The 119,492-nt window shown below is 39.0% G+C and overlaps 5 protein-coding genes and 1 long non-coding RNA gene across 10 annotated transcripts; 5 read left to right on the top strand and 1 right to left on the bottom strand.

Moving 5' to 3' along the window:
- The first annotated feature begins 1,432 nt into the window (after window positions 1-1,432).
- Window positions 1,433-19,566, top strand: LCA5L (lebercilin LCA5 like). 4 transcript variants are annotated; one of them, XM_062602469.1, is made up of 7 exons: window positions 1,433-1,546; window positions 8,949-9,463; window positions 10,670-10,807; window positions 12,683-12,776; window positions 16,362-16,471; window positions 16,764-16,896; window positions 18,726-19,566. In XM_062602469.1, exons 1-7 carry the CDS (start codon window positions 1,510-1,512, stop codon window positions 19,229-19,231), a joined length of 1,533 nt encoding a protein of 510 aa, XP_062458453.1. In that variant the 5' UTR covers window positions 1,433-1,509; the 3' UTR covers window positions 19,232-19,566. The 4 variants fall into 4 exon arrangements, 3 of the variants coding, with proteins under 3 accessions (XP_062458453.1, XP_062458455.1, XP_062458454.1); XM_062602470.1 differs by lacking the exon at window positions 1,433-1,546 and adding an exon at window positions 6,185-6,426; XR_009961523.1 differs by lacking the exon at window positions 16,362-16,471 and having other exon boundaries at window positions 18,726-18,848.
- A 1,346-nt stretch (window positions 19,567-20,912) lies between these two features.
- On the bottom strand, window positions 20,913-29,556 carry GET1 (guided entry of tail-anchored proteins factor 1). 2 transcript variants are annotated; one of them, XM_062602477.1, is made up of 5 exons: window positions 29,335-29,555; window positions 26,934-27,099; window positions 25,281-25,348; window positions 24,277-24,391; window positions 20,913-22,591 (listed from the first exon to the last, which is right to left on the bottom strand). In XM_062602477.1, exons 1-5 carry the CDS (start codon window positions 29,422-29,424, stop codon window positions 22,518-22,520), a joined length of 513 nt encoding a protein of 170 aa, XP_062458461.1. In that variant the 5' UTR covers window positions 29,425-29,555; the 3' UTR covers window positions 20,913-22,517. The 2 variants fall into 2 exon arrangements, with proteins under 2 accessions (XP_062458461.1, XP_062458462.1); XM_062602478.1 differs by having other exon boundaries at window positions 22,508-24,054; window positions 29,335-29,556.
- A 100-nt stretch (window positions 29,557-29,656) lies between these two features.
- HMGN1 (high mobility group nucleosome binding domain 1) lies at window positions 29,657-37,100 on the top strand. The gene is made up of 6 exons (XM_062602468.1): window positions 29,657-29,904; window positions 30,312-30,344; window positions 30,443-30,472; window positions 30,574-30,624; window positions 33,490-33,621; window positions 36,215-37,100. The coding sequence occupies exons 1-6, from the start codon at window positions 29,890-29,892 to the stop codon at window positions 36,260-36,262; spliced, it is 309 nt and encodes a 102-aa protein (XP_062458452.1). The 5' UTR covers window positions 29,657-29,889; the 3' UTR covers window positions 36,263-37,100.
- A 4,595-nt stretch (window positions 37,101-41,695) lies between these two features.
- On the top strand, window positions 41,696-98,795 carry BRWD1 (bromodomain and WD repeat domain containing 1). Its single transcript, XM_062602554.1, has 41 exons — window positions 41,696-41,925; window positions 42,116-42,174; window positions 42,371-42,400; window positions 42,594-42,653; window positions 45,755-45,905; window positions 47,130-47,228; window positions 47,823-47,983; window positions 48,588-48,809; window positions 50,863-50,963; window positions 52,485-52,555; window positions 53,787-53,887; window positions 55,369-55,409; window positions 56,286-56,384; window positions 58,496-58,646; window positions 59,253-59,387; window positions 60,768-60,896; window positions 62,636-62,861; window positions 63,291-63,476; window positions 64,258-64,441; window positions 65,181-65,271; window positions 66,191-66,331; window positions 68,388-68,473; window positions 69,327-69,522; window positions 70,481-70,597; window positions 70,698-70,805; window positions 71,168-71,292; window positions 71,436-71,518; window positions 71,979-72,090; window positions 77,712-77,773; window positions 81,688-81,843; window positions 82,119-82,239; window positions 83,236-83,361; window positions 84,009-84,084; window positions 86,255-86,299; window positions 86,919-87,065; window positions 88,198-88,350; window positions 88,618-88,787; window positions 90,451-90,686; window positions 91,902-92,081; window positions 92,517-93,497; window positions 96,831-98,795. Exons 1-41 carry the CDS (start codon window positions 41,859-41,861, stop codon window positions 97,964-97,966), a joined length of 6,921 nt encoding a protein of 2,306 aa, XP_062458538.1. The 5' UTR covers window positions 41,696-41,858; the 3' UTR covers window positions 97,967-98,795.
- A 2,268-nt stretch (window positions 98,796-101,063) lies between these two features.
- On the top strand, window positions 101,064-108,838 carry PSMG1 (proteasome assembly chaperone 1). Its single transcript, XM_062602590.1, has 7 exons — window positions 101,064-101,243; window positions 101,410-101,519; window positions 103,073-103,224; window positions 103,613-103,675; window positions 106,004-106,202; window positions 107,487-107,623; window positions 108,638-108,838. The coding sequence occupies exons 1-7, from the start codon at window positions 101,113-101,115 to the stop codon at window positions 108,710-108,712; spliced, it is 867 nt and encodes a 288-aa protein (XP_062458574.1). The 5' UTR covers window positions 101,064-101,112; the 3' UTR covers window positions 108,713-108,838.
- LOC134155418 (uncharacterized) lies at window positions 106,209-107,002 on the top strand. The gene is made up of 2 exons (XR_009961547.1): window positions 106,209-106,536; window positions 106,571-107,002. It is a non-coding gene; the product is annotated as an uncharacterized LOC134155418 (long non-coding RNA).
- Window positions 108,839-119,492: the final 10,654 nt, after the last annotated feature.

The raw sequence follows: 119,492 nt of genomic DNA, 5'->3' as shown, positions 1-119,492 counted from the left end.
CCCCAGAGATGGTCAAAGTTCAGTGGCTGCCTGTGTGTATTTGCTTAAGGAGATCTCTGAGCATGAGAGGTATTTTAAGAACGTTAAATGGTAACAGATTACTTTCGGGTTTTGAGGGCCAAGTTTGTCTCTGCTCTAGGTCAGCAAGCTCAGTAAAGCTGAACTTATGTCAGAGGTGAAGCTGGCCTAGGTTTTAGAAAGTGCTTACACACATTTCAGATGTTAAAACTGAATATAGCAGTGTCCAGTCTGGATAAAAACTTAAAATAGAATAGAATACTTTCTTTCCAGGGTTAGGTAAGACCAAATGCTCAATAGGAAATATGTTCTTGAAAGTAAACCATTATGTGAAGCTGGAAGTGGGAGTATTCCATGTATGGAACAGGGATCCTGAAAAACCTCATGAAAACTAAAAATAATAGTAGATGGTGTGCACTGTTTACCGCGACTCACCATCTGTCTTTTCTTTCTTCTTCTGAGAAGCAATAGGAGGCCCAGCAAAAAGAAAAGCCTAATAGAATTGGGTATTTTCAGAGTATTTGCCTGTAAAACAAATATACAAAACCCCCTTAGTGCAAACCCATAAATTATTGCCAGAAGTTATTACACATACTTGTTTTTCAGGAGATTCTGTATATAAGCAAATTCAATGGAAATGACTGGCCACTTGGAATATGTCAACCAAACAATAGAGGCAGTGGTCATTGGCTTCAAAACGTACTGATAAGCTTTGCAATGCTAATAGTTAATACTCAAAGCAGGAAATATATGCTTGATCAAATGTCCACTGTCAGGACTGAGACAAAGTGTCAGTTAACATTCTCTCCCATTTGACTTCACCCCTGAAACTGACAGTGAACTACACAGGGGAAAAATGGGATATAGCCAAAGCCTCTGCCCACTTGGGCCTTGGCAGGTCAGGACTTCAGGGCATGATTCCCATTGCTCCAGCTGCTTTCATAGAATCATAGAATGTTTTGGTTTGGAAGGGACCTGTAAAGATCATCCGGTTCCAACCTCCTGCCATGGGCAAGGACACCTTCCACTAGACCAGGTCACTCAAGGTCCCATCCAACCTGGCCTTGAACACTGCCGGGGATGGCACATCCACACCTCTTTCATCCCATTCTAATGGGAATTTTTCCCTTTTTCATGGTAGAAATGTTTTGTGTAAACCCCACAGAGTGAGTTGGAGCCTGTTATGTTCAGCATGCACGCTCTCAGGACATTCACCGTGCTGTACCACATCACACATCTTCACACAACACAACATGCTGCACACAGCATGAGGTGCCTCCACAGCCACCACGAGGTTCAGCGGCCCCATAGCACAGAGGGGCCCACTGCCTGCACACTAAAATGTCAAATTCCCATTAACACCCCGGTGGGGTATATAAATAAGAGGTACATAAAAACCACTGCAGGGCTCGGGGAGAGGAAAAGGGCCAAGGCTGCCGCACCGGCTGGGACTACAGCTCCCGGGGTGCCCCGCGGCCGCCGTCTGTCCCCATGGCAACGGAGACGCGGCTGCCTGCCGAGGAGGCCGGTAATGGCGGCGGCGCGGGCAACGGCCGGGGGGCTAGGGCCGGGTGGAGAAAGATGGAGGTTTCATGAGAGGGGAAGGTGGGGTGTCCTGCTTTGGGGTGCGCAGTAGCAAGGGGCTGTTCTCTCGCTCTGGGCAGAGAGAGCAGAGCAGGACGTTGTCAGGCTGGGTGGCAGGGTGTGGGGCAACTCGAAGTGGCTGGCAGAGCTTAGGGGTGGGTGTTGAGGTGCTGAGTTGGCTGTGAGGGTAGGGTGCTAACTTTGAAGCCTCTGAGGTGGTTGGGGAGAGTGGGGTGGTGGTGGGACCTCACCAGCTCCATGGGAGCCCTGCACTGGGAAGTTTGGTGGGGTTGCTGCTGGTTGCATGGAGCACACCAGGGAGCTGCCTGTGGCCCTTGGAGGAGCCCAGTGGTAGGTCGGGGGCCCAGGATACACCCTCGCCCTTCCTGCCTGAGCAGCTGGGCTCTGCCCCAGTTTTGGTTCCCCTGGAGCTCAGGGGTCAGCGGTGAGGCAGAGCAGGCTGCTGCACCGTGCTCCTCTGGGAAGTCAGTCTTCTCTCACCTGGATTTACTTACTTAGGTTTTGTACATAGGCTACAATTAATTCTTCCCCATGACAGTTCTGCAGTTTCTAGACACTTGACGTTACATTTTCATCTCTGACAGGTAGATTAGGCCTGAATTATTTTTGTCTGCATCTCTTCCTCCAACATGCATTCTCCTACTGTTTGGCCATTTCAGTTCCCCTTCAGCTACTGCTTTTTCCCCCCCTTAATTTCTGTAGTAATCTCTGGTTTAATTTTTCTTGTTTCTTGTCCTTCACCTTTTGTTTTTCTGTCTTCTCCATTTCCATTTTATTCTCAACATCTGCTCTTCAAGCTGGATAGTGAGATTCAGCCCATGCTTCTCACCAGAACAAATTAAAGCAGTAGTTCTAAGTTTAATTTAAGCTAATTTGATTTAAAGACAATTTGGCCAGAAAGTGTTGACAGCGCCAAATCAAATTTAAACAGAAATACAAATCTATGCACCAAGATGGCCTTTGCCTAATCCTCATCTTTAAATATGAGTTCTCATCTCTTAAGGAATTATTGCACTGGCTCAAATTTAGCAGGACCCTGGGCATTCCTTAGTCTTCCACAGGGAAATGTTATTCATCTAAAGGACTAAACAGTAATGAAACCATTTTGATTCAACTTAGAACATTTTGTGTGATCCTAAATTACACTTTTTAATCTTCTTTGGGAGTTATGTGATTCCCCTCTCCCCTTAAAAAATTTAATTAAAAATCAAATGCCACCACAAAGCAAAAACGCCAACAAAGGATTTAGTATGTTCTAAAAGTACGTTCTCATTTTTTAGTAAAGGCTACTTGTTAAAATTCGTCTGAACTAAAATATCATTTTAATCTCCCTCAGATTTCTTTTAGGTGATTGCTATGCCCCTTTCACACAGCACCGCGGTCCCCCAAATAGACAACTTATCCCAGTACTGGGTAGAATTATGCATCTATAAAGCTCTGGTCTGAGCAGTGGTCTAAATAGTCTTCATGTGATATTAAGAAAATGAAGCAGGTTGAATCACATCCCAAGAAATAATATTTTACCAGAACCACAGTGTTTAAACAATGCTGCCAGGAGTATGAAGTAATCTGTTCTTCTGATCTCCAGTTGCCTCAGTAGAGAAAAAAATTGAGGTGTGACAGGTATTAACAAAGACGTAGAAGATTAGTCAGCATTCTGTATTTTATGCTAATTATATGTTTTTAAAAGCCAAACACTTAGGAGAGTTCATTTTGTTTGAAAATTGGGGTTTTGAGGGAAGACAATTCCAGAGGAAGCAACGTTACTTCAAACTCAATCAAACAAAATGAGATCATCATCTCATCAGAGAACCACTTTTCTGACAACAACAGTGCACTACAGGTGATATTTTTCCAAGCTGTATGGGTGCATAGACATGGAGATAAGTGTCTTGCTGCATGTTCAAAAGCAGACGTGTTAAGTACATTTAGGCTATGAAGAAATCATTTTCATTAAAAAAAAAACACTCTGAAATCCTCCCTAATGTTTCTTCTGAAATTGTGCAGAGACATTTTGACTACATTGTGAGCTTTTATGTGCAAGCCTTTTTTTTTCACAATCTGAGAATAAGTAAAATAAAATACTTCCCAAAAGTTTAAGAAAACCTTTGTTTCAGTCTCAAAGTCATATGATTTGTTGTGCAATTTTAGGTGCTGCTATATCCTCTGTTTGTAATGGTAATATAGCAGCTAAGATGTGATTTGATTTAATTTAATTTAATTTTACTTTATTTTATTTGTTTTATGCTAATTTTGTTATTTGATTTGTGATCTAATTATTGAAAAATATGACATACTTTTATGACATGACTGGAAGGCTAAAAATATCATAAAAACACAGTTAGAAATGTCCATGTTTTAGAGACTTGAACAATTCTTTCTTAATTTAGGAAAGCACTTTGTAGGTATTAAGCATAAATACAATTAAACTTCTTTTAAATTACATTAATCCTGGAGAAAATGTGTACATTACAGGAAACAAACAATGGTATCTATTTCCATTTAAACAGTAGTGAATCTTTAGAAAATGGATGCCAGTGTCATGGGAAATTCGGAGATACAAACTAGTATATTTCATATTGCAGTTCATCCTAGAAACAAACTTACCCACTTCCTACAGACCACACAATTATTTTATGGGTTAAAGAATAATGTCTGGATTTTTTTAAAGGTAATTCAGTGTTTCTTATAGAATCATAGAATCATAGAATAGTTAGGGTTGGAAAGGACCTTAAGATCATCTAGTTCCAACCCCCTGCCGTGGGCAAGGACACCTCATGCTAAATCATATCACCCAAGGCCTCGTCCAACCTGGTCTTGAACACTGCCAGGGATGGAGCATTCACAACCTCCCTGGGCAACCCATTCCAGTGCCTCACCACCCTAACAGGAAAGAATTTCCTTCTTATATCCAACCTCAACTTCCCCTGTTTAAGTTTTAACCCGTTACCCCTTGTCCTATCCCTGCAGTCCCTAATGAAGAGTCCCTCCCCAGCATCCTTGTAGGCCACCTTCAGATACTGGAAGGCTGCTAGGAGGTCTCCACACAGCCTTCTCTTCTCCAGGCTGAACAGCCCCAACTTTCTCAGCCTGTCTTCACACGGGAGGTGCTCCAGTCCCCTGATCATCCTCGTGGCCCTCCTCTGGACTTGTTCCAACAGTTCCATGTCCTTTTTATGTTGAGGACACCAGAACTGCACACAATACTCCAGGTGAGGTCTCACAAGGGCAGAGTAGAGGGGCAGGATCACCTCCTTCGACCTGCTGGTCACGCTCCTTTTGATGCAGCCCAGGATACAGTTGGCTTTCTGGGCTGCAAGTGCACACTGAAGCCGGCTCATGTTCATTTTCTCATCGACCAACACCCTCAAGTCCTTCTCCGCAGGGCTGCTCTGAATCTCTTCTCTGCCCAACCTGTAGCTGTGCCTGGGATTGCTCCGACCCAGGTGCAGGACCTTGCACTTGTCATGGTTAAACCCCATGAGGTTGGCATCAGCATCTTAGCATCATTTAATATAGTTCAACCCTGTTTAGTATTTTTATGTTAACTGCAAACAACTCAGTAACCTTGTGATATCTGATAGGTTATGGAGGTCCACTTTTAAGTCTTCTACTATTACACAGTGGTGAACTCAGATGATTGTTTCTTCCATATTCTAGTGACAGAAGATAATAAGTCAGAACTTGGCACAAAGCAGGGATACTATAGATTCCCCAAAGCCCAGAAGTATTAGAAGCAGCAGCTGTAACAGAGGTAACAGTTGTAAGCAACACAGTAGAGAATACAGAAGTGTGAATACAGAAGTGAAAATTCTCACATTGACAATTCTGAAGGCTTTGCCAGTGATGTGCTCTGAAACACCCAGAAGCAGCAAACATTTAGAAATATCAGGAACTGAAGAGAAGAAAACAGAGGAAAAGAAAAAAAAGGAAAAGGAAAAGAGGAAGAAAGGACACTGTATCTTCCCTGAATATGGTAAAAAAGGTACTTTGTTTTCTGGTAGTAGAAAATGAGACTCTTGAGAAGTACAGCTGTTCCCTTTCTTTGGCATTTTTTTTTCAGTAACTAGGTAGAGAGGGGAAACAGTTTTTCAGTGAAGTAACAAATTATGTTTCAAACACTAGGAAAGGGAGGGAGGGAAGAGAAATAGAGATTCCCCATTGTGTTATCCCACAATACTCAATGATCCAAGAGAGGATAATCACCGGAGATGTAGGAGCACCTTTACAGACCTAATCTGAGGACTTGGAAACTCTCACACATTTCCTGGAATTTCTGGTTTTGACCATGCATCACATGATGAGTCTGAAAAAGCCCTTCCTGAGGGAAGCTGCTCAAAAATTATATGCCTGCATAAAAGTGTCAGTTTTGACAAAAAAAGCGCTGTTTTGGCCAGTGTAGTCATGGTGTATATTGTAAAATTAAGTCTGTGTTTCAGTGGCATGACCATATTACACAAAAATACTACTTTTACATAAATGTTAACAGTAAAGAATTTTTTCATGTCTGCATATTTTCATATCTACACCCATGCTTTCTTAAATCCCAGCATAACATGTCAAAAAAAATACCCTTTTCCTGCTGAGTTTCAAAATTTCATCTAGATCTACCAAATCTGTAAGATACAAATCAACCAAAAAAAAAGAGAGAGAACAACTGATTACCTCTTCTATCATCTAAGTTACATGCTGCTATCAAGAAGTCATATTGGCATGAAACTAGCAGACCAGAAAGAATAGCCACATTTTTTCAAATCAATTTAGCAGAAGAATCATTATTAGCTACTACCTGTGTTGGATATTGTAAGTGGTATTTTTTGCTTGTTCACAGCTATTTGAAATGATCAGTTTCCCAGGAACACGATTATAACTTACATTTTCACCCTGTATAGACATGTATAGTTTTTAGAGTATTTTTGTCAGCTTTTGCAGGAAGGTATTTTCCCATTTCTTTTACATCGTGTTCCATTCTGGAAAAAAATAATAGTAATGTAATGGTTGTTCTGATTTTCTTTAGTGAGAGGGTGGTGAGGCACTGAAACACGCTGCCCAAAAAGTTGTGAATGCTCCATCCCTGGCAGTGTTCAAGGCCAGGCTGGATGGGGTTTGGAGCAACCTGCTCTAGTGGAAGGTGTCCCTGCCTGTGGCAGGGGAATTGGAACTGGATGATCTTAAGGTCCTTTCCAAGCCAAACTGTTCTATGATTCTATGATTCTATGTCATAGTCTTTCTGCAGTGGAATCGTATTACAGAGAACATGTGGGTGTGATCTTGCATACTTTCCATTTGCTTTGGTTTTTACTTCTGATGAGTTTTTTCACAGCACTGCTTAATGTGTTCACTGCAGAAGGTCTTGAATGTGTTCGACCTCAACTGGCTGCTACAGTTTCTTCTCTGTTTACTTGAATCTTCAGAATCATAGAATAATTAGGGTTGGAAAGGACCTTAAGATCACCTAGTTCCAATCCCCAGCTGTGGGCAGGGACACCTCAAACTAGACCATGTCACCCAAGGCCCTGTCCAACCTGGCCTTGAACACTGCCAGGGATGGAGCTCTGCCTGAGATTGCCCCATAGGGCAACAGTCCCTCTTAATCCAGTTAAAACATACGTAAAAACATTTAGAGCACTGACCAAATCACAATCTCTCCTCCTTTTGAGTCCTAATCTAATTCTTTCTATCCTACCATTTTGATATCACATTGAATTTGGTAATCTGTTCTCCCTACATGGTTCTGTATGAGCGAGGTCCTACCAGCTTGCCTTCTTTTCTTCCTCCTGCTTTCTCTCCTTCCCCAGCAGGACCATCAGAACAAAGACCATCTGATTTGTATTCTGAAACAGTGGAGTGTATCAGGTATTTCAGGAATAATAGCAAAGGACTCAGAGAGCTGTATACATCACCCCCTTCATTCTTTCCTCTGACTTGCTGCCTTGCACATCACGGACATAGGCATGGGCCTGACTCCAGGCACTGCTTCGGGTAAGGGAGGAGCAGAGCTGGGCTGAAGCTGTGGAGAGCTGGGGAAGCTCCTGCCCTCAGGGAAGGAGGGAGAGAGCAGTGGGTTCTGCTGCTGCAGGGAAAAGGCCATTCCCCTGCTGAAGCCACTGTCTTTCCAGATAATGCTTGCCATAGCTTTCCACTATTCTGGCATACGCTGTGGGAGCAGAAAGGCCATGGCGTGGCGGTGCCCTAAGCAGCATCCTTCTTTACTTTTCCTACCACTGATTCGATGTTGCTTCCCATCTGCGATAGGGTGTTCTGGTCGGGGCCTGCTCCTGTAAGAGTTTGTGTGCAAAACACCCATTAGATTCAACAGAAGTGCTTGAAAAGATCTGTCCTTTTCCTCTGGTGTTTTTTAGGTTAGTACTTTGCCTATTTTATCCATAAAATATTACGTGATCTATAAATAATTATAATAAATCTCCAGCAAAATGCTGCCTGAAATGTCTTGAGAGCCATAGTGAAATTGAATATATGCCTGAAAAGCGGGAACACACTCAGATTTACAGTCTTGACCATTTTCAAATCCTAATTATATTTCAGGAAAGGGAAATGAGTGTAATTCACTCAGAATGCTGGCCATAAAGAAGGGCAAATGGCAGTAATACACTTAGAATGCTAGCCCATAAAGATCTTTTTCAATTGGTCTGTCGAAACAGTGTACACACCTACATGTTTTACACTAATAAGCATCTATGGTTTAAAAACGTAGTTCACAGCTGACTTAAGAATTCTAGAAAGCTGTTTAAAAATCCTAGCTCCAGAGAAATTTCACCATGTGCTGTTGTGATCACCTTGGTTTTTGAGATCTTGCATTACTATGTTGAGGGGTTTTCTGTCACAACTTTCCTGGTTTCAGCTGTAACAATTATTTTTTTTCCTAGTTACCAGCTGGGTTTAAACCACGACACATTTCTATGTCCCCCCTCTTGGGAATAAGTCCCCAGATCATGCCTACAGTGAGCTGCATGATTTACAGAGAGAAAACTTATTTCCATTGACACTGCAGTAATGTGTTAACGTAAACATACTTTACTAAATTATTCCCAGGGTTTTAGTGCTATTTGCCCTAGAAGACACTGCCTGTAGAGTTACCCTTATTAATGAAAAGTGAGCATGATGGCTGTTTGGAATGAAAATGGCTTCAAAGAATGAAAGGAGGGAACCTTGACCTCCTATTGATCTAGTGCAGAAAAATAACTGCACACACAGAGATATAAAATCTTTAATGGATTTATCTGTGAAACACTTGAACATTGAACATTTTGCTGTCTGAAGTGATTGCTATATATCAATGCCAGTTTACTTTGGTCTGAATGCAGGAGGAACAAAATTGCCAGCTGAGAAGATACCGCATCAAAATTCTTCATCTTTAAGCCTGCAGAATAGTATGACTTCCTGGAAAAAAAACACAGTGGCTCAGCAAATATCATCAGCAAAAGTTCACAAAATTAAAGCACTGAAGAATGAAATATTTGACTTACAATGCAAATTAGAAGCATCAAGCTTAGAAAACCACATTTTGAAAAAGCTTCAGTATCGACACTTAAAAGCAATAGATAGATATGAAAATTTAGGAAGTAACTTGCAGGATCTCTTAGCAAGTCATTATAATGAGGTGAGAACTTTAAGGAAAAGCCTGAGGATGTCTCAGGAGGATGAGCGAAATTCATCCAGGAAGCTCAGAGAAGTTGAAGCATCACTGGTAAAAGCTAAAGGTGCTTTGCAGACCTTGCATATGCTTTCAGGAGACAAAACTCTTGCAGAGAGAGAGGAACTTGATCACAGATTGTCAGTCCTTACAGAAAAAATCGAAGTGAATGATAAGAGAATACAGGTAATATCTGCATAGCTTGTATTTATGGAACAATAATAGGAAAGGTTTTTTGTGCAAGAATGGTGGAGTTTTTAGCTGCTTCTTGTCACATTAATGATCCTGATACAGCCCTGTAACATTGAACATTCTGTTTAATCCAGTGAAGTCTTGAATATAAGATACTAAAAATGACAGTAGTGCCCCCTTCCAGTATTTTAAAATCTGGCAGAAATGTAAAAGTAGGTTGAGTTTGGCAGTAAAGATATTTTAGGAATTATTTTAACTTGTATGCCTTAACCCTGTTAGGTGAGAAGCATAGCTTATAGCTGAAGGGCAATCTTCAGCAGTGTCTACTCTGCTCCCTGCAAGCAGCATGGGGTATCCATGCTTGCTTGGGCCTCTGAGTCACAACAGGACAGACCCTAATTTACCTTGGCAAAGCACAGGATTAGTCATACATGCAGACTACCAGGCTGCCACAAAAAGGCAAGAATACAGTTTTTAATACAAAACTGGAAGAGTGAAATTTCTATTTCATTAATTTCTGTATTCCTTAGGATATATTATATATAGAATCAGTAAAAAGTCAGGTAATCTTAGAGGCATTTCACCATCTGAACAGTTAGGGCTGAAATACATTTATTACATGAAAGAAAATGAAAATATGAACAGCTGAAGTCAGATGGGTTTTTGAAAACTTTCTATTCACAGAAGTCCTAGTGAGAAGCTATAAAAAGCATGCAGGGTTGGGTGTCCATATTACAGTTTTAGTCATTATCATTTCAGTGCAGGGCACTGGCTTCTAATGATAAAGTACTTAACAAGGTACTCCATAAATTACCTAGTTTTCATTTACACTAAGCCTCCTTATGGTACTGCAGGTAGTAGATCTCAGTGTGAACAGACATGGTGTCTTAACATTTCTGTGATGACTGTATTCATTAATCCACCAGACAGATAATGTAGAGCTTTATTTTTTATGTTTGAATGCCAAATACGCTTTTTTGTTGTTCATTAATATTTGATTTTATGCTAGGTTTTGCTCATTTTAAAAGTAATTTTTCAGATACTTCATAATTTCTTGCATTGTTCACAATAGACTATAATTATTAGAAGCTTACTTTTCATTACATGATCATACTTATTTTTCAACTCTGGTAAGAACTGTAAATTTTCAGCAGTCACACTGAGCACATTCTTATATTAAAATACATAATTTTTTTTAAGAGCCTGGAAAAGCAGCTGAAGTTGAACAATAGCAGCTTTAGTCGTCAGCTGGCAAATGAGAACAGAAAAGCTCTGGAAGCTGGGATAATTACAAAGACCTTGCAAATGGAAATTAACTCTCTTCACCAAAAAATTAAGGTATTCAAGATTTTAAACAGGTTTCTGCTCCTACAAGAAAATTCAAGTATTACATGTTACCTATTCCTTTTGCCTCTTTTATATCATTTAGTAATGGAATTTTTGTTTCCTAATTGAGTCTATAGTTTATGAAAGAAAAGGTCAAATATCAAATGATGAAATTATTGTAGGGTCTATTTGTCACAAGTTCAAAGTAGATCAATAAATATTCTAAACAGAGGTGAATGTATTACAGTTTGAACAAATAAGCCACACCAATTTGCTACCATTTTGATATATCTGGGTCAATATATTTACCTGCTAACTTAAAGTGAGCTCCCTTACAGAAACACTTTCAAATTAAAATTAGCCAAATGTTACAATCTGAAAAACTATACTTTAGCAAAAAGTCATACATAAATGTTTCAACAGTTTGTTTAAATTCCAGCTTGGTTTTTAGGCAAATATTTTTGGGACAAGTATGTCCAGTTCAACACTTACTGTAATGTCTGTAAACCAAACATACAGAAAAACCTAAAAGTGACACTAAATAGAAGTAGAAACAAAACTGCCATGAATGGTATGTCATGAGTTCTAAACAAGAAAAACCAGTACATATTCCAGAAAACACAAAAACCCTTCTGGCTTTTTAGTAATTTAAACTGTTTGTTACACAGTTAAAATACACTTTTTAATTTCTGTGTAAAGTGACTGATCCACCCATTGGCCCTGCTAGGGATCATCCTCCTTCTAAATAGAATCGTAATAAATGCGAAAGATGTTGTTATGGGGAGCTTTTTCCAGACATTGTGAAGGGCAGAACTGGTGACTCCTCAAGATTCATAGAGCTTTGTGTTTCTGTACAAGGGCATTTGCTGTTTATATCAGGTGCAGAAATGTTCCTCCTGTTAGTTGGCAGCAACCAGGCTGCCCAGCAGCAGAAGCTGTACAGTGCTTTTCCTGGACCTGCAGCGCTATTTGCCTGCCAGAGTCTGATCTCCTCCTATATGTGCAGATCCAGGAGACAGGAATAGTTACAGTCCAAAGAACACTGACGTAAAACTGTTCCAAAATGTAAGTTATTCGAAGTACGGTTCACACCCTAGCGCTTCTCTAAAATATTTGTTTCGTTTTCCACATAGTTTTCTATGTGTGTCCAGTTCTCCCAATATTCTATTCAGATTCAGAAACCTTCTATTGTTTTGCTGCGAACAAGACCAGACATGCTTTTTAACCTTATTTCTGTGCCAGAACAGAGTTTTGGCTTCCACATTCATAGTTTTGGGCACCTGGTTCATTCAGAGCATTGAAGGTATTCGGACACTCTATCAAGACAATCTGTATCTCCAAACTAAATGCAGCTCCTATTTTTCATGCTAAAACCCAATACAGTGAGAGTTACTGAAATCTCTCCTCTGTGTTTCAGATAAATTTCAGTAAGGCAAGAGGACTCTTGCTAAAAAATGTTAAAAGTATGCCTCTGAAGTTTATGTCATTTCCCAGACAATATTTTATAAAATAGAACTGAGCACCTTCTAAGAGCACTGAGTAAAGAATTTTGATTAAAAGAAGGAAGTAAAGGCAAAAATTGCTTAGTCTGAAAAAAATAGAACAACAAATGAAGAAATCACTATAGAAGACTTCATCTGCTGAACATGGTGTTATAAGAAAGATCACGTAGGTGTACAGGTGTGTTCTTAGCTTTGAAAAGGGAGAATTTTGATTTGGCTCATGAAAGCAAAGGACAGATTCCTATTTATGTAAATAACAAAGTCACCACATGGCCTGGCACAATGCAAAACCATTGACAGTTTTCTCCCAACACGGGAAAATTAAGTTGGTAACAAGTAATTGTTAATGCATATTAGAAGTTTAATGGTGTTTATTTCTTCTTAGGAGAAAGATCGTCAACTTTTTATAAAAAATATCTATGCAAATCGGATGCCTAAAATCCCAAAAGGCAAAAGTGATGCAGTACCTCATGGAAAACGTACGTGTACATTCATTTTCCTTTTTTGGTTTAATTGCATGAAGCTTAATTTGCTTTATAGCTTGGACATATGTTCCAAAATAAAAGCTAATATAGTACTTTTATATGGGCTAAAAATATTCTGTTACATATAATTTGAAGAGAAGTGCTTGGTTTTTTTTTGCTCATTTATTCTATGAATACAAATACATGACTTGTTTTTAATATTTAACCCAATTTTCATCATGAATAGTGTTTAGCATACATAATTTGAGTATACTAACAGTGACACTGAAGTAGTGCTGCTATTTTAAGTGCATATTTGCATCAAGTGCTGTTTGCCTATTTGTTTTTTTAACAAGGTGAAGCTATCAGTCCCCAGAGCTTTGGCAGACAAAGTTTCGTTCAGGCTGTTCCCTTTGACTTGGCCTGAAGAAGTGGCTACCCTGGACCCAGAATTCCTGTCACCTAGTTCACTAACTCTAAGCACCTCACAAACAACCCTTCTGTATTAAGTTCCTACTTTTAGTACATACTTTCAAAGTGCTTTCATACCAGCAAAATTAATGGATTTAATGAGGTCTTTAAAAAATGTTTTCTCATCTTTAAAATCCTTACACCGTGTTACTTCTAGCACAGGTGCTTCAATGTCCATTATTGAAGCTCCAGCAACCTGCAATTTGTTGGAGTGTAAGGAGAGGAGGAATTTTCAGATACAAGGTTTAGGAGGTTTAATAGCCACTGTAATGATCGCATGGTCAGCTTATCCGAGAGAAGAGAATGCTTATCCTTAGTAGCCCTTTGGGTTTATAGCATAAGTAAATTCAAATGGGCAATAACCCAGTTATTGTCTATCCTTTCAATTGTTTCTGCAGAATTGATGTTATTTAAAATAATACAGTTGAATGATAGAAAAGAACGATAGAAAGTTAATTCCACCAAGGAAGAGCGAGCTCCTTAGTAAAGAGTGTTGGTTTTTTTTTTAACATGGGTGCGCAGTTATTAGAGAGAAGTATCTATCATATACAGTCTTCTCTATCAAACATTCCAAGAGTGGGACTCCCCCTTGTGTGGGATTCAACTACTTAATTACAGGCATCCAGTGCCATTTGAGTGTTCTAGTACATTCTGCCTGGCCCTTAGTTGTTGTTCCAGAAGGACACAGGCATCCCATCAGTCCTATCTAGTATCAGCCAGCCTTATGTAGATATCCTGAATACTTGAGGGCATCTCAAATAGCATGAGGTGCCTGCGTTCAGACAAGTGGATCCCATCCCTTGAACTGAGTGAGCAACAGCTAAAACCAGCTACAAATCATAGAAGCCGAGGACTTAGCTGCCTGTGTGCTCACTATATTCATCAGGGACAAAAATGTTGAAGGAGGCACTGATTAAGCACTTAAAAATTTCTAATTGTCATATTCTTTAGAAGTTGTATCTAGAATTTATTAATAAATGTGTTTTATGCAGAAACTAATAAACAGATTTCAAGTACTTCCCCCACATTGAAAGTGATATTTTGCCTCCTACTCAGGATCATAAACATTCTGTCAATACCTTGAAGGAGAGCTTCCTGCTCAACAAACTTACACCCTTAATTTTGGATTATGATCTGAACATGACTTCCTTGGATTAAGCCTTCTTTAAAATACTGGTCAGATATTCCTGCTCCTCAGTGGAAGAAGGGATTGGAGCTTTCTTTGTATGGGTACAGAGGAGCACGTAAAACTTACATGGTAGCAAGCATATCTGCTGGAAATACTGCCCACAGCATTCTTCAAATTATGGTATCGGTACAAAATTTTATCATAGTTGCTTATGTCTTTTCCCTTCTTTGCCTTTGCAAATTTATTACTCTGCCTTAACTACAAGTGAAATGGAGGGAAAAGGTTGGTAATTCAAGCTGTAAAATTAAGAAACACAAATTCCTACTTTTCATTCCAAGTCAGACACAGATTTTATGAAGCTCTGAATTCCAGGTTTAGTTACACCACAGAACCAGCTGTGATTTTTTGTCATTTTAGTAACCTATGGACTTGTACGGTATTGTCATTTAAATTACAGTACTTAACTCACTGTTTATGATTTAAGTTTCTTTTCTTTAAGCAAGATAAGGGGGCTTAGCTGGAGAGAGACCTGATATTTTGCAATGAAAAGGTTCCAAGCAAAGTTATGTGATCTTTTGATATTTTTGGCCAATAAAGGTTTCATTCTCTATCAGTTAATGGAAACAGATGATTTAGAAATCTAGAACTGGAATTACTGACAATTTTTTTCCTTTTCACTATTGTCTTGATTTTTCCTGCAGCAGATTTAGAAAGAGCTACTTTTTCAAGTAGTAATTATTCCAGTAATATTTTTTATTACTTCAAGTAATAAAAAAAAAATATTTAAAGTAATACATTATTATTTTTATAGTAATTATTCAAGTAATTATTTTTATTCTGTGTTTGCAAAAATTTTCACCCAGATGGAAAGAAGAAACACGGGGTTGCATTTTTTAACTCTCCTGATGAGTAGCTGAAGGTAGGCTGGCTTAGGTTATCAGAAAGCTCTGTGTGCCTACATAAAATTGATTTATCGAATGAAGCCGCTCATTTCATGAGCTCTTGGTAAGAGCAGTTTGCTCAGTTGTGGGAAGGTCACACCAGCTGATCTAGAGGTACAGCTCCCCCTAGTTCTGAATCTGAGGAACGCTCCGCCGATTTCTGCTGGAGCAGCTGGTAACTGCTTGCTGGTTGCCTTTCCAAAGGGAAAACTAATGTCCTCCACATCATCGGCGCCATACCTTCAAGAGTAATCCTCAACAGCCGTTTTACCACCAAACTGCAAACGTTTGAAAACCATCGTTTTTACAAAGTGTCCTCCTCTGATTTCAGAGATCAAAACTGGGAACAAGGTCAAATGGTGACGGAGGCAAAATCACATTTTTGCTGCTGTGCCAGTAACTTTCTCAGCTACTGTACTTATGTCAAAATTATTCTAAAAATAGAGCAAAAGCAGAACATACCTTCCCCATCCCATCTCCATTCAGCTACTTTTTTAAAATGTCTCAGTCACTCCTTTTGTATCCTTTTCCAAAGACCATAGATATTTCAGTGTTAAGCATTTCCTCTGGAGAATTTGGTTCCATTAACTTGAGAAAGGTGAGTAAACAAATCAGAAGGCATCGAAGCAAGCATGTTTATTATATTCTTTTAAGATCCGAATTTAGGAACCTGAAAGGTGAGGCCTTATACCAGATCTCTTAAACTTTCATTGGAATGTTACCAGGCAAATGAAGCCCATATGGGTTCTAGGACACAGATGCATTTGTCTGACTTAGCATGTTCTATCTGAACAGGACTTTGTAGATCTAAAACTGAAGTATATTTATGATGGACAAATGAAAACCCTCAAAAGTCCAGGTATGTGTTCCAGTTTGAGCATTTATAGATGAGGCAGAACAAAGAATTACTTTCTTAAAGGGCATTAAGACATGCAGCACAAAAATGTTTAAATCCTAGGCCACATACCAGTATTATCAGTCATCAAAGAGATCTTTTGTTTATACCAACAATATAATTCCAGAAAATACTGTATTGCTAATGATTGTCCTTTTCAATAGGCTTCAGTATACACAGATCAGTACAAGTAGACAAAGACATTTTTAGACCACTGCTGCTGTCAGAGTACGAAGCTCAGGAAACAGAAACCAGCCCTCTTCAGCTAACAAAGGTATGAATGATCTGGATCCAATCCCGTGTTTAAACTCTCAGCTAAGCTGTTTGTTACTCCATATGTTTCAGTAATATGCCTGAATCACCTCATCCATCTTCTTAACTTTCTAGGATGTGGATTTTGTGTGAATGTAATTATATTAAAGATATAGCACAAGGTAATGATACAAAATAAGAATATGACAGTAATAGAAATTACAACTTTTTGTAAGTATGGCACGACTGTGTACTTTTGAGAGTCACTAAACAAGTATTCCCTTATTATTTTTACCTTTAATTGCCAATTGTAGGAGGAAACATCTCCAGAAGATAAAAGTCAAAAAGCTGAAGTAAATGAAGTATACACAGATGCTCAATGTAGAACACAAAATCAATCAACCAAGAAAATACCAGAGCCAGAAACTTTTAACAGGACACATAGAGGTATATTTTATCATTTTTTCTCAGAAACTCATTTGATCTCTTCAAAAGATGAATGAACTGATGGTATTGGTAGGTTACTTGGGTCTAACAGCCATTAGCTGGTATCTGACTGACAGGAGCTAGTTCAACAGGATAACATACGAAATATCAGTGAAATCTGGGCGCTGGTGGTGCTGCCCTGACAGCAGAGCGGCTGCATAGTATAAGGCATCTTCATATTCCTGTACTACTTGGGTTGCCCAGAGAAGTTGTGGCTTCCCCATCCCTGGCAGTGTTCAAGGTCAGGTTGGATGGGGCTTGGAGCAACCTGGTCTAGTGGAAGGTGTCCCTGTGCATGGCAGGGGGATAGAATGAGCAGATCTTTAAGATCCCTTCCAAACCAAACCATTCTATGATTTTAAATGCAGTTGTTGGTCACAGTGGTAAAAAGTCAGTGCTTTATTGATAAAAGTATACTTTAGTTACTAGTTTGTTAATTCCATGCTGATCAAATACAGAACTCAAATTTCTGGTTGTGAATCTTCGTCATAGCTGATGTCAACATGTATTTCTGGCTCAGGAACTATTGCTGAGAAAGGAAAAGGACTGCTTCCAGGGCTGGGAGTATCTCCTCATTGCAGTGCATAAATAGGTTTTATGTAATTCTTAACCATTGACCGTGTTCTCATATAAAACTTGCGTGCAAGGGACTCATCTACAAACACCTTTATTCTGAAGGAATTCTGTAGAAGAAAGAAGGAGCCAACACATCTATTCCTTTACCTGAGATTTTCCTTCTAAAAATACTTATGTTACTTTCATTACAGTAAAGCTTGTAGAAAGAACAGAGATCTGAACGCCACTGTGCACTTATGGTAGGAGACATTACATGACCTAAAGGTCACACAGTTACAAAGGTGAAACAGGTTGTAGAGGTCACTTACTAGATCAGTAACAGAGCTGGTAATCTGGAATGCATTAACCCCTGTGGTTTGTACTCTGCCTTTTCAGTTGCAGCCTTCCAAGATCCCACCAGATAACCCCCATCACCATTGTCTTTGAAAACCCCCTTACAAAAAACACCCATCTTCCAATTCTGCATATGAATGTCTCTCCTTACTGTCTGCCGGACCCTTCCAGTTTTCACTCACTGCCAGTATTAGATTATTTAGCCATTTTAGCTATTGCAACTCTATACACTTCTCCTTTAACCTCAGTCTAAAGGTACTCTTTTGAGTCTCTCCAAAGCACAGAACCTATTAGAATTTGTTCCCTGCAGCTGACAAATGTATTTGCTGTAGGCATTCAATACACACATACCTTTTCCTACTAGAAAGTGGAGCCAACTCATTTATAGATGAGAGTTGCCATATATCCTGCTCCATGCAACAAGCAACTGTGTTGACAGTCAAGGGAAAGAAAACCATAAATATATTGAAGTTCCATTTAAAAGCAAGAAAATTACAAGTAAGGAGTTCAGATCTCATGTGGTCTCTTGCATTGATCTCTTGCAGGATCTCTTGCATTGCACATGACTTTTCTGGCCCTATACTTAGCCATTATTGATCATGTTTGCATGACAATTCATTTAATAAAATTGAACATAATGAAAAAGAGAAACATATTTACCTGGATTTAATGGCATAGTAATCTTGTTTAAATCTTGCCACATCCTGTTATATTTATTAGTAAACAGCATTGTCATAGTCCTCAAGACTGAAATACCATTAACAACTTAAGCAATAAGGAAGTGAAACTTAAGAAATAAGGAAGTGAAATTTTCATTAATGCTTCATGACTCTTTATGTTCCTAGGAAACTTACCCTAAACATCTCCATATTTCATTTTAGACTATTTACAGGAGGGCAGACTACTGATGGAAGAACACATTTGTTTGGAATTTATGAAAAAAGAAAAAGAGACAGATTTGCTTAAACAGGAGCTGAAAGAAGTGATGAAAACTGAACAAACTCCTCTAAGTGACAGCATGAAGGAGAACAATCAAGAGGAAGATGCAGTGGCAGAACATGAGAAAGAAGAAAACAAGCCAGACAAAGAGCTAAATACCAGTGAGCAGCCAGAGAGTAACTGTGTGATTTCAGGTCCAAGAAACAAAACAACCATTAGGCTGAACAAAAAATACATATTCTCAGAAGCCACTGAGAATTTGCATCGTGGGCTTCTTACATCAGGTACAAGATCAAAACACAGCAGGCTCTGCAAGCGCAGGCAGAACTGCAGTGGAACAGCTGAATCAGAAGTGAAAAATTCCTTTGGGCTGTATGAACCATCTCCTGGTAAAGGCACCCAAAGAAGGCAGGACAGTTCCACTGAAGCAGAGGCTGTGCTCATATGACATTTGCTGAAAGGAAACCATCTTAAGAAATTACTCTTTGGACCAGGCTGGTTTTGAATATACAACCCTTCCACTTCTAACATGGGAAGAATGAAGAAGTGAAAGGATGCAGGATTACATAAACCAGATTTCAAACCACCATTACTAGTTCATCACGTAAAGCATCTTAACATCAATCGTTATGAATAACCTCATGAGAATATACAAAATATTTTATTTGCTATTTAGTTACATACATCAACTTTAATCTAGAAATAGGGATCCTTAAAAACTTTTTTTTAAAGGCAATGTTTTTACCTTCATTAAATGCATATTAAATCTTATAAATACTGACAGTGTCCTTCAATGATTTTTCCATAATGGTGAGTCAAGTCAGTTGTCACAAAAGAGCACCTCTCCTATTCCTGGTCCATGTGCATGCATGCACATGCATATTGACCTTACAAAGAGAGCCTAACAATGCACACACATTTTTACCTGTTACCAGGAGTCCAAGTTAGCCCTTGTTTTGCAACTTTCAGGTTTTTGCATTCTCTCTGCAGTTTGAATTTTGAAGCTGATTATTCGTTAGGCAGCCAAAGTGACCAATCTGCTTTTGTAATGTTCATTGCTGGGCAAGTACCAACAGTGCTGTAAAAGAAAGTAAGTTTTTATTTTCTTCACTCCTGAAATAGCTTCCAGAATTCACATACAATAAAAATAATTTGCTATTGCTGTGTTTTCACTACCATTCTAAAGCTCTAAAGCTTCATTCTTTTCCACTGTTGGAACTTACCAAAGCAGTTTGCCTGGTAACTTCCACAGATGACATCCAAAGATGAATGTGCAAGAGTAAACCATTGTTTTGGAGAAGTCAGGCATATCCAGTTCTCCAAAGCCTTTAAAAATCCTGTGTTTAAGGTTATGTAAGCAAGGGTAGGAGGATTATGTTTTGTTCCTCACAGTAATTCATGAAACTCTTGCTAAAATGATGCGAAGTTATGGAAAATTATGTGTATTCTATTAGCTTTAAAAGGCACTTAACCCCTTCAAAATGCAAAAGCTGCTCAGTGATTGAGACATTCAGATTGGAACTTACTTGCAGTGTATTTTTCAAATTTCGGAAAGCTCTTCTTGAAGCAGTGCTGCAGCTGTACAGGGGGCAGGTTTCAAAGCACAGCTTCTGGTGTCTAAAAAGGAGCTTGCTTCTCCTCTACGAACTCTTACCAGATCTAGTGCCTTCACTGCTGTCCCAAAGCCAAGAGCAGACAAGCTAACATAATCCAACACTCCTCTGTGCTGACCAGGTGACTGAAGGCCTTTTTGCCCTCACTCACCCAAATGTTTGACTGGAGCCACCAACAAACAGAGCATTGGGTGACCCTGTGCTATGCATGGATAAAACACCAAATGTCACTGTGAAGGTTTTCAGTGGTGCTGCTTTCCTTGATTTCGCTGTGCTAAACTGTGTAACAAGCCAAGTGGAAATACCATTGGCCACATCTTTAGACTCAGAAATAGGTCAATGTCACAGTTAAATAATCTGTCCTAAATACTTTAGACAAATAATAAATAAATTAGTCCCATTGATTCCAGTAGTCATCTCCTTGTCCAAAAAGTGTGTGTGTATTGGGGGTGTTGCTGGTTTAGGTATGGGGTTTTTTTCATTTTAGGAAAACTGTAATTAACACTGAAAAATGGATTGGAAAAACCTCAGACAGATCAAAAGCTTTATTTTGTTAATAAAACCACAATTATACATAACATTCAATCACAACACTTTTTTCTTGCTATTTAATGCATCTATTTTCACCTTGGCTAAATGTAACCCTAATGTAAAACCTTTTCTTTTTTTAAATTACCACTTAAAAACCAAACCCAAACAAAACCAAAGCCTCACAAACATTTCATGCATATATACACGGAATGTATCATGACCTTTTGAACTGATTTCTCAATGCAGTGATAATTATGGAGGGGCCCTAGGCAAAAGCCCTGGAATAACAGAACAGATGCATTCCACTGTGCAGAGCAGGAAGCTGAATCAGAATCACCAAAGCCCAGAGGAGGAAGGAAAGGTGCCCCCAAGGGCTCTGTTCAGGCTCATGTCAAAAACCAAAGAGCTGCGGAACAACTTTATAAACCCACCCGTTTGTCTTGCAGGGCAGCAGTGAAGGGTTGCAGATCATTGCAGCACAGAAGATAACACAACTTTGCCACTGTTCTACAGGCACAGTACTGGAATAATTCTGTCCTCCCTTAAATTCAAAATATCGTGGCTGTTTCCTGTACCTAAATACCACAAGAAAGTTTTACTCTGAAACAGAAAATTGTTTTCCCTCCTCCTCTGGCCTGCTACCACTCTGTTACCGCTTTACACATTTAAATCACCAATGTGCCTTTTTACATTTACATAGCTGTTTTGGGCTATCTTGAACTGTCATTAATGTATGCTAAAGCCCTTAGAAACACAGCCCTCCGAAGGAACAGCACACTCTTCTACTTTCTCTTCATTAACATGGAGCTTGAGCAGGCTGACCAGACCTTTCCTCCCCAAACATGGAAGAAAATAGTTTCAGTCATAATCAGTTTTGGAAGCAGAAAAAAATACCAAGGAAGAAAAGGTCAATTATCAATAAAAGTAGGAAAAAATACAAGTGTTCAATGAACTTCAAAAGTCAGGGAGGAGAAAAGTATCCAGCCATCCTGTACTGGGCAACTGAAGGAGTCTCTTGAGAGATAAAAAGTTGATTCTGCACATATATCAATAATGTATTTTCCAAAACAACCCAAGAACACAACCAATTCTAGTGTAAAAAAATAACAAGGAGGAAACTAAACCCGTTTTATCCCTAAGCCAACCAAACCACCTTCCTCTGTATCTTCTAGTACCACTTTGTCATCAAACACAGTCCCATCTCTGGGTGAAACTACCATGTCATACAGGAAAGCAGTAGCAAAGCTCCCAAATTAACTCCTACTGCCAGTGCATTTCCAACTTAAAATATACAAGTCCAACGCTTTCAGGTTTTGGTGAGTATATGCCATGACACAGTCTTACAGTTCTGCCATGAATCAGTGTTCACACTTGTCAAAGCAGACACAAAATGAGGCTTTATAAACAGCAATGCTATTCTTTGAAAACTGACCACCAAATGGAAAAGCAGACTAAGGGAAGATAAAATACATCGAAAGGAATACTGACTGATATCCAAATGAAGTAACAAAGATTATCTCAGACCTAGTCTCATTCAAAACAGTGATAATGAAAGTGTAGTTGAGGACTCCATGGATTACTGGGATTCCTTCAGCTGAAAGGGTGTAGCAAAATAGCTACAACTTTATTACAAACCACAAGCCAACATGTAATTCCAACACCACCTGAAAGACATAAAACACGATTTAAGTCATGTCAATAACCATGAAGCAAGCAGGCTTTTGAAAAATAGCTCTGGATGCATAAAAACCTGAAACTTAAAGAGTTCTAAGGTGAACAGGAACAAAGCATCTTTTTATATACAAATGTCTCTCTTCAAGGAATGGCAGCTATCTCCATGCTGGTCCTGAGAACCCCTGAACATTGTCTGCAGAAAAGAGTACTAGATAACACAAGTAAGAGCTGAAGTCTGGTATATACAACCCACAGCTAAAACATCTGCTAACAGAAAAAGTCTCAGGTGCTGAAGTTAAAGGCTTGGCCAGTAACAGAATACTAGAATACTTTGCTAGACCTAAATTCAGGACTTGAGAGGTAAAAAAAAAAATAATCAATTTCTTCTGAAACTAAAATCAGGTTTTTAACAAGTATTAAATCTGTACTCCTTTCCCCTGCCTCCCCATACAGCTATGTAGAAAAGTACTACAGAGACCTTTACTACTGCTCTTTGAAAGGGTCTGGTCATTCCAACCGGCAGCACAGGAATTTGTATTGGTGTGGTGGAAAAGAGGGTGTGCCTTGACTGTAATGCACAGCACATCCATACTGCAGACAACATGGAACTAAGCTACACAGTATCACAGAATACATACATGTGCTATGCATAGCACACGTGAAGAAACTACTTTTTGGGGCATTTTTAGACAATTTTGTGTTTATCACCTAGAACTCAAAAGTGATCTCTTCAGTGTGATTATCAGCCAAGACAAAAAAGGAGATTTGAATGCAGACATGGGTGTGAACTTCAAATTCCTTCAAATGCTGTTCAAATAAATGTTTTCCAAGGACTATGCCCCTACCCTGCACTGCAGCAGACTCTTCTCTTGTCCAGAAAGCATGCTGGATACAAATTGTTCTCTAGACAGCTACTAAAAATACCACAACATAAAATTCCAACAACGTATTTTGGAATTCCTTCTGGGGCAGTTAGGGCTTATAAACCTAATATGAAGATTCACCAGCAGCATTTTAGCTTGACAGCAAATTTCCTGACTATATCATCCTGTCACTCTCCCATGTACTTATCCCACTAGCATGAAGTCAGCACACTTTTCTCTCAGGAACAGGTGTCTACAACTTGTGGTATCATTCTGATTATTAATTTGTTAAACTGCCCAAAAGAAAAGGATTTAAGTAGGCAAAAATGCAACAAAGTGTGACAGGAAAAAGGCTGAGAACAGGCATGGCAAAAGGCCAAGAGAGGATGCCTAAACCACTCTAGAGTTACACTAGCATGAAACCCCAGCAATTATAAAAAATACACATATATGATACAGACCTATGAAGTATTTGCCCATTTTTAAATGCAACTCTACTTAATTTCAGTGGATCCTTAATATAAAAATATTTCTGATTTCAAATCTCCTCCAGGGTCAATTCCATCCAGATGCAGATAAAACTGCTCTGACTAAGAAGAAATAAAAATGACAAACAGCCCATTTTATCATCAGTTAAACTGACAAGATTTGAATACATAAGAAACAGCTACGAATGTTTAAAACTCCTCCCTGTTTCAAGGGAGAGAGAAGAACTGTACAGAAGTGCTTCCAATCTGTGTATGCTCTTGGTCTGCACATTAGCATCCACGTGGGCTTGGGAAGTGTGTGTTTTTCCAGTGTGCGGTCCTTACCTGTCACCCCTGTAGGAAAGGCTACCAAGCGCTCCAGCGGAGCAAGCCATTTGCCCGGAAGCACTGTAACTGGCTCAGCATAGTACCTCCAAATCAGAGAGACCATCAAGGTAGCCTAGAATTGAAATTGTTATTAGCTTGGATAACATCACACACTGAAGTACATTTCCACCTCTATTCCAAAACAGTAAATGACAAATTCTAATTAAAGGGAACAGTTCCTTTATTTTACATTGTTCTTAAGCAAGTTCAAAATATTTTTAAACTCCATATGACCTTAAAGTTACACACAATATTAAGAGCTAGTAGTGAGACACTGGACAATACCGCTTTCTTTCGAGACCCTGGCTCTAATTTAACATACACAAACATAGCACTTGTTAAATTCTGATGACTGTTTTTAGCCATAACTCTTGCCTGCCAGGAACTCAACTCACTTTAACATTACCCTAAGGACATCTCCAGGTTGACCATTGTCATCCTTACCAGCAAACAACTCTTTGGCATCAAGTCTGAACTACAAAGACAATCTGATGAGGCACAGTGGGGAAATGTGTGGCAGCTGTCAGTGAGATATGCATCCTCAGCAAAAACATATTTTGTTTTCAATAACAGAAGTAATATATTTGCATGTATTGGAACTTGCTGGGTCCAGTGCCATACGGAAGTGGAAGAAAAAAGAAAAAAGAAAACCCAAACAAACCAAAAACCTCAAAACCAAAACCTAGTGATTGAAGAGCTAAGACAAACTCCTATCACGTCATCTCAAAACCAGAAACACAGAGCTACAGTGAAACTCAAACCTCCTTCCATCCACAACTACCAGACCTTATCAGCAACATCTCTCCACTCCATTTCAAGAAACTCTTCCAGTTCAGCATTCACTGTGGCACTGGAATGTCAAACACCTGTGTGCCTAATATCAGTCAATAACTGCAGGAGAGAACTAACACTACTGAGGATTCAGTTTAGTCATCTGTGTTCATAATAAAGTATTTACTTACTTGTAAGATGTAGAATACAATATTTATAACCCACTTTATTTTGGCTAATTGGGCAGTTCGTGCTTTCACTGTTGAAAAAGAAAATATTACTCTGTATTATTTATAACAGTGAATGATACTTAGATAAAACTTGTAATTTATTAATATTTCACTCTCAGGATATGACACTGCTTAAAAATCTCTTTTCAAATGACTCACAGCTGTACCAAAGGTATCCTTCTGCAATAAAGGGCTTGGTCCACATCATGCTGTAGTTTCTTATTAATGCTACTATGAAAAGCTGCAAAACACCAATATCCTAGACAGAGAAATGTTGCATGCAATCAAGAATACTATTCCAAATGAGAATAACTATTCCCAAATGAGAATAATAACAGCCACTGTGGTTACTAATTTAAGATTGAGGCATAAACTAATTTTTCCCTTTTAGTCAAGAGAAGAATCCTGGCTTTGGTAGATGCACTTTTTGCCTTGTTTCATCCAAGAACACAGGTAAGCCTATTCCTTCACTGTGAATCAATTTTGGTCAGGTTCAGTATTAAAACTTATTGTGCTTATTTTTCTCCTGTTACAGCACCTCAGGCCAGTATAAAGAAGCCCAATGAACACAGCACATCTTCAAACTAAGTGGCCTGAAGTTTTCCAAAATTACATTGTTGGTTGCTAAATAAACTACTCAAATTTAATTAACTGAAATTATCAGGTTAAGAATGATACTACTGAGAGCAATCCAGACTGCCAGTTATAAATACTGTTCTTTCTCCAAGCAAGGAGCCTATAAACATCCAGCAGGCAGACAAACCAAGTAGTCTCCCATCCTGTTAGGGTCAGTTAGTGAGTTTAGGCAGACAAGAGCAAAAGCTCTGGTGCCAAAGGTTTATGTGTAATCTTTACCATGAGATAGTGAACTATACTACTATAAAATCCTAATGGAGGCAAATCATTAGAGCTTGTCACAAAGCTGCTGCATAAAATCAAACAGGGTCACAAAGTGGCAGAAAATATCTCCTCTGGTTACTCTATAGTTCACTGCTTTCTCTCTAGCATTTTGTAGTACAGTAACCAAATAGCCCCAGCCAAGCAACACACCATTTTGTATGAATATACGCAGCAAAGGACTCCCTTGACTTATTCAAAACATGATTCAGTGATGAGCATCATGGAGAAAGAGTAAAGAACTGCACATTGAAGCCCAGGAAAATTCCTTTAAGAAAAAGTGGTGAGGCACTGGCACAGGTTTGCCCAGAGCAGCTGTGGCTGCCCCATCCCTGGCAGCGTTCAAGGTCAGGTTTGATGGGGCTGTGAGCAACCTGGTCTAGTGGAAGGTGACCCTGGCCATGGCGGGGGGTTGGAACTAAGTGATTTTTTAAGTTCCTTTCAAACCCAAACCATCCTGTGATATGAGTCTAAATTACTCAGTTACAGAATGTAAGGGGAATATGCAGAATTATGCACAACTGAAAGACAAAAGCAACATCTCCAAAAAGTTTAAAAAAAAAAAAAACAAAAAAAGAATGAAAGAAAGAAAGAAAGAAAGGAACACTGGAAATGGCTAAAAGGAGCAGAAAAAAAAAAGTTGAAGACATATATTTAAAATTGAAAACACCTGACAAAATGCTTTTCAGAAACTAGAAGTAAACACTGCAACTCTACCGTGAGTTTTAAGCTTGTCAGTCATTTTGTTAATCCTTCTTTCCAGACGGGCATATCTAGCAAACTCATCCATCATACTAATGGTTGACAGTTCTTGCTTCATGTTCTGAATTTCAGCTCTCATTTGGGATTCCTGCTCTGCATCCTTTTGTAACAATCTGGATATCTAAGAAGTAAAGAAATAGTATCAGTTATTCACCCAGAGTTCCATTGATTTCCTTTAACATATGTGAAGTATTATCTTCTGCTTACATACTCAAAAGCCTCCCATTAAAAAATGGCCCTTTCAACAAGACACAGAAAAACCTTAACATCACAACGTATTCTAAAAGCCAAGGAAGCTTTACTCTCTTGTTCTGACAGAAGCAAACCAAAAAGGGTTTTACCATCCCTGTAGGGCAGTGATTTTCAACTCTTCTACCTATGGCTAACTGCCTTTTCCTTCTCGGTTTCTGCTTTCATCTCATTTCCTCACTCTTGATGCTGCTGCCTCGGTATCTCTCAGACTCTGCTGTCACTACATCCTGGGCTGATCTGTCGCCCTCCCTCCTTGCAATTCCTATCAGGCACTGCCTGGATGAACAGCACCTGACATGTGAAGGAGAGGAAGAGACAGGAAAGTGCTCCTTTTCAACACCACCCTTTCCAGCTCCAGCAATGCCCCTTACTCATTCTTCATTCCCATTTCCAGCTCCAGCAGCCTCAGGAAGGGTCCAAACAGCCCAGTTTTAGACCTCCCTAATAATGCATAGCTCACAAATTGGGAATCTCTCCTCTAGATTACAGATTGCCCAGTCTGAGCTGTTAGAAACACACAAACTGCCATACTGGCTGAGAGTTGGGATCCACCTAGTGCAGTATCTCACTACCTCCTCAAAACCAGAAAAATAAATTTGCATTACTTTTCTTACATCTTATTTGTGTGTTTAAGAGGTGGGGTTTTTTTTACAACTTCTTACTATTTTCTTGGCTAAAATTATTTCCTGCTGACAGAAATATAAAATGGTAACCTCATTTTGTGTTAGCCAGCATTTTCACATCTTCTTTTATTTTCCTACTTCCTTTTCATGAGGCACCACCTGCCTGTTGGGTCATCAACTCCTTTTACTTTAGAAATGAAGGTACAAAGGACTTAAAATCTTTTTCTTGCTGTTCCTTAGTAAATCTTTCTAGCTTTCCTCAAGAAAAGTTCTTCCCTGTGAGGATGGCAAGGCCTTGGCACAGGTTGCCCACAGAAGCAGTGGCTGCCCCATCCCTGGCAGTGTTCAAGGCCAGGTTGGATGGGGCTTTGAGCAACCTGGTCTAGTGGAAGGCGTCCCTGCCCATGGCAGGGGGGTTGGAACTGGATGAGCTTTAAGGTCTCTTCCAATCCAAACCATTCTGTGATTCTAATAAGACGTGCAATTTTTCCACCAGAAATTATGTTCTCAGTACTGCAATGAGAACATGACACTGGTTTCTGTCATGGACCACACCAGAAAATTGAGCACAGACTTTTGTCATCAATAGCAACAGCAAGTTCAATTCCCCACACTGGTAAGAGTAATTTACGTTTTAAAGGATTTCTGTCCATTGTTGACCAGTGTGCACCAATTTGTTCACCAGTGAAGCTGTGTACAGGAAAGAGCAGAACGGTTGGTGCTTGCTCACACGTCAGTTTTTCTGTCAGTCACAGAATTCATTGGTCCGTAACTATGTTATCCACGCTTCCACAGAAATGCTTAAGATCAGAGCAGGGGGCTCTGATTCATGACTGTGACTCAAAGTTTTCTCCTGTGATGTCTAACTCCTTAATCCCTGTACCCACCCATCTCCCTTCTCAACAAAGAGATGTCCATCTACTAAAAACACGGGAGACTGAGTTTTGCTGTCCTTTAAGTCCCATGACACGCCCCAAGAGCTGTAGCGCCAGGAGCATCCTTTAAAACACTGATAACTCACCACTTCAAAACTCGCTTCAAAGACCTGCTTAATGGGGGCTAATGAAGCGTCCCATGGCCACACTGATGGGCTTTGCCACCTCCAGCTCCTCCCAGCATCACTCCTTCCACCTTCTCCTCTCCCTAGGCGAGGAGCAGGACCAGGCCGAGCTGCACACAGCGAGCACGCGATGCGGTACCGCCGAGCACTGGGAACCCTCCGCCGCTGCCCGCCACCTCCCACGTTACCTCAGCCCTCACGTGGGTGTGACACAAAAAACACCGGGCACTCCCCAACGCCCTGACACCCGCGGCCTCACACCCACCCCATCCCATCCCACCCACCTGGTGCCCCCACCCGCCAACCCCGCCGGCCAGAGGCGGCGGCCTGCCCGCAGCCCCGCTGCCGGGGTACAGGGGAGGCGCTTTCCACAGCCCCCATTTAGTAACGTCCGCCGGGGCGGGGCAATGACGTCACTTACGATGGAGGAGCAGGAGGGCAGGAGGATCTTGAGCGCGTTGCAGACGAAGACGGAGCTCAACACCAGCAGCCAGGCGCCGCTCTCCGCCATGCCTCACGCCTCCGCACAGGGCGGGCACGCCCCCTGCCCTTCCTTCCCTCCCTCCACCACTAACGCGCCGCTCGGACAGACGCCACCATTCACATGGGAGGGCGGCGGGCGCCTGCGTGAGGGGAAACTGGGACAGCGGCGAACACGTGACGGGGAACAACCAATCAGGAAGCCGCCTACCCTCTCTCCCCTGTCTGCCGGCGGGGCGGGCGCTAGGTGAGAGCCGGGGAGGGGGCGTGGCCCCCCCGCCCAATCCGGCTGGATCCTGTTGCGGTGCCGCTGGCGCTGCTGGGATGGATGGGGGGTGGGGGGGCGGTTTCCCTGCGCAGCGAGCCTGTCTCGCAGGCAGCCGCTCCGCCGTGAGGCACCTCGCGCGCGCAGCAGCCGGGCGGGAGCAGCAGCAGCAGCCGCCGCCGCAGCTCCGGGGGTCGCGGCCGGGAGCCGCTGCCGCGCAGCCTCGCCGCCATGCCGAAGAGAAAGGTGAAGCGAGCGGAACCGACGACGGGGAAAAGCGCTGCCCAAGGCGGCGCCGCGCCACAGGGGCCGGGCTGGTGCGGGGTGTATGTGTGTGAGGGGGTAGGAGGAAGGAGGTCTGGCACCGCGGGGACGGGGCCCGGAGAGAAACGGGCGCTCCGCGGTCACAGGCGCGGCGGCCACCAGCGCTCGCTGTTTGTGGCCGTCGCCTTCCCTTTGCCACCCTGCTGGGGGAGCCCCGCTGGGCATGGCGGCGGTGGTGTGTAGAAGGTTCGGCGGGGTCTTTGCCGGCCGCCTCACCGCTCAGGGACTCGAACTCTGAAAGCGGCGGGAAGGGGCGGGCGAGCGGCGGCGTCACGCGCCGGGCCGCCCTCCCTCCTGCCCCGCCTTACTCGCGGTGTTTGTGTTGGCAGGTGGCGGCGGCGGACGGGGACGCCCCCGAGGAGGTAGGTGCAGCGGTGTTGGCGGGCCGGAGCAGGCCCGGGACGCTGTCGCTCAGCATCCTGCTTACGGTGTTTCTCTTCTCTCTTTTCCCGGTTCATAGCCGAAGAGGCGATCGGCGCGGCTGTCCGCTGTGAGTACGGGAGCGGGGTGTGTGGGGTGTGTGCGCCTTCCTGTACCGAAAAGGGGATTACTGAGAGGTGAATCTCGACCTTACCTGTGCTTTCTTCGCAGAAACCTGCTCCTGCCAAAGCAGAGCCGAAACCAAAAAAGCCGGCGGCAAAGGTGAGAGTGGCAGGGAAGAGGAGAGGGAGAGGAGGTGGTTGAGTGCTTGTGCAAGTGCCCAGTGGTATCCCATTTCGTGCTGGCGCTGCACGGTGTCCCAGAGTTTCTTCGCATGTTACTTGTGTGAACACTCACTTCTCTGAAACATAGTTTTTCAGGTCCTTCTGCCAGTATCCACTGGTACCTTTAGCCGCTGTTCAAGTAGATCTTGCTAAGCACTCACGGTATTGCATAGAAATATGGACACCAGTTCCTGGGTGGTAATTTGGTACTGAGCAGAACTACTGGAGCGTCAAAGCAACTGTACATAGGATTGTGTTTCATTACTGTAACAAAAGGGGTTAAAATAAGCTTAAGATTTAAGGCGGTGTGCTAGAAAAAAATACTTGAATTACTTAGGTAGCTACTGAAAAAGATCTGAGTTTTACTCATGTAGTCTAGTTTACAGGTATTGTGTGCATAAACAAGGGTGGGTTAGCATGATCTTTTGGTTTTCCAATATAGCTTTCACACTGCCAATAACAGGCGCAAAGTACTTTGTTTTGTGGGAGAAATAAAAGAGGCTGTGTGTGTGTTGGCTTGTTGGTATATGTGGTTTGAAGTGTTCCTTTGCGATTACAAGTTTTCTTCTTAATGTATAGATTAAAATAATTTCAAATATGCCAACATTGGTTTGTAGGGCTTTTGATGTTCTCATTAATCCTACTGAACAGTTACTTCTCAGTAATGCACCTTCATTCCAATGGTTTGAATATCATTGCATTCTTATTCTCAAAGTTGTAAGCCTAAAGAATTTGGGGAAGTTTTCCAATTTTACTTCAGTTCTGATTCTCTTTTTTTTCAGTGTCTTTTGTGTGGTGCGTCTAATTCTTAATGCTGCTGGTCGGTGCTGACTGATATGCATGGTATGGCTTCCTGCTTGTAACTATTTGTAGAAAGAAGTATTTCTACAGTTCATAGCTGGGAGCATACTCATGCAAACCAAGTACATCACAAACAGTTGTCATCTTAGAATATCAAGTAGAACACGTTGCATGATGCCCCCTTGGAATGCTACTGTAATGTGAATATGTCAACAATCTTTTTCTTTTTTTTTTAACTGCTGTTGCCATTGGCAATTCAAATAGATGTGTAACTTGTTTTACATGTGATCCCCTGTTCTAGAACTTGTGCTGTCACTTAACTCTTGCTGTTTGAAAACTTTCTTTTTGTTAATGTAAAAATCTTTGTACTTTTTAATCTCTTTGTAGTTTGCTTCTCCAGCTTCAGTACTATTTTATTTTAGCTGTCTCTGGACTTTTCTTTAAATGATTGCAGAAATATTTCACTTACCAGTGAAATGATAGATTTTTAAGTTTTAAATTGTTTTTTTCTGTATTTGATCCATAAAAAGATGTTTCTTTGCATCAACTTTGTAACTTCTAAAAACTTCCCTGACAGTATTTTTCGGGTTGAAGAAGTTTGCTCATTACGGAGTTACTTGGTGAGTTTCTAAAAAATAAATAGCAATGGAGAAAAATATATTTTGACAATCAAACTACAGAAGTCTTCATGTTATGAAACTGTCTGTTACCTGAATTTGTAATACTGAGCTTAGCCTTTAACTTTTTTAGTATTTTCTTTTTTCCATTAGCATGTTACAACTGTGTTCACTGTGCTCTTTGATTTCAGAAACTATCCTATTCCTAAAAATAGGAGGAAAGTATTTCTAAAATTTTGTGGACATTGACAATTCAGTTACCTGAATAAGATGCTTCAGCATTGACTGTTCTTACTTTGCCATCTCTTGTATATGTAATGTAACTTACTGCATGTTTGTATCCAGTGGTGTAAAAAAACTTAGAACTTTTGCTCAGTAGTTGCAATTCGTTGGCAAAACTGTATTTTTATGAAGACAGAATTTTACATGAGCATTCATGTACAATTGGAAGTGTATTCAGATAACTATTAGAAAGTTGCATGTGTGAAGCAAGAAAGTTGTATGGGTCTTGTAGGGAAGAATGCTTGAAGATAGGACAGAATGCTTCTGACCAAATAGTTCCTAATAGTAGTCTGAGATACCTGTCTACATGACTTAAAATATGCAAAAATAAGAACATTATTTCTTGGGAGTGGATTTTAGGTCAGAGGCAACAAATTAGGACATAATTTGGAGAAAATACTTGTGAAATGCACACAATATTTTTAATGGGATCAGACACATTTTAAGTGTAGTGGTCTTCTGCGTAGAGGTTATGTTCTCTTGCCACTTACTCACATAGTACCTTCCAGAAAAAGTGTTACAGTTTGTAATTTCTTGAAAAATTTTGCTGTAGAGAATGTCTGGGATGATGTATTATGTATTTATATGAAAGTAGCTCTTGAATAAATACTTTTTATATACTCATTTAACAACAGTCATGTGGGTACAGAGGATGCGACTGAAATAGTGACAAAGGAGCACTGGAAATGATACTTGTAGGCGATGCATTAGTTTAGGTTAGGTTATGGAAATTGCCCTGTTGATATTAGAGGGAAAAAAGTGTTTGAAGTGCTTTGTATTTACAGAGCAGAAGGACCACATTGTTATTTTTTATGTGCCACAAGGCTAAATCATATATTACAAATCTGTCTAGCTGCTAGAATCTAATAATCTTCTCATCCCAGTTTGATTCTCTAATTTTACTGTCTGGAACTGTGATTGTTGGTCTATATGTAGTTTGACAAACTTTTTTGACAGTTGAACTATATATTCACTCATTGGTTGTTGGTAGTTGCTCCCTCTGCTTAGCAAGTCTATCTTGGTTTTGTGTGGGTTTTAATTATTTCCAAACTTTGCCTAGTAGGTCATAGGAATTTAGGTACTGGAAATTTATTTCATTGCAGGATAAATCTGAGGACAAGAAGGTTCAAACAAAGGGGAAAAAGGGGCCTAAAGGAAAACAGACAGAAGAGACAAACCAAGAACAGACGAAGGACAACTTGCCTGCAGAAAATGGAGAAGCTAAAACTGAGGAGGTAAAGTTGTCTGTATTCTTTGCTGCAAAGCAGTTGGATAACTTTCTGTACTGGTTTATCCAAATATCTATCAGAAACATACACAGTTCTCAGAATCTATTTCTGAAAAAACAAACAAACAAAAAAAACAACCCCCCCAAAAAACAACAAAAAACCCTACCAAAAAGCACCAAAAAAGAAAGTAGGCTATTGAAATGTTAGTAGATGCACCTGGAAAATTCCATTTTCTCCCAAAAATGTTGCTGTAATGTGGTAACAGTCCCTGAAATTGAGAAAAAAGGTGAGAATTTTACCACGGGATAATGTCCTTCAGAGAGGGACTGGTTTCCCTGCAGGAAAGTATTGCCAAAATAATACATACAGGATGTACAGAGGGTATACTGCTCTGTTCATGTGTGTTGTCTGTCTTCACAGGGTTTGGTTTGGGTTGTAGTCTGCCTTTGTGGTTACAGGATAACAGGTTCCTTCTTGATAAAAAAGTTTTTTTGACAAATGCAATATTCATTTTCTTGGCGCTGGAAGGATTTTTCATTGAAAACCCGAAGTTTAAATTATTTAATCAAAGTTGAAGTAACATTTATAGGAGTCCTAGATAGAGACACTGCTGGTAGAAGGGACAGGTTCGTGCAGGGGTGGAAAAGTGCAAGAACCAGTAATAGTTGTCACTGAAGAAATGAACATGCTAAATCAGTCTTGGCTGTAATACTGTGCTAAAATGGCTGTGTTGCTGAAGTTTTTTGAGTTACTGATCAAGTAACTTAAAGCATCCTCCACACTGTATTCTTTCCCTGGAATGTGGACATTTAATTTAGTTTTAAATGTAGGACAAGATCTGTAGGGAGAAGCAGTGCCTCCTACTAGGACAGCTGTTAACAGCTGGATGAAACACAAGTTTTCATGTGGCAGTAAGCCTAGAATAAGTCTCATGTTTCTGCAGTACTGAATGCCTCACTCATTTTAATGAGTTCAGTGGAGTTGCTGGTCAGATAGAGGAGTTGGGGTTTTGTTGGGTTTTTTGTTGTTTTGTTTTTTTTTTTTTAAATGTAAAGATGTGATTCATGCTTCCTGTCTGTTTGTTGCACTGGGAAGTAATTTTTAAGGTAGAAAAATGTCTATCTGAATTCTGTCTTACCAGTGCACAGATCAGTCTTCAAGTAGAGGAAAAGAGTATTTGCTTTTTAGGTAGGTGATGTGGTTTGGTGGATGGGGAAGGTACAGGATGGTACTTGAGCATACAAGACACTTACTTTGAGGTAACAGTTTTTCATTTGCAAGCTTCCAGTGTGATCTTTGTGAAAAAGTTGTGCTGTAGGTATGAATTCTGTAGTCGGCTTGCCCTTCTGCACAGCTCTGGCTCTGTATTACTATCATGTAATTTGGTCTTACAATTTGTGCATGCAGTGTTCCAGCAATACCAGTGACTGTTATATTTGGCAGTATTTCTCAGCTGGGGTCTGTTTAGTACACTAGTGCAGAGATGATGTAAATTTGCAAGGAGTGGATGATGGCTTCTGGAGCACATCTTCCTGCTGGTCTCATGTTGGTCATGCCAGCCAAAATTGCAGGTTTAATAGAATATCGAAGTCTATAAGAGGCAGAAGTGTAGCCTGTCCTGTTGGACATTACTGTTTTCAGTTGAGACAAAGGTGTCAGAGATGCCATTGTTGATGCGCTTGGGCTGGTGAAAGGCCCGTGAGGACTTCTGGTGACATTCACTGAGAGCTAGCCCTGCAAATGGAAATGGCTTCTGTACTTCATCCTTCAGAAGCTTCCCCCAGGTGGCAGTAAAGGCTGAGCGGGTGTTGGGGTTCCTGTTTGGGTGCTACAGTGGTTTATTCTGCTGGTGGTGCTGCAAAGCTTTGCAATAATTAAATATAATTTTTATGTTAATAGATATGTCACATTTTCTTAATCTACATTGCAAATGCAAGGAGTTTTCTGATGTAAATGGAGTTTGCAGTTTCAGTCAGTTAAGATGGTATAAACTTGTTCTGAAGCTGAGATATACACCATATAGAATTTCAAAAATAGTATAGCTCTGCTGCTACCATTCTGGTTCACTGAATGTATTTCTACAAAATTACATTTAACCATATACTATATATTAATATATATAATTAATATATAATTAATATAATATATATTAATATATTTATACTGTGTTTCTGAGTCTCACTAAGTTACTGCAAAACTCTGAGAAGACGTTAACAGTGCTGCACTGAATAAATGAATGAAGTGTACCTGTCTTTCCTAAACACTCTATGCAGGAATTTTAGCTTGGTAGGTTAAAAAGCCCCCTCTTCCTGTCATAAAGGCAGTAATGTTTTTTTTTTCTTTCAAAAAATTTAAAAGTCCTTTGCAGTGTGTATTAAGTAGTAACAGTAGCAACATTCTGAAATTCAGTGTGATGTATCTGAGGAGATAGAAGCCTTTTTAAGACAGTTTGTTTTCAGTCAGTCATTATCCAAGAGAATAAGCAGATTGTCACAGCATGTGGTCTGTAGAACCAAGTCATGGTTGTTATGCCTGTCAGGTTAGCGAACCTGTGCATTAAAAATACTACAAGTGTTCTGTTTCTTTGTCTTCTTTTCAGTCCCCAGCATCTGACGCAGCAGCAGAGAAAGAAGCAAAGGCTGAGTAACATCTGGTGCCAGGTCTTTAATTGGTGGTCCTTATACCTTTCTTCTTGTACAATTCAGAGGAATATTTTTATCAACTATTTTGTAAATGCAAGTTTTTTAGTAGTTCTAGAAAACATGTTTTTAAAAAGGAGAGAATCCCAACTCAATCCATTTTTTTACATATTTAGATAAGTGTAAATGCTTTTTTTAAGTGGTAAAATCATGTACTGGTTGTCTGTTTTCTATGAAACCAGAAATAAATGGGATGTTACATTAAGGAGAGGGCTTTGAAGCCTCAATAGACTGAGAGGGACAGTTTTTCTATCCTATTAAATGAAGCATAACATGGATCAGACTTTGGAATTCATAACGGTATGTTGAGAATGTCTTAGCATTTTAGTTACTTATCTTTATCTATGGTTGTACCATCAGTAGAATTGCTTATCTAATGAAACTGCTCCCTAAGTGTTGGATTTCTCGCTGAGTGATGTATATCTGTGACAAAGTTATTTTTGGTAGTTGCAGCTTTATTTTTTCCAACAACTTTGTAGCTATGATGAGAAAGATTGGAAACTCTTATTGTATCTTTAAATACTAAGTGAAAGTTGCTGCTTGGCAGACATAACATGTTAGTCAGTATTCCAGATACTGTAACTTCATATCCAGTTTTAAAGAACATCTTGTCTACAAAGATAAATTGAGGAATATGTGAAGTAGTCCTTGGGTTAAAAAAATCCCCAACAAACAGAATTACAGTTTCTAGATTTAAAAAACTATGTGAATAAAAACAATTGTGAAACTGTTCAGTGTGTCTGTGATCACCAAACAAAAGCCAAATAAATCTTGATTATGAAATGATGTTTCTGTAGCTCTTGCATTGACTATGACAACTCCAAGTGGTGTAGTTTTTGATTTTTAACTGTGTTCTTAACTGTTATTAAAAATGTACTTTCAAGAGGCAGGAGGTAATGCAGGGAAGGAGTAGCAAGTAGGAAACAGTAGTTGCAGGCATAATGGGGAGTTCTGCTTTGAAATCCTACTGCTGCTTCTGTTACATAAAAAATACAAAAATTAGAACACAACAGCTGTTACCTGCTATGTAAGGCCACAGGCTGGCAAAGCATTGCTTCAAATGTAACTAATTTATGTAATAACAAAACTGGCCTGATTCTTCCTTGCTGTATTTGAAAAAATTGTATCAATTTTGTTGATGATGTAAGAGCTTTTCATCAGAAGGGGGCATAGGACAAAGGGAAATGGGTTCACACTAAACTAGGGGGAGTTCAGGTTAGATATGAGGAAGAAGTTCTTTACTGTGAGGGTGATGAGGCACTGGAACAGGTTGACCAAAGTGGAAAATGCTCCACCACTGGCAAGGCTGGTTGGTTGGTTGGCAAGGTTGGTTCAAGGCCAGGTTGGACAGAGCCTTGGGTGACATGGTCTAGTTATGGCAAGGGGGTTGGAACTTAGATGATCTTTAGCTCCTTTCTAACCCAAGCCATTCTGTGATTCTATAGGATTAAGTATACATTACTTAAAAACTCAAATCTAGTACAGTGTTACTTCAGTTCCTCCATGGAGTGCAGGGCTGTTTTTTTATGGGTTGGGTTTTGTTTGTTTGTTTGTTTTTGGGGGGGGGGTGGTGTTGTTTTGTTTTTGTTTGTTTTGTTGGGGGGGGGGGGTTGTTGGTGGTTTTTGTTATTGTTTTTTTTTTTATTTTTCCCAGTACTGTTATTTTGCTGAGTTGCAGCAGGTAGTAGCATGTTTTTCTCTTACCAGTTTATTTAATGTCAGTCAGACAGCTGCCAGCCTTATCTTGGGAGGAGTCAAGATCAAAAAGTAACTGTTTCTTTTTTTTCCCCTTGACTGAGAACTTGTTTATGCTCTTAAGCAACACCTGCAAGCACAGTTGTTTGCTTCCTTTCCATTTTTTGTGCCATTTTTCAAATTCTCATACAGTTCTAAAAAACACCGTAGTTTTACCTCTTATTTTCTTAAACCATGCTTAAATTCAAGAAGGCATTTTATCCTTTCTACCTTTGAATGTTTAAGCAATGTTCAACTTTTCTTTAGCAGTGGACCCCAGTACACTCCTGGTCCATATCCAGCACAGCTGTGTTTCTAGCAGAGTGCACCTGGGTTTGGCAGTGGCTTTGAGTTCTTGGATATTCAAAAAACTTTATGGCACTTTTTCTAATCCCCTGCCCTTCCCCCCAACCCCTCCAGTTATCTTATTTGTTGGTTTAATTTAGTAGTAGCATAACATAGCTACATGACATTCTTTACTTTCTGTTTTAGCAAGTGAAAAACCCCAGTTAAATGACTGATAAACTTGCAGGTAAATACCCTGAAATAACCTCTTACTTCATTTTACCATGTGCCCGATTCTCATGTTTTGAGTCTGATGTCGAGATCCTGTTGACTTTAAACATCTCTCAGACATGTGTGATCCACTGTCTTTTTTATCTTTGTATCTGCGTATCGTAACTGCTTCCTATTTTTTTTGTCCTTTTGGGGACAAAAAGTTATTTTTCCTTTATTATAGAAGTGAAAGGGCTTAGCAAGGGTAAATCAGTGACACTTGCTCTCTCAGGACAGAGGCATTTTCATGCTGGAAGAAGGGCAGAACAGACATAGTTCCAGCAGGAGCACGGGAGTTGTTATAGGCAGCACAACCCACTTGATGGGGTCAAGAATGAAACAAGCTTTCCCAGTTGCATAAAGCATGCCTAGTAAATATGTGGGTGAATCAGCTATGAATTTTAATTGATTTCGCAGTAAACAGATACTGTAGCTTGAAAGGCCAGCATGTAACCATAAAAACCCCACCAGTTTGGCTACTGGGAAAATGAGGAATTGTATACATCAGCACGAGGTGTCCATTCTGCTTGTGGAGAATTGGAGTGGAAGACAGTAATTTCCACAGGCATGCTCTAAAAAAGGCATTATTTCCTGAATGATGCCAGATACATTTGCTCTGAGCAACTGTCCTGGTTTCAGCTGCAACAGTTATTTTTTCTCCTTCCTAGTAGCTGGTGCAGCACTGTGTTTTGGCTTTAGTCGGAACAATGCTGATAACACAGCAATGTTTTAGTTGTTGCTAAGTAGCACTTATCCAGATCAAGGACTTTGCAGCTTCTCATGCTCTGCCAGTGAGGAGGGGCACAGGAAGCTGGGAGGGGCAGAGACAGGACACCTGACCCAGAGTAGCCAAAGAGGTATTCCATACTGCAGCATGTCACGGCCAGTACATAAACTGGGAAGAATTACCCAGAAAGGATGGATCGTTGATACAATCAGGTTGAGTATTGGTCAGTTGGTGGCGAGCAATTGTGTTGTGCATCGCTTATGTTTTCTGAGCTTTCATTTCTTCACGTTTCCCATTATTATTGGTATTCTTTCTATTATCGCTATATTTTACTTTATTTTAGTTATTGGCTTGTTCTTGTCTCAACCTGTGGGGTCTACATTCTTTCAGTTCTCCCCATCTTGCCTGGAGGAGGAGGGGAGTGAGCAAATGGATGTGTGGTTCCGAGTTACCAGGTGGGTCTAAACCACATCACCAACTAAAGGACAAAGTGGCAGCTAATGCAGATTTACATACAGCACTGTGGAATACATACGTAACGGAGAACCTCCACTTCTAAATACAATGTGAAGAGAACAAAATATGTTTCCTTAAAGTTCCTGGATGGTATTTGCACACTGTTATTAGTAGTTCTGGTTCAGTGTGCCATGTTATATGTGGTTACACTGCACCACTCTGGAATTTGTTTTGGAGAGTCAACTAGATCGCAGCTCCTTAAAACACAAACACAGCCAGGATGCTGAAGTGCATCCAAGTTTAGCTGATGAACACGCATTTGTCTGGCAGTGAGATCTACAGGAACACAGGCAGTCTTTAAGAATGATGTGTCTGAAGCTTGCAACAGTACTGGAAGCAGAAAACTGTGGATCTCGTTTAAAGAAAGGTTTTTAAAGGACAGAATGCTGTTTTTTTTTTTTGTGGGCTTTTTGTTTGTACCTGACCTGTGCACTAACCCATCAGGAAGCAGGGCAGGACTCTGCCCTCTGGAATGCCTCTGGGACAACTGCCCACTGCTGGGCCTGCTCCTCAGGTGCACAAAAGCTCTTTGTCAGAAGCTGAAAGCACATCGAAGGTTGAGAGATTAATAAAATACACACCTGTTTCTACAATGATCCATTAAAATACTTCAAGGGTTCCAAAGATGCGTACCAAGCCACCACAGGTGGGGAATGGGGAAAACAAAGGAAGGGCTTGGATGTAAAATGCAAGAGCACAGCTAGTGCTACATTTACATTAGAATTCATGCTGGGCAGATGTGAGAAGCAACTGTAAGTGAAAACCCTATAAATAGGCTCCCAAAGCCAGAGTGAGGTGGAGGCGCTGCTGGCACCGATTTGCAGATGTGGGGCTGGGGAGGGGCATTGGGGCAAAGCTACTGGTTTCGGAAAGGCGACGGCAGGGACACGATCCCTTCTCCGGGAGGCACTGAAGTGAGGTTTAGGGGAGCCGCGGTGCTCCCGAGCATCGCACCCACGGAACTTCACTGACACAGGCATGTGAAGTCAGGAGATCCGCCTCAAGGAGCAGACAGGAGCCGAAACACAACAGATGCCGTGTAAAAGCATTTGGCGATGCGGTGGTTGCAAACGCGCTTGTACTGCCCGCTGCCCGAGTCGAGAGGCTCGCGCCGCTGTGCCCAGCTCTCTTGCCGACCCGGGGCACGCGCAGGAATGAGCACGGTAACGGGCTTTCAGGAGGAGATCTAGGCCCCGAAAAGGGCCGCAGCCTATCTCTGCCGGTACCGACACGGCCGGTCCCTGTCGTAACCGGCAGCAGCAGCAGCAGCGGCGGGGCTCACGCCGCCTTGCCACGGTGCCGCACGCTCCCAGCCCTCGACCGCAACCCAACCGCCGCTCCGCGCGCACCCTGAAGCACCCAGGGCCGCCTCCCCCTACCTCAGAGCGGCACCGCCCCCAGCGCGCTCCGTCACCAGCCGCCTTCCTCGCGCAATCCTTCCGCGCCCGCGCCTCCCGTTCCCTCACGGAGCAGCTTCTCCTTTCCTCCCTCCTCCTCTCTCCCCGCCGCTCTTCCCCGCACGTGTTCCGCGGACACACGCGCGCCGCCCCCGTCCAGCCGCGTGCCGCTCCCCGCGCTCCCGGGACAGGGACTACTTTTTCTCCCTCCCCTCCTTGCGCTCCCGCCCTCCCCCGGGCGTGCCCGGCGCCAGGTGTCGCGGCGGCGGCGGTGCCGTGGCTGGTTGCGCGGCGGTGATGGCGGCGGCGCAGAGGCTGTACTAAGAAGGGGGGCGGGGAGGGGAGAGCAGCCGGAGCGCGAGCGCGACGTCCGGCGGGGGAGGCTCGCTCCCGCGCGCGGAGCGGAGGGGAGGGGAGAGAGCACAGAGGGGGAGGGGGGGGAGTGGGGGGGCGGTTGGCGGTGGGGGAGGGGCGGCGCTGACAGGGCTATGCCGAGCCGGGCCCTACCCGCGCCAGGCGCTGACTGAGTCCTAAACCCTGCCCGGGCAGCAACGGCCGCCGCCAGGAGCGACTGTACAGAGCAAGCGTGCGGCAGCCGCCGGGGCCGGAGCCGCCATGGCCGAGCCCCCGGCCTCTTCTAACTCGGGCGGCGGCGGCGTGTCCCTGCCGCTCATTGAATCAGGTAAAACCGGCGGGGCGCGAGCGGCCGCGGGCCAGGGTGAGAGCTACTGCCGGTGTCGCCGCTCCCTGCCGCCATCTTCCTGACCGTGATTATGAATTACAGTCACCCCGGGGGCTCCCCCCCTCTCCCCCCCTCTTCCCCCCCCCTTCAGCGCCGGCCTCACCCCCGTCTCTCCCCGTGTCTTTTGCAGAGCTCTATTTCCTCATAGCTCGTTTCCTGACTACCGGGCCCTGCAGGAGGGCGCTGAAGGTGAGTACAGGGGTGCCGCACACTCACCAGGGCTCACGGGCTCGGACCCCTCGGCCGCTCGCTGCCGCAGGGAGCATGAAAGGGGAGCTGTGAACAGACCCTCCCCCCCCCCCCCCCCCCCGCTCCCCCTCAGTTCTTGAGAAGCCGGAGGCTTGCTTGTCCCTTAATCAGTGTTTTTTTTCCCCTTTTTCTGTAGGTGCTGGTGCAGGAACTGGAGCAGCACCAGGTCTGTGTGGGCTCTGATGAAATAATCTCTCTCGCTGTAGTCAAAAGTTTCCCTTACTTTACGAGTCATTCAAGTTTCTTCCACTCTACTGTCTCAACTTTTCCGCCTCAACGCGCATTGTGTTGGATATCTCCCTTCTTCCCTTTTAACCACTCACTTTTTTTTTTCTTTTTTTCCCCCCTCCTCCATTTAGTTGCTTCCTAAAAGGTTGGATTGGCAAGGAAATGAGCATTATAGAAGTTATGAAGAATTGGTGAGTTGTTTTTTTTTCTGTTAAAACTTTTAATTAGGATGATAACGTTTTGCTTTAAAAGTAGGCAGAAAACTTTACGTTCCAGTTTCATTCAGGCTCTGCTAAGACAGTATACATTTTTTTTAAAAGGGCCTTTAATATCTTTACATTAGACTAACAAAAACACAAGTGGTGATTTAAATTGGGGATATTGTTTACATAGCAGAGGTGGAGCTTGGCGTTGTGCTTTGGTACATGCCACTGCCTACATACAGGGAAGAACCAATCTGAAGCAAGGTTTCATTTCAGAGCTTCACCAGTGAATTTGTTAAGTGCGTTTTGATTTGACGGTATTTATTTTCTGTTTGGCTTCAGCAGTCCCCTTCAACAGATTAGGAAACGAAATCGCTGTTCAGCAATCAAGGGTTGGCAGCTCTGGTGCCTATGAGTATGCTCTTTATCTCTGCCTACTCACTGGTCATAGCTTTGTGAATACTAGGAAGATATGAGTGATCTCTCAACAGCATGTACTTTTTGCCTTCTATGGCTGATGTTTGTTTCAGGTGTTTTAACTTATATCTGTTTCAGAATGGAAAGCTTTCTCTTGGTGTTCTGTTGTACTGGTTCTTAAGTGGCAGAGTATATTTGATAGTTGAATCTTGCAAAGTGATGGCCTGATGATGCCTGCCCAGTGTAGCTTTATCCTGCTTTATTGGAGTTGATCTTGTTTCCTTTAAACAGATGCTTATTCTCGCCTTTTTCCCCTTAAGATTTAGGCATTCCAGGTTGATTGACTGACTTCCCCCTTACCATCAGCTTGTGTAATGTTATAGGTAAATCCCCTTGTTCCTCTTGTGTATCTCTTGAACGTCTCAGAATCATGTTTGCATAGGGAAGAAGATTTTGCTTAAAGCATTCAACTATTTAAATGCTGCTTAAAATGATAAACTGGGTTCTGCTTTTTCTACTTGTCAGTGTGGTCAGTTGAGCAAATGAGGTTTTAGATTAATGCTTTAAATCACTGAAAAGCCTAGTCTTGCTAAACAGGAATACTTTCAAGCTCTGACTTGAATTTAGCAAACATTGAACCTACTATTAAGTTTAAAAAGGATTTTTTTGATGGCTTTATGTTTGTTGGTTGTATTTCTTTTGGAAAAAAAAAAAGTAGTGGTTTTGGGAGATGCTGTGGATTCTTCTGACTTCACTACAGATTTTTTTAACTGTGTTTATTATGCATATACAGTTGTCACATTAAGTCTTTAATATATTAAAGATACTAATGCTTCTTCTACCTTTTTTCCCTACAGAATTTAAAACAAATCTCTACACAGGATAATAGTATTTCACAATATCAAATTGATCTTGTGAAGGTTTTAGTTTCTGCTTTTGAGGGTCTTTGGGCACCGCTTGTTGCCTCATTGGTCTCGCTCTGAATTTGCAGAGGCCACAGACAAACGCAATTGTATGGTGCAATTATTTATTTTCCTCTTTGTTCATGGAATTGGAGCAGGAGTTCAAAATGCCTGGTCCTTCCAAAATCTGAGGAAAGCTACGTAAAAAGGAAATGAATTGCAAGGTTTTGTATGCATGCTTCCATCAGGGATTGCTTTTGGAATATATAGTTCCTGATAATGGCGTGCAAACAAAATGGTTTATAACGCTTGGCATAAAGTATGCTGAGCTTTCTGTCCTGAAGGTTGTGGCTGGTACTGCTCTGTACCAATTCAAGAGGCAAAAATTATAAATGTATGATGAAAAAGTGCATTTTGTAATCTTTTGGACTACCAAATGTATTTCTCATGATCAACCAAATATCTGCTGAGCTGTATGGTAATGTTAACTATTTTACTGATATTGCCACCTCCCCACTCCCCCAGCAATACATCCAATACCCCCTGAGATTTTATACCTTACTTGGGTTTTTAATATCAAAGCAAATAATAGGTTGTGGCTTAAATTGTACTTTCTCCATACTCGGTGTGCATTTGAGAAACTTTTTGTTACATGACAGCATGTGGTATTTTTATTCCCACTGTTCTGATGACAAGGTCAGCTTTGTCAGGATTTCCCTCATCCAAGTTCTGTTGTTAGGCTAAGGGAATAGCATCATAAGCATGAGCTAGTTCTGCTTGTGTTCTGAGCTACATGGGCAAGAGGCCACATATCTGTGTTGGTGTGGCCTGCTGCATTTCTTGGATGTATTGCCTGGGAATGGTCTGGCTGCTTAAGTAGCAGTGTGGCTTCTGGGTCCAACTGGTTTTGACGTGGCAAGATCAGAGAGTGGAGTAAACATGGGGCCTGTTGTGCCTGTTGATTCAGGCCTCCCCAGTAGCATAAATTTATGATTCTGATGGTTTGGTTTACTCAAGTCTGTGTAAAAGCTACTTCGCGTATTTAACTTCTGCAGTATTGTGATTGACGTTATGGTTAGATAAGGATTATTTTTCACTGAATTCCCAGAATGTAAAGGGTGAAAAATAGTCAAAACCCACTTACATCTGTTCTTGACTGAAACATCAGAGTGTGTATGTATTTTTTCCAACTGTTAGATGTAGGTAGTATGAGTTCCTTCCTGGATATATGACTGTTTTGATCCTTTTGGCTTAAGGAAGTAGGGCAGTTTTGGGCTGTGTAGTACTGTCTCTTCAAGGAAACTGTTTTCAGAGAGATTGTACTCAAGCCTACTGGGTTGCAGTTTACTGAACAAGTACTGTGTGACTGAAGTACTAGTTGCATAAATTCTCATTCTTGATTACAACAAAATTTTCCATAATCTTGAGTTATGAGGGTTTGAATTTTTTTTTTATATTTTAATAACTGGGTGAATGGGGCAAAGACACTTATTGTGGGGTGCTGCATGAATGGGAGCCATATGTGTGAATATGGCAAGCTTTCAGTAGTAAAATACTAAAAAGCAGTAAGTGAGTTTACTGCAATTATTTTTACCATAGTTCTCCCATTCTTGGAGAGTACTGGCTGAATTTACTAGTTTAGCAGAATTGATTTTGTTTTACAAGTTTAAAAGCTTCAGTATTAGTATAATAAATATTGTTTGAGTCATCTGTTCTGGATATACCATATATATATATACATATATATATTTAAACTTTCATTTCTGCCAGGTGCTGTCCAACAAACATGTGGCTCCAGACCATTTGTTACAAATTTGCAAGCGTATTGGCCCTATATTGGATAAGGAAATACCACCCAGCATTTCTAGAGTGAATTCCTTGCTTGGTGCAGGGAGACAGTCATTGTTACGTACAGCGAAAGGTATGGTCTGTTTGTTATTTGATATGGGTATGATACATTTTCATAAGTATATGGTGAAGACTTGGAATTTTTAAAAGAGGTGAGCTTTCACCAGAATTGGCCCCCTGTTTCAGTACTGTGTTTGAACACCAAGATTTTATGCATAAACTATATATTGGCTGTTATGAAGAGATTGTTTTAAGTTGCATCACAAGAGGTATTGTTACTCTGAGTGCTGAGCCTGTGGAATATGGCTAGTTTTCAGTGTTACTGCAATAAATGAATCATCAGGACACAGGTGCTGTTTCTTTAGCTTATTCCCAGTAGTATATTGGCCCATGATGGTTCTGAATGCAGCAGCTGTTATATTCAGTTCAGTGCAAATGTGAGACAGTTGACGCCAGCTTTCTGAAAGTTTTTGTGGTTAATGCAAATAGCATCAAAATTAGTATTTGTGAATTCTCTAGATAAGGAGGAAGAAAGTCCTCACCCATAACTTAAAGGGAATGGTTGGCAGTGCATAGGCACAAATGTTGATAGAGTAGGTTTTAGCTTTAGACTTACCTCCTTGTTTCTGGGAAGTTCATGTGTTTGTCTGAAGTTCTGCTGGGTAGGTAGCTAGATGCTATGATGTGGCACTGATTTGTGGGGTACTGTTGCATTTTCAGTTAACTGTCCTAACTTCCCTAAAGGATGCACACTGAATGACAGTGACTCCTCTGTCCTGAAAATCGGGATAGAACAATTATTTCAGTGTGAGGGTGTCAAAGTAGTTGTCAGTGTGGATGTTTTTTTTAAGAATCGCAGAACTGTCAGATGGAAGGGAGCTCTTGAGTTCATCTAGTTAAATAATTTCATACTAATAAATGTTCAGTAAATACTTATGAACAGATATGTATTAAAATGTCAACAGTCTTAAATGCTTTGCACTGGGAATGAGTAGAAAAAATTCTTTTGAAAGGTTAGCTTTGTGTTACGTGAACTGCAGGAGCATCTCCACTTAGGAGTGGTTTCAAAGATTGGTGGTTGGTTGTATTAGTTTTTTTTCCTTTTGTTACCATACTAAGTGGAATTTTCTCTGGTGCTACGCTGTTTGTAAAAAGTTTTGGGGCATTTGGTGTTCCTAGTTTTTCAGTTGTTTTAGTACTGTGTTTGAAACCACCTATAGGTATGTTCTTTACCGTCTTTTGGCATTTAAACATGTAGTTATGTTTTTGTTTTAAACATGTACAATTGGTTTTAAAGATTGCAGGAACACAGTTTGGAAGGGCTCTGCATTTGCTGCTCTTCATAGAGGAAGACCTCCTGAATTTCCTGTGAACTATGGCGCACCACCAAATCTTGGTAAGCTCTGTGCAACACTCACCACTGCTGCCATGAACACAAAATGTGTGCCTTGAGACTGGCCTTGCTGTGATGCTGAAAACATCACAGCAGAAAAAAGATCAGAGCTGAATCTGTAGGCTCATCTGGAGAACTTTCTGTGACTTCACTGGAATTATGTATTGGGTACAAACCTCGGCTCACAGCACTCGTGAGACAATAGCCTCTAGATGACTTTGTGTTTTTTTTTAAAAGCCCCTGTATTAACGAGCTAAACCTACAGGAGACAGAAGTCCTTCTCCTTTGGATAGAAGAGCTCTTGTATGGTTTAAGGTATGGAGGCCATAGAGAGCCATGGGAAAATAAAGATAACACTTAGCACTTCTTTTTTAGGGACTGTTTTGATTTTACTTTTTTGGTTGGAACAAGTTTAAAATGCAATCTTGGTTTTATACATAGAAAAAATTGCAAATGCAAAAAAATGTTACTTTATAAATTCTGAAAGTCACTTCTAGTAAGTTGCTAAGTAGTAGTGCAAGTGAAATAAAATCCTGTTTTAGAATAGACCTGTTTTAAATATCAGTACATTTATTCTTTGATTTCTTTGTGTTCTAGTGGAAGTACATCGAGCAAAACAATTAACTGGATATGCAAAGTTCAGTACTTCATTTCCAGGAAGTATGTATCAGCATGTCAAGATGCACAGACGGATTCTTGGCCATCTTTCTTCTGTATATTGTGTTGCATTCGATAGGACTGGACATAGAATATTTACTGTAAGTTCATGAAATAGATCCAAATCTGATTATAGCTCTAGATGGATGCAAGGAAAAGAATTTTGAAATGCATGTTATGTTAAAACTTCTGGAGGTGAATATCAGGAGTGCTAACATGTAGCCAATGAGCTCCATTGCTGTGCTTAAGTAGAACAATTTGATGTAATTTGATGTAAATTGTAAGGTTGGAAGCATGTAAGAAATGGAGTATGTAATTGTCTGGTCAGGTGTTGACATTGTGAAAGAGCTTTATTCAGTGATGTAGTTCAATGTTAAGCATGTTTCATGTTCTTTATAAAGTGGCAGAGGAGAGATGGATTTTGCAGAATGGTACTTTCATTGGCCCCTTCGTGTAAGGAATTCCCTCAAACTTATTCCAGATTTTTTGCATTATATGGTGTAGATCTGTGGTGATTGCACTGTAATTCTGAACCATAAGTGAGTATTTTGATGTTATTTTTTTAAGCTTATACATAGTTTTACATAGAAGTGTAATTTACCAAGCTGTGCAAAAACATAATTAGGTTCTTTAAGGGAAACCTGAAACTTTTATCCTGAATGTCTTTGAAAATCCTTGCTGAGTGTAATAACCGTTTCTTTCTAGGGCTCAGATGACTGTTTGGTGAAGATTTGGTCAACTCATAATGGCAGGTTATTTGCCACTTTACGAGGACATTCAGCAGAGATTTCTGATATGGCTGTCAATTATGAAAACACTATGATTGCAGCTGGAAGCTGTGATAAGATGATCAGAGTGTGGTGTCTTAGAACTTGTGCACCAGTTGCGGTCCTCCATGGGCACACAGGGTCCATTACCTCATTACAGGTAGGTTTTGGGGTTTTTCTAGGTACGTTTAAGTATTGGAGCACGAATAGTGTAAATGGATTGTAAGAAGCAGCCAGTCCATGAAGCTCAGATAAATGTCATATGACAGCATGGTCTGGAAAGTTTAAAGGTATTTTAGTCAAATAGTAGACAATCAGGAATAATTTGGGGGGAGGGAAGGAAAATGCTGTTGCACCTGATTTGAGAAGTTAAGAGTCTGCTTTAGTAGTAGGATTTAGATTAATGGGACACCCTATGGTTAGGTAGCTGTCATGTTGGTTAGAAATAACCAGTTTCCTTAGTTGCTTATTGTAATTCAGAAACATAGTTACAGGAATGCTCTACACCAACAGAACCTTCCATATTTGTTTTACAGCTTCTTATAAAGAAAGATTAGTGCCTCATTTTCTGTTTGTGGAGAAAAGTACTTTGTGATTGCTGTTACTACATGGAGAAGTAACTTGCCAAGTGTCCATCTTACTTTTTCACATCTAAGTGAATCAGCTTTCACTGTGCCTGTCACTTTGGTTTTCACGTGACTGAAATTATTTCTTGGGGAATATGAAAATGTGAACATTTAAATACTAATGTCAAAAATCAGTGAAAACAACAAGAGAAACCTACACAAAAAAAACCTGTTCCCTACACCTTGGATTTCCTGAGTACTTAACTGAAAATAATGACAGGAATCCTTCTTCAGTTAAAAAAGATCACTACCTCTAATATTTGAGCTGTCAGAACTAAAGAGAATTTCTGGGAAATACTGTGTCTTCCTTGTGTCTGTTGCTGGAGACGTGATATACTGGTTTATGTGGGTGAGTGTTTGGATCCAGTATGTGATACTTACAACTTCTGTGATATGGGTATTTCATTTAATCTCAAAAATGTGAGTTATTTCAAAAGTGCAAAGGTGTTCAGTGTAGTATTTTGTGTAAATTTGAAGGTGTTATGATACTTTGAGCTATTGGTAGTCCTTTGGATTCAGTCTTGGTTTGGCCTTTGTAATTCCTTATTTAACACATAAATGCATAAGTAGCTTATTACCCAGATTTGTTGTTATCCAGTGTTATGTTATCCAGTGAGACAAAAAGGCTGATGTTGAGGGGTGAAGTGGCTGCCTGACAACTTAAGTTCAGTGCAGAAAATAATTTTGCTGTTTTCTCAGAATGCTGCCTCTCAAAGTAAGTTTTGTATTTGCAGAGTTTCTGTGGCATTAATTGCATTTTTTCTCCTGTTTCTTTGTTGTTTTTTTTAAATGGGAAAGAACTTATTCATGGTGTTTATTTTATTGTAGTGTAGTGGATTTCTTCTATTTAAGCGTCTTGTCATAGAATCCAAGGTTGGAAGGAACCTCAAGGCTCATCTGGTCCAACCTTCTTGGCAAAGCATGACCTAGACAATATGTCCCAGTACTGTAATTTCAATATATACAATTTATATGTCCCTTCCCAACAGTAGTAGTAGTGGATGAACAATTTACAGCAACTTGTGTAACTTGAGTTCTTTAAACTTCTGAAATTTAAAGAACTTCTGAAGTTTTCTGAAGGGCAGTTCTATGCATATCGATAAAGCCATGTCTTAAACAAGTATGAGTGAGGACGTCCTATAAATTCATTTGTAATGCTGGGTTACACTTACTTGGACTGTCTCACAACTGAAGCTCTGCTTTATTATAGAGTTTAAAAAAATTAGCCTGTCTAGTGAAACTACCTTCCTTTTTTTTTTTTTTTTTATTTCATTTCCAGTCTGCTCTGCTCGTTACTTCAGTCATTGACAAAATTTTTAGTGAACAAATGTGGTTAGTTAAGACCTCAGAGCAGTGAATAACTTGGTTTTATATAATGCAATAATTGAAACATAGACCACAACTTATTTTAAAATATAGGAGATGTTCTTTTGTAAACATTTACAGTAAGTTACCAACAACTGCTTTAGCAGTTTTAGTGGAAAATTCAAAGTAAATCATGGTTTTACATTAAGGTTTTTAGAAGCTTATGAAGGTTTTTAGGTATCTCTTTTTTGTATGTGTCTGACTTTACTTTCTTCTCTTTAGTTTAGTCCAATGGTGAAAGGCTCCATGCGATACATGGTCTCTACTGGTGCAGATGGAACTGTTTGCTTTTGGCAATGGGATACAGATTCAATGAAATTCAAGTATGTAAATGGGCTGCTGATTAATTCTGTTCCATGCTATATTCTATTAAGTCAGTTGCTTTTAACTAGCTAAAAAGAAGTTTTTTGTTGTGATAATATAATAAAGATGTTGTGAAAGTAATCTATTATGTAATTATTTTAAAGCACCATTGCTAACTATACAAATGTATGTTATTCTGTTGTCCTGGGAGGTTAGTTGGGAAATAAATTTCTTGCTACACTGAAAGTGTATATAGAACAGCTAGAATTGCTGCAAACATAAATATGTTGGGACAGCATAATAAAGCTTTTTGTTTGTGTTGAGGTTTCAACAGTCCTGTAGTTTTAGGATATCTCTTAAAGAACTTGCAGCAGAGTATGTTCAAGGTAGGTTTTAATGCTCTGTATGTGATTGCTGTTTATTTGTACAAATAAACAATTAGGTTATTACTAGAAAAGAGAGATCTGGGATGATCAGTGTGTATCTTGTATTGTGCCATATGATGGTAGTTGGTATAAAATTATCCATTTTACATTAAAGGAGCTATAAAAAATAAAAAACAATCAGTGCTTTAGAAAGCAGACGGTTGTTTTGCCTTTTAATTCCTAGTTGTGATCTTAAGGTAGTCGAATTGCAGCAAAAACTATCAAAGGCATAGCTTCATATGAAGAACCTTTTAGGGCTGTAAGTTGTAGGAGGGGTGTGTTTAATTAGTCTCCTAAAATTAATTTAGAGGCGTGTAAGAGATGTAAAAATTGTTTAAAGTTGTTTAAGCATGGACTTAAATTTAATTTAGCATTGATAGGTCTCAAAGCAGCATTCTTAGGATTTGAATCTCTATACTTTGTGTCATCAAAACAACGAAATGTTCTTTTACTGAAGGTGTCAACATTTCCTTTGATAAACAGAAAACGCTTGAACAGAAAAGCAGTAGAATAATAAGTAGAAACCTATAATGTTTGTAGGTGGCACCGTTTGCAGGATTTCTCCTCAATGGAGTTCTTATTATCTACTTTCTGTGAGATTATGGCCATGTCAACTGGAAGAGTTTGTACGTGACTTGCAGAACAAGAACCAGTCTTTTAAATCATCATGTGTGCTTTGCTGCAAACTTTTAGTTACTTTTGTAAAATGTTACGATTATGCACAGTATTCTGCAGTTATGCTATTTGGTAGGCCTTATTTAATGTACTGTTGATTGATTGGTTGTAATTTGAGGTCAAGAGTTCAGTACTTCATGGGTATGTTGTGCAGGGTGTAAATCATACTTGCCAAAGGATGAGTGAGAATAAACCTTCTTTGGCATGTCATGTTATCCTTGTGAGGTAATAGCGTCTTGCAGAAAATGTCATAAGCTCTGTGGACTTCAAATACTATTCGTGTATGTGTGTACACTACTTTTGAAAAGTAAACCTTATTGCTTATCCTCCTGCACAAGATTTAGGGAAGTTACTGCATGTGTTTAAGAAGTACCTGTTATGTAGATGTTTGAAGAAGCATACCTTTATTTTGTCCTGTTTCAAACATCTTTTCTTTTTAAGCAATCGGCCAGTGAAATTCACAGAGAAACCTAGACCAGGTGTTCAGATGCTTTGCTCTTCATTCAGTGTAGGTAAGTCACGTACAGTTTGAGTTTAGGATTGTGATTTCTGTCTTTCCCCATAAGCAGTTGTAATACTCTGGTGGTGACAGCTTTAAAATACAGAAAACCAGCAGCTGTCTAAGTAAGCAATTGTATATATGTGTACTGTTAGCCTATGACATTAAATAGTGTTACTTGCCTTAGTCAACAGTTGAAGGCTGTTGAACTTAAGTGATATTATTTCCCTTTTGCCATTGGTAATTTTACAGAAGTCACCAGGTGCTTATTACTTTGCATTCATTTTTACTGGGTTTGGGTGTGAGGTTTTGGTTTGCTTTTTTGTTTTTTTTTGTTTGTTTTTTTGTTTTTTTTTTTAAAAAACCCTTAGTATAGTGTCAGGGGCAAAATTAGTTCTCTAAGATAACCACAGTGAAGAGCAGTGGAAGTGGTTACAGCCAGTAGCAGGAGATCCTGATTCTGTGCTGCTTGTATGCAGGGAGTTCATAAAGATCCATTCTTAAGAATCCACAAAAATACTTATAAATGTGCTTCACTCCTGCCTTACAGTCTTCTTTCTTTCAATCATGTGGGTGGCTTGTGGGAAGGCTTACTGGTACTGGACACTAGGAACATTAGAACAAACTTCGCAATTGCGGAAATAAAATAGAAATCAAACCGTAGCTTGTTAGTGTTGTCAGGGAATAGCCCTGGGTTTGTTTGGGTTTGGGGGGGTTTGAAATTTTCTTTGTTTGGGTTGTTTTTGACAGCACTTTCAAATGCCAGGAGGCAGCTTGTAGTATTGCTGCCCCCATGGCTAAATACCAGTGTACTTAGACTGGTTTACTTATGCTCCCACCCAGTTTTGAAGCAATTTATGTGCCCCAAATGAGACACATGTTACAGTGAAAGAGTAAGCTAGGTCGTTATGTTGGTGACTAGAAATATTCCCCATAACCAATGGCTTCTGTGTGCAGTTAGAGGTGTCAAATGTTTCAACATTCTTCTAGGTACATATTGTTAAAACTTTATAACACTGACTGTGACTTTTTTTTCTCTGCTATGATTGAGAGTGCTTTATGGAGCAGGAGGGGGTCTTCCTTCCATATCTGTATGTCAGTGGAGGAACATTAAAAATGTGACACTCTTAAGATTATTTTTAACTCTTCAATTTACTTTTGTTAAACCAAGCATCTGAGAAATGTTGGTGATGTGTTTAATTTCTTATACTGTTGCTTAATTATTGCTTTTTTTTTTTTTACAGGTGGTATGTTTTTAGCAACTGGTAGCACTGACCATGTCATCAGGATGTACTTTTTTGGCTCTGAAACACCTGAGAAAATAGCTGAATTGGAAAGTCATGCTGTAAGTAAGATTGTTAAATCTAATAATCGGTTATTTCAAGCAGTATTGAAGTTGCAAGTTAATCACAGAATGTTTTTTGTTGAAAGAGACCTAAAAGATCATCTGGTTCCAGCCTGCCTTCCTCTAGACCAGGTTGCTCAAAGCCCTGTCCAGCCAGCTAATGTTGTTAGTGGGTTTGTAGTCATGTTCTTTTATTGAATATTTTTAGAACTTATGCAGAATTTCAGCCAGTCATGTCAATGGGATGACCATTTAAAAGGCTGGAATGTATCAAGATGAATCTTAGAATTCCGTCTTTCCAACTGGATGTCATACGTTTATCTAATTCTAAACTGAGTGATTTGTTCTATTGCTTCCCTCTGATGCAAGTGTACTTAGCTGCCTATATATTATATGCTGTATACAGGAAGTAGATAGGCTGAGAATGTGGTTTTCATTACTCAGGTTATTATTACCTGAAGCCTTTTGTATCAAATGTTTAAATGAGATTGAGTTTCTATAATTTTGCTTGTGTTTATCTTGACCTTTACTCAAGTTTTCAGTGGCTGTGCAAGCTACTTTATGCTTCCTACATAGTAAGTCAGCTTGCTGGTTTAGTGTTATTTTCCCATGTGCTTTATGTAGTGTGTGGTGTCTGTCTTTACTTGCTTTCTTGATACAACTGATACCTGTTAGGAAAACAACTTCTTAGATAAAATGCTCTTATTTTTTATTTGTGTACCTTAGTGTTGTATACCTCAGACTTTCCCTGCTGTGGAATCTAAGGGAAGCTTTGCTTATGTTTGTGTGCTGAAGCTTGGGTCATTTTCTTTTTCAGCATTCGATACACAAACAATCTTTAGTTTTACTGTGGAGAATTTAGATTTTGTTGAACCCTTACAGGTCTTTCAAGGGCAGCTCTTAAAATAGCCATCTTAAAATTGTTTGCCTTAATATGTTTTCTCGAGTACTGAATCTGACTTTAACCATTTATGTTACAGTGGTAAGGCTTGATCAATATGTATTTTTGATTTAGAGAAGACTTTCAGATCTGAAGATACCTGAGTGTGCCATTTACTTTTCCCGTAGTTCATATTGTGATTAAAAAAAGTAATTAATTGTGTATTTCTTAAGGAGTGTATAAGTAGGAGTGGGAACAACAGATTCCTCTCTATTTAATTGTCTTAAGATATTGGAAATATCTACTCAATATTAGTTAATTGGCTGCCAGGTTATTAATGGATAGTTACTTCATCTGTCAGTCATTCATATTTAATTGGGACTTTTTTAAAAGCTTGCATTTTAAATACATTAACAGTTAGTGAATTCTGGTATTTGTTGGACTTGTTTCACCTTGCAGTTAAAATTTAGCAGTTATACAATCTGCAATTTTTTCATTGTTTCAGATCTTGATAAACTCAGATTTGTGAATATGAAAAAATACGAAATCATATTTTCTGTTTAAAAATAGAATTTCTAACAAACTGTATTTTTTCTTACAGGATAAAGTTGACAGCATTCAGTTTTCTAACAGTGGTGATAGGTATGTTGAAATGTGAACAAACAATACATTATTTGGAATTAAAAATGTATTATTGTTCTCACCTGCAGTTTTCCAGTAAGAAAATTCTACTTGAAACTTAGAGGGGAAATTTGGACTAATCCATGAGAAGACAATTTTCCGCTTTCTTAGCTATTAATCTTCATTTGACAATGTCTTTAGACTGGCTGGGTTTTTATTTACCTAGAGGGGTACTTTTTAACATACCCAATATACTTGTGGCTTCATAAACCTCTTCTTCCCCCTTCTTTCAGTATTGGACCAAAATAGGAAATGGAACAATGCAATGTAAATGATCTAAAATCAGTTTTAATCCTTTTAATTTTTTCCTAGCCTTCTATTAATTTTTAAGGAAATCGATTTAACAGAGTTTTACAGCTGTTTGGTGGGGGGGGGGGGGGGAGAAAAAGGGGGTAAGGGTGAGATGTATAAATTTCATTTGTAAAACTTCACTGATCTTTCTAGCACAGAATGGAATCAAAATTGATCTCTGATTTGTCTATCACTAATGAAGATGTGGATTTCAGCCTTCAGGGCAGACTTACACTTGTAACCCTAAATTGCAGCTGCTTTTCTTTTTTTTTTTTTTTTTTTTTTTTTTAATTGGGATTTTTCTCTTCTTGAAAGCCAGATAACTGTTACCAAGAACACTACAGTTCCGAAAAACTCTTTCCTGGGCTACTGGAAAGAAAGTTAATGGACTGGTAATAATAAAGAATTCTCTTGCACAGAAATCAAAGATTTCAATTCTAGCAGTCTTCCACTGTAATGTTTTAAATTGTGGTGGTGTGTAATTAAATATACCTAAAAGCAAATTCTTTTGAAGGTGAATTAACAATCTTTTTAAACTTCTTCAAGGTTCATAAGTGGCAGTAGAGATGGAACAGCTCGAATCTGGCATTTTGAGCAAGCAGAATGGAGGAGTATATTGTTGGATATGTCTGATCGATTACCAGGGTATGTGAAGAGTTGCCATTTTTTTTTTTTTTTTTTCATTTTCATCTGTTGTACTAAGCCAGAAAGTTTGAAAAACTCATCAATATTAGGATGAAGTAGTGTGGTCTTTGGCGGGGGATGAAATGAGTGTTCTGGTCATTTAACAATTTGCTAAGTCTGCAAACTCTGATTTCAGTCTGTGCTTGTCTAAATGCATAAATCTATACTAAATGCATAAATTAAGTCTAATTTCAGTCTGTGCTTGACTAAATGCAAAAATATATATATACCTTTCAAATGTACATTGTGCCAAATTAATTGTATTTCCTTTGTTATGAGGGAAAAAAGTTACTAGAAAGTGCAGTAGATCTTTATCTGGATTTCAGTCAGACACCTGACTGGAGAAACATTTTTAAAATTAGTAAAAATAAAGTAGATCATAACCTTTTTCTGGAGTGGTAATGATGGGTAATGGGTGGGTTTCATCAAGAACTGATCTTGCTGACTATTTTAATTGATTCTTTTGTACTTTTTAAAATGTGTATTAATGAAATACACTGGTAGCATGCAGTTTGAAAAATGTTATTCCAAATTAAGATCAGAATATTGCGTGGCACTGGATAAACGTGAAGGATGGTTGACTTACGGTAGTACAGAATGCTCAGTCAGCTTTTGTAGACACTAACCAGAAATTTATTTATAGGTGATTAAAAGAGAGGGGGGAACTAACACAAAAACCCTTGGGTATATGAGGTGATTGGAGAGTGGTTGCAAGCTCTTCTTGTGATGCACTCATGAAAAAAGAAAAATAAAGTGGTAAAGTGGTTTTTTTAAGTGGTATTAATATGTAAGATCTTACTGGTGTCTTTCTGGGTTAATACGCACAGTTGTATGTCATTTTAGAGAGTGTCTTTTTTTAAAACCAGGCTACTGGTTGATGTGGAATATAGATAATACTGTGTGAAGCTGTGTTTCAAAGAAAGCTTGTTGTTTCAGTTGACCAATGCTGAGAGAGAGTGTTATGCACCCTATAAATGTGTTTTGGGGAGAGAAACGAGGAGATAGATTGACATTAATAGAAAGTATTATCTTTAACATATATACGTTGGGAGTCAGAAAAAAATGTTTTATTGTAGAGATTAGCTTCTGAAACAGTATCAAAGCTCTTGATGGTAAACAGTCCCAACTTTTTAAAGAAATTATGTTATGTCGTGGTTTAAGCCCAGCCAGGGACTCAGAACCACGCAGCAGCTCACTTGCTCCCCTGCCCCCCTTTCCTCTCCCCGCTGTTGGAGGGATGGGGAGGAGAATCAAAAGAATGTAACTCCCACGAGTTGAGATAAGAACAGTTCAGTAACTAAGTTATAACACAAACCCACTACTGCTACCACCAATAATGATAAGGAAAATAACAAGGGAAGAGAATACAATTGCTCACCACCTGCCAAACAATACCCAGCCTGACCTGAGCGGTGTTCTAGCCCTTCCGGGTAACTGCCCCCAGTTTATATACGGGGCATACCGTGCTGTGGTATGCAATATCTCTTTGGCTAGTTTGTGTCAGGTGTCCTGGCTCTGCTTCCTCCTGAATTCCCCTCCTCCCTGGCAGAGCATGAGACTCACAAAGCCCTTTGTCAGACTAAACATTACTTAGTAACAATTAAAAACATGGGTGTTATCAAGTGGTGTTCCCAGGCTGAAAGTCAAAAACACTGCACTGCACCAGCTGCTAAAAAGGAGAAAAATGGTTGCTACTGCTGAACCGAGGACAATGTTTTATTGTAGAGGTTAGCTTCTGAAAGTTTCAAAGCTCCAACTTTTTAAAGAAATTATGTTAGCACTTTTGATTCTAAAAGAGACAAGGCTCTAAAAAGCCTTTTTGCCTTGCATCTGAAATGAGAAAGAGGTTATCATGTCCTGTGAAACAAGTATGCTAGAAATCCAGATCTGCTTTATAGTCGATTGCTCAAAAAAAAATAAAAGAAAAAGAAGTTTATGGGCAAGAGTTTCAAAATTAATTCTTCCATATCCTTGTCTGATCATTAACATGGGAAAACAAGTTATTTTCCTGTGCTTAGAGATTGAAATGGGCAAATTAAAAATATCTTCTCCTCTTTAATTCTTTAAAATAGTGACGCATGTTCAGAGGAAGACAAATTTATGAAGCCTAAAGTAACCATGATAGCTTGGAACCAAAACGATAACTATGTTGTTACGGCTGTGAATAACCATCTGCTCAAAGTTTGGAATTCCTGTACAGGGCAATTGCTTCATGACTTGGTGGTATGTAATTTTACTTGCTTTTTGAAGTAGATGGTCTTCCTAGAATTGCAATGATATGTGCACACCGAGTTTGTAACTAGATCTGATTTCTCTTCAAAGCTTTGTGTGAATGATAAAGTAGGTATAGTGTTTGTTAGATTATTTATTTTTACTTTTTTTTTTTTTTTAATAACCAAAACTAGCTGCTTCCTCCTGAATTTGATCAATCCTTTTCCTAGCTGCTGTGTTGAACTTGCTTCTGGAATGGAATAAATAATTTTTTTTATGCAGTAACATACTTGTCCATTGAATAGTTTGCTGTCCTTTGGCAAAATATCCATATTTCTAGAGTTCCTGCTTGAATCTAGAAAATGAGTAAATTTCAAATTATAGTCTCTCTGACTGCTTGGAGGTTTGCTCTACTTAGGTGCCACAGGTAGCAGTCGAGATAGGTGGAATATGAATTGGGAAAAGTCCATGTATTCTTGGGGGCAGCATGTAGGGTTCTAATTTTCCAAAAGTGTGTCAGAAGAGGACAGTACAGTGCTTTGGACCCTACTGTAAATATCCTGTTGATGTGAATTTATGTCCTTGTGTTTGCATATGATATGCAATTTTAAATTCTAGGGGCATGCAGATGAAGTATTTGTCTTGGAGACCCATCCTTTTGATTCCAGGATAATGCTGTCTGCAGGTCATGATGGCAACATCTTTATATGGGACATTACCAGAGGCACAAAAACAAAGCATTATTTTAACATGGTAAGACCTTTTATAAGTGCCATTTCTTTTCTTAGTGCACAGTAGTGTGTTCGCATATTAGTTTAAAGAATTGCACCACCACACACACCCACTGCTCCGTTTTGTAAAACAGACACCAAAAAACAACTATCCAAAAAAATCCAAACCAATCCAGCATAATTTATGATTTTTTATTTTTCCCCTGGAGCTTTTACCACTGAATATCTTGGTTACTGTAACTGTAGGTGCAAAGTGATCAGGAGCCAGTTTTAACAGTTTAGTGTGGCAGAAAAGGGCCAATGTTGCCTCCTTTCTCTGCTCTCAGCTGGCCACTTCTTTTCTCTACGTTGAATCAAGTGCCTCTCACTGAATCTTACACTAACTTGAGGCAGTTCACTGATCTGCGAAAGTATTCCTCACTTCCTTCCACTGCTGCTTTCCTGTAGGCTTCCCAAGTTGAATTTGGTCAGGGAAGTCTTAATAAGCTTCTGAGCCAAGGAAGATGCATTGTAAGAATTTGCCATTAGGTGTGAGGATTGTGAAGTGTAGGGGAGCAGAACAGGACTTTACTTTCATCACAGTCAACGTCTGACCTCTTCAGAATTGACCTTCTGTCTGTGAGGTGTGGTGAATAGTGACACCAGGGCTTTTCTGCTCTTTGTTACTAAAGATCTTTGTGCACCTCATTCACAGTAGCTGTTCCCCTTAATTGAGATGAGGTTTCATCTAAAAGAGTGAAAGGTCTTGGTTTAGGCCATAATTTCAGGTGTCTTATGGGCAAATATTTGTATTCTCAACAGCCTTAAAAATTGTAATATTATTACCCTAAGCATTAGTGGATTGGTGCAGTTCTTCTTGAGAGCTCCTATGACATTTGCTCTATTTGACAACTCATGATTAACACTTTATAAAGGTTATTTTCCTTGAGACTTAAGTTCTGATCCAGTGTTCATATTAAGGTTTTAATATTTTTTTCTGGTTACAGTCAATAGTGAAGTGATTTTTTTCTTTTTTTTTTTTCTTTAGCTTTAAGATTCCCTGTGCTTTTCAAAATCAGTATACATTAGCTGCAATTTATTTTTATATAGTATACTAACAGCTAAGAAGCCTCCAAAAGCCTCTTCTTTTTTTTTCTTTTTTTTTTCTTTTTTCATAATACCAAGTTTCCATACCCTTTAGTGCATCTTTTAAAATTGAATGCATATTTTTAAAACTACAACTCAGGAGCTTGCATGTCAAGGGGAAAAGAAAAAAACTGAAATAATGAGATTATTTGTATTTTAATGGAGATATTTAACAGGTGCATGACTGCTTTTGATAAAGTAATTAGGTTTTGATGTTGCACTATCATTTGTTCAGGAAAAAAATGGTCAAGTCTTAATTTTCTTTCCTTCAATCTAGATTGAAGGCCAGGGACACGGTGCCGTTTTTGACTGTAAATTTTCACCAGATGGGCAGCATTTTGCATGTACAGATTCTCATGGGCATCTACTGATATTTGGTTTTGGCTGTAGCAGGCCTTATGAAAAGGTAAGTTTAGCTTTTTATTGGACTTGTTTATTCAAGCTTCTAACTGAATTAGATTAGGTAAATCTATTCCTTTAAAACATCATGTGTAAAAAAAAAAAAAAAGGGGTTTTGTACGGGTATGGGATTAAAATATAACAGGTTCCTTGATGACTGAGTTCTCTTGTATGTATGGTCCTGGCACTGCAGAAACAACCAGTGTCTTAACATTCCCTTGGGAGTAGCTCCCAAGAACTTTTCTGGAATACATCTTCCAGCCAGCTAATTGCATGTTAATTATTCAGCCTCAAAATTACTTTTATTTCTATTTTCTGAAAATAGTTTGGTGTTTAAAGATTGAAATGTATCACTGTCCTGGGTTCAGCAGTAGCAGTCATTTTTCTCCTTAGTAGCTGGTGCAGTGCTGTGTTTTTGACCTTAGTCTGAGAACAGTGCTGACAACACACTGATGTTTTTAGTTGTTGCTAAATAATGTTTACCCTGATCAAGAGCTTTCTGAGTCTCATGCTCTGCCAGGGAGGAGGGGAATATGGAAGGAAGCACAGACAGGACACCTGACCCAGAGTAGCCAAAGGGGTATTCCATACCACAGCGCATCATGCGTGGTATATTAACTGGGCAGAGTTACCGGGAAGGGCCAGATCACTGCTTGGGTTTGGCTGGGTATCAGTTGGTGGGTGGTGAGCACTCCTACCTAATTGACAAAAAAGCATGCTGGTTGTATGTTAAGAATAATTTGTTGGTTTATTTCAGTTAGTAGAATTTACAGTTCTTTAGGCCTTTGCTTATTCAAACACAAGTTTGCTGCAGTAGTTTGATAAAAATAAGCAAAAATAAATATTCTTCCAACACTGTGGATTTTGAAATGTTAGAAAAATGTTCATGGCATAAATGTTAACGCTTTTTTGAATCCATCAGTATGTTTCTTTTTTATTTTGATAAATACATGTGTTTGGGTTTTTTTTGAAATGGCTCTTAAAAGTGCAGTTCTGATCTATGCTTTTCTTCACTTCTCTCTTAAGTTGCAACAGTAATTCCGTGTTTGGCATTTTAAAGATTTTTTTTTCTTGCTCTTCACTCTTTGCTGAATTTTTTTGAAAAAAAAGCCAGGTTGACCGGGGCTTTGAACAACCTGGTCTAATGGAAGGTGTGCCTTCCTGTGACAGGGGGTGGAACTAGATGATCCTTAAGGTCCCTTCCAACCCAAACCATTCTATGATGAAATTGAAACTTGCGCTTTTCATCTTGCTCATCACTGCTGGAACAAAGATACTATGGTCTAATATGTATGTCATAATTTTTGTTCAGCTGCATGAATTTAACAGACTGTTTCAGTTACAGCAAAAAATTACTGGTGGACATTGCATAATTAAGAAAGAAATTTTGAGAGTTTATGATGAACTTCAGGCAATGATTTTCTTGCATGGAAACCAGGGAAACTTTGTGTGGAGCTTTAAGAAACAGAATGAGATATAAAATATTTAAGTGTAAAGCAGTGCTTCTGCTTTCAGTTACCTTAGTTTGTTGTTTTCTAAAAGCATTTTGCTGCCTGCCAAAGCACTAGCAAAAAAATGAGTACTGCAACATGCATACAGGTTGATTGTAGCTCTGTGTAACTCTTCATATTGTGAACTGGCCCTTTCTTTTAAGGAGATTCTGGATATTTTACTGTCACTTGTTCTTCTCTGTTCTTTAGCATACTCTTTTTCAAATTGATAACATAAAACTTAATTTCTTTCTAGATTCCTGATCAGATGTTCTTCCACACTGACTACCGGCCACTTATTCGAGACTCTAACAACTATGTTCTAGATGAGCAGACTCAACAGGCTCCTCATCTCATGCCCCCTCCCTTCTTGGTAGATGTGGATGGAAACCCTCATCCAACAAAATATCAAAGATTGGTGCCAGGAAGAGAGAACTGTGCAGATGAACATTTGATTCCTCAACTTGGTTATGTAGCAACAAGTAAGAACAGTATCACTGAGGACTTAAAATCTGGAAGTGGGAGTTGCTGTAGTAATTCTCAATGGAAACTGAGTAGATGTGACATAGGTGATCTAAAAATGCCTTTGTTTTCGCCTATACTATCTATCATGTTCACTAAAGATGCTGAAAAGTCTCACAGTGAATATGACTTTAAACAAGCAGAAAAAAAAAAATTATTCGAATGTATGTCTTAATCCTGTCTGCAGGCACCGACATGCACAAACTGTGTTTAAGTTGTAAGCTCTGTAAATGTCTTATTTGGAATAAGCAATTGGAATAATTTTAGGAATGGTTTTCATTGTGTTTAGTTGTAGAACATGTCTCATGGTGATGTGAACAATGAGATTAAATAGTTTACAGGAGTCAGTTAATTGTACCCATTCATTTTATTTGTATTATACTTGCAAGGTGATGGAGAAGTGGTCGAACAAGTTATAGGCCAACAGACAGTTGATCAAGATGAGCAAGGCTTGGAACCCAGCATTCTTGATGGCATGATTAGACAATTGCAACTACAACAAGATCAGAGAATTGGTGCAGATCAAGAATCTGCTTCAAGTGTTCCACAAAATGGGGAAGGAACGCCTAGGAGAGGTTAGTACTGGCTGGTAAATTCTTAAGTAACTTTCGTATCTTTCTTATGCTGTGTGAAATATTTCAAATGGGTTTTAACTTTGTTGTATCCTGGACAAAGATTCCCTTAACATAGTGATAGCTGATTAAGATTTTTTTTTTTATTCATTAAAACACTGCTACTCCTGTGATTAAATCACAAAACAAAGCTGCTTTGCTTTTCCTTTTAAAGAGTTTTCCCTTTTAATTGTATGCCTTGTAAAGTGCCTCATGCTTAATAGTATTTTTAAAGAACACAAATAACATTTATAGGAGCTACATTTATTCTCCTCTAAAGTTTGCAGAATAAATATTTTAGTGTATTATTCTGTAATAATACGGTACAGTATTATTCAAACTGGATTCCCCTCTCCCTTCTTTACAGATTTAAACCAGACACTCTTCTGAACTATGTCCTTGTAGTTTTGATTATGTAAGCTTATTTCCAGAAAAAGCACTCTTTAAAAACCCCACTAACTTCAGAACTGCCTCAAATAATACAGAAAAACACCTCTGTCACATTATACTTCCTTTCACTGTATTAAAATAGTAGTAGAAATAACCACTTTAAAAGTAAATGTGTAATCTCACAGTAATTTTTTTAAGGTGATGATTAGTCCTATACTTAGGATTATGGAGCTAAAAGTATGTAAAGTGTGAAATTTTTATCTTGTAGAAGGAAGAAACAAGATTCTAATTCTCCGTAGTCTGGAAAAAAAAATTCTGTCTGTTTTGTTTTTGTTTTTGTTTTTTTATATTTTAGCTTTTAGAAGGCCAAGTTTAGACATCCAGTCTCCTCCCAATATTGGTCTGCGACGTAGTGGGCAAGTTGAAGGTGTGCGTCAGATGCATCAGAATGCTCCACGAAGTCAGATGGCTACTGAGCGAGATCTTCAGGCTTGGAGACGAAGAGTTGTTGTACCAGAAATACCACCAAGCTTACTCAGGTCTGTAGGCAGCTTACAGGGCTGCAGATGTGACTAGAGAGAACACATCAAGTTGTTCTTTCTAAATCTAGACTTAAGCTAACAAAGATACATGGTACAAATTGAAGTAGTTTAGTGTTATGGTCAGCTGTGCTTAAGATCTTTTTCATTGTGAAGTCTTATCAACGGTTTCTCTAGTTTAATAGAGAATTATTTTCCCATATTTCAATGTTTTAAGTCATTTTGAGGATGGCTAGATTACTTTGATTCTTGCCAAAGTGAAGTGATATAGGTTAAATTCATTTAGATGAAAGTGTATCCTGGAGGATTGTGCTTTTGTGAGGCTTGTGGGGGTGATGTGTTAACAGCCAGCACTGAGCACTTGAAATGCTAAAGCAGTTTGCTGCTTTCAAATGTGTTTGCAGTATGCATCTGTGAAAAGGAGAATTAATATTGATAGCTAAATAGTTCTTTTTAACAGTACAGCCGTATGTGCTCCCACATCTCTGAAGCACCTAAAAAGCTGTCTTGGTGTTGGGAGGTAGAATAATTGAAGAGAAAAATGTGGGCTGAAAATGCAGTTGAGAAAGTTTATTACATTCTGGTATTTTCAAGGAAGACTTTCTTAATATTCATTCTCATTATCTGGAAATGAGAATATGGTATAGGTGTTTGAGTCCTTTAAAGAAAACAGATAATTTTACTTTTTTTAACATTGCCAGAACAGATGTCGAATTAGATTTTCATTGCTTTCTTTTAGGAAGCAGGAAGGATATCGGATTGCAAAAGGGGAAGAGGAGAGAGATCTCTATGCAACAGAAAAGAAAAAGTCATTCGAGTCACTGGAAAAGGTAGGTGGCAGCTTCCAGGAAAATGGACATTCTGTGCCCAGGGATGAATCATGTTTTAAAAAATGAAAGCAGGTATTTCTGAAGGTGTGGTCTTCAAAGGTTCCTGCTGATTCAACTTCTGCTTACTGCAGGACAAGGTTGGATTTATTTTTATGAATGCATAGAATTCTTTTTGCTTTCAATCTTTCCTCCTTCCATCTAAGTTAATTTTAAAGGTAGGTTTGATTTCAGCCCATTCTGGTTTCACTGCAGTTAAAAGTTTCAAAGACAGCTCTTGCAGCTCCATGCTAAAGGACTGAGGTGCAAATGAAAGAGTTCAAGGTGCCGTATTTGAAGAACTGTAGGCTATATTGCTATTCCCTTGTCACTTCAGATGGCAGTGTTTCGTGTGGAGGGCAACTTTTTCAGACTTGCTCAGTTTTTAATATTTTTTTCACTAGCCATTTTCTGGAAAAGAACAGTATGAAGGAAAAATTGTTTATTGTAAAATTTTCATACTGTAGTGGCCTGATTCGCTGTGTCGTGCAGTACAAAACAGTTTAATGCAAGAATTCTACTGCACCCTCCTGCTAACTGGGGGAGTTGAGGATTTCTGGTCCTCTAAGAATTGCACGTTTGTAGGCAGTTAATGTCTTGATTCTGTAAATATATTTATCAAGTAATTTGAATGGACCTATCACAGTAGCTTATAAAGAGCAATTGCTTAGGATGACTACTAAATCTGGAATCGAGAATAGCCAATTTAAAGCTATTGGCTTACAGGAAAATTACTTCTGGTGAAAAGGAGTCTTGCCATCAGGCTGGGATGTGATGAGGCTGTTTCTGTTTACATTCAGCTTTTACCCAGCCTTTCATCCCTGCAAGTTTGCAACATACATACTTGTATGTAACCTCTTTTTTTACTTCCTATATAAATTAGAGTGACTCTGAGTCTTCATTAATACAATCTAAGCGTAGACTACATAGACGGAAATATCCCAGTTACCGAACACGGAAAAACATTGACCAGCTGGAGTCTTCTGATGAAGAAAGAGATAACTGCTTTGGCTTGATAGAGCAGGTAAGTTCTCTGAGTTAGGTATTTTGAGCTTAAGTACCCCAATAAGTGAAGTTCCATGTAAATGTGTGTGTTCTTTTTTAAAACAAACAAGCAAATCGAAGAAATAAAATCTTTTACCAGGGAAAGGGTTGCTGTAATACCATTATTGTTAACACTTCTCAGACCTAGGTATCTTGCTTTAATAATAGCAGTATTTATTTCCTTCATTTTATAAACAGCTGAACTGGTTTTGCTGAGTATCTTCTAAAACAAATCCACAACTCGAGGCAAAAACCAATATAAAATGCCGAGCTTGGCTTAGTCAAGTTTGGATTTTAGATGTTTTGCTGTTTCTCCACAAAAACCTTTCATATTTGTGCACACACCTAAAGCTGGGAATTTTGAAGGTTCTTCAGAAAGCATTGTTTCGCCAGGTAATGTGATTCTTCCACAGTCCAGTTATCCTGCTGAGTCCTGGCTTGGGGTGAAACAGGACTTTGCTGTAGATAGCAGGAGCTTTTGACTGTTGTGTTATCAAATGCTGTAAATCAGTGGTAGGACTGCTTGGATTACAGTTGTCTTGACTTGCACTCAAGGAAATAGTTTCAAACTGGGAAAAGGGGGAAGAAGTGGAAGGAGTAGAGAAGGTTGGACTTGTTGGACCAGTTGCTTTCTTAAGGGAGAATCATGAACAGAATGGGTGATATTTGGGAGATAAGAGAATTTTTTAAGTAAGATTAAGAATGATATTCTTTGGTAATAGACTCTCTTCTCCTAGCCTCGTAATAAAGAATTCTGATGGTTTTTAAACACAAAAAATCACTTTAATGAAAAGTTCATGTTTTCCTATTTTGGGAATCGGGTGGAAGGGTAGTTGCAGGAGACTTTTGGAACTTCACAAATTCAAAGTACACAAAAGAGTTATGAACACTGTCCAGTAGATACTACACATACCAAAATATTTTTGAAGTGATGTTAGATCTAATAATACTTAAATTAATAATGCTATAAGAAACTGAGCTTTGATGTAGATGGTTGTTTTTTTTTATTTTTTTTTTTTTTAATCCTACAAATGGTAGGTTGAAAGGAAGAAATAACTCAGTATTGTTCATCCTGTACACTGTGTGAACAGGTTTTAGGGGAAAGACTTAACAGTGTTACTCTGAAAATAGCAATCAGTTGGACTAACTGAAACAGTATCGAACTGGAAGTTGCAAGTTAACTCTTGGGGGTTTTTTGTGTGGTTGATCACTTTGCTTGACAGTCTGTAACTTGAGACATGAGTAATGTATTATACTTGGTAATTTCAATTATGGAAAACAAGTAAAACATGATAATGCAAATAAACTGTTGAACAACAATCAGGAAACTACTTAGGTTGTAATATATTTTGATATATCTTGACTGTTTAGTTTAGCCTCTTAATACATGCATGACAACACCCAGTTAATACTTGGTCAATCACTTGATACTAGAATCAGAAAAATCACATGATTTTAGCTTGCAAAACTGATTAAAAAAAAAGTACTACTCCTGTAACAAGAGAAAAGCTATGTTGTGTGCAAATGGGAGACGTGCTTTTCTTTCTTGTCTTGTGCAATCTTTAAATTCTTCCGTTGCATTCTAGTGAGCTAGATTTTACTCTGTACTTTACATGACCTAATTACAGCATCATGAGTCTGGAATTTGAAGGAATCAAAATGACGTTCCACTTTGTCCTGGTGAATGATGTGAACTTATTATTAGACTAGAAAAAGTAGAACTGTCATATGGTAGGGGGATAGGAGTATTGCTTTGCAAAGAGTGAATACAGCAGGTGGACCCACATGGCTACTACAATGTGAGTGAACATACAGAAGTTATTGATTAATAGTGCGCTCCTGGGGTTCATAGGGTAAGGTGAAGACTGCTCCAAAAAAGAACTACTTTCATTTCCCTTTCAAGAACTCTTTTTACCAGATTTCTTGCTAACTTATTAATATGCAGGCATGAATAGAGAATGTGTTTTATGTTTCAAACCCTTAAAACATGTGGTATGAGAAAGCTTTGGATTGACTCTGCATATTTTTAAAATCAGGAAGCTGAAGAAAGTGAGGGCTCTGGCTCATCTGATGAAGAGGAAGAGTGGAGAAGTGACAAGAAAAGCAACAGTAATAGTTCTAGGTAAAAGTGAACAAATCCTGGCTTTAACTGTAACAAGTTTTAGAGAAGTTGTATCGAAGTTCTGTCACGTTTCATACGTAATAATATTTTGGAGAGTACTGCACTGAGACATTGTATTTTTATTTAGTGTTCCGTTTCACCAAAGCATTGTCTTTTTATATAGTTTCAAATACTTTTTTGCTAGATGGCAAGGAGAAAGATGATGGTCCGGAATGGTTTTTATAGTGTGTTCAGTTTTTGAGGGGTGTGGGGTTTTGTTTGCTTGGGGGGATGTTTTGTTAATGCAGCAACTGCCAATTGCTGTTACAAAATGGTTGGTTGGAAAAAAAAAAATATTTTCATAAGGCTATAATTCTGTTTAGAACTGAAGTTATAGATAACCTTTTAATCCCTCTGCTGTGGCTTTTTTAGATATTCTTTCTAGAACTCTACAGTAGTAGAACAAAGAAAGAGAGAGAGGTATAAAAAAGGCAAATGTGTATCCCTGAGATGTTATATAACTATCTTTAAAGAATTTAGGTAGTTCTTGGCTAGTGTCTTCTTTAGGGAGGGTTCCCAACTAGTCTGGAATTTCACTGAACAACTTTCTTGAATAAATTACTTATTTTGGAATTCACCAGCCTTGATTCCTTAGAAAAAACCCATGCTTTTAAGTATGGTGTTCCCCAAAATTTATGATAAGCATCAAGTGAAGTAATTGTTACAACAGGTCAAAGTAATTTTAATTCTTCTGATAGAGCTTTCAACAGCAATATGCATCTGCAGTTATTTGTCTAAAAGAATTTAGCATTCTGAAATACTGACAGCTTGGTTCTGTGTTTGTATTGTCCCTGGCTCCATCCGCTACGGACAGTGATTCTTCAAGTAGATACTCCGACTGGATAGCTGATGCAGGGATTAATTTGCAACCTCCAGTACGGACTTCTCGAAGGAAAGCTATCAGGTATTGCAGTACTTCGGAAGAGGAAGTATCAGCAGAGAAATCTTCTCCTCCAAAGAGAAGAAGAAGAAAAAGGAGAAAAAAACCTAAACCAAAAAAGCAGGAGGAGGTATACAGTTAATTTCTTCTAGTCACTCTTTAATAAATTACTCTCTTAGGTTTTCAGACCTCTTCACTGGAACCTGTTAAAGTAATTTTTATTGCCATTGGACAAAGATATTGGTATCACTACATACAGTGTACTTTTTAATTAAATTGAGACTATTCCAAGTGCAAAGTATCTGCAGGTTTGTATGGACAAATATACATTCCAAGTGAAGTCATTCTCACTTTTCAAATAAAAAGGGTTCTCAAGGTTTCTGCTATCAAAGGGGAAATGTGATAATTAAAAGCAGAGTTAAATAAATTAAATCAGGTTTTTAACAGGGCTTTAATGTAATAATCTGTAGAATTTTTTAAGTAATATCTTTTTGAAAACTTAAGCAATATAGTCACTGTATTCGTATATTTGGGTTTTTATTCTTGAACTTTAATTTTTTTGTAAGTTACAATACTTTACTTTTCTTTATGAAAATTTTCAAGTTAATTTAAATAATTATCATTTTTTAAATTACAGTAGCTGTGATTTGCTGTTTTCTACCAAAAAGGGACAAATACAGATTTTTAATACTTGGGGTAATTTTGGTATGTTTTTCTCTGTTGTTTTGCTTTCTTCCAAGTATTCTCAAAATTACAATTTTGGAACTGTTTTAATATGAATATTTACTGTGTGATATCTCATAGTTTTTAATCTGCAAATAGTTTCTTGCAGCCTAATAGGATTATAGTAGTAATCTTTTTCACTTGAATCTTCATAAAGGGAAAGAATGCTTAGTGTTAGTACTACAAATACAGTTACAACTCAGTGAAAGCCTTGGAGTTTTTCTGCTAACACTTTCTGGAAAAGTACTTCAGTCTTGTTATAAGTTAAGGTTTTTATCTACCAAATTAAAATGGAGTAAGTTGTTTTGATTTCATGTCAGGAATATGTCCATTATGCCTTATTTTGCTCTCTGTTAAATGTGAAGGCAAATGCTGAAACACAACCAGTAAACTTGGAATTGTCATATGATTTGCATCCTCCTGTTTGGATAACAGACACAGCTCTTCGAAGATCCCCTTTTGTCCCTCAGATGGGTGATGAGGTAGGAATATCGACAGAAATCTTTAAATGCTTGTGTTACCTAACATAATTACTTAATGTAGGAAAACGTTTACCATTTGGGGGTTTGTTTTTTTTCTCAGGTAATATATTTCCGACAAGGACATGAAGCTTACATTGAAGCAGTTAGAAGAAATAACATTTATGAACTGAATCCACACAAGGAGCCATGGAGAAAAGTAGTCCTTAGGGTAGGTTTTCGTTGGAGATACAGTGGGTTCAATAATAGTAGTATGTGAAAGAAGAGTTGTGTTACATGGTTCACAAAATACTGATTTGTGATATTATACTGTTTCTTACAATGTTTCCCTATGGAAACAATACAGGAAAGTGACTTCAATTACCAGAGTTACCTGTGGAAAGCCCAAATAACCTGTGTTAAAATTGCCAAGTCTGATGGACTGTGTTCCATTGAACTTTTACACAGTTTCAATATTTTTGGCTTTTTGCATGGGGGTACAATTCATGTGCTTGGTTAACTAATGTTAAATTGATAGTTCTGTGCATAATCCAGAAAGTAGAACTTGCTGAAACTGTTTGTTCTCACCTGTAGGATCAGGAATTAGTAAAAATTGTTGGAATTAGATATGAAGTTGGGCCTCCCACATTGTGTTGCCTCAAGCTTGCTTTTATAGATCATGCCACTGGAAAACATACAGACAAATCATTTTCCATCAGGTATGTGCATCTCTATTTTTCTGAACAATATTTAAAACTGCATTTCTTTTTAAGCTGCTTCCTAAAGCCCTAGGGTGCACACATGAAATGCTGGGGTTTTTTGTTTGTTTGTGTGTTTTTTGTGTTTGTTTTTTTTTATCTAGATACCACGATATGCCAGATGTTATCGATTTCCTTATATTACGTCAGTTCTATGATGAAGCACGGCAAAGGAACTGGCAAGCTTGTAAGTGTGTGTACTAAATATTTTACCAAATGATTTTGAAATCAAAAATTTATCCTTGGCTAATTGCTAAATATGCTAAATGCTACTTGCTTCTAACTTCAGAGGGCTCTCTGGTACATGGAGTCTCTCTGCCCCTTAGAAGTATGAGCCTAATAACTGCTGTATTGAGCCTTTTGGAGGGATTACTATAGATCTAAGGTACAGTCTTCAAAACATATATTGAGGCCTTACTGTCCCTCTTTTCTTACTTTTAGCTAGTAGCAAACTTGAGTTTTAGCACCGATGTTCTTTTGGTATAATAGTTGCTTCATCTTTTTTTGAATATCAGTGGATTTAGAACTTCAAACTGAAAAACATCAATCAAAAGTTTTTCTAATTGCGTGTAGAAGAAGCATAGTTAAATAATTTTTCTTAGTAAAATATCTGAGCAGACTTTTTTTTTTTTTTTTTTTTGCACTAGCCGATAGGTTCCGATCCATTATTGATGATGCATGGTGGTTTGGAACAGTTCTGGGTCAAGAACCATATCAGCCTCAATATCCAGATAGTCATTTTCAGTGTTACAGTGTTAAGTAAGTATGAAAAGATTTTGCACTTCTAATGTGAGTAGTGTGGATTGCCTCTTACATAGCTGGTTCATTTGGTATGAGAATGTATTGTTCAAATGATTTCACTGGTCATATTATCACTTCTTAGTGATTTCAAGTGATTATCAGTTCATAGTTGTTTCTAGTGATTATCAGTTTTTAGTGGTTTCAAATTGCTAATATTACACAGTGTGGATAGGTAATAACTTCTGGCAAATTTTCAGTGAATAATATGGTAAAAAGGTTATTGATATCTTTCATATTTGTAGATCATTTTCTGTAATGACTAGTGGTAGATCTCTTTCACAAAGCAAGCAGTGCAATTTTCTGTGTATGTTAATTATAATTGGTTTCGGATGGGGCATTCTTAATCTGTTACTGATATCATATTTGTTATGCTTCAAATTCTTGCACTTCTGTCTTCATGTTGTAGTCCACATGTGCAAGTAAGTTGATCTCATGCTATCATTTGAGACTCTTGTAGAGGATGTTTCCAAATGTTGTTCTCATTATGCTTGACACATGACTGTTGTCAGACAGAAGAATGTTCTGTCTTGACGGAACTTTAATCTCTTCACTGCCTAGTGGTGTTCTGCCATATTCCTGGTTTTGCAGATGCCACTTGCAATTTCACCTTTTGGTTTCTTCTTTTGATTTCTTGTTTGGGTGATATTTAGCTGGGTAACTGGCAGATAATGTGACCCTGTAACAGGCGCAAGTCCCTTTGACCAGTGTACTTGTCAGGAGATAATACCACCTGGATGAAGGCATATAGTATCAAGTGCGTTGCTCAAAGCATAGAATACTAATTAAGTAAAGGGTGTTGGAGTAGAAAAAAAACCTGTTTAAACGAAGACCAGGAACATCTGAGTCAAACTAGTAAGAACATACATGAACCATTACATTCTTTACCAAGGCAGGTTCTGAAACCTACTTCATACTATACCCCCATGACAGTTTAACATTAGAGGTGTTCCTGTGCACCCTGTTTAAATTGACAAAGAGGTCCTTCACACAAAGTAGAAGAAATGTGAACAAAGGTAACTATGGCCCTTGGTGCTTAGAATCAGGATGTTGTCAACAGCACTGTACCAGTAACTATGAAAAAAATTAACTCTATGCCAGCTGAAATGAAGACACTTTCCAAGTTGTCTGGAATGGTTCTGGGATCTTGCTTGCTTTGAATTCTTCCAGCAGGGGAGGATTGCTAGGAGAATAATCATTGAATACATAATATTCCTATTTCTGTCATGACCAGGGATTCTTCCCATGTCTTTTACAGTATATTTGATATTCAGAGTTGCATTGTTAGAGGGCTTTCCCTCCTCCCCACTTTCTGACAGTTGCTTACTCACCCATGATGAGAATGTACATACAGACAAAAACCTGAGATCCAGACTATTTGTACATTGATTTCATTCTGCTTTGGACTTTTGCCTTGCCCAAAGAGAGTATCTTGACAAGCTAAAATGGTAACTGATGCTTACTGACATCTTATCCATGTCCCAGGATAGATATACAGGAGTGCATATCTCCTGCAGGTGATGTCGGGGTAAATTATTCAAGTTACTGGCTAGTATATTTTTCCCTTGTCTTGTAAAATGATGTCCAGAGTAAAAGTCCACTGGGTCCAGGTACCAGTGTGAAAATACAACTGAATCTTATTTCAAAGTACTAAATTTTATCAGTTAAGTAGCTCAAACCATGGAGAATATGTTACCTTCTGAATGTTATACCTTTTATATGTTTTGTTATGTTACCGTAGGTGTTCCTTCAGAGTAAGTTTAGATGGGGTTATTAGTTGTTTTCTTGGTCAATTAAAAATCAAGATTCCAGTTATGAAAAAGAGCCTGTAGTCAATTTCTTAGATTCCTTTCTTCTGTGAACTCTAAAGGGTGTTTCAATGTTTTAATACACCAGCCTTTACCAGGGTGAAGTCTAGAATTGCTTTGAAGTTAGCTTAATAATTGAACAGGTAAGGAATGCAGTGCTCTTTAAAGAGCACTTTCAAAAGAGAGCTCTTTAAAGATTTGTGCTGCATTTGTAAAGAACGTGACTTTGTTCTACCTTGACTCACAAACAGCTCCTCTAGAGAAGATTCCTAAAATATGTATATGAAAATATTTTAGTGTTTTGCAGGTACAATTAGGTTTCACAGCTTGGCTGGGTGCTTCACTCTTCTTTTAAGTACAGGCCTTTGTTCAAGAATCTGGAGTCTTGTCTACCCAAGAATTTGCATGTGATTCAGCAGCAGTAGCTTCCTAATTTGCGTTCATATACTGTATACATTGCATACAAAGATATTTTTAAATACAAATATTTAAAAACAAGTTTTACATTTATTTAAATGGGAAAAAGTAAACACAAATGGTTGAGACTCTTTCTTGGCAAAACTGCAATGTGCTGGCTGTTTTCCTCAATCAGGATCTGAGTTACTGTGCTTCTTTAGATGGTAGAATTCTGCTAATCCAGCTCAGTTTGACCGTCTGCAATTTTGTTCTTTGCCACTTCTGAGACAAAGCTTTATTGGAATAGAAGTGCTTTTATATTATACTAGAAACAACCTTTGAAAGCTGGCTTCAAAACTCAGTGATGGAGACTGTGGGAAAACCACATTTAAATAAAATGAAGGGGAGTAATTGGCATGTAACTTAAAATTCTTATCAGTAACCAGGTTTTCACACTTGGGAATCATCTCAAATTATCAACACCACTGTTGTGTAGATAATAAATAAATAGAAGATGTATGAATGAAATATTTTGTTATATTATTGGGCAGACAAAAATAGGTGTTTGTGTAGTGTAAGCAGTTTTATTTATCAAGTTGCGTTACTGTTACTTAAGTTGTGTGGATGAATGGAGCTTCAGGGAAACTAAATGGGTCTTATGCTGTACTTAACTGTACTGATAAAATCTTTCATACAATATTATGAACTAGTATATATGTTTACGAATACTAACAACTTTTGAAGTATTGTACATACATTAACTGGGGAGGAGAACCAAACAGATGAACCTTCAGAACTCTGTTAGTCCATAAATGTTAAACAGGCTGAATGTTGCTGGATTGATTTGTATTTTTTTTTTTTTAATTTTTTTTTTCCCCTGGAGTAAATGGGTAATCCAATATAATTGAGAGGTGCTGTTGCATCTCAATTTTCAATTTGTTTGAAATAAATACACAGGAGGTATTAGATCAAATACCTAAGTTTATTAAGTCATAAGAAGTAGATGGCACTCAACCAGGCATTTGAAGAACTCTGATACGAAACTCCTGGCAGAGCTGCAAATTGTCGTACAGTTGGACACTGTACTAGAGGACTGTCAGATTGCTATTGTAACTCCTGCCAACAGAGAAAGCTCTGGAGGAAAACTGGTGAGCTGTAAACTGATATATTTTTCAGTTTCTGATATGTGCCTATAATAAAGACAAATGCTATTGAGCATAAGGATAAACCCAGCTGTAAGAAAGAGCAGCACTGCATATGTACTGGGGAGTTCTGCCTCTCCTCCTTTTGAACTTCCGTGACTCTGTTGGTAAGTGTATGAATAAAGTGGACAGTAGACAGCATGTATTTGATACGCTTGTGAGGTGGGCTGATGCCAGCCTTGTGAAGTTTCACCATGCCAAAGTGCAAGGTCCTACACCTGGGTTGGAGCAATCCCAGGCACAGCTACAGGTTGGTCAGAGAAGAGATTCAGAGCAGCCCTGCAGAGAAGGACTTGGGGGTGTTGGTTGATGAGAAAATGAACATGAGCCGGCTTCAGTGTGCGCTCGCAGCCCAGAAAGCCAACTGTATCCTGGGCTGCATCAAAAGGAACGTGACCAGCAGGTCGAAGGAGGTGATCCTGCCCCTCTACTCTGCTCTTGTGAGACCTCACCTGGAGTATTGTGTGCAGTTCTGGTGTTCTCAACATAAAAAGGACATGGGCCTGTTGGAACAACTCCAGAGGAGGTCCACGAGGATGATCAGGGAATTGGAGCACCTCCCGTATGAAGACAGGGCCAGGAAGTTGGGGCTGTTCAGCCTGGAGAAGAGAAGGCTGCGTGGAGACCTCACAGCAGCCTTCCAGTATCTGAAGGGGGCCTACAAGGATGCAGGGGAGGGACTCTTCATTAGGGACTGCAGGGATAGGACAGGGGGTAATGGGTTCAAACGTAAGCAGGGGAAGTTTAGATATAAGGAAGGAGCCCTTTATTACGGGGGTGGTGAGGCAGTGGAATGGGTTGCCCAGGGAGGTTGTGAATGCTCCATCCCTGGCAGTGTTCAAGGCTGGGTTGGACAGAGCCTTGGGCAATCTGGTTTAGTGTGAGATGTCCCTGCCCATGGCAGGGGAGTTGGAACTAGATGATTTAAAGGTGCTTTTCAACCTTAACTGTTCTATGATTCTATGTACCAGATACTTTGTGGGTAAAGACCCAAAAAAAGTTCTCTCTTCAGATGGAAGTGATGGTGAAAGGGGTGTGTTCATAGTTCATGAAGTCAAAGGTTCTAGGCATGGTGAATAGAGAAGAATTAGTCACCAGATTCTGTAATGACAGAACTAGAGGTGCATGTTGAAATCTGTAGGGGACTTCTTTAAAGTAGTTTGGGTGTTGTGTTTTATTTTCTTGGGTTTTTTTTTTTTTTCCTTTTTTTTTTTTGTAACATTGGGGCTAGTGAACTTTGGACATGTATTTTCCACAGGAAGCTGTGGAAACAACAGGGTCAAAAAGGTATTAGACAAGAGTAAACATGTACTAATGGATATAGGCTGGGATGTGTTCACAAACATGCCTAGAGGAATACAGTGATCATGAATGCTGAAGTAAAAGTAGAATTGACTTGTACCAGGATATTATGGTCTCTGTAAACAGCATCTCCCAGTAATAGTTTCAAAGACGCATTACTTGTGTAGCTGGACCAGTAGGGTGTTAAGCTGATTCAATCAGGTATTGGTGTTGTTAAAAACATGTAAAAATCTGCCCAAATGTGGTAGGATTTGGAGATACCTCAAAATTACATTCATAAGTCATAGATAAGTGCACTGTCAATATCAGTTCTATTTGCCTTTGCTTCCTCTTGGTTGTTACTTAACTTCAGTTTCGTCATTTTATATTTAATGTTTTCTTTGTCGTAATCTCACGTGCCTTATGAAATTTTAATATACCAAACACATCACTTACTGTTCTTTCTCTGAAACATTCCATAGACTTGAACAGCTACTGTTGTGGTTAGCAGAAAGAAAAATCCTTTTCCCTGTGTGCTTTTATTATATCATCCCCTTGATGATATTTTTCCAAGTGTATGGCTTGTTTGTTTTCTGTAACTTCCTCATATGTCCTTTGTAAAATTGATTTCTATATCAAGTTGCATACAGCCAAATCAGGAGGATAGGAGTATTAAGCCAAATCTTAATTTGGAGTTCATTATGAAGAATGTTTCCTTTTTGCACTGTGACAGCTGATTGCTAGCTAATGTTTTTGTTTATATGGACATTTATACAATATATTTGTATTAATACCTAAATATAGCTGTGATTTAAATCTGCTTGGAGGAATACTTCTGAGTCAAGATAACCTTAACATTTTTGTTTTATTTTTTTTTCAACTTGGTGACCGTCAGATGGGACAATGGTGAAATTGAAAAACTTAGCCCATGGGACATGGAACCAGTTCCTGATAATGGTAGGTAGAAACTCAGTAAAACAGTTTAATGTGTTTCTTCCTCTTTCTAGTTCCTTCATTCCATGCACGTAGTGGACCTTAGGCGATTCCTATCTTTTTTGTGACTCTTGACGCTAAGTCATCCAAATACAGTGCATATCTACTGATGAGGTAATAGTTATCCTTTAGATCATACAGAATGTCAACAGGGTGGTTTTGTGCATTCAGGCAAGAAAGTTCTTGAAGACAGTCTTGCTTCAGATTTGCTGAAATATCTTGAGTATACCTATTTATTTTAATTTTTTTCCCCTTTACATCTTCCAGAGCAACTTTGAAGGAAATAGTTTAAATGCGTAGCTCTATCTTAGGCAGTAAAACCTGCTACTTCTGAATGTCAAGTTTCATCTTTGAAACAGAAACATCTGTTTCAAAAAACTTGGTTTGTAATACCTTATGGTATAAGGGGGTGGGGGAAGAATGCATAAAAAGAATGTATAAAATAATTTCCTGTCAGCCAGTCCTTCCTTCATGTAGTTTAAACCCAGCAATTCATAAAGTTTGCTGGTCAAATCCATATTAACTGTAAATGAAACAGTTGCATTCCTGGCTTGTCTTATTCAACTTACTTTTCCAGTGTTTGTTGGTACCAGCTGGGTGGAGGAGGGAAAGTTTGAAGCATTGAGAGAGTAGTTACTGAATAAGCTGTCAAAGATACTAATTTTCTTAATAATCTTTGCTAGAAGTTGGCTTGTTTCCCAGACACCAGGAGGCTTACACTGTATTTTTTTATTTCTTAAATATGAGTATATTGTATACATGTGGATGTTCTCAGGAGCCACCTGTCCAATCTTCAAAGTGTTAGATAGCTGCTTCAGTCGTATCTTGCGATGGCAAATTCTGCAAACCAGTCTTGAAATGCTACATTGAAATTGTTTTACATTTTAATTCATAGAAGACAAATAATCAGCAGGGTTTTGGTTTTACACGCACACACACACAGATTTAATTGAAACATTTGATTTTCTCATTACCGTCTGTCTCCTCCTGACATACAGAAGCTTTTCTTATTCATTGTGAACTGGTTAATGCTTCCCATATATGTCACTGAGTGACTGTCATATTACTAGAGGCTCACAAGTCTTATGTATGAACTTAAGTCAGGATTTATTTTGCTAGCAAGACAAATTGTATCCATTTCTTGTGAGCACTGTGTACTAACTATGGTTTAAGTTGCTCTTTATATCAGTTCTTCCTCCTAAGGATTGAAATGTAAAAAGTAGTGTTCTTAACCACTCACATTTGATAGCATGAAGAACTAGGATTCTTGAAATTGCTATGCTGGCAATGTAATGACAGACATCCTACAGATGCTAATTTAAGTCTGGATAGTATTGAATGTGTAAGTCATCCTTTACTGACTATATCAGAGAAATTTTAACTTCTTTCTTTGATCTAGTAAGTTACTACCTTATGTTAAGAGCTTAAGGTTTGATCGATCTGAGGAGCTGTGACCTTACCATGCAAAAACTGGGGGCACACACACCCAAAAAAAAACCCAGAACCACACACACACACAAAAGAAAAAAAAAAACACAAAAAAACAGCCCTAAAACACAGCTCTAAAAGCTAGTGTGTCTTTTGTTGACAAGGTCAAAGAATTGAGAAGAACATCCTCTGAACAGGTCAAGAATAAGGACCACAGCAGCCACTAGGCTAGAGGAATAACAAAAATTGCCTGAAGACAATTTGTAACTCCTTATTTTTGATGGAAAATGGCACTGTAGGGAAGTAAAGCTTCTTGCAGAGGGGTTTTGGGCTTTTATGGAAAGCATTATTATGTTAACAGTATAGTACAAAACAGGGGTTAGCTCTGCTTTGCATTTTCTTTCTTTCTTCAATTCAGTGACTTGCAGATCAAATTAAAATTGTACCTCATGATTGCCACTCTTCTCTCAAAGCATTTTTTATTCACTTTACTAAGTTAGATGTATGGGAGAAGAATAGCACTGAAGTTGGACTAACTAGCAGGCCACAACTTTAATTTGTTACCCTTTATATCTGGTAAACATGAGTTTTGTCTTATGATTATGAAGATACAGTATTAGGTGTCACTCTTGTCACAGACAATGCTGTCAGGATGAGGAAAAGCTGGTGCATATGGACCTGAAAATTCAGTTTTTAGCAGCCTTCTTAGTAGTCCAGTATTGGTGTCAACTGGCTGTTGCATATCTTAACTGTCAGTAGCAGTACTACTGTAAGTACTGCAACCCTCCTTGTGACCCGTTTACTCGATTAGATTAGGACTGTGGGCATACTATGAAAATATACATAAAATGCCAGGAGTTGTGACAAGTCTTCTGTGACACGTGTACCAGGGTGCTGCAAAGAACGCGAAGCAGAGGTATTTGTGCTGCTTGAGAAGGACAGTCTTGTTTGTTTTAGTCTGTCATTCTGCTTTAGTTGTTACTCCTGCAGGAGAAAATCCCTCTTGAGCGCTTATGCAATGGAGTGCCAGATACCATGTTGAGTTCTTCTTGACACAACCTTATGTAAGTGTAGAAGCATTACTCGCTGCTTTCTCTTAGTGTTGTCTTCAGGAAGTTTGGTTGGAGAATTTGTTTTAGCTTGAAGATGACTTAGAAGGATCATCTAAGTGAGTCACCTCTGTCCCTTCAGCTTTTCCAGCACCTTTTTGTATTTTATCCTTTTTTTTTTTCTTGAAGAACTGCTTCATCTCTAATACTATTTCAGTGGATAACAAATTCTTAGGCCTCCGTCAATGTAATATTGAACAGGGGTTATTAAGACTAACCCTATTCAGCTGAAGGAAAAATAGTCCTTTTCATAAACTTAAAAGATTCCCCACTGAAACTTGGGGTATTTTTTTTTTTTAGTTGGTGTAGTTTTTTGGGCTGGTGTTTTGGGGGTTTTTTGTTTGTTTTTTTTTTTCTTGCTACAGTATTTGTAGCTGAAATGTATTTTAGAATTTGTATGTAACATATTCATGGATTAGTCATCGTAACACTGAAAAGGACTCTATCCTGTTTCTTGCTTTCATTTTTAATGGTCAGATTCTCAGATGCTAATGGAAGTTCTTACTGTTAGCCTGCATGCTTTATACTGTTGGATTTATCTGCTAATGAAAAGAATTTATCTGCTAATTCCACTTGTCCTAATCAATACAAATAAATGCTATTGCCTACCCACGGTGTCTGATAGGAACCTTCAAATGTTTGTTCCTCTTCAAGTGCTCAAATGAAATGAGGAACTTAGCTTTTCAAAAACAATGAAAGTGCAGAAACTGCAGATGTAGTAAAAAATATCTGTGGAGTTAATAAGGAAAGATAACCAGGGATGACACATTATCTACTCAGTCATTCTGCATTGGCCAGATTGTATTAGTCTTTGGAAGTGGACTCTTTCCACAGAACCATACATTACAGCTTGATACTTCTACTAGTTCTTACTGCCTTGAAATGATTGATCTGCCGTGTTCAAACAAATATTTTATTAAAAGTCCAAATGATCACTCTTGTTAATACCAGGAAGAATGTCACAAAGTATTTTGCCTGTCTTGCATGTGGTTAAGGTCAGGGCACAAATTAACTCATTAAGATAAAATCCTGTGAAGGTTAGGTTATGCATTTAAAAAAAAAAAAAGCATATGAACCGCTCTTTTAAGTCCAGTGCTTAGATAGAGAGGAAAGGGACTTCTGGAAATTCAGAACTGCAGAAAAGGTGAATAAGGGATATCTTTGCTTTTATATGCCTTTTGTGTACTTCTTTTCCCTTTAGTCTTGGCTTCAAACTCCACTTTAAGGCAATTTTTTTGTCAGTTTTGAGCATGTGAGTAATTAATATGTGTAAGTGCTTAACAATTTATCTTGGTTTGTGTTCTCACTCCTTACCCTCTCCTGTTTGCTATTACTCTTCAGTCGATCAGCCTGAAGAATTAGGAGCTAGTGTTTCCGTGACATTTGAAGAGGTGGAGAAGCTACTATACAAACCACAGCAAGGGGAGTGGGGGATGAGATCTCGTGATGAAGCATGTGAGCGGATTATCAGTGGTATTGATCAGCTTATGACTCTTGGTAAGCATGTCATCTAAACTTTATGTAGTTTTCTCCTAATGTTACATTTATAAATAGAATATCTGCCCTAGAACATCCACGGCATCCTTTAAAAATTCTCTGTGACAAAGTACTAGAAATGTTCATACATCATGTGCAGTTCTTTCTGTTTGTATTGAGTTTTTTATATTTTTATACATCATTTGTTTTATCAAGAAGCAGTTCAACACCTGGCTTGATTGTCACATGCATGCAAGCCTTGAAATATTTAAATTAATCTTGCTGTTTCTTAACAGACATTTCGGCAGCTTTTGCTGCTCCAGTTGACCTGTGTACATATCCCAAGTACTGTACTGTGATTGCTTATCCAACAGACCTGAACACCATCCGGACAAGACTGGCTAACAGATTTTACAGGTCAGTGCTAGCAGTAGAAACAAGGGCAAATGTGGCCCTGAGTTTCTGCTGTGGGAAGATTAAGCTTTTTTAGTAAGAGCAATTGTTCTTTTTACAAACATTCTGAAAGCCAGTAGTCCAGTACCTGAATTCAGCATTACTGGTGCTTTGTTGCAGGGCTCTGATGGTTGGTATAACTGCAATGTTGTGTTCATTTTTAATGAATAATTTTGATAAATAATGTATTCAATTTTAATGAATAATTTTCTTAGCTCCTAAGGAAATTGATTTCGGCCTACACTGGCACTATTTCCAGACTCACACTGACACTCTCTTGAGAAATTTGTAAATCAATAAATGTTTTTAATAAAACAAACTATAAAGTTATCTCAGTGCTGAGGGCTTAAATCAGATTTTGAAGTGCTGTGCTTTAGTTGCTTTGAACTTGAAGAGGGTTTAAGACCTTAAGCACTTATTACTTTCAGAAATAGGCTTAAACACAGAGATGACATGTTAAATAGTAGCACCAGCTTTTTAAATGATAAACACTAGTGGCAGAGAAAGAGGGAAGAAACTGAAGTGTAGTGATGATGGAGTTATGATTTGCTGAATGTGCTGGATATAGTTCTAAAAGAAACTTTAAGGGTGTTCTTCATCTGGACTTGCATTCAGTTTGTCTATAAATACAGCAAAGAGTCATTAGTAGTTGTTTTCCTCCTTCATAAGACTGAAATAATGTCTTGGGAAATAGTTTGAATTTCTGTAGGCAAAGAGCTGCGAACTTGGGGTATCACTGCTTCACAATTTTAAGGAATTGAAAAAATGAATTATAAATGAAATTACATAGTTGTGCTAGCTCTATGATGTTATAACTTCAATTTGTAGCATTTTCTACTGGTCTAATTAGATTTAAACCAGAAGATGTCTATCTTAAACAGGACAGAAAATTGCTAAGTTTTTTGCAATTTTTAAGCTTTTTAGCTTAGTATTAAAGGTGCAATATTTTTTAATTTTAAGGAGAATCTCTGCATTGGTTTGGGAAGTCAGATATATTGAAAGCAATGCTAGGACCTTCAATGAACCTGGGAGTGCTATTGCTAAAGCTGCAAAAAAGATCACTACCCAGCTCTTAAAGTTTATCAAGTAAGTGGCATTTTAATCTATTTATTGTTTGAATACTTGTGCTCTGAAATGGTGGGAGAATATCTTAACATCACTTTGTTGTGAATACTGTTTCATTTGTTTTCTTACTATTCAGTGCCCTGCAGGACAAGTGAATAATTCTGAGTATTATCTTAACTGGAAAAATGCTTAAACATTCAGCATAGAGACATTTTAACTTTTTCCCTTAGTAGTATTCACTGGTATTTATAGTATTTATAGTATTGAAGTGTCACTTGAAATGAAAATAGCTCAACCTATAAAGTTAAGTTCTGTGCTGTCTAGCACATGTGTAGAAGTTGTTGTGGTAGCTTGTCTGACTCAGTTCAGTCGAAGATTATTTTGAAAGAAGTTAGCATAGGCAGTCTTCCTGCAGGTAGATCAGACATGAAGGCCCCTTTCAAATCCCTAATGCTAATTTCACCCTCTTCCCCTCACTACTTCTGAAATGCACAGTTATAGCAGTTTTTCAGATGTAATAGTATAATCATCTTGAGTTTTGTTTTTAATTTAATTCTTAGTTACTGTCTTCTGGTAGAAGTATAACTTTTGATTGTGGCTGGGTTTAAATTAGGAAATTATAGCAATATTTTTGCTATTCCAATAACAGAGATTTAATTGCATTACAGTGATCAGAACTGTACAAACATTTTTGAACTATGTAGCACAACAGATGATGAACAAGATTGCCTTGATGCTGATCTGGTAAGCTTTTTTGTGGATAATTCCAGTAATGTATGATGGCAAGAAAATGCCACTAGCCTCCAAATATTATTGGTAAAATTGTTCAGTCAGTTGTTTTTACAGAGATGTTTGTATTTATCCATTTACATAGTTAAATGTGGATTATATTATGAATATGGCGAATGATGTGAGAAGATGGTTTATTAAAGTAATGTTGAGTTGCCAATTTTAAGAAGTAAAATAAATATGTATTTTGTACTGTGACTGCTATCAACTAAAGCAATTCTGTGTTTTGTGAGTGGCACTGTTTCTGAAACATGTTTAATGTGCAGAAACATGATATAAATTATTTAATATATTCATCAACAATTTAGATGAGGGAATTGAGTGTACTATCAGCAAGTTTGCTGATGACACTAAGCTGGGAGGAGTGGCTGACACGCCAGAAGGCTGTGCTGCCATCCAGCGAGACCTGGACAGGCTGGAGAGTTGGGCAGGGAATAACGGGATGAAATATAACAAGGGAAAGTGTAGAGTCCTGCATCTGGGCAGGAACAACCCCAGGTTCCAGTATAGGTTGGGGAACGACCTGCTAGAGAGCAGTGTAGCGGAGAGGGACCTGGGGGTCCTAGTGGAGGACAGGATGACCATGAGCCAACACTGTGCCCTTGTGGCTAAGAAGGCCAATGGCATCCTGGGGTGTATTAGAAGGGGGGTGGTTAGTAGGTCGAGAGAGGTCCTCCTTCCCCTCTACTCTGCCCTGGTGAGACCCCATCTGGAATATTGTGTCCAGTTCTGGGCCCCTCAGTTCAAGAAGGACAGGGAGCTGCTGGAGAGAGTCCAGCGCAGGGCAACAAAGATGATTAAGGGAGTGGAGCATCTCCCTTATGAGGAAAGACTGAGGGAGCTGGGTCTCTATAGTTTGGAGAAGAGGAGACTGAGGGGTGACCTTATTAGTGTCTATAAATATATAAAGGGGAAGTGTCACGAGGATGGAGCCAGGCTCTACTCAGTGGCAAACAATGATAGGACAAGGGGTAATGGGTGCAAACTGGAACACAAGAGGTTCCACTTAAACTTGAGAAGGAACTTCTTCTTGGTGAGGGTGACGGAACACTGGAACAGGCTGCCCAGGGAGGTTGTGGAGTCCCCTTCCCTGGAGACATTCAAAACCCGCCTGGACACATTCCTGTGTAACATTATCTAGGTGTTCCTGCTCAGCAGGGGGATTGGACTAGATGATCTTTTGAGGTCCCTTCCAATCTCTAGCATACTGTGATACTGTGATAAATATTTCGAATATATGAACAGCTATTTTCATTGTGGTTTTAATTATATGCATCTGGTTATTTCTAAAATAAAAATTGTCATTCATATAGTTATAAATGCTAAAAGCTGAAAAGTTGTATAACGATTGCAGTGATGCTTTGACTCTCAGTTTCTCTGTATACCACAATATGAATTGTGCATCAGATTTCCATGCCTCATTGAGAATTTAATAACATGCATTTATCTTGAATTTCATAAAGGTAAAATGCGGAATTGTTACACAGTGAATGTTATCTGCAGTGCTGTATGCTTATTAATAGTGTATCCAAAGCTGCCCAAACTGATGTCCTTTTCACATTTTGACTTCTAATTTGGCATTTACTAATAAGACTTTGTAAAGTTGCAAAGTAGTTGCTCTCCCTTGCAGATTAATATGTAGAGAACAAATTATACTGAGTCATTTTAGTTCTTTATCTGACTACTACAGCATTGCCGTAGTACTTCCATGTTGTAAGGTTTTTTTACCAAAAGTAACTTGATCATAAGATGTCGTTTCCTAAACTCAGGACAAACAAAAATCAAAGTTTTCTGGCATCTATTACCAGTGAACTGAATTACTGATAATCTTTAGTCACTGAGGCCCAAACCTGATGTGTATCTTCTCGTTGCAATTTCTGGCAGTGGTTTTTCCTTTGTATGAAGAGTTGGAGTTGGGAATCTTCAGTGGTCATATCTAGGATCTTGCTTTCCAAGTCTTTCAAATGCAATGTTATATTTTTTAAATATGCTCACCTTCTGTCTTACTGGAAGAAATTAGAATGAAAATGTATTTTTACCACAGTATCAAACTTAATGACACTGAGCACCCATTAGCTGTGTTTTCATACATAATTTTTAAGATGATTCATTTTATTTTGTGCAGGATGATGAAAAATGTCTTCCAAGAACATCATACAGAAGAAGAAAAGTGAGTTGGCTAATCTTTACCATATATACCTAAATCAAGTCTGGCAGGAAAAACTGGTTAATGAGACTGTATTGAAATTCTGTGGGAATGATGCTTGGGTTTAAAACATTCATAGAACAGGATTTTTCTGATGTTAAAGAAGTACAAGGCTTGCTTAAATAGATGTTTGCTGTGCTAATGCTTCTACACTTGTTCTGTGTGGTTGTATAGGAAAATCTTTCTTACAAGTTAGATACCAGTGCCATTTAATGTAACAGTTTTCACTTGCCTGTATGATACGGAAATAAAAGCATTATTCAGCTGAGATGCTTGGAAAAAAATACTTTGAGTGATGGATACTACTGAAATCTTTTGAGAATAAATTGGTGTCAAGAGGTGTATTTTTTGTGACTTAGTGTTAAAAATCAATACCTTGAAAGACAGTAAAAGAAAATTGTATAATTTGTCAGAGTTTATTAATATTAGGAAAAAAAAATCTGCTAGTAATGCTCTTTTTGTTATAAACCAATATGATTGCAGATGTGTTTTTCTGCTACAGAAATAATCCCAGAGAGATCATCAGGTTTACTTTTTCTTGCTATGTTTCAGTAATATCTTCTTCTGACATTTTTTTGTCAAGGGCCGGGGCTTTAAAAAAGGAAGAAGTGTGAAAACTGGCTATGATGAAACCTGCTGGAAGAAGCAATGTATGGAGCTTGTGAATTTAATTTTCCAGTGTGAAGATTCTGAACCTTTCAGACAGCCAGTTGATTTGGATCAGTATCCTGTAAGTTGTTCTTATTAACCTTGTAAGATATAAATATTATTCGGGTTTTATTGGGTTTTTTGGAGGTGGAAGGGGGGGTGTTCCTTCTAACATTTGGTACCATAATAAAATCTGCATATTGCTCTTGATGCTATTTGTTCTCTTCTTGGCTTTAGTCCCAAACCACTGAAAGAAATCTCTCTGCTCTGTGCTTAGAATTAGCAGCTGTGTACTCTACTGCATTAAGATAACATCCGTCAAAATGTTGACACAGAACACAAAACAATTGTAGAGCAGTGATGGTGTTTACAAATATTTTTTTTTTGCTTGTTTTCTTACTGTCCCTTACAGGGAAATAAAGGATTTTAGATTAATCTGTATGTTCTTAATTAACAGTAGTTTCTTGAGGAACTATCTACAAAACCTGTTTACTGAGCCTGGGCTGTGAACTTGATTTATTCCTTCTCTTTATCTTAGTTTACATAGTGTTCTTGTTAACAATTTGGGCCCTTATTGTCTAAAAACCCAAAAGACTTTCAAAGAAAAAACACTTAAGCATGCAGGTGTTCTTCTGTGAACTTCACATCTTGAGTTTGGGTCTTCAGGTTTTAAAAACATCTTGAGCATCTCTAAAACTCATTAACAGGAGAAAAAGGTGTTTTGATTTGCTTTGTGGTTTTTGTTTTGCTGGTTTGGGGTTTTTTTGTTTTGTTTCTTAAACCAGATCAGTTTTTCTTATAGTAAAATGCACCAAGGAGAGGATTACATGACATTTTATAGCAGTCTGATTTCTCATTTTGATTAACAATAAAAACATTGACTTGCGTGTTACTGTTACTGAGTAGTTTTTATTGAAGAAACTCAGGAGAATTGAAACTGGACATCAGCATGTGCAAGCTTGTGACATTGTATCAGCTCATGAACTTTTGGGAATTCTGAAGATTGCCTTGTAAATGAGCAAGAGTTTATATGAGATAATGTAGTTGAGACTTTAAACAGCTAGTCAGTAAAAGCATTGCTTCTGAAAACAGAAGCTGATGTTTAAGATAATCTGTGGTCATTTTAATTACCCTGAAATTATAGAAATAAAATTTGAAAGTGTTATTTTTCCATTGTACCTTCTTGAATCTTTTTTTTCATATATTTTTTCTAGGATTACAGACATATTATAGACACTCCAATGGACTTTGGTACAGTGAAAGAAACTCTGGAAGCTGGAAATTATGACACTCCAATGGAACTGTGCAAAGATATAAGGCTTATATTTAGTAATGCAAAATCTTATACTCCAAACAAAAAGTCAAAGGTAGCTGTTAATATGGGCGGGGCTATTCCTGTCTTAATGAAATTATTTTGGAATTAGTTTGTGTATCAGTATTTTTGATAAAGCTGCTGGCTGAATAAATGGTGGGAGAAGTATGATAAACTATTAGATATGTTCACTTCTTTATCTAGCATTACATGAGATTATGTGCCATGCTTTCTCTATTTCCTTTCTATATGGTTTTTAATTTTGGAAGTGTTATTTTTGATGAAAGGTTCTGGTTTTAATATAAGCCACTTTCTTATCTAGATTTATAGCATGACCTTGAGATTGTCAGCACTATTTGAAGAGAAAATAAGAAGAATTGTTTCAGATTTTAAAAATGGTCAGAAACAGAATGAAAAGCTACGAAGAAACCAGAGGTATACTAGACGATTGCATAATCAAAGCTCAGTGCAGCAACCTACCAAGATGCTCAGGTAACCGAATTATGAAGATGTAGAGATACATTACAGCTGATTAATATTCATACTGACTGTCATATTTAGTCTATGAAGAAAATAATAATGGTTTATTAAATGGTTAGCTCAAAAAGTGAGACTTTTTATAACTTCTCCTGCAGTGGTATACTTTTTATAGTTTAGAAAGTACTGCGAAAAAGCGAAGGGACCGAAGAGTAGAAAAAGACTGGGTTTCTTGCATTTGGGTTTTTTTCTGTTTTGGCATTTTAATTTTTTTTTTTTTAATATTTCAGTCAGGAATCAATATTTAATTTGACTGAAATAACGAGGAATGAAACAAAGATTTACTTGCTGTATATGTTACAAAGATTGCAAAGCTGCATGCACTCTGTGTTTTATCACACGCAGGAGAAAGTTCTATGTAATTTATAGAAATTTGTACTTACTGTAGCATTCTTTGGGTAGGTAAATAATGTCTTTTTTGAAGGAAAACAACCTTTTGACACAAGTAGTGATTGACATTATTAACTCTGCATTATTAATTCACGCATGAGATGAAATCTAAATAAGCAAAAAAAAAAAAAGCTTAAGGGAAACTCTGTTTATACCTTTCTGCTACTGTCCAGCCTTTTGTCTCTAGCAGTGGAAGGATAGAAATCAGAGTTTTAAGGGAGAAGAAAAAAAAAACCCAAACTGAAAACATTTCTTTGCCATGTTTGGCTTTCTCATCTTAAAATTTCATCCGATTACTTGTACATTTTCAAATGTACCCATACATGTTGGTTTATGCTACAGGCATACCCGGCAATGAGCTTTAAGCTTTCCTGGGAGTTTTCCTTGAGTTCCTGCATCTTCCCAGAGGAATAAACACACACAGCAGGATAGAAAGAAATTTTCCTTTGAAACAACCCTTTTATTCTTATCTGAGGAATTGTATATAACTTGTTTACAAGTCAGTGGTGTTTAGTAGGGCTGAGGTGTGGGACTATTTGTGAGAGTGCTTGGATAGCAAAAAGCATATACAAATTGTGAACTTCGATGAATATATGAAAACCTGTGACTGTAAGGGAGCAACTGACAAAGTAGTACTTCTGAATGTGAAAACAAGTGATTTTCCAGAACTGCATGTTGCACTTTTAACACGTACAGTAAGGAAGAATCGAATCAGTGAGCTTCTCTACAAACACTATTTTAGACAGTAGATTTTCTCTAAAGATACACCTTCTTTGTGTCTTTGAAACTCAGTTTGTTTTGGAATAATGTTTGTATGCATAGCACTTAGTTTGAGGCTTTTGTGCAATTAACAAGAAACTGGGAATTCAAGAGAAATTGAGGCTGCTGTTACAATTTCCTGATAAACAATAAAAGGACATTGCTGTCTAGAAGGCATTATTAGTTCCTTTGTTTCTCAGAGCAGAGAAAGAATGTCTTCTCTCACACAACAGCACAAGGAGTCTAGACTGTTATTTTAATTAAAGTACTTGAAGCATATCCTTGTCAAAGTTAAAATTGTCAAACATCTTGTTGGCTCACAAATGTAGCTACCTTTCCATAAATCTAAAATTATATGGCATACAGTTAGTTAAGCTTTCAGAGAGAAGTATTGTTAAAGTACGTAATTGTCATCATTTCTCATAGTTTAACAACTCGTGTTGCCTTTACTTCTTTCCTCTTTCATTAGAAATCTGAAGCAGAAACCATTAAAGTCTCAGGCAAAAACTGAATCTGAGCAGGAAGATTCTTCTACTCAACCTACCTCAAGCAGAGCTGCCTGTGTTGGAAGCCATAAATCAAATGCTGGCAATTACAACCATAGTTCTTCTGGTGAATCCTCTGATTCTGCATGCCTGGCATCCTTTGAAAGGAATGGAAAAGCTAGATCCACAACACTAACAAATTGTTGTGCATTATCATCAGGTCAGAAAGGGCATCTGTTTCCGATGAGGTTTTTCATCTTGGTCTTACCAATGAATTGTCTATAAATATTTCCTTTCCTTTATAATTTCCATAATTTGCAATTGCATTCTAAATTGTTGTGAGATTTGCATTTGTAACATGAAATTTTTTTTAGACAAGGTTCCTGTGCAGTGGTTTCTGGGTAATACAGAATTTTGTGTATTTTGTGGACACCTGCTATGTTATTAAATGTTATAAAAAGATCTGTGTACTAAACATAGAAATTTCTGCTCTAAAATGCCATAGAATGCAGCAACCTTATATAACTTCTGTTAAGGGAAAAGCTTGCACCTAATTGGAAATCTGTCAGTAGGATAGCTTGCTTCTTGGAGGCAGAGCTGTCTTGGTTGTATATCCATTTTGCAGTCAAGTGGGTGGTTGTGTTTGGTTTCAGGTTTTTGGTGTTTTTTTTTTTATTTGGTTTGTTTTCAGCTTTTATATGGGGATTCACAGCAAAGTTGAATTGAGTAAGATAAGAAAAAGTTGATCTGCTAACCACATGGTTACTTGATGCTTTCAAGCAGCTCTTCTAGGAAGGTGGTCGGTTGGACGAGGCCTTGGGTGATATGATTTAGCGTAAGGTGTCCCTGCCCACAGCAGGGGGTTTGGAACTAGATGATCTTAAGGTCCTTTCCAACCCTAACTATTCTATGATTCTGTGATGTAGGAGAAGGTGTAGTGTGTTTGATAAATGGTCCTATATGAAGTACAGGTTATACACCCATGTATATTACATAAGAATTGTCATCCACAGTTAGCAAATGACGTTAAGTTCCACAAGACATAAAAGCTTGCCTATCTTTTCCTTCTGGCCCTACACCTCAGCTTGACAAAAAATCAGCAAGAAACATTAGTCCTGTGATCTGTCAGATCTCTTTGTTGCTTTCTAATATGCTTTTCTCAATTCTGCTATTTGGAAACAGCTGAGTTATTTTACTTCAAACTTATATACAGGTTAAAGAAGCTTCCTATCACTGAACACTGTATCAGTATGGAGTGGTAGATTTTGTAGAGCTATCAGTTGCATACATGTAAGACGTTAAGGCCCGATAGTGTATTGTAACATAATACCATGAGGCAATTTTGAAGATTTCCTGGGTCAGCAAAATGTCGCTCTTAACTGGAAGCTAACCATATGTATAGAATTCTAATTGACTGTTATTTTATTTCTAACAGAAAGTGAAATAGAAGGTTCTTTGGCTTCTTCATCTACTTCATCTTCTACAAGTAGCTCAGAAGATAGCAAAGACAGCTCTACAGCTCTTGTGTCACCTCCTCTACACAATGGTGTATGTAGAAGAAAGAACAGCAATCGGAGAATAACTAGAAATCGAGCTGCTCAGAGAAAGCAAACAGGTAAGAGCTGAGTAGTTTTCTCATGAATGGCAAGTGACACAAGAGTATATATATATGTAACTAAGTGTAATTAGGATTTTTTTTTTAATTGTTGTTTATCTGTTGGTAGTTCTGAAACTCTGGAAATACTACACTCAGCTTTTAAAAAGATACATTTTTATTAGTTCTTAGGGGAGCCTGGTGAAAGGGAATGTCTCACAACAGTCTAAAGTAAAAGCAGTAATTCATAAAGAAATTCTAATTGTCACTAAACTAGAAAGAATCTGAAATTTATGACATAGCTAAGTAATTTCTTGTGGCAGACAACAAAAGCATATAACTCACCAGGAGTGTTTTGCATTTGTCATGTGTGGGCTGTACCTCTTCCAGATTTGACAAGACTTAAGAAGCTGCTATTTTTATATTTATGATATTAATATCTCCTTTTCTTTGCAGGAGCACCTCTTCAGGAGAATGGGAATACAAGGAAAACTGTCAGAAAAAGGTTATATGGAAGTGACTCTGAAAACACTTCAGTGGTGACATCCAAGTCACTCAGTAACAGTACTGGTAGACATAGAAAAACTCCACGCAGAAGTGCTGCTGTGGCTGCTAATAAGTTAAGGCTAATGAGTGATGTGGAGGAAGAGGTTTCAAGCTCAGAAAGTATTGGCATAGGGTGCAAAAACAGAAAACTGCCTCACCGAAATGCCTCAGCTGCAGCCAGGCGAATGTTACTGGAGGGGTCTGAGGATGATGTAGGCCTAAAGTCTGAAAGTGAAAAAGAAATAGAAGAGCAGCTTACTAAGAAGAAAAGCCTTTCTCAACCTGGTTCATCAGCTCCACGAAGAAGATTTGTTAGTGAATCTGATAATGGAACTTCAGATTCTGAGACAGATGTACAGATGAAGCAGAAAAACTGGCAGAGCAATGGTCATAAACAGTTACGTGGGACAGTCCATTCTGTATCTCCCAGAATGAAAAGTCCCACCCTAGACTTTTTGGAGGATGACTCCAAAAGCCATAATTCAGAGGATGATAACAGTCAGAAAGTTTCTGACCAGTCAGCATCTGCACATAATAAGCCTGCAGTGAGCAACTCTGAGGATGAAGTGGATTCTGAATTGGATAGATGGAATAGTAGAACAGCAACTGGTCTGCAGTTTATTGCTCCTTTAAAAAAAGCAAAAGTCTTGAGTGACTTAGAGGACACAGCAGAATCTGAAACAGAAGACAGAGAGGACAGGAGAAGTTTTGTCTCTGAGAGCTTTGTGCCAAGTAGAATTGCAAGGAGTTCAAAATCTGGAGCTTGTGCCAGCTTCAATCACGTTTCTGGTACAGAATCTGAGATGGATTCAAAAAATAGTAATTATTGTGAAACGTCTTCAAAAACAAGAAAAAGGAAGAGAAAAGGAAAAACAAAAATAATTAGAAAAGGTAAAATTTTTGAAGTTAATAGATCTAACTCTTGATATTCACTAGATGAAGGGGATAACAAGATTAATGACTGGATAATGACTGGGGGGATTTGGACTACACAAAGTGTAATAGTGTTCCTTGTTTTAAAATAACTATGTGGGAAGGAGAACTGTAAGGTATGATGTTGACAACAGTGTCTAGAAGTCTAGACATATTTGGAACTGCGAGGTTACCAAACACAGTACAGAGAGAAAACTATTAACTCTTTGTTGTAGCTGTGTAGTATTTAGAATTCTTGCACAGTTCTTGTGTGGACCATTCTTCTACATTTCAGGCAATATGTTTCTCCATGAAAACCCTGTCATTAAATCATGATCGTTCTTTCCATACTTAACTTGCATTTGCTTAGCTATGGAGTGTATCTGTCCTGAAGTAAGATTGCGCTCTGTGTGTGTGTTGTGACAGTTAAATTTGAGAAACACTGGCTTTCAGGTTGTTGGCATGAAACTAAGCAATATTCTAAAGGCGCTGTGAACAAGTTCTATGGCATGCAGCTCAAGGTAGCAGAAAATCTCAAAAGGAGCAGTACCTTCTCTTTCTTTGGCCTGCTCCTTGTTTTGAGGATTTCTGTAACTGGCCTTTGAGCTCTAGACTTGTCAGAACTACGTTGCCATAGTCACTTTCTAAAACTCAGAAAAACTGGGGAAAATCTTCTAACAGTTTTCTAGAATTGAAAATTTTTACTTGAATGTGCTTCATTATGCCAAAACTCCTGTGAACAGCAGAATGTCATTTTTCTGGTTTACCAGAATTTTTAAGCTGGTGCCCTTTTAAAATACTTGATTCAAATGAAGAGACCCCATATAAAGGAAACTCTTAACTATGGAGAAACTTCAAGTATCAGTACATTTCTACAAGGCCATGAAATATTCTTTAAAAGTCACTAAGGAAGAAATACAGTAGTGAATACTTGCATCATTTGGGTCTTATTGCAAAGTCACCTGCCAAGAGGGCTCAGTATACTGTTAACTTAGTAAAGAAACTGTAATAGTAAATTTCCAGTATGTCCAGAACCAGGATAGTTAAAGACATAGGGCCAAGTCTGAGACTTCTTTCACATGGAAGGGGAATATACCAGTGTCCTATACAGTGTTCCTTAAAGGCAAGTAACTTTCAGGCATTTTGTTTTCTTTGTATTGTGAGTTACTCCCCCGATGTTTTGTTGAAATGAAATGATATGTAACTTTGGACAGTAGTTATCGTAGAATAACAGAATGGCTTGGGTTGGAATGTACCTTAAAGAGCATCTAGTTCCAGTCCCCATGCCACAGGTAGGGACGCCTTCACTAGAATAGGTTGCTTAAAGGCCTGTCCAAGCCTGGCCTTGAACACTGCCAGGGATGGGTCAGCCACAACTTCTCTGGGCACCCTGTGCCAGCCCCTCACCACCCTCCTAATGAAGAATTTTTTCCTAGTATCTGATTTCAGTCTCCCTTTTTTCAGTTTAAAGCCATTCCCCCTTGTCCTTATTTTCCATTTCAGTTTCTTAATCTTGAAGCTAATTTGGGATATTACCAAATTATATGACCATTATGTGGTCACATAATTATTGTTAAATTAGCAGATGCCCTTTATGGCTCATTTTTCTCCTCAGCAGTCTATAGATGCAACACCTGGCTTTTATCATTAAGTACTGCTGGAGTATGTGTATGCTTCTATATAAATATATGCATAGAGACACATATATTAATGTGTATTTATGTATTTACATAACATTCATTTTCAAGTAAATATATACTCTATCTCTATATAACTACATATCTACTACACAATTAACCAGGTAAGCATTTTATGTGGGAACTTTGCCTTGGTTATTTTTAATACATATAATATATATGCACTACATGTAAAATATAGTATGTTTTACTATATAAATCATAGCATATATAGTACTATGGTGTATAGTCTATTTTATGTAATATATATTACAGATATATAGCATATAGCATGCTTCTGTATAGATTTAAAAAGTTGTGTAGCCTGCTAGTAGGGGATGGGAAATACTTTGTGGACAGTAGTACACTCTGCAGATTACCTCACTGGAGGTATGGCTGGATATGCCTACCCAGAGTTGCAGCAGGGACTTCGAGGTTTAGAGTTTGATGGCATGAGCTCTAGGGAAGCTTGTCACAATGGTAAACCTGATGAACAATGCCTTCATATCTTACTGCCTTTCTTCTAAATGCTCTCCCAGTTTTGTTTTTTTTTGGGGGGGGGGGTGTTTGTTCAGTCCTTCTTCTTCCTGCCTATGCAGTTTGTTTGTACTTTTGGAGAATTCAGTTTAGGATGTTCCTTGCAGAGTTCTATTAAATTCTAATTAAATCTTTAATTAAAAAGAAAATTATGAGTTTTAAACAAATTTGCGCCTATTTTAAGATTCTGTATACAAAGTATAGATTTAATATTCTAGTAGTGTGTTGCAGGAAAGCTGGACTCCTTTATCATGTAGTACTGCATTTAATCTTATGGGTTCTGAAATTTTGAAAATACACATAATGTCTTTATTATGATAAAGGATTTTTTTTTTTATCAAAACACACAACTGTGTTTTGCACCTGTCTGTGAAAACCTGGCTAAAAGTATTGTGTGCATTCTTACTCCTTGGTTTGGTTTGGTTTTTTTTAACTGCCTTTCTTGGAATAGTTCCAAATGTTGTCTTTAAGTTTTAAGCGTTCTTTTCTTCAGATAGCCAAAGGGGATTAAGTTAGTACTTGGTATTAAGGCTGGGCAGTCTTTTCCACCTTTGCAAATTGCCTTTCTGGAATGCAAGTCACCAAGGAACTGAAGGGTTTAAATGTTCTCTGTGTATGTGAAACAACTGTGAAATCCATCCAGAGCTTGTGTCTCCATAAAATATTATAATCTCTTTTTTTTTAGAATAAGAAGGCTTAAAATATGCAATAATTAATTTTAAAAGTTCATTCTACGAAGAAAATTATCACTTTTAATGACAAAAGTATTAGAAATATGACAGCATTTGTTTGCAAAGTTAGGTAATCTGAAATTTCTAAGGTAATTACTAGATTGAATGCTAAAGAATGTTACTTTAAAACCATTTCATTAACTCAAACTAAAAGAGTAATCCTGAGAGTTAAGAATAAGTTAAAAATACAGTCAGCCTGTGCCCAGCTGACTGTATTTTTAGTAAAGGCTTAAGGCAAATTGCATGTAACAGCTGAAGTAAAAAAGAAAAAGGTTTTGTGTATTTTATAAGAGGTGGTAGTGTTGTGCTTAGTAAACAAATTATTTCAGGAATGCAAATTGCTAAACTTTTAAATCTTTATTTTGCAGAATCTGTATCTGAGGAGACCGGACAAAGTGCGAAAGTGCTCAGGAGCAGGACATGTATCATTAACTACAAGAAGCACATAAAGCTGTCTAATGAGAAGAAGAATCCACGCAGATGTGCCACTTTGGCAGCCAATAAGATTAAGATAATGAGTGATACAAAGGAGGAATTATCAAGCTCAGAAAGTGTTTGCACAGTAAAAAAGAACAGAATGCAGCTTCATGGCAGTGTGTCTACAGCATCCAGAAAGAAGGTGATCAGCAGCTCAGAGGTAGATGGTTGCTTAAAGTCTGAAAATGAAAAAGAACAACTTTCTCGCAGAAAAAAACTTTCCTGCCCTGAATCATCTGCTCCTAAAAGAAAGTACGTTAGTGAGTCTGAGAACGAAAAAACAGAATCTGAAGCAGAGATAAAAGTAACTCAGCACCAGAATGATAATTGCAAGAAGGCATTCAAAACTGTCTGTGCTGTAGCTCTTAAAAATCTTGAATTTGACTCTTCAGAGGGCAATTCCATAAACCACAAGATGGAAAATGGGAGAAACTGGAGAAGTTCTAATCGGTTAGCTTCAGCCCACAACCATTGTACGGGCAATTCTGAAGAGGAGGTAGATGCTGACTTAGCTAAACACGAAACTAAAAATATCGAAGTACCAAATAAAAAAAGTGGAGCTTCCTTCAAAAGATCAAAATTATTGGATGACTTCAAAGAATCATCAGAATCTGAAACGGGGAAGAAAGATGAAAAAAGCTTAGCATCAGAAAATGTGGAAGCACCTGGGACCGCAGGGATTTCAAAAGCCAGTTTCAGTTGTTCTTCTGATTCAGATTCTGGAACTGATAACAGTGTCTACAGTGATGCCACAGAAACAAAAAAGAGGAAAAGGAAATTCGAAGGGATTAGAAAAGAAATTACTAGTTCCAACTCACTGAAGCCTTCCAGAAGACCCCAGAGAAGGAAACGTTGGAAACCCAACAAAGAAAATGACTCTGAAGATCTGGATTACACCAAATATAGAAGAGCTAATCGGCGCTCTAAGATAAGAACTCGGAATGGAGGTAGACGGACTGTGAGATACAACGATTGTGATGACGATGATGATGACAGAGGTTTAGATGATGTAGATTGTGAAACGTAACCTTAAAAGGAAAAGCCAGCCCACCTTTTTTTTTGTTGTTTTTTTTTTTTGTTTTTTTTTTTTGGTAATAGCACTAGAACTCATGATGGATGCTGGCTCTTCTTTGTCCTACATTTCAGGGAATATATTTATATTTTTCTATGAAAAAGTTATGAATGTGATTAGATGATGACTTTCTCCTTTTCATATTTTGACTTGCACTTGCCTGCCCATGTAGCAGCATTTAGCACAGATGCCAAAATGTGCCTCATTATAGGGGCAATTTTTTTGTCTTTACTGGTATTTTATTACATATAACAAGTTTAAAAAAAAAAAAAAGGAAAAAAGTTAAAACACTGCGCAACAGGTTAATAGCAGTATGTTGAGTATTATTGTTATGGGTGCTGCAATGGAATACTACCTAGGTCATGCAACATTCAAGAACAGATTTCAAACATCTCTGATGCTGTATGAAATCATATACAATAGGAACAGGCTTATACATAATGCTATACACTATAAAAATCTAGTGGATGCTGGCATTGCATCTAAAGAGTAACGAACGGTCACTAGGCTAGTAACTTTACAACTTGTGTTAGTACAGACGTTAAATGTTCTGTATGTGCATTATTGGTAACTGCAACCAGAACCAGCTACCAGTGAAAAAGCATAGTTGCTGGTTGCAGAGGCATATTATTGGCACTGGTGAAGAGAGGGTTTCTGCTGACAGGTAGTACTATCATCATCAATGTGACTTCTATACTGTAAACTTAAGAGTATGAAATGCAGGTGAACTCTTGGGCCTAAGGGGTTTTGTGTGTTTTCTTTATAAAATAGAAAAACAAACAAACACTTGTTCTGTTTTCTTTATGCATGAAAAACTGGAGGTGCAGGATTCTTACATTCCAGACCTTTTTGCTACATTTCTGTTGTTCTTCCAGATTAAAACTTCTAGGTGCTTTAATGTTAGACTTCTCACTGATTAAACCTTACCAGTTTCTGATTATTAATAATGATTGATAATTAATAATACATCTCCTATTTTTAAAACGTTTGAGGTGGCTGTTGTTGATAGGAAATAATTCTTGTGTAGAGGGCAGGAGAAGATTTCTCCAGGAAAAATGTGCCAATTCTTGGTTGGCCACATGTCAACTACAAGAACATGTGGCACTTCTGAATGCCTTTGCTTTTTCTTGGAGCTGTGCTGGTGGAACTCCCAGTCTGCTGCTCAGCACCAGGCGCTTAGTGATACCACTCCTTTTCCATTCCCCACTGTGGGTTTCCTCCCTCGGCTCCAGTGGCTCCCTTGCTCACACTCAGCAACATCTAGTCATTTCTGAGGTCATTGCTCAGCAGGAGATGTGTTAGAGTATTAGATTTATCCTCACCCAGTTCATTTTAACTGAAATAGCAAGTTTGTGAACTGGTTTTCCAGTGGATTGGACTGAAGTAACTTCTGGAAGGGGGGGGGGGGGGAGCTAATGCAGCTGCACAGACAGTCATTAGTGCCATTAATGCTTCTGCAAATGGGAGTGATGGAAAAGGGAGGCCCACCCACAACTTACCAGCACTTTGTGAGAACCACTTCTCTCCAACAACATTGCTGGTGTTATGTGCCAAAAGGTTATTTATTGCTATGTAAAATGTTATTTAAGTATAGAGAGAATTTTTTTCCCCCTTAAAGCTTCTATGTGAACTCCAAAACCAACCTATTTTTTTATCATTCTCACCCTAGGAATTTTATTCAGAGCATAGTCCTTACTGTGATACAGCAGAGTTTTGTAAATTCAAGATAGATGCTTATCTGAATTCATTAAGTTGTTTTCTAAACCAACGAAGTGATGAAACTTGAAGGTGGTTTTGTGTATCTGACCTTTTAGGGGCAGCTTTGTTAAAAGAGAGTAGGTCAACTGGTATTTTTATATTCTCCATGAACCAAATGCATTGTTCAGCAGCTGTTTATGATCCATGTTCTACGTTCGGAGTATAACCTCCAGTGCAGGAATAAATACTGGTGTAATAGCTCTTAAGTGAACGTCAGAGTGTTTATTAATCTTAAGTTTAAAATTGGGCTGGTAGGTTTGTATTTCCAGGTTGGGCTTAGACAGATGGTTTCCTTTCTCACCAATTTTAGTTGCTGTGTTTGCTGTCACACCACACTTGGGCACTGCATGTTACATGGTCACCCTCAAGGCTAGGGGAAGGGTCTAGCCTCAGTATTTCTGTGTCCAAGAGGGAATTACAGGAGGAGGAGGCATGGTTAAACTGGAAAAGGACTTTTACTGTTTTGCTCTCTTGGGAGTTTGATGTATGGTGTTTTGTGTTGGTTTTTTTTTTTTTTTTATATTTTGGGGTTTTAAAATTATTTATTTAAATGTGCATGCTTAGCCTCAGAACTGGCTAATCTAAGCCTTTGAGAAAGCTGTTCTTTCTTCTTCCTGGTAATTTTAAACAGCATTCTTTATTTGCTTTAGCTGCACTCAGGGAAGTAAAATCGGGGAGTAGTCATGCAAAGTAGTGTCTTTAAAGCTGGTTCATGCAATGGATCGGGGGGGGGGGATGTTGGTGGTTTTTCTGTTGTTTTGTTTTAGCTTTTTTCTTGTTTGTTTTGTTTGGGTATTTTTAGTGTGTTTCTTTTGGGTGGGGGGAGTTTGCCTGTTCTAAATCAGGACCTGAATATAGAGCAGTGACAACAGGCATAGGAAAACTTTAAAAGTCCAGACAGCAGCATTAGAGAATCGAGTTCCTTAAATACTTTGATGTACCCGTAGAAGCGGACCAAAGTAAAGCTGTACATTGTACCGGCAACTGTACTCTTATTTGCCCACGACTGGCACGTTTAACCTGGCTGTAGTTGGGTTCCTGCCCCTGTGTCAGCAGCCCAGTGGCCGGCGGGGGCTCCCCTCTGGGGGCAGGGAGCTGAAGGAGGGGGCTTCCCCGCCGGACCGCAAAGCGGTGATTGGCATGGCGGCTTCGCAAGAGGGACGGGGACGAGCCGTGCTCCGGTGCCGCGGCTGCAGCCTCCGCCGGGGCCCGACGCTGGAAGCGTCCGCGTCCAGCAGAACCTTGGAAGGCTCCCACCGCTTCTCCACGTTCCGCGGGGCCAGAGCGGGCGGAGCCGGAACTCCGCGGTGCCGCGCAGCCGCGCTGTCCTCCAAGAGACAACTATGGCGACCTTCTTCGGGGAGGTGGTAGTGGCGCCGTCCCGCGCCGGCGTGGACGATGAGGAGTCGGCGGAGGAGGGGTGCGCGGAGACGCCCGAGGACCGGGACATCCGCAGGGAGCTGGAGAAGAAAAGGTAGCGGCCAAGGGGCGGGCGTGGCCCCTGGGGCCCCGCGGCCGCGGTGATGCGGCCTCCCCGGGGATGGTCCTCCAGAGGTGGCCGGGCCTGGCGCTGTGACTGGGCGGGGGCCTGGGACAGGGCAGGGGGAGCGCTGCGCCACTTGCACCACATCTTTTGCCAGGGAGATCGACGTCCGCTGGACACTGAAGTCGGGAGTGCCTACGGAAAGCTCTGCCGACGAGCTGTTTGTCTGCTCTAAACTTATACTTGCAATAGGACGTAATGCTGCAGGTAAGTGATGCGGACTGCAGAAGCAAACCGCCTGAGACTCTCAGATCCTGTTGCCCTTCGATGACTAAATTTGAGGAGGCGGGAGGTTGGAAGAAAGCTTTAAGTGTGCCAGGACGCTCCCTTTGACATATTTAATGTTGGTCTCTGCTGTGAGGATGGTCCTTAAGGGTGTCCATCTCTTGGTTTAGGGAGTGGAGTTTTAACCCTGAGGCAGCTGAGCTGTCCAGAGAAACCAGTTAGTGTGTAAAACACAGAATGCAGTTTTTGTTACAGCTCACTATTCCTCCTGTCAGATCATGGTCAAATGATGTATCTTTAGTTGAAGGGCTGAAGCAAAGTATGGTTTGAGTTTGGATTTTAGTTGGGACAACCCCCCTGTTCCTTCATCTGACTTTGGTAGACTCTCCTGGACTGTTTGTTAATAGGCGAAAGTTGTCTTCTAATAGTAGCAAGTTGCTCAGTGCAGTTTAGTGTTTTCAATAGGGGTCTGTCAAATACGTAAAATTGTGCATCAAGTATGCTTTTATTTCCAATCAACAATTATTTTATTTTACTTTTTTTTCTTGGTCAGTCCCTTTTCCACATTGTAATTCCTCACTTGTTCAAAATGTCCTCTTTTGAGGTGGCTATTTACTCATTAGGCCTGCAGTCTTGAAACACCTTCACCCTTTCCCACGCGTCCTGAGCAAGGTTTTGAGTGTATCAGTAGCTGTTTCCCTGTGAATATAAAAAACTTTTAAGTCTTCCTTACATTTAGGCCACATCTAGATGACACTTAAATGATATCTAAGTTAGCTTTGCTCACTTGTTTTCCCTTTGTTCAGGTTTTTCCTTGAAAACCAGTTTTAGGTATTTTGGATCAGCCTTCTGTTTAAGGGTGACTTTTGACAGGAATTTGATTTAGGAACACTTGATTTAGGATCCCTTTTTGCCACTAAGTCATGCGTTCTCTTGTCTCTGCTTCCTAGAGCCAGTGTAATAGTTCTGCCTTTCTGATTCCATTTTTATTATTTATTTATTTCTTAGAAATCTATTTTATCTGGTATGTCAAGAAGTATTAGAGACTTAGTAGGTATTAGAGACTTAAGAAGTATTAAACACTTAATAGTGCTCAAGGCCAGATTGAATGGGGCTTTGAGCAACCTGGCCTGGTGGGAGGTGTCCTTGCCTACTGCAGGGGGTTCAAACCAGATGATCTCTTAAGGTCCCCTACAAGCCAAGCATTCTGTGATTTTAGTATTTACATTCTTAGTGTAAATGCTAAAGGAATCAAAGTTGACCATGGTGATGTAATTCCTGAGAATGTATGGTTTTGATGTTAGGAATCTCTATATTTAGAACTGCTCTTTACCTTTTAAATCTTGATACAGTAAGCTTACTCACGTTTTTGATATTTTCTGGATTTGGTCAATAAATGCTTATTAAAAATTAATTACTATATTTTTCTTTTTAACTTGAGATTGCAAAGAAATAATCTAACTCAGTTTGGGTATCTATTTGTAGAACAGAAACTTTATTCTTGATAAATTAACAGCATTTATTCTTCTTTGCAGCTTTCTTGTCTTCTTTTATCCTGGATTCTGTATGTTGGGAAGTAGTTGGAGCTGTGAAGCTGTGGAATGAGTGGTGTCGAACATCCAGCACAACAGATGTCCTCCCAACAGATTCTTTCTGTTTGTTTTACCGCTTAATATCTGATCCAACAGTAAGTGGCTTATGCATGAATTCGTCTACATTTTAGCTTTCTGTAAAAGCAACTTTGTCCAGCCCTTACCCTGCCCAGGGCAAAGCAGCCACTGGAACTGCAGTATTTTGGATTAATGTAATAAAAAATCTGAAGGGTCATTAAGCTTATTAGAACTTTTCAAGTTCTAGTGTGTGAAGTTCAGTACAAAGAAGACATTTGACAACACAGTTGCTTCACATCAGTTGTAAATTAAAAACTCTTGTCGAAATGGAGTTGAAGAAGCCCAAGAAAGCCATCAAGTTGTTTGCTGCAGTCACGTTATCTCTGCATGTGATTATGAGCTATTTTGTGCCCTTTAAACCACTTGCTTACACAACTTCTTTGGTGGTGTTTTTTTTTTTTTAAGGTTTGGTTGTGCCAGTGCAGTTGTTACGTGGCTGAGGATCAGCAGTTCCAGTGGCTTGAAAAGGTAAAACTGGCAAGACCACAAATTGAGTAATGAAACCTTAGCGGTGGGGATCTTCAGCTTGATGCAAGTGCCTCTTCCTCTCTGATATTCTCAATATGACAGCATTGTAAATAACTGTTTTCCCTGTGCCTCTCTTAAATATCCTACAGATTTACTATGGGCAGATTCTGTGAAATTCCTTTTTAGATGCTGCCCATTGTAATTTACCAACTTTTACAGTTAGTTCTTTTGGAGAGTTTCAGTTTTGTCACCCTTAACTACTTTCCAAGCCTTTTTCCTGTTTGGATTAAATTTCCTGTGGCTTACTTCGGCTCTGGAGAATCCTTCTTTAAAAAACAGTAACATAACTGTATTTGTGCATCTGCCAAAGACCAGACAAACCTGTTGTGAAACTTAGGATGGATGATGCCTTGACAAATGGATGTGTTCGGTACATGAACGCTGCTGGGTTATTCAGGTCCCTCCAAATATCATCCTGTTGATTTTAATAAGATGAAGCCAGGGGAGTATGTTCTGACTGTTGATTTTCTTTATGGATTTGAGTCGCTGCTTAGCCTTTAGGAAGTATTGGCTTATTTTGTCTGCTGTCTGTCTGCTAACCTACCTTCCTTTAAATCTCTGCTCGTTGTTCAAGTAGAGATTCTGAAGCTGTTACATTATGCTGAAGCTGGGTAGGGCTTTGGTAGAGATACAGAGAGTGAGGTAAAAAGCAGGGCATCCACCGAGAGCAAGTCCTCAGCCTAAGCTGAGTGGTACCTACTCAGTCCAGCTGCCAGCTGGCCCAGCCAGCCTGTGAGAAGGTCTGCTTGGTTGCAAGGGAAAGCCGTACAAGCAGCTCAGTGTGAGTGGCCAAAGAGGTTACAGGAACACAAAGAGGATGGAAAACTGGGGTAACTTCACTGAATGATACAGGGGTTTCGCATCCAAGTTTGGAAAACTAGACTCTTGTGGTTCCTTGTTTGTTGAAGAGCTTCATTCACTTTGGTGGGGGGTAATAGTTCTCTTTGAAGTTTAGAAGCCTGAAGACCTAAACCATTTTGGGTTTGCTGTATTCCACACATTCTTGCATGTCATTTAAACTGGGATTACAAAAGAAAGATGATGGTCGATTTGCTGTCCTCCCATTTGTGTTTTTCCAGCTGTTTGCTCAAATGTGTTACTTCAGATGTGGGTGTTCATGAGTAGTAGGAGTGTGCAGTTTTACCAAGTTAGTGTTCTTGAGTATTTTTAGACTTCATAGTTACTGGTATTTTTAAATCAGCAGAAGCACTGTGCTGGTAATCTTTTGCTTTTAGTTTGTGTTACAGACCTGACCTGTATGCTTCATAAATCCTGATGTGCTGAGCATCTTTACAGTCTTATTGAGTCAGATTTTTACTTTTGTATGTGTTTTCTCAGCATAAAATGAGCACTCAGAGGCTAAAGTTTTGCAGTAATGCATACCAGATAGCATTTCCAGCAAAGTAAATTAAAAATATATGTGCTTCTGAAAAGTTAGTTCAGTTTTATATTACAGTGGTAACGCACTGATCTGAGGGAACAGTCAGCTTCCCTTCTATCCATGATTGGTATCATATACAGCAACAGGGGAGTTTCTGTAATGTTTACCAAATTCCCTATTTCCTTACTGGTCATAAATCTGAAGAGGATAGTTTGAAGGGAAGGTGCAGGTTTATCATGCTTCTGCTCATTCTGACATATGACATTCTGTCATATTTGACATAGTTCTTTGAAAACAGTAGGAGACTGTGCAGTGTGTTGGTGTTTTGTGGTGGCATGCAATGGATCCAAAAGTGTGCTTTGTACAATGTTTTTGAAACTGTTTGCTTTGAATTTGGGGAGGACTGTGAAAAACATGAAGGTTCTTCGATATAATTAAATAAAATCTGAGTATTTAAAATGAAGGCTCTTCTTAAGTACTGTGGAACATCTGGGGAGCACAATTTCAGTTTCAGATGTCTTGCAGCATAGCAGGCTGCTCTCCTGTTATAAGCAGCCTGGTTTTATACAGAGTCCTTTTTCTTTCTACAATCACCATTAGTAAAAATAGTAATGCTTAATATATTTGCAGGTGAACAGAAATGCTGAAAACCTAAAGCCTCTCAAGAAAATCACTAGGCTTGGTAAATACATTAGCTGTTCTTTTGGGGGTTTTTGTCTCCATCCCAAGATCAGTGCATGTGAAATTTCTACCTGAAGGCTGCAATTCGAATTTTAGTCCAGGGAACCTGAATTAAGCTGCCTTTTGCCATCTCCATTGAAATTGAAATAAATCTTTCTGTTAGTGAGAAGATAAATGTTGCTTATCTATTAACATTTTTATTTCAGGTTTTTGGTTGTATGAGAAAGGAGGGCTTGCAAGTAACCATTCTTTCAACGTGTCCTGTAGCTGATTACAAAACTCAAGAATCCACTTTAACACTCCCATCTCCCTTTCTGAAAGCCTTAAAGACAAAAGAATTCAAAGAGCAGGTCTGCTGCCCACTGCTGGAACAACCCAACATTGTGCGAGATCTTCCTGCTGCTGGTATTTTGCAGTTCCAATAGTAACAATTGCTGCTGGTGGTGACACAAAATAAATTTTGAAGAGCATCCCAGTATGATCAGAATTTATGCTTAATTGTGTAAACTGGCTGACAAGTTAGCTTTTTGAAAAATAATTCCTAACAGTTTCACATCTTGCATATTGCTTTGTGAAATAAGGACAAATTTCAAAACCACCCTCAAATCCTTTTACCCTTTATGTGTGGGGTATAAGTACTAGCAAATGCTTCTGCATAGCCTCACAAAGCATATTGCATGCTTTGTAGGGCTCTGGGGAGCATTTTGCTCATGAACTAAGTATGTTTTAGTAAGAGTTGGTTTCATCTGAACACCCAAATTGAGGTTCATAAGGTTCTTTCTGCATATTACAGGTAACAGATTTCAAAGTGCTACTGCTCGACCTCATGTGAAAGTTAGATTCACTTTTATTATGTAATGTCATAAACCGGGCCAGGCTTTTCATTATAGGGGACCAAATTAGTGGCAGCATCATGATGAAAAGGTTTCTGGCAAGAGCTCAAAGTGCATAATTTGTCTAGAAAATGTTTATCTTGTTCACACTTTGAGTTCTACGGGGGGTTGGGTTTTGTTTGTTGGTTTGTTTGTTTTACAGAATCTCATTTTTGTTTACCAGTAATACAGTTTCCAGCTACGGTATTTGCCAGAAAGAAGTACCAGCAATGTTTGACTAAATTTTGGTGGTTTATTTTCTCATGTACCTGGGAAATGAAGAATGGTCCAGCGGTTAAGATCCTGAGTAGTTAGTTTATAAACTTTCAAGCATTGCTTCCAGTGGAAATTTATGGAATATATAGATAGCAACCTTCCAGTACCTAAAGGGGGCCTACAAGAAAGCTGGAGAGGGACTTTTTACAAGGGCATGGTAGTAACAGGACAAGGGGCAATGGCTTTAAACTAGAAGAAGGTGGATTCAGATTAGATATTAGAAATAAATTCTTCACTGTGAGGGTGATGAGACACAGGAGCAGGTTGCCCAGAGAAGCTGTGGCTGCCCCATCTCCTGGCAACGTTCAAGGCCAGATTGGATGGGGCTTTGAGTAACCTGGTCTAGTGGAAGGTGTCCCTGCCCATGGCAGGGGGGGTTGAACTAGATAATCTTTAAGGTCCCTTCTAATCCAAACCATTCTGTGATTCTATGCTTTTATGCTTTTGAAGTTCTGGCCAGAACAAATGTGATACTATAACACAGAATTTAGATTCCTTCTCTGCTGAATGTAATACGCATTTTCTTTTGACTTGTATTTAGTTTTGAGTTACTGTCAAGTGTGGCAGATTCCTGCAGTATTGTATCAGTGTTACACTGATATCATCAAACTGGACACTGTTACAATTGAAGCGTTCAAGCCTCTGCTTTCTTCTAAAGTCCTGAAGAGTTTAGTCAAGGTAAAATTTCATATTTAAAAATTAATGGGAGGTTTTGTCTGTTTTTGTCTGTCATCTCTTGTGTTCTGCTGTTAATGTACTCCTGTGAGGATTCCACCTAAAAAGGCAGTAAAATACAGATTTTAATTACAGAGGACAGTGATTTCTGCTACAGTCCCTGCTCTGACATCTGTTTGGAAGTTGCTTAGAAGTAATGCATCTACAGCTTCTGTCAGTACTTCATTTTGTCTTTTCAGGCTCTTATATATCAGGGAGTGATTTCTTGTGATCATTTAAGCTGTAGTTTCCTTTGGAGGTGTGTCATGTTAAAATGTTTAAAGCATATTATGTTTTTTATATTCACATTCAAATGCACAATGTCTCTTTCCTAGCTCTGTATCTCCTGTCTTAACCACACATGCCAGCTTCTGAAGAAATTTATTTTGGCCTGTAACTTCTTAAAAGACTGAATTTCTAAAGATGACTCTTACGAATTTTGCACTAATCAAGCAGCTGTGAAATCATGGCATTATAGCTACTAAATTGAACGTTTTGCTTCTTCCTGAAATGTTTTTAATTGTAGTTGGTTCAAAACACTTCTCAGTTTTGCCAGTTGAACTTGCATCTAAACGCCAGAAGAGATATATGAGTACCAAAGTAATTATTTTAACTCTCAGTTCCTGCATGCTTTTCATTATAGCTTTTACTGGTCTGCTGCACAGACTGATAGAGCAGTATGTAAATGTTTAAACTCTGATGGAAAACAGCAAATCTGCTGGCTCTTCCTCTCACACACAAGCAAAGAGGAATGCAAAACAACAAATCAATCCCTTTCTGTGGTTGAATTGCAAATTCCTTTGAAGCCTTTAGCAGATCTCTGAAAACCTTCATGCAGAAGACCTGAATTTTGCTCAGAGTTAGCATTTTAATAAAACTGATGTTAAAGGTAATAAAAAATGAAATGGAGGACAGTGAGGCTGTTTTGTTTTGTTACCAGCAGTGTAGCTAATGCTGATCATCTCTTCCTTTTCCTAGGATGTATCTGAAAGCACGAAGATCTTGAAGAAGTTACTGATAACCAGTGAAAGTCACAATAATATCTATATCTGAAGAGGATATTTATGATGCAGACTGCACTTTCATAAACTCCAGTTTCTTCTGTCTACCGAAGAACATTTTGGAATTGTAGTTGTTTCCTTAAAAGTGGAATAAATTCCAGTAGATTTTTTTTTACTTCTGCACTCATTTTTGTTACTTCCAAATTCATAACTACGAACACACACATTTCTTCTGCATGCTTGGAAGACTTTCTTCTGGAGCAATCTTAGGAAAGATACCTTGAATATGAAAACAGCTTCTTTTTCTCCTCCTGAAGGAGTTGTCTTGTCCAAATGTATACCTTTTAAATATAAAAGAGGAAATGCAGTTAAGGAATTCTGTCCAGCTCTAATGAGAACACCTATTTTATTAGTTTTTTTTACTTTGAGAAGCAAAAATTTTACTAATATTTAGTTCTCTTTAGAGACTTGTCTGTGATGAAGAAAACACACTGCATCTTTTTACATACATCTATGTATGTGGTTTTGTTTGTATGTATGAATGACACATATGTGTGTGCACATACTTTTTTTTAATACATGTGTTGATACAAAATTAAGTAGGGTAAATGCCTTTAAAAAACTTACTCATGGAAAATAAGCTTGCTTCACAAGTTAGGAGGCAGGAATGTGGAGCTGTTTTGAACTTCATGGGACTTGGATTCACTGAGTAGATCATCACTGATGTTGTGAATGCTTCTGCTTCCTGCAGCTCTGGCAGGCAGAGAGATGTGCCCACATTCAGATGCTGTAGCTCCCATCTGCAGAGCCTTGCTGAAAGCCTTGCTGGCAGCTTCAGCCTCAGGCCTTGAACAGGAGCTGTAGAGGCACAGGAGCATTCCCTGCTGTTGGATCTCTCTCAGTGCTGGGAATCTCTCGTGGTGAAACAGGCTGGTAGGGTTGGAAGCTGCTTCAGCCGGACTTGCCAGGGCAAACTGATTTAATCTCTCCACTTTAAAAGTCCATATTTCTGGCAACAGTAGGAACAGTACAAGATCTCTTATGCCGAGTATGTAGTAGGAAAGCAAAAACTCAAATTTTGAGGTGTCTCAAAAAATGCTCTGAAAGTTGGTAGCAATTTAAGCAGTGTATTTAAAGTATTAGGATTGGCATGCAGTTCTGACTTTATATATATATACCCTCTGTTTAACATTTTGCTTAAGGAAATGGTGTTAAGAGTATTTCTGTTGCTACCAGGTAATTTGCTTTTGGTGTCACTGCAGAGATCTTTAAACTGAATGCAACTTACCCTTTTGGAGCAGAAGGGTAACAAAGTTCTCTACTAATTTAACTTGGGCTTATATTAGATGTCCAGTGGACGTTTTTGAACAGTGTATTCCTGCAACAGAAGTTGCCATCCCTTCAGATTTGAAAGTGGTCAGCTTAGTCAACATCCACAGAAGCAAGTAACCCCAAGCCTCAGTAACCCCACTGTACACTGTATCACAGGTTCAGTGGCCTAGAATGTTCTTGATGAAGAGATCAAATTGCATATCAGTTAAGACACTGATTTAAAATTCTGTTAATATAATTACAGATAAGCAACTGTTGCTTTAAGCGGTACTGTATTTGGAACAAACTGAAGCATGATGTGCAGGACATGGTTTTTTTGTTTGGTTATCTTGTGTTTTTTCCCATTTCTGTGCAGGATTTGAATTAAAACCTGTTTGTATTTGTGATCGGAGCTGAGAATTCTGTTGCTTTGAAAGAGTTGTATGTTTCCTGCACCATTTTCTTATTTGCAAACTGAATGTTTGATTCAGAATAAATAAAGTACATAACAAGAAATATCTTTAATAATAAATATGCAGGCTCTTACAGGAACTGTAAAACTAGTATTGTTTTTATCACCCATGCAGTTTGCAACATTTCAGACCAGTTCTTCACTGAAGTATGACTTAGTTTTCACTGACTGGGTTTATGCTGAGGTGTGAGAATGCTCTTAAACACCTTGAATAGAAGTGGCAGACAAAAACACTGGCAACTTGAATGATAAAATTTGAAAGACTGAAAGCTGGTGTATTGGCAGTATGCTCTGATTATTACTTCAAAGGATGTGGTGTCTCTCCAGTGTTCAGGAAATGTTTATGCAGGATGTGGTGCTTTTTCTGTTGAATACTATTGAGCTAGGGGTTTCACCCTGCATATCCAGGTATATTTCTGTGGTCCACATCGCAGATGAGGTCAAGTTTTGCACAGTAGTAGTTCTCTGCTGTGAAACTATATATGCCAGGGAAGTCATGTACACACTGTATAGTCAGTAAGACTCATCAGTGTCAACTGCGTTGTGCTGTGTAAGTTTGAAATGCCAACCTTTTCCAGTACACGGGAAGCATCATAGGACAATGAAAGAAGATACTTTTAATTTACAGTTCCTTTCTGTCTCCATAATTTGATGTATGAAGTGGCTCATATTTATTTCTTAGGTAGTTCTGGAAGCATCAGAAATAATGAGGCCTAAGTATCTCCAAAGATACAAGCACTGGCTGAAGATTTTTTCATGCATCAACATTGTGAAGTGGGGTTTTGTTTGTAGTTTTGTTTTTTCTAATTCTTCTATGCTCTCCAGTCTCTAGCAGGAGCCTGCAATAAGGTTTTCTTTGTTTCTAACAGCTGCTGGATTTTGTTATACTTTTATACTTCGAGTATATAAGCTCTTTCATCAGATGTGGCAGATGGTTTCAAAAGCTTTGGGGAAAGAAGTACATTCTTGCCTGCGTGTCTGAAATGTGATTGTACACAATTTCGTCTCTTAAAGTATTGGGCTAATTGCAAATACTGAAACCAGACACAGTATTAAATTGGAAGAGCTTTCTTTTTCCAGTTTTCCATCTAAGCCACTTGCTATGATAACCCTCTGGCCCTTTGTGGGTTTTTTGTTTCTGGATTAACACCACACCATCTTCTGCTCCTTGGTGAGGCTTTTGGCTTGCAACATTTTGGTGTCTGTGCAGTGCAGGTCATAGGTTTCTAAGTACAGGACTGAACAGACATAGTTAGAAGGTAATGTCCAAATCTGTGGTTTATTTGAACGTGTTACAAACCCTACACATTTGAATGCCCAAAACAGCAATGATGCTGTTCTGCTTTTATTTTCCCTATGGTTTTTGTGGTCACATACAGTGCAATTACTCTCCAGTAATGAAATTCTTGCAGCCTGTTGAAAATGCAGCATGAAAACATTATGCCCTGCTCTGCTTCCTGGGCACTTAGTATCCCATTATGTTCCTTCTGGATTGTACATGTGCCAGTTCTCCTCCCTGTACAGTTTCTCCTTCCTGTGTGCTATCAGCAGGAGCACTGGTACCATGCATAAAAGCATGAGCCCAAATATTCCTGTTGGATCCCAAGCTGCCTGTGGCACTGAAGCAGGGGATCTTGGAGCTTTTGTCCTGAAGGTCGCTTTCAGCTGCTGCCTGCCTTCTGGCGAGCAACGTGCTCCCTGAACCTTATTCATGCGTGCCCATTGCACTAAGGAGATGAGACAGAAAAGCACTTTATTCTTTTGTTGGTCTATCCCTGATGCCAGTGCATGGTGCACGTCTTTTCCTTGTTCCTATGTGAAGGTCTCCTTAGCTCATTGCATGGCTCTAGCAAACAATTTAAGTCTTCCTTGTCTCCAGCCTTCCCATACCGGAAGCAAATATCTTGGGCCTCATCCTGCAAAGTGCTTTGTTGCCAAAGCCTCAGAGGAAGAACTTCACTTCTGATACATGATTTTACAACTTCTATGCCAAAAACTATTAAAACATTTGGGAAGTCAAGCGGGCAAAATTCAGGGAAATCCTGGGAGTTTGCCTTGCAAATTTTGATTTGGTCACCAACCCCATGCCTGAAGATATTTGCATCTTCACAATGTTAGGCGGTTCTTCCCAGACAAAGCAACCCTCCTGAAGGGCATCACTTGACTATGGCTATATGGAAGGAAGGAATCTTAGGGTGAGATTGCTGTTTTCATTTCTGCTCCATGTTGGAGGGTGTGATGACTGAGCCAAGTGAGTGCCATTAAGGCTCATAAAGGAGGAATTTGTTTCTGCCTCAACTTCAGGCAAGAGTTACTTCAGTAATGCTAAGCAAGCCCTGTAAATGACAATGTGATGCACAGTTGGTATCCATGTATTTTGTGGGTGAGCAAGGTGAAGTATCTGGAACCTGGCTTGCTGATGTGCTGAGCACTCACAAGATGAATTGTAAAAATGAAGCTGGATGCAGATGCTGAAAGTAGGGGATAGAATTATTATGTGAAAATTTGAAATGTTTGAAATGTTGCAGGTAATGAAAAAGAATCTTTAAACAGGCAAGTGTTTTCTTCAACCCCAGGTATCCTTTCTGACTTTTTATATGTCCTTGTTTTGTGTCTAAAGCATTGAAAAATCCAAATGAGCCAAGAATGAAATGAAAGTAGGAGAGAAAAATTATTTCTTTTTTTTTTTTTTTCAGTGCAGTCAGGTCTGCATTCTTTTCCCCTTTAAAAGTTTTAAACTAAAACACTGCTGCACATAACAGCAACCAGCATTAATGGGCATTTTATCTAGCCAAGTGAGATCAGAGCTGTGAGGTAAGACTTTCTTACTGTATAACACTGAGATGCTGTTGACATGTCATAGAATAGTTGATGAGAAAAAGTACTTGAGAATTCCATACAATATTGTGGGAAGCCATTAACTCTCAGGAGTAAAAATGAAAGCACTTGCTTTGCTTAGATAGCAACATATCCTGAGATGTCTTCAGTGAGAGAAGAACACCATAGACACCAAATAGTACGTATGTGGAAGAAAACTAAAGGTAAATTGGCTGGCCACAGTCTCAAAAGTTTTTGCTTTCAAATAATTGTATAATCAAATGTTTTACTGTTCTTTCTGGGGATGTTATGCCCTTATCCTGGTAATTGCTTTAAAGTAGAAAATGTTTTGTAAGAATAGTGATGTACCTTCAAAGGGCAGTTTCTTAACATAAGCTTTCCTGAAAAGATCATGGGCTCTTCCCCTGTGTTTTAATCAAAAGATTACAGTGTGCTTTAATGCGCTAAACTCATTATATTTCTTCTGTTCAGAACTGATTCTTGAATTCTTCTCTTAGGTCTGATTTGGACTCAGAACCCTTTTCATGGTCTACTGAAATGAAAGCTATCTTTTTTCCCATTATCTCTATAGACTTTAAAATCCAATCTGCTGTTTCACAGGGAATTAACAAAAAGGGGAATGAACATAATAGAGTCACTATCACTGAAGGCAGCAATTCGATTACTGAACAGATGAATGGTGAATGTACAGCCTCACTTAAAAAAAGAAAGAAATCAAAACCCTGTGGGTAGGAAGGTTGTAGCTGGAAGGTTGTGTGAGAACAGAGGCAGCCAGTATGGAAAGGTGGGAGCACAGTCGAGAAAACCTTAGCACTGACTGTCCTATAAAATTAATGTTTGTGACTGCTGTGAAATAAAAGTCGGTTGTAAGGTGGGTTAGCTGTTCTCTGCTGGCCTGAGTAACACCCTCACAGGTCCCAAAGAATGCCTTTGTGCTGCTTCGCTTAATTCACTTCCAAATTGGATTGAAAGGGGTAATTTTTTTTGTGCAGAATAAGCACAGTGAGCAAGCACAGATACTGTGCCTGGCTATTTCCACCCTTAAGCCCTGGAGGACACTTGCAAGAAGCACTGCAGATGCTGTCAGAAACAAGCAATTCTTTTGTTTGTTACTTAGAAAGTGCTGGTGCAAATGTCTTCAGCCAGAATTAACAATCCCCAGCGTAGCTCCATCAGGTTGTTGGGTTGTTGTTGTTGGGGTTTTCTTCCAAGTGTCAGGACGCAAGCACATCTGAGATCACCTTGCAGTGCCACCATGTGCGAAGAGATGCTCTGCAGTAGTGGATTCAACAGAAAAGATGATTCAGCACCTGCTCTTACAGTTTTTACTTTATGTTCTTCCACTTCTCTAGGAGCTGTATGAGAGTGTATGTGGGGAATATTTATTCTTAACAACTATTAAAAAATAGCATTAGTTTTTAAAACTCCATTCAATCTGCAAGGAGGGGGTGGGGGTGGTGAGGCACAGGGGGGGATGTCATGGTTAATAAACAGACTTATACCCAGATGCTGTGGTAAGCACATTTTCTATCTTTATGAATGCAAATGTCATCTTATACAAGGCTTGTTCCAGGGATCTTACGAGTAAAACCCAAGTATGAATCCCCAGAGCTCCCACCTGGCACATAAAGAAGTTCTATGTGGTGCAGGTTTGCCTAGCATAATTTTCAGTGAAACTTTTCTTGGCTCTAACTGCAAATGGTTTGGTTTGTGTCTGACCAGACAGTTCTGTGGGGCTCATTCATGGAGATGCTGCTTTCTAAACTCATAATATTTTTAGCTTCTATCTCTTCTAGTTTTTCATTTAATTCATTTAATTTTTCATTTAATTTTTAAGGGAAATTGTAATTGTCCTTAAAAAATAAATCTGGGTGGAAATATTTCCCAAACTCAATGCTGGAGATTGAATTTCTCATCAGCTCAGTTCAGAAATGTTTTTTGACTCTGCTCTCATTCAGGCTCAGCTGTAGCTGATGTTATTCTATGTAAAGTAGTAAGAGTCCTGTACTTGATGTGATTACTCTGAGTGTGTTCAAAACTATGTGTGTTGGAAGATAAAATGTGAACAGGATGGCTTACAGCAGGTGGGCCTGCAACAGCCCCTTCACCGAGTATCACCCCAGCTCCCCTTCGTACATGTGCTATTCCCTTTCCCAGTTGTGGATCATCCAGAAGCACAAAGACACACGCTGACTATTAGGATGTACAACAGCTGAGAGCTCAGACCCAAGGAGCTCAGATAGTGCTGTAGTCTGCTTCTTGAGATAATGACATCCACTTGTACACCATGGGACTAAGGGAATCAAGTATGGCATCTCTTCTCCTTCACAGCAGTTCAGCTAGTGCTTCCCCCAAAGAAGGTGCACAAGTTCTTACACTAAAAACCACTTTCTGTGGTCTTCAGGCAGCCCAGTAAAACCACAGGCTGCAGAAGTGAGTTTTCATGTTGCACATGCTGGTGTGAATCATGTGCTTCTTCCAGCCAGGACCCAGACTCCTGAGCCATTTCCCCAGAGATCTGCACAGCATCAGGCAAGAGGTCTGTGTTTATTCATTACAAAGCAACTCTCTCAAAATACAAATAACTACTGAGTCTTACTCAGAGTAAGTAGGGCCTCTACTACCAATTTTATTTAGCTCTCCCTCATTTAGCTTCCACGGTACTTTGTGAACAAAGAAACAGGATTAAAAGCAGTTGCATGACTTTGTATACCTCAGTTTTCACTCTGTGTTAACACTTGCAGAACGCACTTCAAGTTAGATGCTAAAATTGAGATTGGTTGATCAGTATGGGGTAGAGAAAGTAATGCTGTCATGCTCGTAGGAACAGTCACTGTCTGAAAGGAAAGGAGCTTGCCTTAACTTTTTACAGTACCTCTGTAGCAGCAGGGGCTGCTGTTAAGTGTTTCTGCAGAGCAGCCTGCTGCCCCAGCTGTGATGCTGCATAGCAAGTCTAATGCTTGGAAGTGGCTTTTAATGTCTGAACTTCCAGCAAGTCAGCCTCGTGTTTTCCAGTGTTGACATGTGGCTACCAGATTGTAAAATCCAATGCATGTTATGAAAGCACATCAGCATTGAATTTAAACCATGCTTTAATAATTTGGCCACCTGTACAATATCCTAATAATCTTAGAGGACTTGAGATCCTCTGTGAAACTATTTGTAGCAGATGTTAAATCTTTGGTGTATTCTACACATTTACACGCTGGGGGACAGATATTAAACACTGCCCCTTCAAAAATAACCCAAACCATATTTATTTCAAAGAATTAGAAAGGTTCATAGCAGGAAGTGGATGCAGGAAGCCTCATCCATTGTTGTGGTTTGTTTTAAAGGTGTGCCCAAAATGAGATGAAAAAAGTTACTGCAGTTGGACAAAATTAGTTGAGTGTTTAAAAGATAAAAAGCCTTTCTTTTTTGTATTTTGTTCCACCAGCTTTCTCAGCTGTTGTTCTTTTAGTTCAGCTGTCTTTCTTTAATATTTTATTTTAGTGCTGTTCAGCTCTCTGACCTTGAAGCTGTAATTATGGGATGCTACGTCCTGAGCATCCAACTCATTCTCTGATGACTGAAAAATTACCCTTTTGGTCAGAACTTGAGAGGCAGAAATGGAAAGCTTGCTGGCAAGAGGCAAACATTCCAGTCTGACATGACTGGGTACCGAGTCTCTTTAGGAGCAAAGCAAAGTCCTGCTTTTAAAGGTAAAGACTTCGCTGACAAGCAAACACACACACACACATATATTTATATATATATATGTATATACATTCTCCATTGATGTAGCAAGCTTCCAGTTTGTCAACTCTGAATCAGCTTTAGAAACCATGACAGTTTTAAAATCTGAGCATGGTTTGTGGTGGTTTAATTTGCCTCCTGAGAAGCTGATTTTACCCTATGAGGGCTGAACTTTTCCTTTCTTTCTTTGTGATGAAAGTTCAGGTTATGGTGAAGACACGTGTTTTTAGGAGCTAAGGCTTTAGGAAGATCAGTAAATGTGTCTAACTCAGCATTAAATGGAGTACAAGCCCCTACCCCTTCCCTCAGCTGCTCCCTTTTTCTTTGTAGGAAGCATCACCTCCAGCTTCTTTAGTCTGGGATAAATACCACTTCGTACACTTGCCCCACTCTTCCATTTTTCCTTCTCCAGTTGTGTCTTTTGTCCACCTTTCACGCTGCCCTTCCTCCCCTCCTATCCTTGCATTTCAGACATTGTCCAGTCTCAGGTGTTGTAGAGGCAACCTTCAGACTATGTTGTTTAGTGAGAAGACCCCTAGCCTTTCCCTGGGATTTATTTGTGCTGGCAGCAATGGCAGGCAAATGCAAATTCTGGGAAGAAAAAGTTGGTGGGGTGCTGTTAAATGCAAAGAACAAATGCTAGACTGACAGCAACTGGGAGGGCAGAGATGGACAGTGGGATTGAGTGCCCCCTCATTGAGTCTGCCAAGGAAACCAAGCTGTGTGTTGTAGTCAACACACTGGAGGGAAGGAATGCCATCCAGAGGACCTTGACATTCTTGAGAGGTGGCCCAATGCCAACCTCATGAGGTTCAACCAAGCCAAGTGCAAGGTCCTACACCTGGGTTGGGGCAATCCCAGGCACAGCTACAGGTTGGGCAGAGAAGAGATTCAGAGCAGCCCTGCAAAGAAGGACTTTGGGGTGTTGGTTGATGAGAAAATGAACATGAGCTGGCTTCAGTGTGTGCTCACAGCCCAGAAAGCCAACCGTATCCTGGGCTGCATCAAAAGGAGCGTGACCAGCAGGTCCAAGGAGGTGATCCTGCCCCTCTGCTCTGCTCTTGTGAGACCTCACCTGGAGTATTGTGTGCAGTTCTGGTGTCCTCAACATAAAAAGGACATGGAACTGTTGGAACAAGTCCAGAGAAGGGCCACAAGGATGATCAGGGGACTGGAGCACCTCCCACATGAAGACAGGCTGAGAAAGTTGGGGCTGTTCAGCCTGGAGAAGAGAAGGCTGCGTGGAGACCTCATAGCAGCCTTCCAGTATCTGAAGGGGGCCTACAGGGATGCTGGGGAGGGACTCTTCATTAGGGACTGCAGTGACAGGACAAGGGTTAACGGGTTCAAACCTAAACAAGGGAAGTTGAGGTTGGATATAAGGAAGAAGTTCTTTACTGTGAGGGTGGTGAGGCAGTGGAATAGGTTGCCCAGGAAGGTTGTGAATGCTCCATCCCTGGCAGTGTTCAAGGCCAGGTTGGACAAAGCCTTGGGTGAGATGGTTTAGTGTGAAGTGTCCCTGCCCATGGCAGGAGGGTTGGAACTAGATGATCTTAAGGTCCTTTCCAACCCAAAGCTTTCTATGATTCTACCAGTATTTCCTGATAGGGTCTTCAGTTTTGCCTTTATTTGTCCAAAGGCAATTTGGCCATAACTTTTGGAAAAGCAGAGCATGCACAGGTCTAACTGGATTGTCTCACCTGCTTCAACCTCAAGGATCTCATCCAGGGGAAGAATGAAAAAAGCAGGTGCTCAACCTCTGGCTAGAGTTGATGTGCTTTGCTTAAGGAGCAGAGTGGAATACTCTAGAGGCTTTTGACTAATTAAAACTTGGAATTTTGCTATATTTTCTGAATTCACAAAGGAAACAGGAGAGTCAGTCAGTGAGCTGTGCTGACTGGTGTGCTTAAGGGTTGCCACTGAAAATCTGTCTCAGGGAGTGAAAAGTGTGAGTGCTGCTGCTGGATCCCATAAAGATATGTCTGGTTGGCTTTTTCTGCAGCAGGTGTAGTGTCAACCAGGATGTGACCTTTCTGTTTCTGGAGGAGATGGATCACGGGTGTTACATAGGCAAAAAGAATTTGCAGCTGGAGACAGGGATGGGGCAAACTTTTCCTCTTTTATCATTAATCAGTGCAAAACTTTCCTCATGTCTGGAATAAAAGAGCATCATCCTATGGCATTGTGGTGCATGAGGTGATGTTGAAATATGTGATAACCTTTGCTTTATCCTGAAATAAGCTAAAACTCATCCCAGAGGCTTTTTTGTGTTCCCAGTTGCAGTGAATGTAAACATGCATGTGTATCTATAGACTTACATAATCATTTACAGACTTTTAAAACATAAACATGGATTTAAAATTGCTGAGCTTGTATCGACAGGCTGTTGGAAACGTACAGCTTCTGATCTTTTGCATGAAATGTTATTTTCCTCTCAAACGCTAGTTTATTTAACCAGGTAGATCATCACAAGCAA

This window comes from Pezoporus occidentalis, unplaced genomic scaffold (assembly GCF_034315485.1).
Source record: "Pezoporus occidentalis ecotype Australia unplaced genomic scaffold, CSIRO_AGI_Poc_V1 ctg77, whole genome shotgun sequence".
NCBI classification, from domain to species: domain Eukaryota; kingdom Metazoa; phylum Chordata; class Aves; order Psittaciformes; family Psittacidae; genus Pezoporus; species Pezoporus occidentalis.
This window is presented reverse-complemented; position numbering and strand designations above follow the sequence as displayed.

Excerpts from the sequence above, each read along its gene's own strand:
- LCA5L (XM_062602469.1), top strand. The coding sequence starts at position 1,510 with ATGGCAACGGAGACGCGGCTGCCTGCCGAGGAGGCCG. Across the intron at positions 10,808-12,682 it reads CTCTTCACCAAAAAATTAAG|GAGAAAGATCGTCAACTTTT; the intron begins GTATTCAAGATT and ends ATTTCTTCTTAG. Across the intron at positions 16,472-16,763 it reads GCCCTCTTCAGCTAACAAAG|GAGGAAACATCTCCAGAAGA; the intron begins GTATGAATGATC and ends TGCCAATTGTAG.
- GET1 (XM_062602477.1), bottom strand. The coding sequence starts at position 29,424 with ATGGCGGAGAGCGGCGCCTGGCTGCTGGTGTTGAGCTCCGTCTTCGTC. Across the intron at positions 27,100-29,334 it reads TGCCCTCCTGCTCCTCCATC|ATATCCAGATTGTTACAAAA; the intron begins GTAAGTGACGTC and ends TTTACTTCTTAG. Across the intron at positions 24,392-25,280 it reads TTGTATTCTACATCTTACAA|GCTACCTTGATGGTCTCTCT; the intron begins GTAAGTAAATAC and ends TTTCAATTCTAG.
- HMGN1 (XM_062602468.1), top strand. Across the intron at positions 30,345-30,442 it reads ACGGGGACGCCCCCGAGGAG|CCGAAGAGGCGATCGGCGCG; the intron begins GTAGGTGCAGCG and ends CCCGGTTCATAG. Across the intron at positions 30,473-30,573 it reads GATCGGCGCGGCTGTCCGCT|AAACCTGCTCCTGCCAAAGC; the intron begins GTGAGTACGGGA and ends CTTTCTTCGCAG.
- BRWD1 (XM_062602554.1), top strand. The coding sequence starts at position 41,859 with ATGGCCGAGCCCCCGGCCTCTTCTAACTCGGGCGGCGGCGGCGTGTCC. Across the intron at positions 70,806-71,167 it reads GGAGAAAAGTAGTCCTTAGG|GATCAGGAATTAGTAAAAAT; the intron begins GTAGGTTTTCGT and ends TCTCACCTGTAG. Across the intron at positions 88,788-90,450 it reads CAACCTACCAAGATGCTCAG|AAATCTGAAGCAGAAACCAT; the intron begins GTAACCGAATTA and ends CTCTTTCATTAG.
- PSMG1 (XM_062602590.1), top strand. The coding sequence starts at position 101,113 with ATGGCGACCTTCTTCGGGGAGGTGGTAGTGGCGCCGTCCCGCGCCGGC. Across the intron at positions 106,203-107,486 it reads GCGAGATCTTCCTGCTGCTG|TTTTGAGTTACTGTCAAGTG; the intron begins GTATTTTGCAGT and ends ACTTGTATTTAG. Across the intron at positions 107,624-108,637 it reads TCCTGAAGAGTTTAGTCAAG|GATGTATCTGAAAGCACGAA; the intron begins GTAAAATTTCAT and ends TCCTTTTCCTAG.